The 127,320-nt window shown below is 42.5% G+C and overlaps 1 protein-coding gene across 1 annotated transcript; it reads right to left on the reverse strand.

Annotated features, from left to right (window-relative positions):
• Positions 1-21,280: 21,280 nt before the first annotated feature.
• Positions 21,281-104,057, reverse strand: LOC147906326 (sodium/proton antiporter 2-like). Its single transcript, XM_087378072.1, has 10 exons — positions 103,778-104,057; positions 79,711-79,887; positions 79,479-79,607; positions 67,519-67,695; positions 49,782-49,888; positions 31,039-31,159; positions 22,841-22,902; positions 22,420-22,716; positions 22,016-22,310; positions 21,281-21,916 (listed from the first exon to the last, which is right to left on the reverse strand). The coding sequence occupies exons 1-10, from the start codon at positions 104,027-104,029 to the stop codon at positions 21,824-21,826; spliced, it is 1,710 nt and encodes a 569-aa protein (XP_087234198.1). The 5' UTR covers positions 104,030-104,057; the 3' UTR covers positions 21,281-21,823.
• Positions 104,058-127,320: the final 23,263 nt, after the last annotated feature.

Genomic DNA, 127,320 nt, shown 5'->3' on the forward strand with positions numbered 1-127,320 from the left:
CAGAGAGGAATCAGAGGGGGTTCAATTCTTCTTTGCATCTGAACCTAATCAAGAACATCTTGCAAAAGTCCAATTTGAATCTCCTTCCAAGTACTCTTACATGTGTTGGAGCATTTTCTTTTGTCTTTTCTGCACTCTCTTGCTCTCCTTGGCCTCGAGGCTCTTCTTGCACCTCCTGTTGTTCAAGACTAATCACGGGATGAGGTGATGACTCTTCTTGAGTGATTGTAACCTCAGTTTCTACAAATATATCCATGTGTGGGTTATTTGCATCATTTTGTGGAGTACGAGATGTACACTCCTCACTCACAGATCTTCTTGATGGTCCAGATCTCAATGCATAAGTTTTAGCTCCTTTGAATATATATCACAACCAGCAAGGATGAGTTATATATTGCTCACGTCCATCATAGATATGCCAAGGTTATTAGTACCAAAAAGTTTTAGAATTACCTCTTGTAGTTGATTTCTTTCGCCTTGATGCCATCTTGTCAGGATGAAAATGCTCACTACTATGAAACCTGTATATACAAAATGTTTCAAATCCTTAAGATAGTAAAATATAAAATGCATAAGCATATATAAATGTTGTCAAATCCTTAAGATAGTGAAATTTGTAACCCTTGAGACATTGCAATGCAAACCCTTAAGACAATTGAGATACATATCAATTCCTTGAAAGAAGTCCTCGATAACAATATCTTTAAATGAATGCTAATCCTAATTCAATAATAGGACTATAGACTATTGGAGATGACTTATGAAAGCTTCGAATACATTTTGAACCATGGATCTTGCCAACAGTAGTTACTATGTGAGTGAGAGAGATGGCTAAGAACTGAGAGATGAACTTAGTGAAACTGAGAGATGAATTGCTGAGCTGTAAATTGGAATAGAACTTCTGAAACAGACTGCCAAAAACCTCAACCTTGCTGCTGTCCCCTGCTGAGGTGCTGCATAGAGATCAGTGACAGTGTGAACCCATCCATGAGGAACCTTAGAACCCGTCCATGAGGAACCTTAGACATGCCATCTTGTGATATGCATGTATATGGCCGAAGTCTCGGCCTCTAGTCCAAGCCAATGCCCTTGGCCTCTCTTTTATAGAAGAACATTCTGCTATAAATAACATCCCACTATAAATAGCATTCCCAATTAGATATAGATAGTTGGCCCTTTGTTACTGCACAAGTCCTTTAGACCCATGTTAGCCGCTAGGCTTAATCCCAAGCTCCCCTAAATCCGAGGATTAGTATCCAGGTACATAACATTCTTCCCATGGAAGCGGAAAAGTAAGATCAAACTCTACCTCTTAGATTGAGCTATCAATTCCTTCCATGACCGATCAATCAATGGTAAGCTCCAACTAAGCTCTCCATCTTTGATATCCTGCTCATGAAAGATAACAGCAACAGAGCTCTCAATCCAAACAAGGTTACCTTCTGGTCATATACTCAAAAAATTCTCGTTTCATAACTATCAACATACTCCCAGGATTAACGCCCTATGAAATCTCCGTCCTAGTTTCCAATTGCATTCTATTCACTCCCACTCCTTTGCATTCGACCATGCTTGTGAACTGCTACAAGATGAGAGAGCATATCAAGACTATCCATTTGGCTAGTCTGGGTTGTAGTGCATCTATCATTGCCTGCAAGCTAGCCAAAGATTTGTCCAAATTAGTATGCTCTAGTGGTCAGTACTGAAAACATCACTCTGAACTGGTACTTCGGCAATCAAAAGTCTAGGCTGGTGAGTAACTGCCTCTTTCGGGTGGGTTGCGATGATATGCTGCTCACTAACAAGCAAAGCGAGCACTCATGAAGTAAATACAAATTCCTACATTGTATTAGGACTCATATGGCAGTGGACAACAAGGCTTACAGTTGCAGCCCCCCTAAAAAAAGGGGGGGCTCAGTAGCCCCCCGCAGTCTGCGCTAATGCAGACTCTATGAAACCAAAAAAAAAGGGGGGGCTCATTGAGGGCTGCACTGCTGCAGTAGCAGCATTGATGACAAACACAATTGGACTCTGGAGTCAGATGCCCGATACAATTTTTGTTGGAGGTGCTGTCTGTGGACGGTGGACCGATGTGGGCGAGGATGATCATCATCAGTGCAGAATCAAGAGGTGAATACTGGTTCAAACTTCAAAGAGTCATCAGAGAGAAATCTGATTTAGAACTTCAGAAGAGTTCTGCTCGGATATGTATTGTGCAATTTGTGTAGCACTGAAGACGGCGATGAAGGCGAGGACCAATAAAATGATTAATCAGACTCTGTAGATGGGAGTGCAAAACTAGATTCTTGGAAATGGATGGAATTCGGAGCACACGATGGTGGCGGCAACTAGCGAGCAATCGAACAGAATCTAGTGATCAAACTAAAGATCGTGTAAAATCTAGTTAATGAGAAGGAAAGCACGATGGCAATCTAGCAACGATAGGGGAAACCGAGCTAAAACAATCTAGCTATATAAATTAAAATTATTATTATGGAGTGAAGTTTGAACTGAAACTGAAACTGAGCTTTGGTGCACGAAAAACTCTGAGAGCTTGTCGCAAAAAACTAAAACTGTGAGCTTTTGTGCCTTAGCAGCCCCCCAGAGTTTGTGCTAGCATAGACTCTATGAAACCAAAAAAAAGGGGGGGGCTCAACAGCCCCCCATAGTCTATGCTAGCGTAGACTCTATGAAACCAAAAAAAAGGGGGGGGCTGCTGAGTCCCCCCCTTTTTTTTCATACAAGTTGCTGAGAGAATTCAGAGAGAATTCATCTCTTGTCTGAGTGCAAGGCCAATTCAAAAATTCTTGAAGCAGCCCAATTGAAAATAATATAATTCGGCTTAGAAGAATTTGCTTGAACGAATATTTACCTGTTGCTTTGGTAGTCGTGTGAGTTTTTAGAAGAGCCGAGGAAGCTTTGTAAAGGCATGGCTAAGGGAGTGAGATAAGACGAAAGGGGAGCTGTGTGAGTGCTAAGGAGGAGGAGGTGGAAAGGTGGAAGGAGGGAGGAGAGAGCCAAGAGAGGGGACAAAGGAGGGAGGAGAGAGGGAGGAGAGAGTCGAGAGAGGGGACGGAGGAGGGAGGAGAGGAGAGAGCCGAGAGAGGAAAGGGGAGCTGTGTAAGGAGGAGGAGGGGAAAAGGTGGAAGGAGGGAGGAGAGAGCCGAGAGAGGGGACGAAGGAGGGAGGAGAGAGGGAGGAGAGAGCCGAGAGAGGGATTGCCGAGAGAGGAAAGGGGAGCTGTGTAAGGAGGAGGAGGGGAAAAGGTGGAAGGAGGGAGGAGAGAGTCGAGAGAGGGGGCGAAGGATAAGGTGACTAACTAGTGTCAGATTGTGGCGGCAAGGCATAATCGGCATCAATCTTCTCTACCCGATTAATCATCCCTATAATAGCATGTTGCTTTTAAGGCTTAAGATTGTGGCATCCTGGCATAATCCAAGTTTGTGAAAGAATCTCGGCCGCCACCTTTCTCACCATCATTCCAGCTCAATTGGTTGTAATGACGGTCACATGGCTACTTCTCATTGTGGTGTCAGGGCATAATCAACATTGGAATTAGCTCAAACACCACCTGTTTCACAATCCTCTACCCATTTTCAATATTTGCACTCTGCTTTCTCGTGACCACACATCCTAATACTACTCTCTTGTCATTTTCTCCTCTTCATTCTCTCCCACCATTACTTTCTAAGTCTCTTTGGTTGCCTTCTAGCTTTGCATCACATTGCATTTCTCTCTTTCATCCCTTCTTATTTTCATGATCCATGTTGGGTTATCATCCCTCTGCTCTCAATGCCATGTTGGATTACCATCCCTTTCCTCTCAATGCCATGTTGGATTACCATCCCTCTGCTCTCAAGATTGTGTGTATTCTTTGAGCTCCTCTAATAACCACTTTCTTTGAGCTCCCTCTGTCTTTGGTACCTTTTGTTGTGTCATCCAAAATGGATACAGAAGAGGCTTCTATTGAATGGCTTATTAAAGGGGTGAATCTATCACACTCTATTCCGCTCAAGGATGGAAGAAGGATTATTAGTAACATTTCCTTCAAAGCCTTCTTCCCCATATGCACAAGCTCATCTACCTTAAGGTAGTCATTCAATGTGAAGCAACAATGAAGGTAAAGGTTTCATCTGGGTGGGATATTGATGGTCAAGAGCATTATGTACTGGATGCCTCCTTGACAACACCTGAGTCAACATACCACACATCATTTCTTTCTTCTGCACTTGTCACGGAATTGGTCATGTGTTGCACCATAAATAGATGCTCATTTCTGTCATCACCCTGTCTACTAGAAGATGCATAATTGCCTTGCTGCAATTTTCCATTCATAATGTCATTCTACTTTTTGTAGCAGTCTTTAGCCATATGACCCATTTTACCATAGTAGTAGCATTCAACATTGCTGTTTGCATTTTGGCCTCTCTGCCATCCACCACGACCTCTTTGGCTCCCCCTTGCACTTTTCGACTGTCCTACCTGCAGAGATTTGCTCCCAAACTCGAAAAAGGAAAGCAACACTGGTCCTCTTACTAGGACACTGCGAACTTGGTTTGCTTTCTTGAGCTCCTTACCACGAACCAAGCTCTGATACCATGTGAAGATAGTGGGAGAGAAGGAAGGAGTCTCACTTGCGGCTTTCTCACATACACAATGGGGGAATACACACAAAGATGGAGGTTGAAAATAGTTTTCCTCTTCTTAGTTGTTAAAGCCAAAAGAACTCTAGTACAAAGAAATAGAAGAACCTTATATGTGGGTCTCAAACCAAACTCAGTTAACTAAGGTGGCATACTAATTGAGCTACAAACTAGAGTACATAAGGATAGCTGTCATCCAGCTATTATTCATGGGCGGTGTACCAACCGCATCTGCAACTAACAAGTCGGTGACATAAATGTACAACAGTCACCTTGGCATATCATGAGTGGAGCTCGATATCTCAACACAAAGTGCCAAACAATATGCATATATGATTGGAAGGCATGTTGGGGATGGTCCTAACTTGGAAGCCTTGATGCAAAGAGTGGCCTCAAGGAGTACACCTTCACCAACACAAGTTGCATAAATGGTGCATGAAACAGTTGCAAGGACACCAATGTATGAAGAACCAAGACCATTACATGGGGATAAGGTAACAGTCCAAAGAAAGAGAAGCAAGTCATCAAGTATACATTTAGAAAACACCTCACATAAGCTAGGGTATGTGATGGAGACCAGAGATCGTAAGCAAAGAGGGCGGCCGAGAAAAATTAGGTTCGAGACAGAAGGTGGAGATTGGCATTCAATAAAACCGCAAGGTAATACCCAACCAGTGGTTGTTAGGGCTTTCACAATGGAGCAAGGTGGAGTTCAAGGGGAGTCTACAAAAACATCATGGGAAAAACATGGCAATGTAGGGGAAGCTGAAGGAGCTCAGAATGAGACCATGCCCACAAGAGAACAAGCCCCAACGGCTCCACCTATGAGACAAGGAGGCCTTCCTAGTGGCCTCTCTATTATTGAGGTGCCTATCCACCGTACCTTTTGGGCAATTCGAAGGACCTCCAAAAACTCTAAAGTGAAGTGTCTTGGATTCATAGATGGAAAGGTTAAGCGTAATCGATATATACAAAGCAGTTCACAAGGATGGTGGCACCCTGTTTCTACTCTAAACGGTGGCATTCAGGGGTAGGAGGACCAAAAGCACGATGGATGTGGCTTTGTAATGATGATATAACTCATACATGGCACCCAAATCATAATATCATGCATGTTCCTGAATGTCCATTTGTGCGAAAGGTGGATGTGGAAACAAACGTCACAAGTGAGGAGATAGGCAATCTCATCAAGGCTGGTTTTAGACTGCCAAATAGTGGATCAAGCCCATGTAAATTGGAGGACACCAAATGTACCTCAAGGATCGGCACCGATGCCAACTAATTTTTGTGATGCACATGGAGGGTTGGCATCGATACCAAGGAATTTAGCTCAACACACATTGGTAAGAACCACAAAATGGAGGCATGGCATATCTAAGGAGGCTGCAAAAAGAATAGCTAGTGCTCAATCTATGCACGCTGTTGTCATGGGAGAAATGACAGTGGAGCTTCTTCATCATAGTATTTTCCATTTGAGAACAACAGTGTCTGACAAGGCTCAGATGTCTTAGGATGTGCACATCAAGACTGAACCCATGTGTACATGTCCAGATTTTCAAAAAAGAGAGTTGGGTCAAAAACCTTATCTGTCATGCAAACATATCTATTACATCTTCATCTGTGTATTGGGATTGGATCCAAATCAACACATGCTTATTCATCAACCAACCCTTTCCACTATGGATGTTTCATCACCTAGGATCAATCTATAGACCTGAATGCAAAATATAAAGTTGGTTGGTGTTATGATAGCCCACTTTTTGATGTGACACTATTTTTTGCTCAAAATTTGTTGTGTTGAGTCAACACAATGTTCTTAATGTGGAACATTTTACTAATTGCTTTGGCCTTTTCAAATAATAGAACTACATGAAAATTGGCATATGCTTACTTGAAGTTTCATTAAACCTTTGTTGCCTTAGCAACAATCCATAGACTTGAATGCATAATACATATTTGCTGGTATTGTGATGGCTCATTTTTATATATGATATCATTTGTTACTGACTTGCAATATAAATTACTTGGATTAATAGCTTTGTCTTCTTTAGTCCATAGAATTGCTAATTGTTTTGGTATTTCCTAGGATAAATCCATATATACAGGATAAGTAATTACTTTGTTATTTTTTGATTAGTAGGTCTTTTTTATGGGACTCTAAAAAAGCTCGCAAACTTTGATAAATTTCAAAAAAAGCTCGCATTAAAAAGCTCACAATAAAATTTTCCCCAGTCCGGAGTACCATAGCTACCTTGACCCAATGCTTCCTCATATCGATTACAAATCCATGATTAGTTGATGCATGAAAGACTGCTTTGCGATTATTTCCTCATAGTTCATCACCTACTCTAATAGTGTGAATTTTAAAGTAGAGCATAGCATCTATATTAGCCTAATGTAAGAGAATTTCTGGAACATGCCTTAGGACAAAGATAAATTGAACCTCCATATATGTGGAACACTACTCCAGGGTAAAACTCTCAAAGTCATACAACAATATTGTCCTTATCCCATGGACTTTAGGACTAAATAATCTTGACATGCCAAGATATTCTCCATATTATTTTGATCTTGGGTCACTTAGACAAGTTTGAGACTATGGAACTTAGATACCAAATTTGAGACCTTTTCCTAGTAAGACCTCAGGTACCGATTAGGGACTTGGTCTTCACCTCTGAGTCATCAAATGATTAGTAATGAATCTCCCATGACATAAAGATAAGTTATTCCCACTGTCCTTTTCCAAAGGTCAACAAGATCAAACTAGAGAGTAGTTGAGTCCATTGTACTCGTTTTTTTAGGCTAGCATATGCGTCTGACCAGATGTATTATCTCCTAGTTGAGGACCATTATTGAAAGAAAGGCATTTTCCCCCCAATAATATTGTTGTTAGCTTGCTAGATTAGTGATCTACTATGTCATGATTGCAAGGCATAGACTAAGGCAAACTTAAAAAATTTATCTTTCAAAAGCCTCTGCGACAATCCATCGACCTTCTCCATCATTTAAAGCCACACACAATAGATTGAAGAGCATGTCTCAGAAGGACTATCGTTCAAGAAATGAGTTGTCACCTATATAAAAAATTTCATATCCAATAAATGCCCCATTTGACTACTAATTATGCTCCTATAAAGCCACTATATCAAGCTGCAATCTCTTGACACATATACAATTTTTCATTTTTGCAAGTCACATAAGCCCTGTACATTGTAAGTCACATATTTTATCTATGACAGCATATTTACAAATTTAGAAATATTACAGAATCCATCACATTAAAAAGTGAAATCAAGACTACATGTCAATGTCAAGATCCAAGACGTTATCCTAATGTCATACTAGATCTTGTGGACTAGTCAATAACAAAGCAACTTTATCTTTCTAGAAAAGAGGATGACTCTCAATCATTACAAATACCTATGCCAGAACTCTCAGCAAGGTTATGCTCATGTGAGGCGAAAGAGTCCTCCTAGCTTTTGTTATTCATCTACTATAATAACTTCAAAAAAACCCTTGGCTACATAATGCACTTTCTACACAAAGCATCTCATTAAAGTCCTTGTCAACTAATTTTCCACATTTGCTCTGCTGCAATAGGCATTCAACCTTGGAAAAAGATAATAACAACATTCTTAGGCTATTTCCTAACCAAATCCGCAATTTTATCAACCTCCATAGTCATGCCCACTGTAGGAATAGGGTCCTTCCAATATTTCTTAGTATCTTTAAAGCCTTATGCATAATCTCAAAAACCAACTGTGCCCCATTCGAGGCATGAACAAGGACATCTTGGCCCACTGCGATTTTGTCAATCTGAGTGGAAGGCATGTTAACACAAAAATCCCTCAACCACAACTATATACACTCAGCCTGGAAGCCCAATGTATAGGATATTATAGGCAAGAGATTTGTGATTATAGCAAGCAACAAATAGTGAAAAGAACATAGAAAATAGTGATGATTGCAACCTCTACAATGGGGAACAAGTGGGCTTATCAACAGGAAAGAAGGCCAAGAAACAAGCCAATGACACAGATGGTGAAATAACACACACAATTTAGAAATACCCAGAATATGCCCCCCCACACACCCCCACAGTCACACATAGAGGGCAGTAGAAAGGGAAGGTAAATAGACAACAAAAAGCAGAGAAATCGAGGTAGAGAGAGGGTGGACTAGATGGATTGCCTGCAGGGATTCCATGCCACGTAAAAACGCGCCCAAAAGAACTGCACATAGATGAGCTAAGCCATCGAGGGGTAGCAAAACCTTGACACTTGAAGCCGCAAGAGACCTTCCTAGGAGGTTGTGGCTAGTAGACATGCCTGGAAGAAGCTATAAACTTACTGAAGACACACCATGGTGGTGGCACTACAAGCTGGCTAAGTCCTAGAAGGCCTCATAGATCGAAATCACCATAACCAAGCTCCTCTCTACCCTCACAGACCTTACACACACAGATAATTCTTTTGTTCTTTTTTTTGTAAAAGAGAGATTTTGCTCAAAAAAATGTATGCTCATAGCTGTCCAAAGTGGAACATCTAGCACTCAAAACTAGAAGCAGTAATAAAGGACTTCTCAGTGGACCAGGAACCCCTCCCCCCCGCCTGCCCAAAACAAACCCACCCACAACACACCATTTTTTAATTTGGGAATCCATGTATGTTTATATTACACAAGGTTGTCCCCAAAAGGGAGACCATCAAATACAAGATCAAAAAATACAACTCTTTTTTTCTTGTTTTTAGGTGAAATCCATGTGCATTTATATTACAAGTTGTTGTTCCCAAAGTGGACATTAGCAAATACAAGCTCAAAAAACTTCATGGTAAGACAAGTAGACAATGTAATCAATCTCATAAACATATAGGCAATCATAAAAGGATTGCTTGAGTGACATCCAAAAATAGTAGAACATGGAAGAAGTGGGCTCTTGAAAGACTTGGTGGTTCCTATTTCTCCACAAAGTCCAGAGTGGCCAATATCGAACCCATGTGAAAAATAAATCAACTTCCGCTCTCCGTTGGGTGAATATCAAATATCCAAAAAAGCTTGCCAAAGCAAGCAACGAAAAAGTGCACCTGGAGGCATTGCACAAGAAATAGCAGGAAGTCATGAGTGATAGGGCAATTTCAAAAAATTTGGAGCAAGGATTCCCTGGGAGCCAAACATCTATGACATAGAGCAGGAGCAATATGTCTACTTGCCAAGAGTTGGCCAAAGGAATAACACCAAGCCACTCGCAATAAAAAAACATATTGGACGAAGCGAAAGTTTGCAGGACCAGAGTTGTGGCAATGTTTTACGCTACCATTTGGCATTACGATGCAAAGACCAAAGCCGATTTGCATGATGTGATATCCAAAAAGGAGGCATCAAAACCCTATATGAGCTAGCCACCACTCAGATATCTACCAGGCATAAGGGATGAGTAGAAAAATCATAGCGATGTAAGGTCTAGTCAACAAGGCGATACATAAGCTCTAACTTGGGTACGGGTAAAAAGCAATGAAGCATCCAAGAAAGTGCCAAAGGGAGTAGTAATGCATCCCCAATCCATACTGTCTAGCTACCAAAGGAAAAGGCAATAAAGTACCATCATCACAAAGTATATCATCAACAAGAGCAATTCCCTTTGATGAAATAAAACTTGAGGGCCTGGGGTGGGATGTAATTTTCCATGTTCATGTTGATGCATTGGGCTACGCCATTAGGATCATCTTTGAACAACCATATGGTAGAGTGAATTACTTAGTCTACTATATAATTGGTCAATTGATGACACCACATGAGTGCAATTATAGCACCACGAGTGTAAAGCTCTCAAGATGGCCTATAGTGCTCATGAATTTAGACACTATTTTCTTAGTAACTCTTGTATTCTATGTCGACCACCAAGCTCTATTGTATCGAATAAACAAGGCAATCATCCAAGGATGAATGGTAAGGTGAATGCTATTATTATAGGATTTTAATTTCAATGTCACTCACAAAACAAATAAGTTCCATGTAGGTGCAAATTGTCTATCACATCTACCCGCTTAGGATCAAAATCAAGGAGTTACTACTGAGCTCCCAGATGCTCAATTGTTTGTCTATGGATCTATCTAGTATGATGATATTCTGTACTGCTTGTTGTAGATCACATTCCCCAAGCATATGCCTTGAGATAAGCGAAGGAATTTGGCTTTGAAATCTTGGAAGTATAGCTTGATTGAAGGATAAATATATCATCAAGGAGTGGATGGGGTCCTGCATCGATGGATACTACCTCATAAATGACAAAAAATGATTAATGAGGCACATACCAAGCTTGCTTGAAGTCATTTTAGTGGTGATGTCACAACTCAAATTTTGCAAGTAGGCCCTAGGTGAATTTTGAACTCAAAAAGGGCCTCTTGCATTAGGCCCTTAATAAATCAAGATTAGGGATTGGCCAAGAGGAAGGCCTGAGCATTGAAAGAATGGAGGTTTTGGAACCTCTTTTGATTGGTGGGAGAATTGACAACTAGCCTCTTTACCTCTCTTTACTTTGGTAAAGGTATTAGAATGGAACCGTTTGAGGCTGTCTCTACGACCCATTAGGCTCACAACAACGTCGCCTTCACAAGCTTCCCAAACAGTGCTATCGAATGAGGCAATACGGATCCTGGTCAATGCACAAGGAAGGGGGGTTGCCCCACCCCGGGCTGCACCTGTATTCCCAGCAGGGGTCACCAATCCCTCTAGGAGTCGACCCAATCTCCTTCCAAGCCAAGAACATTTTGGAAACAGAAGGACAGCCTTTAACCGTGCCATCAATATAACCCAGAATGATAAAAAATACCACACTTTTCTTTTTATTTGAAATAAATTTTGCATTAAAGAGCATTTACATTCACAGCTGCCCCAGTGTGGAATAGCTACTACTCACAAGATAAAACTAACAAGTAAAAGTAGTAAAAGCAGCACCGCTAGTACAAAGGAATTAAAAACACTCAAAAAACACTTCTAGCTTGATTGCGGAAAGATATCCATATAATGTGCATCGTACAGAGAGAAAAGCAAGGAGGAAAGGGAAAAATGATAAACATCCACAGCAAAATATCCATAGAGCCGAGTACATGCATGATATCATGACCATAAAGCCCAATACTAGCACCAACTGAAAAACTGAGTATAGTCAAAGGTGGTGATATATCTCCCAAACAACCAAAACTACCTACCAAAAGCAATACGAGAAAAATGGACATGGAGATAAGCCCCCAATCTGGGAAGAAAGTCACAGGCAACCAAGCAAGTCTAGAGTAGATGAAGGACTATCTCCCTTGGATGCGAACAAGATGGACAATACAAAAATGTAATACGCCTAGCAGCCAAGAAAGAACCCACTAGCAAACCACCAACCAAACATCGCCATAAGAAAAGCTATAGTCTAAGCAGGAGCTTATTGTTCCAAATGTGGCCAAGACAAACCCTCCACCAAGCAAGTGGTTTATCAAGATGCTAGACAGAGTGACCCTGCTCTATCAACCAATGATTCACAAATTAACTTCTTGGGCAAAAGCTTTACAAGCCCTTTATTTCTAGAATCCGACATATGTTGATTTTTCCAAGCACTTTTTATCATTTGTAGCAAAGGAGACTTGAAAATATTCCAACACGCAAGGAAACATTCAACTGTGAGACCATCCCAGCCAAGAGATTTTCATCTACTTAACTCCATTTCAGTGAAAGGAGATTCCAATTCCAAAGCCTGTGCTGGTTGGAGAGAGAGTAGGGAGAGAGAATAGGAGTGACATGTTGTAGTAAATGTTGGTCGATCTACATTCTCGAATCGAGAAGAAAAATGATGGACACAAGCTGTAGCAAGAAGACGTCCAAACTCCATTAGAAAGAAGAGCCCCACAAATACTTTCAGAGTGCCTCTTATAGTGAATACTTTTAAAAAATGCTTTAGACAAACATCCTTTATCCAAGAAAGCCCTCTGTCGTGCCCGGATCTCCCATTTAGAAATGTTTCTATTGTCATTACATTGCAGACAATTTCTAGCCTGACATAATTTATTATTTTCTTCCAAAGGAAGAGGCCTGAAATGACTAAGTTCAAATACTGACAATCAACTTTAGCCTGGGCAACATTCACCCTCAAAATCTTCATATAGTTTTTGCCATAATCCCGAATTACTACTTGCATTGCATTCTGACATCAAAAGGTTCCCAAGCCTAGTCAACGTCAAATTGTGACTGTTGTTGCAAGAGGGGCTGAAATGCATCCTCAACCATGGCTTGATATTCATTATACTCTAAATTACTCTTATTGACAATGAGCAACCTTCTGTGTGTGAGCTGATCATCCGACATGTCATGAAGAGAAATCCTCAACCAAAGAGGGGCATGATCAGAATGCGTGAAAGCATAATCCAACCAAAGTTTGATAGTGAGATTATCATTGCGCTGAGGATTGACCCAGTACCACCAACGATCCAAACGAGCCCAATAAGAAGATTGAGCATTATGCTGAAAAGTATAACTTGACAACATGGGGTGTGATTCCTTCTAGAGATCAAGAAGACTTAGCTGAAGTAATAAATTAGACCAATGATGGCACTCAAAAGCCAACATATGAGTGTTGCCAAAAGCATTGTCACCCTACTGAGGAGCATTATTTAGACCCCCACAAATAAAGGCATGCTACCTCCAAGGATATCCTTGCATATCAACCCAAATCAAACTCTACTACGAGAGGATTGAGGCACATAAACAGATGCGAATTCAAAAATTTCTCCCTAAAATGCCCATCGGCACTTTACAATGTGCACTCTCCACAATGCATTCCTGATATGCACTGAACCATGACCTATGAGGGGTCATATGACATGAAGCACATGGATCTAACATCCAATCACCGAGAATGGGTACATCAGTGGCCAAGAAGGAGGTGTCAGACATAGACAAAAGAATGCCTTCATCACTGCTACTGTCAGTGGAAACCCTGGCATCCACGCCTTGAAGCTCATCATGCTTCTTCTCCTTCTTCCTATCATTCTTAACCTTGCTCTTCTTCTTGCATCTTCTTAGCCATTTCCAGCAATACTTTTTCATGTGGCCATACTTTCCACATTAGAAACATCTAAAACAAGTCCGAGAGCTAGACTTGCTCTTGGTCCCCCTTGAACATGACCTGTTTCTACCAATTGATCTACCTTTGGAGTGCATATCAAGGCTGTATTTCAGCACATCAGGGCATTTCAACCCATCATGCTGTAACATAACACTATCATGGTCATACATCTAGCGTATACGAGTATAGAACTCATATGCATGGCAGTCTACACCCTGTACACCATCATGTACCTGCAAGTAGACTGACTTCGAGAGTGATGACTGAATGATAGAGCATGCTTGCTCATCCATGTCATCCCAATCACTCTGTTTAATGCTATTAGGCTTGACACCTTTGCATTGAATGGGCTTATGCTGCCTCTTCTGCACTAACACATCATAAATCTGCTCTTTCCAATACTGAAAGTTTGATCCATCCAACCTCTCAATATCAAAGAGGGCACTACCAACTGTAGATGCCATATCTGTGGCACAATAGCTCACAACCAAAGAGCAGTATAGTGCAATAGGCAACCCAAATGACCAAAAAATATAGTGTTGTCCAGACCAATCAGGTCTCCGAATAAACTAGCTGATCCAATGCTCAAAAGCACTCAGCCATAAAGAGGCATAAACAAGAATATATGCAGCCCAGTAACCTGCCAATGCCTGTGGCAATCCAAGTAGGAAATGCACTGAACCAAATGAGCAATGCCTGCTCAACCAATGGCAATAGGAGCCCAGCTCAACTATCCATAAACATCAGTGCGGCATCCACCAATGCAAATCCATAATGCATCGAAATGGCATTTACTGCATCACCAATGCATCACCTCAAGCGCACAATCCTTTGGCAACAAAATCAAGCATTCACCACTTGCCAAATGTGCCAAAGTGACTTGCCAAAATGCCAATAATGCCCTTGGACTGAAGTGAGATCCCAATCACTTTCTGTAATTTACTGTGAGTTCCCAATTCACTGTTGTGCAAGAGAAATTCCTACAACAATACCTCACAGCCACTTTGGGCAAGATAACACGCTGTCCTTGTTTTTGAACAGCGATATCTTTTCACTGAAAGACCGGATGCCAAAGCTGTAAACAGCAAGGTTGTAGCTGGTAGAAAGATCTACAACTTGTCAGTTGACCTCAAGAGCCAAATCCTTGTGGATTCTCAGATATTCTCACCTGAAAAACAGCTTCCTGCACATTGGTTACAAATAGACAGTAGACTGCAACTTTTTGTGGTTTTGCAGAGGCTGTAACTCCTGCAACTTATACCGGATCAACTTGCTTCCAAAAGCAAAGTTGTAGTATGTTCTGTGAACTACAACTTTCCAGTTCGGCACAAAGTGCAATTCCGCACCAGGAAAGAGATATTCAGTCCTGAAAATGACTGTTTTGTCATAAAAACAGCAACAGCAGCTTCCTTGTATGTTTGCTGCCCTTTACAACACTCATTTGCTCCGGCAAAACAGCCCAAAAATGGTCAAAATACATCCAGCAGATCACCCCGTATGTCAACTACAACACCAGCAATGGCAAGTACAATGCCCAGCCAAATCAGCCCCGAGAATGCTCACAGACCAGCGATAAAATAGCCCAAAAGCACTGGACTAATGAGCGCACACAGCTCAGCAGTAGGCTGCAACCAATTGCTTAGTGCACGAGCACAAAAATGCCAAAACTCCACTGTGCAAATCCCGTAAAAAACACGTAAAATGTCCTGCAAACGCCTCAAGATCAGCGTGTCCTCAGCTCCAAGAGCACAAATGCAATCACTGGCAATCCCCCAGGCATCCAACTGCATCAAACATGCAATCCAGAGGCTCCCCAACAGCTCCCAGATGAGCTAGAGACAATGGCAAAGAACTATGCCAAGACTGGAACCTGCAAGTGCCAAGAATGGCTATGGCACCAAAATAAGACCCAAATCTGCCAGGAGGAAACCTCGATGTGAGGTTATAGGTAGCACAATTGCAAATTTTTAGGAAGCCTGGCATCGACGGAATCGCAATCAGAGGACTGTGCGAACTCCACCACAAGTTGCATATGCAGCTCTCTAGCACTCCTTCACGGTCTCCTACGCCAAAGAAGTTGCTCACCAACCGACTCCTGGCTCACAGAATAGCAGCAGCAATTGCTCTTGACGCCTATCTACTAGCTGCCCATGACACCTAAATAGCTGCCATTAAGCTCCTTATGACCTTAGCAGCTCCAATGAGCTCCAAGGTGCCCTCGGCTACACGGGTGATAGCAAATGACCAGCTCCATCAACCTCACATCAAAGCAATGGACTCTACAGCCCCGCCTTCAAGCAATTCGCCTCCTTCAACGAAGAAGCACACAGCATGGGCTTCGATGCTTCCAGCATTCACACAACAAAGAACCCGACTGCTCACAACGGATGTACCAAAAGTCCCAGCCGCTCCATAGTTGCCGTGATTCTTCCGACTCGGCTAGCAGCGTCAAGTGCCTTCATAGACCCGGCCAGCAAGCCTCTCTCCATCGACCAAGGCAAGGCCAACAAGACGCTTCGTCCAACCGATCGGACTACATCAGCTAACGTCTACGGACCTCCAAGCGCCAGTAGTCGAGATAACAGTACCGCCTCCTTCCTTATCCACCACGGCTACAACAACTGTAGCAATCGGTCGCTCCACAAGCTCAATGGCCAGCAGCTCTGATACCAATTGAGGGGGAAGAGCAGAGCACTCAGGAAGGGATAAGGAGACACCAAAAGTGGTGGAGCAAAAGCTACTCTAGCTTATTCCTCTATCATATATATATGAGTATACATGGGTACTATACAAGTGGGTGGGCACACTGCCCTTTACCCCAACAAAATGAGCACATGAGGGCGTGAGCAAGCCACTAGGCTATACGTGAACATGCATAACAGGCCTGGCGGGAACCTCAGAAGGGTGTGCAGGAGGCTAGAAACGCCAGAGCTTCTCCTCTCTCTCACCACACACCACACACACACACACTTTTTTTTTAGTGAAATCATATATTTCTCTGTGGGAAACCTCAGAAGAGGTGAAAACCCACCATGAAGTACAAAATTAAAAAGATTACAAGAAGGCCCCTGGGAAAAGCCAGGAGGTTAACTGAAAACTAGAAAAGTTGAAAAGTCGGTAGTTTATTTGCCCAAAAAAACTCCAAAAAACAAGAGGAAAATATGAATTTACATGCCTCCAAGAGGCGTCATAAAGACAATATCCTCCAAAGTGATCCCCTATTGTACTAAAAAAGCATTGAGTGAAGTAGTAGTGCCATCAATAAAATGAAATTTATTTTGACCTTTGTGATTCTTTTTGACAAAGCAAGAAGACAGAACCATTGAATCACTAGGTCAAAAACCTATTGCAACATAGGATGCATATCCTCAATTGTAAAAGTACTTTTTGGGGGAGGAGAAGCATCCTGAGTATTTTGCACTCTCAAATCCATTGGCTTTTCCACTGTATCATTATCAACTATATTGGAAGGAGAGAGATCCAACTGTGTGTCTTGTTGTTTCAAATCCACCTTCAAATCCTCATAACCATCAAGAACTATATCCGAGGGAGATATATCCACATGTAACTGCAATTCAGGCTCCCAAATATCAGAGATAATAACAATGGAAGAAGTGGAAGCTGGAGGAAGAAGGATCATCAATAGGAGCCAAGTGAGACTTCTGCAACTGAGAGTCTGCCATAAGGGTATCCTGGCAAGAAAGAATCTGGAAAGGATTTGACAGTGTAACTGAAGCTTTCCCTTGAGTGTTCACCCATCTCCATTCTTTTTTAAGCTTGGGCTATTCCAACTTTTCACACTGGAGAGGAATGGAAACCTAAGGGAGGGGCAAAACACCTTTTACATAATTCGAATGACTTGCGGATGTAGGGCAATATCGAGAAAAATGACCAACCTGCTTGCATTTGTAACACGCATTTGGGAGGAAGCAAATTTTAACAAAATGCAAAAATGATGGGTCATACCAAAATCAAGATCTAATCATAAACGTATGGCCTGATCCATATTCCACAAGACAGACTCGGATGTCCCTGCTCAAAATCAAAAAATCTTGCTTGGGCAGATGCAGGACTCTGCCCAAAAGAGCTGCAATAGAGGAGATATGCGGGAGCAAAGGTATGGGCAAGGATTTGAGAGTGACCCATACAGGATAGAAACGCATGAGGTTCTTGGCTGGGTCAAAAAGAGGATCCCAAGGCATAGCGTATGCAAAGAAACCTGCACCATGAACCCCTGCCTTATTGACCAAATGATATACTGTTTCCACATCAATACATCTCGCATAATAAAAACCTTTTCCAAGAAAAACAAATGACAAGATTTTCTCCACCCCAACAACTATCGACCAGGCACGTAGGGAAGCCGAATTCATTACTCTACCCATGAAATAGAGACAAACTCCGAGTTGTGCGTGATAGATACTATCAATAAAGAGTCCGAAGGGAGAGCCCTACACATTTGCGAAAGCGAATCTTGAGCTTCCAAAATAGAATCTTCACATAAACAATTTAGAAGATCCCCTTGCAGCGATGACGATGGAAAAAGACAGAACTCTGATTTAAGCATTTTGTCAGGCTGAGGAGAATTGAGGGCATCAAGGGGCCATTTTTTCCTTGTAGAGGGTGAGAGAAGGCAACGGTGGACTAAAAGGTAAAAGGAGCACCAACAAAAGGAACAAAAGTCCAAGAATGGCAGCTGAAGACTAGAACATCTGACGTATCTACAAATGTAAATGAAACAACTGACGTAACAGTATTGTTTGCTCATGCAAGAACAAAGGACGAAAGTGATGTTCTTGACGAAAGTGACTGAGTTCAGTGAGGTCTTGGCAAGTCAATTTAGCCTGAGTAACAGTTTCCCTCATAGTCTTCATGTAAGACTTGCCATAACCTCTAATTACAACTTGCATTTTGGAAACAAAAAAATCCCATGCATTATCAATATCAAAGTGGCTCTGAGAAGACAGAGATTGATAAGAATTAGTAACCATTGCCTTGAAAGTAATATGCTACGAATAGCTATTGTTCAGAATCAGATGTCACCTTTGAGGTAGTCTATCATCTGGGATATCATGAAAAGATAGCCTCAACCATAACAATGCATGATCTGAATGCACAAAGGCATAGTCAACCCACATTGTGCATGTAAAATCATGATTTTGTTACGGGGCTACGCTATATCAACGATCCAAACGTGCCTGGTAAGAAGAAAGGACATTATGTTGAAAAGTGTATCCAGGTGACAAAGGCTGCAATTCCTTCCAAAGATCAACCAAATCAAGATGAATCGGTAATTGAGACCATGCATGCCTTTCAGAGGTTAACATATGAGTATTTCCTTATGTATTATCACCCTATTACGGAGCATTATTAAAATCCCCACATATAAAGGCATGATATCTCCATGGATATCGGTGCATGGCATCCCAAATTGCACTTCTATCCCGAGAAGACTGAGGTGTATATACACAAGCAAATTCAAACACCTCGCCTTGAATGATGCATTGAAGAATAATCCATCTCCCTTAATTGTCATTTAAAGCAATGGCTGGTTGAAGCTCATGCTTAATCAGAATGACACCACCTGAGAAAGAGTGCTCCCCAGCATAAAAGATATCATAGCCGCAGTAATGATCTGTCTTTCCTACGTAGACATGTTGATTGTGTTCTTGTAATTTCACTATATCAGGCTAAAATCGATTAATATACAACTACACACATTTCAATTTCCTACTGTCGTACATCCCCTGAACATTTAAGGTAAGACATTTGATATGAGCAAACATAATTATAAGTATTTATAGAAAAAAACAGTTATGTACAGCAGCAACCTTCAAGATGTCAACCATGCATTTCTACCTCAAGGTCAAGACCTCTTCCCTGAGAAGAAACATCCGCCTGAGAATTGGATTGCAATGCAACAACCTCTTCTTCAGGGAAGAGAGTTCTGCTAGCTGTCACTGCAACCCATGTGATTCCAATTCCTAAGTTGACCTCTAGAGAATTTTCACTAAAAGATACACCATTCTAAGTGCGAGGGGTTGGAGGTCATCGAACAGAAATAACTTTTCTTGGACTTTACCATCCATCAATTAGAGTTTTTGATCTTTTTGCTGAAAGTTGAATAGCAAGAAGTGAAGGGGAAGAAGCATTCCCATTTGAAGCAACTAGACCTTTGCCTTTATCCTGATTCACAAAAAGCTATCTATTACCTTTATTTTATTCCCAATAGAGACAGGAGCATGCTTATTGGACAACTGAGCAAGCAAAGTAGTAAGAGGCATTTTATGTTGACTCATTAAACACTGCGAAGCCATATGCCCAAATTTTTTACATTCAAAACAAGCCCCTGCAAATAATCCCCATTTCAATTTATAAAATGCACTTCCTATGTCAACATTGTTCACCATGACTGAATAAGACTCCGGTGTGAGATTATCAATATTCCAAAGAATGCAAAACCACGGTGGACAAACTACTGTGCCTAAAGTTGCTGCAATTTTAGGCAAGAGTGAAGCCATACATTACAGGAAGTCTACAACTTTAACCCAGACCGGACATCGAGGTCGAATCAAAGCTTGATAATCCCTTGTTGAGGACCATGGCAAAACGTGCATCATTTGCTACCCACAAAGGACGACGGTGTGAGATTATCAATATCCCAAAGAATACAAAACCACGGTGGACAAACTACTGTGCCTAAAGTTGCTGCAATTTTAGGCAAGAGTGAAGCCATACATTACAGGAAGTCTACAACTTTAACCCAGACCGGACATCGAGGTCGAATCAAAGCCTGATAATCCCTTGTTGGGGACCATGGCAAAACGTGCATCATTTGCTACCCACAAAAGAGTGACGAATGTTCCAAAAGCATTTACCTGTGAACCTCATCTACCATAATGACCTCAAAAAAGGCTCTAGCTGCATGGTGTACCTTACGAACAAACGAGCCAACCAGTGTTCGAGCTAACCAATTGCCTATCTCTACAACAGCTAACATCTGACCTAGATAAAATAAAATGACTGTATTTTTTGCATATTCTCTAACTGGATCCACAATTTCATCCACTTCAACCATGAGACCAACCGATGGAATAGAGTCTTTCCACTCTTTTCTTGTGTCTGCAAATCCTTCGTGCATGACATCATAGACCAGTTGTGCTTCAACAGCATCATGCACGGGGTCATGCAGGCACAACATATGTGTAGAGAGAGAGGTATTCAATGTGAGCCAAGCATTCTGAAATTTTTTAGTGTACAATAGAGTAAATTATTTTCGTTTCCAACTAAATTACAGGGAGTCCCTTGCATTGCAAATTTCTACAAAATGAACAATGCATCAACCCAAAGAGTCAAGCATGAAAGTCTTTATTATATGTTTTGGCATTGTGCATCCTTACAATAAATACCTGTAAACTAGCACTCTATGCTATATGTCCATAATCTTGTGCAAGAATCCCTCCGTTTCCCCCTCAAACAAATTCCCTATGAAGGAAAGACGAAGGAACAAAACGAAAGCACCCAAGAGGAATAGGGCAATGTTGGCGGAGGGTCGCATGCGCGGGAAAAAGATAACTAGGATGAATTGCTTTTTTGAACACAATACCTCTGTGAGGCCAAATTCAAGATCCTTGAATACACAATGATTTCAATACCCAATGCAAGAATTTGAAAGTGCCTTTAGCATTATTCTTACTAATTTTCAGCAGAGCTATGGAAGCTCTGATCACAACAGTCTAGTTCAGATTCACCACTATCAATTATCAGATGATCTGTGCTGCCTTAGGTGCTGCTCGAAAGGCAGCACCGGATCATAGAGAGAGATTTTAACAGTGACCCGTTTATGTCGTAAATTTTAAGCGCAATGGCATCTTAAGGTGCGTATTTGGCAGCTATAACCACCCACAATCACCATGCTGCCCTTCTTGTGTGGGAGGGATGTTCTCGATCCTTCTTTGTTTATACAAAGCGATTGTTTTCCAGAACCAGTCAACAGTAAGTATACCCAGGTATATGCTGCACATCCATGTATCTGCACTAAGTAATTTCACATGGGTACCGTCAACATCATAGACTATGTGCCAGGTCCTAAGGAAAGATGAATCTGGGAAGCTGCCACATAGGCCACTATTCCTGCCGCATAACCTGCAAATGCAAATCCACTGACCTGCACATAACACAATTTGAGAAGCAATGAAGAAATTGATTAGCATCCATCATGTACAAATAATGCTTGAAAATACTGAAAATGACATTCAACACTCACCTTCTTGAGGTACCAAAAAAAATCAGCTTTCTCCATGCCCATGAAAGCAACCCCAGCTGCAGATCCAACTATCAGAATGGACCCTCCTGTGCCAGCACAGAAGGCTATGAGTTGCCAAAGTTTACTATCCATGGGAAATGTTGATAAATCATACATCCCCATAGATGCTGCCACGAGCGGTACATTGTCTATCACAGCCGAGGCAAGGCCGATGGTGCTTGCAATAAGTTCCACACTAGGGATATTGGCATTCAGATATTCTGCTAGTTCTTGAAGCACTCCAGCAGCCTGCAAACTGTCAGTAACAACCATACATTCTCAGTACAGTATGCATTCAAAGAGAAACTAAAAATGAAACACAAAAGCAATTCATTCTCCTCAGCTTCAACAGATCTTTCACCAACCTTCCTACAGAAAGAAGAATTCCTAGAAAAAACAAAACGCCTTGGGTATCGATGCGAGAAAGTGCTTGAGGTACTCTCAATTTTTGACGTTCAGAATCCCCATAATGGATTGCATCTGTCAATATCCACAAAACCCCAAGACCAAGCAACATTCCTAGGTAAGGTGGAAGACCAGTAAGCGCTTTGAAAACCGGCACAAATAATAGTGCCCCAATGCCTACAGCAAAGACAAGTCGTCCTCTGGGAGCCATTGGCTCTGAGGCCAACATGGGCTTTAACTCCTTCCCATTCATTTCACTGCATTGATCAAACCATTTTCAGAAAAGTCAGGAAAACTATATAGATAACGCTCCCCACGTGTTAAGAAACTTTGTTCTACGTTGAAATGGAAATTAATATCACAAGAACGAAAAACACCGACCTGCTAAATGACATGAGAGCAAGTGGAACTGCCAATGAGATAGCTGACGGGATGAATAAGCCCTGCAATCCCCAAGTAGCAAGAGCACTCAAAAACGGTTCCATATCATGACACATCCTAACCCATCCCATCTAAACTTTATGAGAAGTTGGTTTTACTACGGAGCTGCACTCTAAAGCCAGCTACCATGTTGAGATGACTTAACCTGGGTTAAATACCTATAATGTCAACAACCCATAATTGCACAGTTTTTCTAGTTCCAGTATTAGGTCCATTTTTCAATATGCAATCCACAAGATGGTTCTTCTCATGCCTACTTCTGCAGAAAAGCAGAGATATAACAATGGAAGAGATGCTGTCCCAAGTGATCCATCCAAAGCTAAATCTCACCATGATAGTTCAGTGCCTTTTTTAGTTTTATGAGTTTTTCATGCATCATAATATTCATGTCCCTCGGGAAAGAAGAATCAAAGAATTATTGCTAGAACAAGCTACAAGAACATAAACAACACCTCAACTCAAAGATTGCCTCACATATGCTTATGTGGCAAGACAGAATTCTAAAAACAGAGACTGATCCATGTAGGTATTGTTTATGCCCAACTCTCAGCTCTATGGAGAATCCACTGTGGATGTTTATCATTTCTTCCGTTCCTCCCTGCTTCGCTCTCTGCAGGATGCAAATTTTATGGCAGATCTTCCTGCAGCCCAGCTAGAAGTGTTCTTTCACTGTTTTTAGTTTTCTTGTACTAGCTGTTCTTTACTAAAGCAGCTACAATATGTTTTCTTTTCAGGTTTTTTAAGCATATGAGTAGTAATTGTCTCACTTCAAGACAACTATGAATCATGAATGTGAATGCTTCTTAGTGCAAAATTTCTTTTACAACCAAAAATGTGTGTGTGTGTGTGTGTGAGTGAGTGAGAGAGAGAGAGAGAGAGAGAGAGAGAGAGAGAGTGTGTGTGTGTGTGTGTGCGCATTCGTGTGGTACTGTGTGTGAGTGAGAAAGAGAGAGGGTCGTGGAGGAGCTTGCTGCTCGTCTATTGTGCTGTTCAGCCCCCTCCTGGGGAGTGCTGGAGTCTGTGTGGGCGTGTAGATAAATCATGTTTTCTGTCTCGCTAAATTTCCCCTTTTTTTCTTTGCTGCAAATTCGCCTTTTTTATCCATATTTTGCCTTTCTTTGGGGGTTCTCTCGGCACATTGCCCCCTTTCAATCTTCTGTCCATTTTTTAATTCTACGGGTCTCACCCTTTCAAGGCTTTTCCTTTGCTGTTGTTTACTGTTTCTAGCCCTTCCCTGTAGGGTTTTCTCAGCAGGGAAATAAGTTTAACCAATCCTTTTTCCCAAGAAGATGGCATATGTTGAGATTCCTAAGCATGATTAATCATATATTACAATGCAATTGAAATGGCATCCTAATAGGGCAAGAAGAACTCCACAGTAAGACCACCCCATCCTTGAGATTCCCATTTGCCACGAGTTGAGTGCCTCCTTCAATTCTTTTTCATCAAAGGGGCCTCAATTTGTATGGCTTGATGAGGAGTGAGGATAGGACTGACGTGTTGCAGTGGTTTCTGCCATGCCAACATCAGCCTTGAGAAGGGAAAAGGACAATCAAAATCCTGAGCAAAGTGAATAAACCAAGCCTGAGCAAGTTGAGCACGTGAAGAAGTCCAGCTACCATCCACAAGTTTCACCCAAATATTATCACTTTGTCTCTTTAAAAAAGGTCTTTCAGGAGCAGCCCTTGACAATAAAAGCCTTCTGCCTGGCCCTAGTTCCCATTTCTCTAGTTTTCTTCGATTATCGCCCTGCAAGAAAAATCTAGTCTGACATCAACAATCAGCCTCAGCACGAGACAAGCCTCAAATGGAGCTAAGTTCCACCAAGTCCTAAGAAGTGCTTTTAGCCATTGCTATATCCTCCCTAAGGGCATGAATATAATTCTTGCCATAGTCAAGTATGACATGCTGCACACAAGCAACATAAGTAGACCATGTGACAACGCCCAAAGAGCAGCAATGGCATCATGGACCATGGTTTTGAAAGTGTCATGCTGCAAATAACTATTGTTTAGCCTTTTGTCCAGTAGCCTGTCATTTTGCAAATCACAGAGGAGAGCTTCAATCAGAGAGGAGCATGATCTGAATGCGTAAATGCATAATCAGCCCACATAGAGCAAGTGAAGACATTGAATTGTCGTGCATTAAATATTTAACACCGATCCAATCAAGTCCTGTAAGATGACTGCACATTATGCTGGAAAAGTGAAACTAGGAAGCAAGGGCCACGTTTTTTTCCTAAGGTCAGCTAGACCAAATTGAAGGAGAGGTTAAGCCCACTACACCTGCTCTGAAGCTAGAATATGCATATGTCCAAAAATATTATCTCCGGGATGCGGAGCATTATTGAAATCTCCACATTGAAAAAACATTTTGCCCCCATAGATATTGTAGCATAGCCTGTCAGATTAATGCTCTTCAATTTGAGGATTGCGGTGCATACACCGAAGAAAACTCATATATTTCTTCTTGAAGAAGATGTTGCACAACAATCCATCGACCTTCTCAATCATTATAAGCCACAACTAGTTGAAGAGCATGCTTCACAAGCACTGCCACACCAAAAAAAGCAGTGCCACCCGCGTAGAAAACATCATAGCCAGCGAAATTCCCTGACTGACCAGCATATCTATGCTGATTATGCTCCTGCAAGGCTACTATATCAGGTTGCAATCTATTGCCAAAATATTTTCCATTACACAAACCCTGTACATTGTAAGTCAAACATTTTATGTGTCATCAAATTAATAGCTATGTACACTGGTAATCTCACAAGCCAATACATCAAGACTGCATGTCCACCTCAGGATCTGAGCGTTACCCTCATTTGAAACAACAACCTGATGAGAGGGGAGCAAACAGGTAACTTTTTGTTCTGGGAAAAGAGTACAACTTGTTGCCATTGCAGCCCATGTGATGCCAATTCCTAAATTTTCTGCAGGGGTATGGCCATTGGAGGATGCACCATTCCATGTCTAAGGAGGTAGAGCTCTCCTAACCATAACAATATTCCTCAGAGTCTGCCAAGTTTCAGTATAATTTTTTCCTTGGCTTTATTCCTCAGAGTCTGCCAAGAATCAGTATCATTTTTTTCCTTGACTTTAGGTTGAGCCTAAATCATTACCATTAGTAATAACCTTAGCCTCCCCCTTATCCTATGCTGCACTTGTTGGTTTATTGCCTTCGATTTTAACCCCAAAAGCCCCAGCGGCATCCTTGTTTTTGTACAAGGCAAGGCATCACATCTGGAGGCATTTTATGCAAAATCAAGGGGCATTGTGAAGCCATGACCCAGATTTTCTACACCCAAAGCATGCACCTGCAAAAAGACCCCATTTCAACGTGTAAAAGGCACTCCCCATAGCAACATTATTAACTGTAATAGAATAAGATTCTGGAGTGGGAACATCTCTGTCACACACACACACACACACACACACACACACACCTTTTTTTGGGTAAAGCAGATATTTCATGTTGAAGAATGTACATTCATAGCTGTCCAAAGTTGACACTGCTACTCAAAACGAGTAGCGGTAATAAAACACTTCTAACTGGTCCAGAGGAAGATCTCCAAGCGAATGAGCATCTTGGAGAGACCGATACGAAGATAATTGGAAATAAGGAAAAACATCTCTAAAGAGTACTCATACAGTTGATTGGTGCGAGAACAATACAACAACCAGAAAGCCCAATAGCGAAACCAAGAGAAGAATCGAACATAGTCCCGCATAGTAACATGTCTACCAAACAGCCAAAACGCCTTGCCGAACGAAATCCTGAGAAAACGAGCACGAAGCCATGTCGTCAATCTGAAGAGAAAAGCACGGGCAAGAGGACAGGTCTAACACACGCTCCTGCCGATGAGAACAAGTAGGACATGCTGAAGAAGCAATATGTCTAGCAAGCTAGTGAAGTCCCCACTAGTAAAGCCCCTACCAAGCAACGCCATAAGAAAACCCGCTACTTGGGACAAAGCTTATAGCTCCGGATGCACCAAAAAGAAATTATCCACTTGGCCACTACATGTTCACCTTTGGATCATGCATTCTATTCTCATGGGCCATGGCTTATGTTCAGTTTTATTTGCCATTTATTCCTTGGTCTTCTTGGGATATTCAGAAATTTTTATCACTAAGGTTATGGGATGCTTTTGGCGAACCAAGCATGATAGTAAGGCGCTTCGTCTTCTCAAATGCAATTATGTTTGTTTGCCCAGGATGCATGGGGGTTTGAACATTCTTGATCTTCACACTCATTAGCCTACAAGGTCACACACACACTCTCTTTTTTGCAAAAGGCAATACGTCATTAAGAGAGAATGTACATCCGAAGCTGAAGAACTAAAAACAATGAAAGAACACTTCTAACTGGGCCGGAGGAAGATTTCCCTGAGCAAGTGCATCAAGAAGGGACTGATGCAAGGAGAATTTTAAAAAACGAGAAACATCCACAGAGGAATGCCCATACAAATGAGAATTCTGAGCATGAATATAGAGACCATAAAGCCTAGTAACGACACCAACTGAAGAAGTAGTCATAGTCCCGTGTAGAAGCATATCTCCCAAAAAACCAAAACTGCATGCCAAAGAGACACTAGGAAAGCGAGCAAGAAGATAAGCTCCCAATCTAGTAAGAAAATATATAGCAACCGGGCAAGTCCAAAGCAGATGCAGAACTCTCTCCTTGGGATGGAAACAAGAACGACAAGCCAAACCTTCCACCAAGCTAGAGGTTTGTCAAGAGGCCAAATATGAATCCCACGCTCACATAGAATACACACACTCACACAGAACACATGAATCCAAGAACATCCCACACTCATCTTGTGAAAGCACAAGAGATGATGGAGCTTTCAACCTCATGATAGCTACAAGCTTGAAAACCATAAACTCCATCATGGGTCGCATGAACTAGCTACGATGACATCCACACTGACATAATCAGCGCCAACGGTGGGTGTAGACCAAAGTATAAAAGCAAATGCTCACACCCATGCACACTTCAGCATCCATTTATAGAAAAGCTTCATATTGAGTTTCTTTCAGCACTCCATGGTTAGTTGAAAAGGCATATCCTAGTGAAGAAGTAATCCACATTCTCCTCTATAAAGAGTATGTATGGTATCAGTCCAAATATTACCATGGTATGAGAGGGATGGACCTACGATCCATCCCATGCCTTTGTGCCTCTTGCTCTCCAGATATGCCACGCTGCAATACTTGCCAGTATCTCCCAAGAGATATCCACAAAAGCATGCACTGGTCTGGAAGGGGAGAAATAAACATTATCTAGAGAGCAATACTCAACGAAATGTCGTCGGCCCAAGAAGATCTTGCCTCTCAAAGAAGACCAGAGGCCCCAAAAGAGAAAGCCAAGCCACTGAGCCCCATGTCATATAGAAGCGTGAAGGACCAAAGGTGCTGAAGATCCTAGCAATCCCGTTCCAAAAAACCCTTGCCTGTCTGTAGTCCCATAAGCAATGATGAATTGACTCCTTGGCAGACTTGTAGTGGCGAGGACACATAGAGTCTTCCCCAAACCTAGCCCACCATAGGCTCATTGCAATCACTCCATCATCGACTCATTGCAATCCCTCCATGAATAGGCACCTAAAAGAATAGAGTGATTTTTCTATCGCTCAGCTGAAATTTGAAGGTTTGCCAAGTGAGGGGCTCCAGAGAGCCTCCAACCTCTACAACTGATCTGAAAGTTCCTTCTCTAAGTTCTAACCCCCTAAAAGCCCCTACATAAAATGTTGCCAACATGACTAAAGAGCCAAAGAAAAGGGATTTTGTCTTGATGTGCTAAAAATGGGCCTACTCTCCAATGTAGTTGGTGAGGTACTCCATGAGATCCAATATGTGCATGATATCCAATTCTAGGGATTCCCACCTTCGGCATGAGTCATTACTCTAGTGGGAAAACCTGAGGAGACTGTCCACATAAGGACCTACTCTCCAATGTAATTAGTGAGGCACTCTATGAGATCCAATATGTGCATGATTTCCAATTCTAGGGATTCCCACCTTCGGCATGAGTCAATACTGTAGTGGGAAAGCCTGAGGAGGTTGTCCACATCTTATATATACTTGGGATGTGTGTTCATAGGACCTATGCTCAACATGAAAGGGGCGGTTCATACCAGCCTGACAACTAGAGGACATGCGCCTATAAAGCCTAATAAACGTCTTTGTGAGCCCTCTACGGTATCTAAAATCAATATCATATGCTGTAGGATCGAAATGTGAGTCTACCAATGATGCGCCCTATCTCTTTTGAGAGTGCCCCCCTAAAGAGGCCAACTCATTGATGTAAGGTCCGAACAAAGTGGGAGGTAGTCCTGCTTCACGCCAATGGTGCTACTCGCCTCCTTTGATATCCCATGTCTAGTGTAGGCTCTGCCTACCAAACTCTTGTATAAGGCCATGACAACCAAATGACATCTGCAATGCCCAACACTCAAAGTCGTGAAATGAGAGGATCAAATCAAAGCCCTTCTAAAAATCAACATAGCAACAAAATGCATTCTATCTGCAGTGCCTGGCCTCCCTCACTAAGGGCTCTAAGAGTGCAATCCAAATTCGAATAGTCTCCCAAAACCTCCCTCATCTGCTCAACCATATACTTTAGCCATCAAAAATGGCTACAACAATTGTCTGATAGTTCCTTGGGTCCATATGGTCTCTTGCTTTGTGGATTTGGATGATAGTGAAATTGAGAGAGAACTCACTTCCATTGAGAGACTTGGTGCTGCTCAAAAGAGGGGCTGGAGAGGGCTGAGTACAATTGAAACTTTTCAGTAGTAGGAGGTCAGCCTGCCAGCCAACTTGGCAAACCATTTGCTGGCCTTGGCACGCCGCTTCCCAAGCCCCTTGGCTTCCCCATTTGGGAAGCCAATTGCCCCAGATGGTGGCCCGTTTGGCCACCCTACAAAGTGTACATATGGGACAGCTGCACGCGAGTTGGTGAGATCCCACGTTAACCCCCTCTTTGCCCATGAATCCTCTATGATAGCCTATCCTTACATGCCTATGGATTTTTCCTCCTTGAGGCTTTAGAGATGAGCAAATAAAGACTAAACTAGAGGAAGAGGGTGAAGCATTGACATTCCAAACATGATGGGATTGTCTCCTATTGTATCTATTTGAATATTACTTGCTCATTATGCATTAAATTGTTGTATGTGTCTTTATGTGAATGCCTTATGTTAGGTTCCGATAGCTCAAGAGAGCACTCTTGTTGTGCCACTATGCAACATGCAACACCAATAAAGATGAGGATCTTGAAAGGCTTTCTCACACACCTCGCATAAATGAAACATTCATGATACCATAAATAAATCCCACAACACTTTGGCCTAGCTTGAAAGGCTCCTAAGTTCACTCTCTTGCCTTCACCCTCAGCCCTTTTACTCCAAGGAAATGATTAAAACAGGCCAAAAAGTATTCACTTTCTCATAATCAAATGTGCTTCCATCATTGTTTGTGTATAAGATAGACTCGTGGCAAAAATCAAAGAAGCTTAAACATTCATGCCATCTTTATTGTTATTAAATACTACCATCAAGTAAAATCGAAATACAGCTTACTCCTCATGTAGTAGACACCGCACAGTCTTGTATTGAATAGCAAACCAGAATTCCCCTTTGCTTTCCACTAGACCCCAAAAGAGTAAGAAATATCCTCATCTCTTCTTCTGGTTGCGGTGAACTTTGTGCATATTGAATCCACCCTTTTGAAACTTTACCTCATTATTTATGGGGCTGTTTCCCAGTAAGATTCCAATTGGGATTGTTAATGGGCACTTGATCTAACTGTTAAGGCAGCTCTTTCCATTTGGGACTGTAAAATATGGGGATCCATCACCCTTTGGTTGGGTAGAGGTTCAATAATTGGTTATAAGCTGGTTGAGCATTTGCCTCTGCAATTTTGCCAAACCCCTCTAGCTAAATTCCATGAGCATACAGTTTGATATATAAAAGCTTTGTTGAGAAAACTTTCTAAGAGACAAGGAAACATAGAGAGCCATACTACAAAGGAGACCATGGTAAACACACCGCTTTGCAGCCAAAACCATCAAGGAATGTACATGTAGATGGGTAAGAAAATCGTTAGTTATTCTCATTGAATTCAAACCTTCATAGTTTGTATAGTTGAAATTTGTCCATGAATCCATAGCATCGTAGTTGTTACATCTCCAATTGGAGTCCAAGCACCACCAGCATTTGCAGCAATTACCACGACTGCTCCAAAATACCTACACGTACCAACATCAAAGTATAATGGCTGATGTGGGCATGCACCTTCACCTTTTTCTTTTAAGAACAACATTCTAACAGCAATACTGCAAATGATTAAAGCAAGATCCATATGGGCATGCCACCCTAAACATGACAAGTAGCCCAAATTTTCTGGTTTAAAAGTCTTAGACACCCTTGCGCCACTATCCAATGCTTCTCGTTCCATGTCTCCTACCCATGTAGACCCTTACTATATCGTACCATCACCTATAAGTTCCAAAGCTACAAGTGCTAGCTAAGTCCACTTACCGTGCAATAGAACCCTCCTAGAATGCAATTGCTTCCTTATTCAATCCTAAACCAAGGCAGAATTCTACTTTTGAGTATCAACATGATTATCATGAAGGGAATGACACAAAGAAGAAGGGCAGTGCTTTTATTTGAAAACCCTGGTCACTTCGCTTCTAAATGTTGGAAGAAAAAGGCAGATATGGCTAGACATGGTTCTAGACGTAGTGGTAAAGACACCGCGAATGTAGCCAAGACAAGACTAGTAATTCTGAGAAGGCCTTAGCTATCTCAAAACCAAATAAGTCTGATCAAGCTGATGAGTCATAGATCATTGAATCTGGAGCCTCCAGTCACTTCAATCCACACAAGGAATGGTTCTCTCTCTTAGAGAAAAGTGGCAGTGGCCATGTGGAACTAGGAGATTCCAGACTTCATCAAATCAAGGGTACTAGTAGTATACCAATACGAATGTTGAATAAAGACATATGGGACATACCTAACGTTTTGTATGTTCTAGGTGTGAAGAAAAGCTTTCTATCTGCTAGTCCCATTACTAAACATAACAAGGAGGTGGAATTTGATGAAGGAGAATATGTCATTCCAGAGAAGGCCAATAATTTCAAAATCATAGCTAGGGGCATTGAGGGAAAAGGCCTTTATAAACTGACATCATATAGACTAACATCATCTATGTCGGCCTATATCTTTTCAATTAAGTAGGGCATGAAAGGTTTGGCTAATTCGAGACAAGACAAGGCCATCAAAATCATAGCTAGGGGAATTGAGGGAAAAGGCCTTTATAAACTGACATCATCTATTTTAAGGCTTTTCAATTAAGTAGGAGAGAAATCTTGTGGCATGAAAGGTTTGGCTATTCGAACATACAAAACCTAGTCCTCATGACGAGGAAACGGATTGCCTCATCAAGAGAAGATGATTTGCAAAAGATGTATCATGGAAAAGGACGATTGTGAAAAGATCCCGAAGAAGAGTTCAAGAAAAAAAGATATCCTTGGAACATATACATTCTGATGTATGTGGTCCTTTGAATGTCAAATCAATAGGAGATACGGTTTACTTCCTAACATTCATAGATGACTATTTAGAGCACATGGGTGTACTTCTAGAAGGAGAAACTCTTGCTGAGCAATCCTATTGCGCACAAAAGGGAATACAATGCAAAAGCTACATTCCCTACGGAATTTTGTTTAGAAATTCAATCGCCAAGATAAAATAAGATGTGATGTACTCACATAAGCAAGGATATGCAATGCAAAGATCTCTGATTTTAGAAGAGTGTCCATATGTCTCCCACCACTAAGAGTAGCTGAAGAGAAACTAACAAAAGGAAAATTCTTGGAAAATTGTGTATCCATCAACATCCGCTTCTCTTTGTACTAGACACTAAAGATGAATTCATGAAGAGCTCAAAGGATTAAAATAGAGGATGTAGAAGAGTGCCATCCCATGTATGGGACATTTCATCCACTCCATGGGACATTTCATCCACTCCACCTTTTTGCAATAAGGAACTTGACCTCATGCAACATGGAAATTTCAAAAATAGCTATTAGTGGGAAAAGCAACTAGAGTTAATCATAAATTTGAAAGACATAAGACTCAACAATCAAGGAAATTAGAAGTAGATACCTATTGGGCTCCAAAGATTTACAATTTTGCATGCAAGGAACTTAAGATTCTTCGGAGGAAATGCTTCTAGTCCAGTTCAATCTCTCATGCTGATGATGGATACCAACCTAGTGCAACTGATTGGTCGACAACAGCAACAAGATATCTTGTAGTTTGCAAGAAAAGGAATAAAAATTGCTCAAGATAGAGATCAATTTTATGGCTTATGCCAACCAGAAGTATTCACCTCGAGTTCTCTTAGAGGGGGAGTGGTTTTACTTGAGAATCCCAAAAGATTGTTAGGTTGGAGAACTGGCCAAGTTTTATAAAATATCTTCTCACTTTTGTGGTCTATATTAGATCTAAAAAAGATCAGTGATGTGGCCTACAAGTTGCAACTACTTGACGGCATTTGAGTATACGTGGTCTTTCATGTTAGCAGACTGAAAGAAACGTTGGGGGTTGGAGATAGTTTTGTCTTTGAGTATGTGTTTGTTAGACTTAGGTCAAAACCAAAATTGAGGAGCTTCAAAGCCCATTTTCTCTTTGGATCTTAGATTTGTTCTACATTTTGGAGGTCATCTACTCTTAGGTACTTCTTTAGTTTTTCTCCCCATTCTCTTGTTTTATTTTCAAAATTAAAATAATTAATTAAAAATAATGATAATAATTATTTGCTTGTGTTTGCGTTCGTGCTTCATGTGTTTTCTTACATGTTTGTTGGTTTATCTTTGTTCTCTTGTGCTAGCATTAGTGTGCCACCCCCCCCCTCCCCTCCTGCTTGTGTGTGTTATGGTGGATATTTAACCTAATTGAATTCTCTCTCTCTCTCTCTCTCTCTCTCTCTCTCTCTCTTTGCGCTTTGTTTTGTCCTTTTTGCTATTAAAGTTTTTGTTGTTTCGATTGGGAGTTCAAAGCTTTAGATTTACCCAAGAGATTTTGTAATCTTCCAAAACCTAGATGACAGCATGCTTGGGTACTAATAAGAACATAAGCGAAGCTTTGCTTAATAAGTTGTTTTCATTTTTTATTGCACGATGGTGCAGCACATGGGAGGAATGGCAGCTCAGTCTATAACAATAGATAGATAACTATTGCTCCGATTCACTTGCAAGTGAAGGATAGTTTTGTATGGATGCGCAGCCATGCAATTTCAACACACATCTTGCTTCAAGTGATCGTCAAGATCTTGCATAAAGGATGGATGAAAGCAAAGTCACATCCCCAAGCAAGGTCATGATTTTGGGAAGCTCATTCAAGAAATCTTGGAGGACATTTCTTACAAGTAACGCTGAGCATCCTATACTCAATGAGGAGCCATAGAATGACCTTCGAAAAATAGCATGGGCCTTCGAGCAAGGGAGTACAAGGAGAAATTCAAGAGCCAAGGTTGAAAAGACACATGAAGTTATGCTTTCTTTCTCTTTTGTTCTCCTTTTGTTTGTTTTTGCGAATAAATCATATAAAAATAAGAGGGTTGAATAGTGTATGCTTTTACCAAAGACTAAGCATGAGAAAAAGAAATATAATAATCACACATCTATTCTAAAGTAAGGAATGGTTCTGTATTCTCGCTCTGAAGGTTTATATACTCATAAGTAGATGTAGGCATGGTAATTTCCTTAATTAATTATTATTGCTTGAAACATACGTTATGATTTGTTGAAATCACTCCACTGATTTGAATTGAGTTGGAGAAAATTATAGAGAAGAAAAAGCATATAACGACATCAATGCTAAGAAAGACTAAGATACATGAATGTTAGCTACTAGAACTATGTAGCATGAGAGCTACATCCATGACACTACGTGTTGATTATTAGCAGAAGTGGAGGGCTTATTGTTTAAGGATCTTGGGAGTGTTCTCTCCTAGGTGAAGACTTAATGGACCTTAGAGTAGTTTGGTTTTTGGCCTTGGTTTTCTATAATGTGGGACTTAGGTAGCTCATTGTAGGGAAACTCTCTCTCGTGCCCATAAGCTATGGTGGGAAAGTGAGGGGCTAACTCTCCTCCATATGGTTTGTTCCTAATAGAGTGCGTTCCTTTGTTGACGGGATTCTTATTTTTCCCTTGTGCTGCTTTGTTCTCCTGTACAAGTAGAAGCGTAGCGTAGTGAGATTCCCACTTAAGATGGTCAACATTGGTATCAAAAGTAGTCTTGAGGCATTAGGAATCCTCTACTCTCTTTTCTATGGAAGTAGTTATGCTTGAGCTTGATCCTCTTGGCTATAATGGATCCATCTCCCACATGCCTTAGGTTTTATTGTCTCTCTTGGCTGTACCGAATCCATGTCTGACATGCCCTGATGATCTCCATTGGGCAGTTTTGGGTGTCCTAACACTGTTTGTGAGGGATGCGACGTGTAGGAGATTGAGTCAAAGAAGCACTTTTCCTTCAGATGCTTGTCTACTATGAGATCCAAGGACAACACCACTGCCTTCAAGAACAATTTTGGACCACTCGCAACTTTCTTAGTCCACCTAAATTAGAGACTTGTTTTGACTTATCTACATGAGGCATAGCGATACATAGATCGATTGCTTAGAGTGTAGAGACGAGATCCTGAGGTCATAATGGAGTCCAACCAGAGGACGATCTTAGATTTCTTCCACTCAAGAGAGACTGACTAGAGGTCAGTGGGGAGATGACGTAGCCGAGACCGAGAGAGACACATAATGACAGACCTTTCAGCATATGAATGGTCCTCGTCTGTCAACTGAAACCCGTAGCATACCTGCCTCCTCAAGGTCAATGTCTGGTAGTAGAGTGGAATCATCTTTAAGTCGAAAAGTGGTGCCTGATGAGCGCTTGTCCTCGCGTTGAAGTCCCCAACTAGGAGGACTTCTCCACGGCTAGAGAAGTCAACAATGGACTGATAAAGAGCAACAAATGGAGATGTCTCATACTCACCTCGAATATCTCTCACAAAGTGGGAGGTCTCAGGGGGGAGTAGCAAATTGCAATAAACAGATCCCGGCTGTCCATGTGCCGAATCCGGATCCAAAGAAACCTGGAATGTACATCTCTCTGCTCTATTGAGATGGCCCCAAAAAGTGTGGATCTGTAAAGGACTGCAACTCCTCCTAACCCTCGAACCCCCCCTGTATCCCTCGTCTCATCTCTGTAGGCAAAACTGTATAGGATTCCGAGAAGTTCCCTGGTTCTGACCATAAGGTACCATTACAGTTCTAGATGGTTCACAGCAAAGAATGGCCTAGCCTACCCTCCTCTTCAAAATCACCCTCTACTCCAGCAACCTCCAATAGCAGAGCCCGATACGGCAAGGTTGCAACCAGGACGCCTTCCCCGTATGCGCATATCTATGACCAAGGTGGTCTTTTTGACCGACCCATTATTGGGTATCATGAACAGATTTGCTTCCTGCAAGATCAAGTGACAGAGCTGAAGATGCAACTGGCGGATGCCATAACTAGAATTCAAGTTTTGGAAGGACCTGGTAAGAAGGAAGTCATTGACGAGGTTGTAAAGTAATGTAATGCTTCCCCCCTTACCTCCCAACTAGTCTCTACAGTCAAGAATCTAGTTCAAACAGAAGTGCAGACTTACCCCCCAACTAGTCTCTACAGTCAAGAATCTAGTTCAAACAGAAGTGCAGACAGCCAAGCAAGAAGTGATTGTGGAGTTTGATGCAAAGATCAACAAAGTTGCTATTCAGGAAGAGATTAAAGAACATGCAGCTAGAAAGGATAATGCTTTGCAAATCAGAGTTGGGGGGCGTCCAAATGAATGGTATAAAGAAGAGGAATCATTCAGTGATACCTCTGCACATGTCAAAGCAGCCATGCCTACTATTGATTGGACAGCTGACGCAGATGACAATCCTAATGATGATGGTGAAGCTCGAGTAGTCCAGATCGGTAGGCGTAATGGTCATGCTATCATTACATGACAATCTCATAAGCCGAAAGGGACTAAGCTATGGATAGCCGAAGAACTCACAAGAGCTCAACTGAAGGATAAGGCAAAGGAATTAACAAAGGTTCGGGCTGCGAGGAAGGCTGGTAAATGGGCAGTCTATCATGAAGGAGTAGCACTCATTAAAGAGTTTAAATCAAAACCAAAAGACTCTCAATCTTAAACTGATGTATGGCCAGCTATATCTACGTATGTTTTGCTAGATTATCACTTAGGTACTTTAAATAAAATGGAGCTGCCTTTGCACTCTTTGGGAGGCCCTGTGCCCTCCCTAAGCTGATGTACTAGTTGGTTTTCACATTGTCCCATAGACCTCTTGGTCTCCCATGGATGTTAATAGAGACTCTCTCTCTCTCTCTCTCTCTCTCTCTCTATAGTTCTTTTTGCATATGACTGTGATTCCATGCATCAACTACTACAGACACTTCGGGTCTTTTGCAATGAAAGCGGGCTTGTGGCAGTGTGCACCACTCAACCTGAACACCTTCCTGTCATCAGCTTTGCGGGGCAGCCCATTGAATATGTCAACACCTTTAAATATTTAGGCATCGACATACCAGCCGACCACAAATGGTGGCAATGTGCACAAAGAAGGTTGGATATAGGTTGGGGAAAACACTATCAATTTGAAAATGATTGCAAGCACACTGACACCCGGAACTAGAAGATCCTGAATATGTTGTTTGATGCATATGTGGTCCAAACAGTGCTCTATGGAGTAGAAGTATGGGGAGGCAGCATGTCTCCATCTACATGGAACAATGTCACAAGAAACCTTTCTAGAAACATTTCGAGATTTCGACAAACATTTCGTCTAGAAACGTGTAAAATTAGTGTATTTTATATAAATTATTTTATATAAATAATAAAAATAGTTTTTTTTAATTAAAAATTTTTCAAAAAAACTTCCACGTTTCGGGCAGAAACGCTTCTTCATGTTTCTACTGCCCAAAATGCGTTGTCTGGTTACATTGACATGGAATGAGATTGAAAAAATGCAGAAAGCATTCCTACGACGACATCTAGGAGTCAAGGCTACTACCCCGTACTCTGTGCTCCTTTTGGAAACAGGCACAAGGCCAATTGACTTTCATGCATTGATCAGAGTGACGCAATATCTAGTGGACGTGCAACAAATGCCAACAGACAGATTACCGTACAGAGCATGGACAGCAAGTATGAAACTTCAAAAGAACCATAAAAGCAAGATCATATGTACAGGATGGGGGACACACATAAGGAAATGGTTCAGCAGATGGAAAGTGGAACCATACTTAACTATGCCACCTGAAAAGGTCAATCTATAGGAATTCCAGTTGTCCTTACTATGCACCCTATAGGCTCAATGGCTAACGGCAGAAAGGAAGACCAAGTTAGAATACTACCAAGATCAAATAAATCCTCTATGCACATCTTGTACAGCAACAACTCTAAGGATTTTTGGTGGAGATTCCTTGAGCGTAGGTCCCCATCACCCCTCACCGACACGAGAGTCTGGCACACGTATGCACACCATCTTTATGATGTCCCACACCAGCCCACTCCAGATCTCATACACACACCTCGCCCCACCACTTGCACGTTGTTCACCAGAGGAGGAGTCAAGGACGCGACATTGAAACTGCACAATGGCCGAGCTAAGGATCACGAGGGGCTGTGCACTGAGTTTATCACATATGGGATCGACACGTTAGCCCCAATCCTAGCAAAGCTATTCAATGACATTGTTTGCCTTGGCTTCTCCCACACCTGGACACTCAACACCATCACCCCCATCCACAAGGCAGGGGATCCCATGGACCTGAGTAACTACAGGACTATCATGATTGGACATGTGATGTTTAAGATCTATGCAGCTCTATTGGATGCATCGGTCAGCCTGTTCGTAGAGATGAGAGGGCTTAGAGCAAAGCATCAGGCCGGTTTCAGGCGAGACCATGGGACTACGGATCACATACTCACACTCAGGAGTGTCATTGAGGAGGCCAGATCACGGAAGGAGAGGGTATATTGTTGCTTTGTGGATTTCTGCAAAGCCTTTGACACAGTACCTCGAGCTCATCTCATCACACGCCTACAAACAGTGGGATTTGATCAGGAGATCATCTGGGCAGTCATGACACTATATGAGAGAGTCTCAGGCCGAGTTCAGACAGGCACAGGTTAGACAGATGAGATCCTGAGTACCATAGGGGTCAAACAGGGTTGTCCCTTATCACCGACCCTGTTTGGCCTCTACATCGATGAGCTTGAGACTTTCATGGGGCGTTCGGAGGGACCGGTTGCTCACTTGCCGGGATCATCATCAGGATTCTTCTTTATGCAGATGACGTGGCACTCTTGTCGTCCACACCGGAGGGGCTCCAGTGACACCTGGATCCACTGCAGGCTTTTTGTTTATCCCATGATTTGGAGGTCAACCTTGGCAAGACCAAGGTCATGATCTTTAACACCTCTCGAGCAAACATGCAACGGAAGCAAGTTACTTTTACTTTCGGTGGGTCACCAGTTGAGATTGTATCCTCATACACTTACTTGGGGGTCATCTTCTTCGGCCCGATCTTCATGATGAGACCAGCGATGCAGGCTAGACCGAGCAGGGGATATGCCTCACTGGCTCAACTAGAGAGACAATGCTTTCACTCCCACTTCCAGGACCCTCAGACCAAGGCTCTTCTCTTCGACTCCTTGGTCCGACCAGCCGGTATGTATGGTAGCCCTTGTTGGGGGCCTGACATGTCAGAGATAGAGTGGGCACGGGTGGAGCACCTGCAGATCCTCATGCTCTCACAGATGATCTAGGGGAAACCGTCTGTACCACATCACATCATTCAGGCCGAGTTTGGTGCTTCTCCACTCCAGCTAGATGCAGCCTTTCAAACCATCACAAATCTACACCAGGTTAGATCATATGGGGACTGCACATCAGGGAGACAGAGGTTGCCATGGTTGGCTCTCGATTCCTCCATGAGGTTGGCAGCAGAGGGAGACGAGCGATACTGGTATCCACGGACTCACTGATGGTTTGTGAGACTAGGGTTCCACATCGATAGGATACCTCCTTTTCAGTACAGTTTAGATGCCCCTCCGGTACTCCCACCCACCATCCTGATTGGGCCACACACCAACCAGGTCATTTGAGAGGATCTCCTGCAGCTACACACCTTTAGGACCTGGTTGGAGCTGAGGGAGCTTCCAATGAAGCTAAGTTTCTACAGAGATTAATGTCTTCCTATTTCGGAGGAGGGATTCATCACACCACCGGATACACTAAGCTTCATATGCCTCACTCACTACGGATCTCCATCGGACAGTTTCGGGTATCATCACACCGCCTCCGCATAGAGAGCGACAGAGCAGAGGGGATTCCTAGGGAGCATCGCTTATGCATATTGTGCGACTGTTAGGAGGTTGAGTCGGAGGAGCATTTTATTTTCAAGTGCCCAGAGTACTATGAGATCCGAAGTCGCTACCACTGCCTCTTCAGAGACGGCTCCGGGCTCCTTTCTAGATTCCTCGCCTACCCAGCTCAGAGATGCCTCGCGGCCTTCATTCACGAGGGGGTCCGACACCGAGAGTACTTAGTCAGGCAACGGGGCTTGGCCACATCATCAGAGATGCCTCGCGGCCTTCATTCACGAGGGGGTCTGACACAGAGAGTACTTACTCAGGCGACGAGGCTTGGCCACATCATCAGACACCTCTCAGAGCAGGATCACAGAGTTCTTCCCATTGAGTGACATTGATCGTCCAGTCTCTAGCCGCAGACGTGACAAAGACCTCGACCCGACGACCGCAGCACGACACACGAGACATCGAGGGGACACACAGATCACTCTGGGGGGCCTCCCGTCATTGTTTAGACCCGGGATGCGTCCCACGGGAGTCACGGTGGCTCTGGTCTTGTGTCGAGCCTCGTCCAGGAGACCGAGACGCACGGCACCCCTTGACGGGTGCTAGTGTCCCATCACCGGCTATGCACCAGCCAGGGCGACATGACATACGGAGGATTCTGCTCCGCTCTAGTCCTTTTCATGGACGCAAGGAAGGAAACGAAGGTGAAGGCGGGGAGGGATGTGAAGGCAGGATGGATGTGAAGGCATGATGGAGGTAGGATGGAGGTGGGGAAGGAGGCAGAGGCGAGGGATGGCGGGAAGGGTGGAGGCGGAAGGGGCTAAGGGGAGGAGAGAGAAGGTGGGAAGGGTGGGCAACGGGAGAGCTATAGGCTATATCATGGACTATCCATAGATGCCACTTATACATTGGTATGAACCTTGTAGGCCTAGTTATAGTCAGTTATGACTATTGGTACAGTTAGTTTATGTACCATCTAGGTCAACGTGCTGAATTGATCCGGAGACTTCTCTTTGAGCCCTTCCCTCCTCATTTGGCATCCCTTTGCCTTGCGCTACGAGTTTCCTTCCATTGGATCTCTCTCTCTCTCCATTTCTACGTGCTCTCCTCCTCATGGGAGCACTTCTTTTGTTGTAATTCTCATTACCACCTCTCCAGATGTATTTGATTATATATGATCAGACTTAGGGTTCAGCACGGGTGATGATGCTCGTTTCAGTAGCTCCACCCTTACTGTGATTTGTATCAGGTTTTCTTTCAGTCTCATAGACCCATCGGTCTTCCGAAGACTCTAATAAAATTTCTTTCTCTCTCTCTCTCTCTCTCTCTCTCTCTCTCTCTCTCTCTCTCTCTCCCCCCCCCCTCCCGCATGCTTCTGCATTTGCATTACTTTCGCAGCTTAGTCTCAGCTCTGAGTTGATGGCGTACGCACATCATCATAGTAGCAATTGCACGATACCGTGCCAAGAGGTGGCAGACAAGTGGAGCGGGTGGTGTGTGTAAAGATATGTGGGGTGGCCTCATGGAGAGAGTGGGTGATCAAAGCAACTCGATCTTCTAGAAGCGGGATGTCCTCAAGATCTATCAGTAGAGTCAAAGATGTGCAGAATACTCAATTGAAAGGCTATGCTCAAAGTGTATGTCATGATAGGTAGTTTGTGTGAGCAATGTCGTGGTGTGTGTCGTGAGGTGAGAGAGAGAGAGAGAGAGAGAGAGAGAGAGAGAGAGAGAGAGAGTATATTAAGTCTTCAAAAGTTCTAAGGATCTATGAGACTAAAGAACTTGATTCAAAGAGCTGAAGGGGTGGAGCCTCTAAACGGGCATCAACACCCATGACGAACACAAGAAAAGCCATGATGATATCGATACCGATACATATAGAGAAATCTTTATATTCATGGAGCTGTGGCGATCCTGGGATGGTCACCCAGAAGTGAACCTTGAGGGAGGGGATGGCGATGCAAGAGGCTGTGGTGGCATAAAGCCATGGATGGGGCACTAATAGATGTCGATTAATGTGGTCTATTGCGGTCTAGTGGCTATGGCCCTGTGACGAACAAGTACCACTATCAATCCCCTCAGCTGTGCCTCCCGCTGGAAAGCATGGAGGTAAGGTTCCCAAGTTTAATATGTGCCTCAACCCACTGACAAGTATGCCAAAGAAAATTAATTATAAGTCTTCAGAAGACCAGAGGGTTTATGAGACTAAAAGAACCCGATACAATGAGTTGAGGGGTGGAGCTTCTATGCAGGTATCAATACCCATGATGAACGCAAGAAAAAATCCATGATCATAATGATACTGGTACATAAAGAGAGAGAAAGCTCTTTGAGCTCATAGAGAGGGTGGGGGCTGGCGGCACTGTGGTGATCATTTGGAGGGAGCTGGTGGAGAAGACCAAGCCTATGTGGGGATCGACGATGTGTGAGGCTGCTGTGGTGGCATAAAACCTATGGTGTGGCATCGACGGCTAGCGGTACATGTGGTCCTCTGTGGTCTCCTAGCTATGGCTCTGCAATGGACCAGTGCCGTCAGCGGCATTGCCTCCAATGTAGTGAGCATGGAGGGACGGTCCCTAGTCTGATCTATGCCTCAACCCGTTGGCCAGTCTAGTGTGTCTCTCACTCTGGTCCTCGGATCCACCGTCTCCCTGAGCCTTACTGGTCGGTGTTGTCTAGTCTAGCTCGAATAACTCGGTGCTCTAAGTGGAGTCTGGCTGTATTCGGATCTTGCCTATGTGTCCTCAGCAAATGCTCCTTGTGTCGGCATGCCTCATGGAGTGAGAAAGAAAGAAAGAAAGAAAGAAAAAGTCTATTAAAACCTATGGAAGACCGATGGGTCTATGACACTGAGTAGTGGAAACCTGATACAATAAGCTGAAAGGGTGAAGCTACTAAATGAGCATCACGCTGAGAAAGAAAGAAAGAAAGAAAGAAAAAGTCTATTAAAACCTATGGAAGACCGATGGGTCTATGACACTGAGTAGTGGAAACCTGATACAATAAGCTGAAAGGGTGAAGCTACTAAATGAGCATCACGCACGCTAAGTGCTAAGAACTACTTAGTCATAGCATCATCATCATCATCATATCAAATCTAATGTCAGATACATTAGGGGGAGGAGGGGAAAAGGGGGGGGGGGGAGAGAGAGAGAGAGAGAGAGAGAGAGAGAGAGACCAACCTTGATTTAAACAAAACATAAGTCAAAATAGCTTGTCAATTTCTAACAATGATGAGATTTGATCGATTGAAACGTGACCAATCGTCTGAAGGGACATGTGGAGAGGGGAGCATCACTCTAACACTAGGAACGGAATGGAAAGATGGAAAGCATGATGAAAATGGAAAGAAAGTACAAGTGCAAGGCAATGATAACCAAAATACTCACGTGTAGATAAAGCTTGATGTTGACTCATATTTAAAAGACTCAAGACAAGTACAACACTATATAGTGTGACACTAGACTCTAGAAAACACACAATGTATATGGGATAAGTCCCATAGTGACATGTGGCACTCTAGGATGTCAAGAAGAATGGTGTCTACTAAAATACACTAGAAACACCACCTAGAGACCTAGTACACTCCAAATAACTCACACTTTGACTTCATATTCTAACATCGTCTAGAAAGTGGCTATCACCAGGTCCGATAGATTACCAAGACATGCACAAGATGGCATTCTCTACAATACTTTTAGTTAATTCAGAGTTTAGACCAATGCTCCAGTTACATTCTCACAACAATGGAGGCTATTTTCAAAAACTACCACAATTTTTGTGATGTCTTTCTTTTGATATTTTGGTTACAAATAAGAGTGACAATTCCCTTTTTGTCAATCCCGGTTAGAAGTATATTATTTGGACCATTTCATTAGAGTAAATTGTACCGCAATGGATCCTGCAAAGATTAAGGCCATGGTCGAATGGCCAATTTGGTTATGAATAAGAGCACTATGACAATTCCCTTTTTGTCGATCCCTCTTAGAAGTATATTATTTGGGTCATTTCATTTGAGTGAATTGTACCGCAATGGATCCTGTAAAGTTAGGCTATGGTCAAATGGCCGACTCCTTGGATCTTCATGATGTTAGAACTTCTCTTGGTATGTGGTCATACTACCATCCCTTTGCGGAGCATTTTGTTTGCTTTGCAACAACACTTTGTGAACTTATCATGAAAGGACCCATTCTTGTCTTGTTAGATTCACAGGTTTTCAGTTCTCAAAAGTACTCTTGAATTATGGACCTGTTCTTATCATTCCATTTTTTTTTTCAAGAAAATTACTTCATTAAGTATGAATGAAAACCGCAAGAGCAAGCTCAAATGCGGGAGTACATCATGCAATGCATGAGGAAAAAACAGCTCAAAGTGAGCTAATAAAGAACCAAGGCGGAGGCTGAAAATGCCATCTCAACCTTGAAGGAAACTCTGAGAAGAAAGGAGATCCCCTCCAAACTCTGGTAAAAGTAACTCTCCTAGCAGTGGCTGCTCTTGAGGATCCCTGCATGCTCGCCCAAATGGCCGTCAGAGTGTGTGCTGTGTAAATCCAAATACTGGCCATAGTCTGGGAAGGGTGAACCTGGATACCCTCCATTGCCTCTGCACACCTGGCTCTCCAAATATGCCAAGCTGCAATGCTAGCCAAAATCTCCTGGAGTGAGGAAAACATCCTGGAGGAAACAAGATTCCACTGAGTGTCGCCGTACAATCAAAGCTAGATCTGGATCATGTCCCTCGAAAAACACCTGTGCACCAATAAGAGATAACCAAGCCACTGAACCCCAAGTCATATAGAAAGGTGTTGTATGAAAGATGCTGAAAATCCTAGCAACACCTTTCCAGATCGTCCTCGCCTATCTGCACAATGCAAACAGTACCACCTCTGTCAAGAGCCCAATCATCCACATAAAATTTTTGTCAATCCGTGCATGTATAGGCATCTGCAATCTCCTGTTCGACCAAGAAAACAGGAGAGAATGTGGCTGAGTGTGAAAAGCATCATCATGCCAAGCATCCTTGCCACTGTACTGAAAAATGAAGGCATCCCACGTTGCTCTCTCTAGGGAGTGAATGCCACCTTCCCTACCACCTCTTTTGTCTGAGCGGGGGACACAAACTAAGTGCAAAGAAATTCAATCAGATTTAAGGGTGTGAGTTGCTTGAGAATCTAGGGTGTACTCGTGTAGTCAGTTCGTTGGCATAGGGGACAGTGAACTGATAGAAATCAGCTTGCAGCTCCTCAAATAGCAATTAGAAGACTTAGGGTCATTTCAAACATGTCGAAATCGCCCCCTATAATCCAAGTATCTGCAATATGTAACCAAGAGAGCGGTTACTTCCAAAAAAACAATCCCCTCTAGAGTTGGGTGCATAAAGGTTTAACAGAGCAACCTTATGCCCATCAATCAAAAGTATAATCCACTGAGCTCTAGAAGAGACTATGATCCCATGTCCAATCACTAAGGGGAGTATAGAAGAAGAAACAGAAATGCAAGTACCTCCCCTGGTGCCCAAGGCGGGTGACCAAAAAGTGTGGCCTGAAAGAAGCTTACCCGACTTGGAACAATCCCTAGCATCCAATTTGTGTTCTTGAATCATCAAAATGTCCATGGGACCCCCAGTAACACCTGAATGAAGTTGGTTATAAATCAGCTACCTGCAACAGCGGTGAGGTACACTCCCGAGACCCTGAACGTTCCAACTGACAATCCTCATCTGCAAGAGGAGGCGGCCGGATGAAAGATCCTACCCAACCTGGTAGTGGAGAAAGCCCTCTCCTACGAAAGCACACCCCCCTGCTGAGGGGGAAACTCTGTCCTAGAAGATGCGCACCCCAAGCGTGAAGGGCACAAACTCCTCTGCCTCAAACTCTGCCAGAACTGAAAATGAATTCCGGTGAAGTACCTCTGGCGCAAGAGTGCGAAGGAGCCTTGCGGAAGGAGTGGAACCAATAACCCCCTTACCTTTGTCAGGTGTAGACAGATTTGGCCACAACTGCATGACCTCAGCCACAATTTTTTCATTGTTTTCAAGTAAAGCACGGGTCTCTGCAGAAAGGTTCTCCCTAGATGAGCGCTCATGTATCTGAATAGGATCAGGAGCAGTCTCATCTGCACATGGAACCAGGACACGGATGTCTCCTACTTAAAGAGACGGGTCCGCGGCCCCGTCAGTGGTAGCCTGAGGTACTGGCTCACCAACTCTGACAGGCACCCAACGGGAAACGACCGAAGCAGGACGTGCTGACTGTCCTGTTTGCGCTGTAGAAGTACCAGGACGAGAGGCTGATGCTCCTCTAGGAACTGGTCATGAAGAAGGTCCGGGTCGGGTGAAGCTATAAGATGCACCCGTGGATCTTTTTTGTCTTTTCTTTTTCCTTAGGCAATCTCTGGCAAAGTGCCCAAGGAACTTGCAAATCCTACACTAATCTTGTCTCCCTGCAATCTCGACTCTCTGTCTGAAGAAGGAGCCATATGGACACTAAAGCATAATGTGGTCATCCGAGATGTTAGGGTCAGAGACAATGATCCTAACACACGGTACCCGGGTCGGCGCGGGTGAAGCTATAAGGTGCACCCATGGATCTTTTTTGTCTTTTCTTTTTCCTTGGGCAAATCCTACACTGATCCTGTCTCCCTGCAATCTTGACTCTCTGTCTGAAGAAGGAGCCATATGGACACTGAAGCATAATGTGGTCATCCGAGATGTTAGGGTCAAAGACAATGACCCTAACACGTGGTACCCCATCGGACCTAACTGCCTCTGCTGCTGAAGTAGGCATCTCAGGGAGAGGGGGTATCTCAGTAACCACTCCAAAGGTGGCTCCAATGGAATGTAGTAGTCGATGGTACACCTGAGGAAGGCCTGGAAATCTGATGAAGAGTAACGGCGTTCGGCTATCTTCCTCGACAGGATCAAACCCCAATGAAAAAGGGGTCAGAAAAATCCTCCTGGAGCCCAGTGCTAACGGACTAGCCTAAAGCATTATACGTGTTGCCTCCGAGGAGTCAAAAACAATCTAGAAGAAACCTCACCCAAGCAAACGAACATCTGAGAAGTGCCCTGTGAGGTCTCCAGGCAAAGCAACGAGCATCCAGTCCCTCGCCTGTAACCTGGAAGGGTGGGACCCACGGATGCGAGCAACAAATGAAGTCGAGCTCTCTTGCTCTATATCTTTTTTGAGCTGCTGCAACTCGTCTTTTGAGAAAATGATGGTTTTTGCCGCCGGTGGAAGCGGGTGAGAATTGGCTAAAGGCTAAGCCATCGTCAATCGGAGTGGAAAGGCCGACGCGAACACAGTTGAACTCCGTCGGACTAAAATGCTGCAAGGAAGGAGAAGGAGGAGGCTGAAGGGAGGAGACACGAAGGGGAGAGAGCTGAGGTAGGCAGGGAGAAGCTGAGGGGAGGAGGACTGAAAGAGGGAGGAGGGGTGAGGATAGGGGCAGGGGAAAGGAGGTGGAAAAGGGGCTGAAGGAGAGGAGAAGGGGCTGAGAGTAGAGGAGAGGGTAGGAGGGGGTAGGGGCTGAGAGAGGGGGCTGTAGAGGGCGGAGTAGAGGCGGGGTGAGGGGGCTGTAGAGGGCGGAGTAGGGGCGGGGTAGGGGCTGAGAGTAGAGGCGGGGAAGAGGCGGGGGTAGGGGCGGGGAAGGGACGGGGGTAGGGGCTGAGAGAGGGGGGGCTGGGAGGGCGGAGCAAAGGCGGGGGTAGGGGCGGAGGAAGGGGGCGGGGGGGCAGAAGAAAGGGCGGGGATAGGGGCAGGGAAAGGCCGGGGAGGAGGCGGGGAAAGGGAGTGTTAGGGAGGGGGCTGAGGGGAGGGAGGAGAGAGGGGCGGGGAAGGGAGGTAGAGAAGCAGCAGGGAAGGCGGGGAGCAGCAGCAGCTCGCAGCACCGCAACTGTCTTTTTCATTGAAGCTTATCATTCCATATTCATTTGTCCAAGCCATGTATTGGTCAAGGCAAACGCTTGTGGTGTTGGCTTGGAAGTGGTTTTGATGCAAGAATATCATCTAGTAGGATATGAGACAAGCTCAAAGATTTTGAATTGGAGTCCAACATGCATACACTCAATATCACCTCATGGGAGCTGAATGTGTTGTTTCAACCGAACGCCAAAGTTTATGTTATTTTCTCAATCAACTATTGATGAGGAAGGAGTTCTTCACACGGCTGGCACTTTTGCGAACTTTCCATTTTCCAATTGTGCATGTAGCTGATCAAGGCAACAAAGTTATTCATGATGAACATCTATCCCTAATCAAAAGGTGTTTGTTTATGTGCCTAGCCCCTATGCCAAGATCTTACTTTTCAAAAGATATGGATCGACTTGCGTGATGTTTTGACAATGGAAGATTATTTCATAAATGGAAGCTACCTTTCCCAAAAAAGGAAGCTTTGTGTAGCCGCTGTGAATTCCACCGACCGACTAAAGACAAACTTTTATTTATTTATTTTTAAACAAATAATCCCATGTTCTTCCATGCATGAGGCATCAGCGTACTTTGAAGTCCCTTTTCCAACAATTCCACAAGAGAAGGGATCGCACAAATTATATCATGAAATATTTGACTGGGCATTGCCATGGATTTATTCTATCTGATAACTCCTAAAAAACAACGGCACAGATAGGACATGAACCATCATTGACCACTTCAGCGAACAAGGCCATTTCATTTCCTAGAGAAGACTCGACAATAACTTCAAATATCATGATATACCTCACTTGACTGTGCTCTCAAGATAGGAAGCTCATGAGCACCTTCCGGTGCGCTCTTTATGAGTAAATGGATACTAAGCTAAACTTCACTTTGTCTTTCCATTTGCAATCCTATCGTATTTAAAAAAGCTGCAAATCTTCATCTCTCTTCTCAAAGCTTATGTCCAGGATCGGTAGAAGGAATGGGTTTCCTTCCTGCCCACATCCTAGAGCTTGCATACAAAAATACACTTCATGATTCAATCAGAAAGCTTCATTGGAGATAATGTATTGACACTACTTGCCTACACTTATCATGGACACTCACAACAATCACAGCCACTCACTTGATTCTAGATTATCGAACTGCTCTAGTTTCTGGATTTTTGGGATTCACCCACCCAAACAGGAGTTTGACCTATTTTTCACTTGGGTTTGATACCGGGCACTCTGGACTCTATGGAAGGATAGAAATCATAGTCTTTTGTGATCCTACTTTCTCTACTTTCTCCTTTTTCAGGCGCTCCTTGCAGCAATCTCTCTTTGATTGTCCGCAAACTCATTACATAGACTCTGATGTCTACTTGTCATATAGTGAGATCTTCTGCTGATGTACTTTGGCACATCCCATTTTGGGATAGCTACTCTGTAATATAAAGTCTCAAAAAATTTCACCCAAAAAAAAATGTGTGTGTGTGTGTGTGTGTGTGAGCGAGAGAGAGAGAGAGAGCACATACTTCCTTAGCTCCCGGTCAGGGACAAGCTTTCGGAGGAGAGATATCATCACGATAGTTGATGTCAAATTGTCAAGAACAGAACTCAGAAAAAATGTCACTATTCCTACCTGCTTAAAAAAGCACATTTGTTTCCATCAGTGCCTGTTACTGTGCACTTGAAACTCAGTGGCTAAAATACAGAGACTGCAAACAATAGAGAGCAGCTAGTTGATTTAGATTTTTGGTTCTCCTTCACATCAACAGTGCCACAAAAGCCACATGTCACTCACCCAATTACAATCCCTCCAGCACGCACAACTCCCACTCTGCGCGAAACTAACATTTGATTGTTTCATTTGGAAAGGCATTTATCAGTTGAATTGGGCGTAGAGCATTTATGAAGATACTTTATAAACCTTTCTGAGATTATACACTTTTCCACACTGAAGTCGTAACTTTTGCTGCAACATTCATGCAATGACAAAACATATCAAAAACACTTTTACAATATGGGATCCTTCCCTAGGCTTGCCCACATTTCTACGAAAAACGAATCTCTTTTTCTTCACAATAATGAACAAACCAGATAACTTTTGCAATAAGACTAACTTTGTGTCTATTAATGCTTTCATGTGGATTGTATTTTACATTGTAAACCAACTTTTTTGGAGTGGCCATTTTCATTCTCAAAAATTACATAATTACCATATATAATCTTGTACAATGCATTCATTCTCCATCCATTGCAAATTTACATGTTGATTTTGTACTATATCTTCAATACATAATTGTTCTTCTGCTTGCATGATTGTTGTCATAAAGGAATTGGTGTATTCAATCTAAATTGGCATACCTTATTGAACAATGTCAATCTCTACAAGGTTTTCTCTCCCTTTTCTTTTCGGGGGGGCAGGGGGGGGGGGGTGGGGGGGGGTGTTCTCCCTTGTTGATCTTCTTGGTTCTTCTTCATCTCAAATCTTTTGTTTCTATTCTTGTCTTTCAAGTTAACTTGTTTATGTACCAGTTGGGTGCAATTACTTCTATATTTACCACCATGCTGCACCCTCAGCAAATAGATCTCTGAACATAATGAATTTGTTGTTGGCTAGGTCAAACTATAGGATTTACTATGATCATTGTATCCTGATTCTACTATGATTGATTTTTTGTTCGATAAGTAACTCACATGGTTTCATACCATGAATTGATTTTGCCAGTAATCAAATAAACTAACAGATTTTATGGCGATTTCCAATTCCATTCTCTTTGCAAAAAGTTAAGAATATTAATGACAATACTTACCAACTAATGTTTGAGATTTAGCATTTCTATTCTTGTACCTATCTAGTTTTCCACCAGGGTTTAGTTTCTTTTAATTTCTTATATCATCTACCATTCCTTTAATAAATTAAACCAGCCATATTTGCTGAAGTCATCGATTTATGTGAAGTAGTTTCCTCCTCATAAGGTGTCTTGAATGAACTTTTGAGACTTGTCCACTTTCAGCACTTGAGACCAACATTCGTATCTTCTATTTTGGCTTAAATTTTGATTAATTCTTCTATTGCCTTCCCTTGAGTTCAGAACAACTCTTTGTCTTGAGCACCCTCCTTCCTACTACAGAGTTTTAGCCCCATCTCCATCTCCATCTTCTTATTTGTCGCACCCTCATTATTCGCCTTCTACCCAGCCCTGATCCACTCTCATCCTAGCCCATTTGGGCTGCTTGTCCTACCCGTTCGGCCTAATTGGGGTTGGGCTTCTCTGCTCAGGCTGGTTCTTAGCCTACCTCAAGAAAACAACCCCACTCCTAATGCTTCGCCTCTCCATTCCAGCCACACCTTGTCCTTGGCACTAGTTCGCAAGCTATAAAAGGGCCACCTTCGTGCCACCCAGCCTGTTTGTTGGTGTATGGGCTTCGATCTTTTCTCTATTGGTTAGCTTTTCCTTTGCTTTGAGAGGACCTTTCACACTGCCCACCTCCAAGGCGAGAGCCCCAACCAGATCACCTCAGACACCACACCCCGAGGGTGGACCCAGCAGATTGGGTTTGGACTACAGCGGAAGGCAAGAGGAGAGGGAATACTTGATAAAGATAGCAAGCATCAATAGTCTCAAATAGATCCTTACCCTAGTGTCCCACCTCTGAGTTGTCCGTTGATTTACTCACAAAGAATGCTCAATAGAGATAGCAAGCATGAGTGGTCTCAAATGAGGCCCACCTTATTCAGACACCCTTCGTAAAAAGCAGAGATCGAGAGAGGTAGCCCTTGGTATGCCATCCAGAAGTACATGCCCAGGATAGTTACACACGCACCAGCTACGTATTAGTTGGGCACGGGCATAATTGGATAGTGGCCCTGCTAGGTTGATGGGTACACGAGGCTGACTTCGACAGACACCCTAAGGGCGTTGTCACATTTTAGAGGGGATGGTCATCATCAATTGGAGGAGATTGACACAACCATTACAAAGGCTTGGCAGGAGAGGCTAGAGGATATGTTTTTTACGCCTTTACGGCCCTCTGCTAGCTACATCAATTTATCAAGACAAGAAGTCCTTCTCAGATCCTTCTTCACAATTGACCCTGCCTCGTCTTCTTCAACATAGGCCTAGGAGGCGTAGTTGCCAAGGAACGTTGTTCCATAGCTATGGAACGTTGGAACGGCGTTCTCTTCACTCAGCTTGAAGAGAACGTCTGTGGAACATTTGGCCTCTGGAACGGCTATGGAACGTTCCATATCCCTTGTGGAACGACTAGGGAATGTTAAGCCGTTCCCTTCATGCAGGTAAAGATTTGGGGCAAATTATTTAATCCTAATCTAATCGATGCAATTCGCCGCTCTGTGTGTTCCCCGCTTGCAGTTGACCTCCATGCTTTGTGTGTTCGCCGCTTGCAAGCTTGCTTCGACCTGCAAGGCTGCATGCAACGCCTAGCCTATGCCTAGCAGCTTGCTAATGCTATAGCCTATCAAGCTATGCTAGCCTACAGTACCATCGCGCAGCCTACGCTACAGCCTATGCTACAGCTAGCCTACGCACAGCTAGCCTACGCTAGCCTACGTTTCAACACACACAAGTGACGGCACAAGACAGACAGCTACGCTAACACCCATCTTCCGACTACATACACAGGTGAAGGCTACACAAAAGAAGAGTTCTAGCTTGTCGCTAGAGGCTGGGCCTTGGCAGCTACACTAGCTTCTACGAACTGTTGGCAATAGACTGTTGTGCTCAACGACCAATTAGAACTTGGCATTGAGGCTTGAGCTACACAAGGCTGAAGCATTGACTGTGGACTCTACGTTGAGACTCTACGTTGACTCTACATTCAGATTCCAGAAGCTGAGTAGAGGAGTGAGAAGTTAAGACTGAGGAGGTGCTCAAGCCTCAGTGAAGCAGCCTGCAGGTACATTACTACAAAAATTATATACATATGCACAGTGCCAATGCTGTGTGCAAGTAGCACAGTTTGGTCATAATGAATTGCATGTATAATGTATCAATGCATCATATATTTGCCTATTGTGCAATGTACCAAGTTGATATTGATGAGACTTCAATTTGTTGCTTTAACAGTGAACTGTGAGAGCAGCAAACAAGTTACAACAATCAACTTTGAAGTTTGAATTCTCATGGCTCCTCCACGCCCTGATGCCCAATCCCCTTGGTGGAAGGAAGTAGACCTTCTAAATCCCGAGGAGGTGCTTGCAGGAGGTCCACGAAAATGGACATGCCGCTATTGTGGCCAGCCAAAGACTGGCAGTTCACTGAGAGTGAAAGCTCACTTGTTAGGAGAGCAGAATAAAGGCATTAGCATATGTCCTTCAATGCCAGAAAATGTTCTTTTACGCTTAAACGCATTGGCAAATGCATCTAAGCATGGTGCTCGAGCTTTTATGCCTGTTGGAAGTGCAGTGTCTACAAGTATTCCAGTCTCAGCGATGCCTTCTATTTCAGTTGTCACTTTCAGTCTTGGGAAGGGCAAGAAACAAGCTTCCTTAGCTGCCACTTGGCACCTGGCAGGAAGGCAGAGGTAGATGATGCAGTGGGGCGTTTTTTTTATAGTGGTGACATTGCCTTGAATCAAGCCCGCAATCCTTATTTTGTGGATATGGTGAGGGCTATTGCAGCTTTTGGTCCCTCTTACACACCGCCATCTTATAAAGCCTTGAGAACCAAGATTTTAGAAGGAGAGAAGCACAGCATAGAGCGGGCTTTGAAGCTTGTTAAAGAGGAATGGAAGACATTTGGTGCTACCTTGATGGGTGATGGATGGAGTGATACACGTAGTCAATCTATTCAGGGCATAGTTGCATATTGCAGGGGTAAGTCATGCTTCTTGAAGTCCATTGATAACTCAGAGGGCGGAAAGACAGCAAAGAGGTTGGCTGATTTGTGAAGTGAATCTATTAATGAGGTGGGGGCTGATTATGTCATTCAATTCATAGCAGATGGGGAGAATTCCAATAAGGCAGCAGGTCGCATTTTGGAGGCACGTTATCCTAGGCTCACTTTTAGTGCTTGCATGGCACATTGCTTGAATAACTTGCTGAAGGACATAGGGAAGCTTGCTTGGGTTCATCCAATAATTGATTTTGCAAAGGATATTATTGGTTTTATCACACGACACCACTACATTCTTGCACTGTATCGTAAGCTTGCCTCCAAAGACCTCTTGAATATTCAGAGACACGTTTTGCATACAACTTCATCATGTTGGAGCGTCTTCTAGAGGTAAAAAATGCTCTAAGGCAGCTTGTTGTGTGCAATGAATGGGAGGCGTGGAAGGAATCAAAGAGTGCAAATGCCTTGGAATGCAAGTCTTTATGCTTATCTAATGCCAATCATATGGTGAAAAAAGTGAATCCCATCATCCTTTTGATGAGGCTTATGGATAGTGATGAGCCATGCATTGGCAAAGTTTATGAGGGGATGGACAAAATGATTGAAAATGTGAAGGAGGTGGTGACTAATCCTGATAGGAAGCAAGAATTAGTAGACTTGGCAGTGGAGCGGTGGAGCTCCTATCATTCACCCTTGCATGCTGCAGCTTATGTCTTGGATCCTGAATTTCAAGGTAACAAGCAAGAGTCGGATAAGGAGGTGATGCGAGGATGGGAGAAGATACTGAAGCAAATGGTACCAGATGCACAAGAGCGAAGGCAAGTAAAGGATGAGTTGGCTTTTTATAGGAAGAAATATGGAATGTGGCTCTGAGGATGCACAAAGGGACAGGTATATTGTGGGGTCTGCTCTATGGTGGGAGGATTATGGGGCTCATACACCTTTGTTGCAGAACTTGGCTATCCGCATTTTGGGTCAAGGAGCAAGTTCCTCTCCTTGTGAGCGCTTATGGAGTAGCTTTGGGCACATTGCATCAAAGAAGAGGAACAGACTTGGGACACAAAAGGCAAGTGACCTTGTGTTTATGCATGCAAACTTACGTTTGCTTCAGAAGATGAATGCTGGATACAGCCGTGAGGAATTCATTGGATGGCAGGAGAAGAATGGTAAGGCAACATGCCAGCAAATCGTTCCTGTGGTGGGTGCATCCATGGATGATGTTGGAGATGACCAAGAAGATGGAGATCATCCAGATGATGGAGATGATGAAGAGGAGGAAGAGGGCAGCAACCACAATGCTGCAGATTTAGATTGACCATTGATGTTGACAGAGTTAAGTGGATCATGCATGTAGCATCTAGTTTTTAAAGTTCTAGGAGCCTCAGTAGTAGGAGGTGTCACTCTCCTTTTCTTGTATCCAGATTCAAGATTCCAAGACTCAAGATAATCTCATATGTTTGTGCCTTGTCTCTGATGGACTTTGCTTTTGTATGCCATTGGCAAGCTATAATGATTAATCTAGATTCTATTATCAATGATTATTCGTGAACTATGTCCTGAGTCTTGAGTCCTTAAGGCTTACTCCAAAAGCAATTGCAACGTTTTTGAATCTTGGATTCGAAGTTTAAGCTTTCTAATGTATAGAATAGTATGTTTGTTTATGGGTATGGTGACATGGCGTTCCCTTCCCATTCACGTTCCCTAGGATTTAGGTGTTCCCGTTCCCCAAGGGGTCGACGTTCCATTGCCGTTAACGTTCCCTAGTAACTATGCTAGGAGGGTCTCTGTAGTTAGGGTTGGCATGTCATCACAAGTATCCCAACCCGTGGCATGCCACCTACAGATGCAGCACCATGAAATACCACCAGGCACTCTCAGAAGATAGTGCAGGTCAAAAAACGTAGAGTTCAATTTTTGGAGAAAAGCCAACGCGTTGACTTTTTGTCCATTGACTTTTCACCAACCGACCACGGGTCGGCCAGTCTGCTCTAAAGCCTATATAACGCACCCCACATGGGGGCCTCATTCTTCATCCACTTCTAGAGCTCATGTGGGGCAGCAATTCTCACCACCAACAGCAGTAGAACAGGCTAGCTTCAGGGAGCAGCACTTCCTTGGCATTTTGCACTAGAGCAGCCCCTTATTTACAACAGTTTCACAACTCTACAGTGACGATTATTCTCTCTTTACAGTATTCTCTCTTTCCATTTTGTAGTGAGGGTTATTCCCTCCCTACAGTCCTTATTCGTTCAATAATATTCAGCCCTATTGGGCAGACAGATATCCGTTATTTGCTTCCCTCTTCGAAGGCCCTTTATATTCATCCCTCAGACTCTCACACCCACTCCATAAATCCGCCTGTGTTTTGAGTGCACTATTCTCTCAATCCACGTAGTAGTGAGCAGGAGAGAGAGAGAGTTATATTCTGTCCTATTGGGCCGACAGATATTAGTTTATTGTTTCCATCTTCGGAGGCCCTTTATATTCCTCCCTCAGACTCTCACACTCACTCCATGGTTCCAATTGTGTTTTGAGTGCACTATTCTCTCAATTACGTAGTAGTGAGTAGGAGAGAGAGTGAGTTAGGCTTTCTCCCTGTGACATTGGTATCAGAGCTTCAAATTTTCTTTCCTAAGATAAGGTGCAGTTCATGAATAGCCCATTGTTTGACCGTACAAACAAGATCCAGAAAGGACACCATGACTACCAGTGTCACATCCAACACTAGTGGGGAAGGAATTTAGAAAGCGCACCGTTTGAGAGGAGAAGAACGGGACCATGAATAGCCCACTGTTTTACTGTACAAACAAGATCCAAAAAGGACACCATGACTACTAGCGGCACATCCAACACTAGTGGGGATGGAGTTTAGAGAGCGCACCGTTTGAGAGGAGAAGGAAGAACGGGACCGGCAACTTCTCATTTCTCTACTCCGCCCACAGGGAGACGGAAGAAAGGAGAGAGTCCAGCAAAGCCGGTCAAAGCTTCTTTTCCCGAGAATTCTTTGGTATGATGGTAAGACCAAACCTTTAGTGCTGATTTCGTGGGTCAATCAGTTTAAAAGCTATTTTTCAGTTGTGCCTACGAACGACAACGAGAGGTGTCGTCTCACATCAATGCACCTCACAAGCAAGGCGGTCATCGGGTGGCTGAAGTGGTAGAAAGACCACTATGATGCAAACGAGGAGACACCTCATTACGGCAGGTGGATGAAGTTCGTGAAAGATACCAGAACACGGTTCTTGCCACCTCAATCCTGCTGAGTCAGTTCTATGAGTTGCGCCAAGGTGACACCGAGACGGTGCATCATTATGCCAATAAGCTTGCTCAGGTGTTCATACAGTTGCAGCTGGAGGAACGCCAAAAGCTGAGCAAGTTTCTCCATCGGCTGTATACAAACATTCATAGGTATGTTCGTAGTTTCAGGCCACAAGATTACGAGATTGCATTAAAGCTTGCTCGGGATTCCAAGCTCATGCAAAAGGGTCAAGGATCCAAACAAGTCAATCATAAGAAGTCCCAGGACCCCATGCCAAGAGATGGTGGGAATGGGCAGCAGAAGAAGAGTTGGATGACGAAGGTATGCACATACAGAGAGATGGTTTGAGCGACTGAATAGACTACCTCCCTTCCAGTATAGCATGGATGCTCCGCTCTCTCCCCTCTTATCACACGAGGTCAACCAGGTTATCCGTGAGGATCTACTACAGCTACACACTTTTTGGACTTGGTTGGAACCGAGTGAACTCCCAGTGAAGCTTAGCTTCTGTAGAGATCACTTCTTACATATCACAACGGAGGGTTTCATTGACCCACCATGATACACACAGATTCACCTACCCAACTCGTTGAGGATCTCATCTGGGCAGTTCCGAGTCTCTTCACACAGACTTCGCATCGAGAGCGGCAGAGCAGAGTGACTACCCAAGGAGCGGCACATATGCACAGTGACATACAGGAGGTTGAGATAGAGGAGCATTTCATCTTCAGGTGTCCTGTGTACTATGAGATCTGAGGACGTTTCCACTGCCTCTTCAAGGATAGTTATGGGATTTTAGCCCGTTTCCTCTCCTACCCAGATCAGCGGTGTTTGGCAGGTTTCATTCATGAGGCACTTAGACACCGCGAGAGGATACTCCAAGCACAGAGACAGGAGCAGACTTCTTCCTCGGTTGATCCCTCTCAGAGCTCTATTACAGAGTTCTTTCAGCTAGATCACATGGACCCCAACGAGACGAGGCCTCGACATGACCGTGACCCGAAGCCCGTGACTCGACAGCTCAGACAGAGGGTCGACACACAGATCACACTTGGAGACATCCCCTCCTTGTTGAGAGTCGCGGAGCCCGACCGACGGGGGTCACAGTAGCCCTGGTTATAGGCGCAGAGCTACGACCAAGAGACGTGCCAGGACCGCACCTTTGAGTGGCCGACAGCACTCTATTGCCGACTTCATGCCTCCACTGCCTCATCCTAATATCTTACTGTTGCTGGGGATGATGATGATATTGATGATGATGCTGAGATTGATATATAGTCGACCATCGACATGACTATGTTGTACTTAGGACTTAGTACTGCCATTCTACATTTTTGCATTTTTTGCATTTTGCATTTTGCATTGGTATGGATGCTCGTTTAGTAGCTCCACTACCACAGCTCGTTGTATCAGGATTTTCACAGTCTCATAGACCCATCGGTCTTCCGAAGACTTTAATAAACTTTCTTTCTTTCTTTCTTTCTTATTACGCGTTCTTGGGTGCAACAACACGAGCAACCTATGCCAAAGAAAACTAGTGCTTTCATTGTCATGTGCAAGGCCACAAGAAGCAAGATTGCCCGCACGTCAAGAAGCTCCAGGCAGAAGGAGCCACATCAAGTGGTTCATCCACATCTTCAACTCGTACGAAGACAACATCAGTGGTCATCGAGGAGCTTGAAGATCAGCAAAAGGAGGGGAGCCTCATAAGTTTCCCACAATGTTTTAGTTTTATGGCTAGATTGGAAGTCAAAAGGTCCTCATCCTAGCATGTTCAAGGAGTTTCGAGGATATTATTTCCACCAAAGCAGCCAAGCAAGCCCATTGATTCTTATGGCGGCGGATACCATTGACTTGAATGGCACATTTTCGGGATAGCAGGTGGAGAGCAAAATGGAAGTCACCTCAGCCACATAGGGTTACGAGTACTTGCTCCTTTGGGGGTTCTTTTACTAAGGTGTGGTGTATTAACATTCAGTGCTCATTCCAAGGCATGACTTGGCATTCCTATGCTAACGGATAGCCATAGGTTTTTACTGCTCCTATTAAGCGTATCATCATGATTACATCAGCATCTGTTACCTTGAGATATTGTCATGACAACTTTAGAGGCAAGCGCTACATTTCAGAATAATACAATCAAATTTACAGCAATTCTAGATTTTATATATTCAAATGTGAGGGGATATGCTTAGACAAGGAACATAAACAGATCATCATACTACATGAATAACTAAGTAAAATGTACCTTATACTCGGGTTTGGAAAACAATACAAAGAGGTTTTGCTATCTGTGTGATGTTGATCAAATGCAGCTTGCTTTTAGGGGTCCCGACTCACTGCCTAGGGTATCCCAAAGAAGGTGCTTTGGAGGGCTATCCAACCAACATACACATTGATGCTTGCAAGTCAATGGTCTTCTAGGAGCGCTCTGTTTGTGTATGCTCTTCTCTTGGGTGGATCACAAGATGTGTATAAGGGTATCCACAAGCTGAGCCTGATGTGCCCTCATCACTAGTATGTAGTGTGCAACCCATCAATTCTAGGTAGTGATGCTAGCCACAATCTCCCACACATTGCTCTTGGTGGAGGTTCTGGGCACCATTGAGAAGGCGGCAGTGAGTCCTGTATATCTTGACTGATGACATGCTCCTCATCAACCAAGTAGGACGGAAAGATCATCTCTATAAAGAATGCATGTTAGTCCCTTTGTGAGTTAGTGCCCGAGGTGAACGTGTATTGGATCCTTCGAGTTTTGGAAACATTTCCCTACCTTGCAACCATGGCACATCTTGTGAGTTAGTGCCGGAGGTGAACACCTATTGGATCCTTCGAGTTCTGGAAACATTTCCCTACCTTGCAACCATGTCACATCTTGTTTATCCTCATCTGCTCCAGCCATGGGCTGATAGGAAGGCCTTCACATTGATATCTTCCTTGAGCAGAGGCTATCTCATAGGTGGATCTAAAATCTAGTGAGGACCTCATGTGATTTGGCTGCCCAACTTGAGATGGCCAGAACCACCATGCTATGTCCACAGCTCCTCTCTTAGGGATCAGCCCTCCCACCACCAAGGTCTCCTTTGTGTGTACTAGCTGTTTGACTTGGGGTCGATAGCCCATCGCCTACCTAACCGACCCACCCTCTCATTTTCTACCACGCGAGGAAGTCCAAGGCCTTGTTCACCTTTGGGTCCTTGTCCTCTGAGGCCATGTAACAGGGAGAAAGCCTCACTCACTCTCTCACCAGCAGCAGCAAGGATCAGAACCATACCAGGCCAGCTTCAGGGAGTAGCAGATCTTCCCCTTCCTTGGCATCTACAGGTTCATCTACAGGTCCCGGTTCAGCTCTGGACGGCAGCAGCAGGGGTGTGCATCAAAGCAACCCCTTATTTCCAGCAGCTCTACAGTGAGGGTTATTCCCTCTATACAATATTCTCTCATTCCTTTTTGCAGTGAGGGTTATTCAATCCATAATGTACTTATTCTTTCGGTTGTATTCAGCCCTATTGGGCAGACACATATTCATTTATTGTTCTCCTCTTCGAAGGCCCTTTATATTCCTCCTTGAGACTCTCACACTCACTTCACAGTTCTGCTTCTGTTTTGAGTGCATTATTCTCTCAGTTCAGGTAGTAGTGAGCACTGCTGCCCCAAAGCTGCCTAGAAGTGAATGCCCATGACATCCCCTTCTGCTGAAATTAGAACTGGGTATTAAAAAAGCCTCCCAATATGCTGAAAGGAGGTGTCTGACTGTGGTATACTGGCTCGTGAATCCTGATCTAATGGAACTGAATACCTGGTTTATGAATTTTGATCTGACATTATTGAATCCCAAGCTCTTCTGCTGACCTCTGGTAAGGATACTTGTTGCAGGGTGATGATCCAGGAAGATGCTCAATGTGATGCTTCTCCCGTCATATTGGTGATAGGGACAAAGGGGAACTCGTCGTGAGGAAAACATCCTGGTCTTGCTGTAGTAATGCTTCCTGCTGGGGAATCCACAGACTCGAGCCCTTTGAACTTTTGAAATCAAAGGTCGTAGGTGGAATATCCCTAAGCCAAGAGATGAACTTGGACCATAGCTTGGGATCTTGATATCCAAGCCCTTGTTCTGATAATCAAGCCAGACTTCAAATTGGTGCCACCATCTGTCCCCAAGTCCACATCCACTGCCTGCGTAGGTGCGGCCCGAGTGGCGGACTGTCTACCCATTGTGACATGGGGCCAGGAGGTATGGGAGGTGGCACCCACCTAGAACATTCTCCACCTCCTAGAAAAGGTGGTTTACGCAAGCGAGAATCAAAACATGTCACTTTGACATGTGAACATGTGGACGAAAATGAAACCGATGGAAGCCCGCTTGACAAGGCCTAAAGAAAGTCTTGGCTACAAACTAGTTTTTTGCCCTTAGGTTGACAAACTTTCAATAACAATTTGTAGAAAATTATCTTTGCCAGCCTATATCTTCAGCATACAAGGTTTGTTACAATAAACATATGTCATATGAAAGGCCACTTCTAGTATTTACAAAACATGCATTCACTAGATGTTATGCCCTCCAACCTGGTTAACTAGCCCCTGTTTCAGAGATTCCGTAGGCAGTAAGTCGTATTCTTTGAAAATAGGCCGGTTGACAACTAGTTCTTTTTTATAGCATTTCTTCCACGATCAACACTTCACAAATGACTGGTTTGTGTGGTTGGCTTTTCTCTCTTTAAAAGGAAAAATGAAAGACCTCTCCATCACATTCTTGCTTGTGGGTTTGTGGAATCAAGTACAAGCTTCCAGCCACACTATTACGGCCACACATAATAGCAAGCCCAAGCATACTTAAGGGGAAGTCTTTGCCCAATAAAATATGGTTGGATGATATTATGTGTTGCCAACTATGTGCTCAATCAAGCACCCACTCGGGCATTGAAGACTATGACCCCTTATGAAGCATGGACAGGCCACAAGTCTGTAATTTCACACATGCGAGTGTTTGGATCTCTTGCATATGCACATGTACCCTCTCAGCTCAGGCAAAAGCTTGATGATAAGGCCATCAAATGCATTTTCATTGTCTATAGCTCACAAAGCAAAGGATACAAGTTATTTCAGCCTAGCACAGGTAACTGTCAGTAGAGACGTGGTTTACTTTGGCTGACCGTAAAAAACAGACATCAGTAGAAGCCTCTGATGTATTTGATGCCATACTACCCTTCCCAAATATCGATGACTTTGCCAGGTCCCGCTCCAAATGCTTCTAGCAGCTCACCGCCTCCTCCTGTTGCCAATGTTCAGCCTGATTTGCAGCCACATGATGATCATGCTATTGAACAAGCAGTTACAGAGGAATGGGCTGTCATTAGAGAACAGAAACAAGTTCCAAGGTGGCTCTTGGATATTCTACCAGACAGCAAGCAAGCTGAGCCCTTGGCTACCCACATTGGATGTGGTAAAAACCAAATGGATGCCACTTTTCTTCATGTTGCTTTGATTGCTACTGCCTGCAATAAGGAACCTCTTTGTCATAATGATGCATTTGATAGCAGGGAATGGATGGATGCCATGAAAGCTGAACTTGATTCCATTCATGCAAATGGCACATGGGAGTTGTGTGACTTGCCAGCAGTCAAGCGTTCCTTAGGCACTAAGTGAGTCTACAAATTAAAGCAAAAGCTGATGGCAGTGCTGACCACTGCAAAGCCCACCTTATTGTGATAGGCTATGCCAAAGCAACATGGCATTGACTTTGAAGAGACATTCGCTCCCACTTCACGCATCACGACCATTTAGTGTGTCATTGCTTTTGCATCCCACAGGCATTGGGAGGTCCATCAGTTGGACATTAAGACAGCTTTCCTTCACGGAGATTTACTTAAAGAGACCTATGTCACTCAGCCTCCAACATTTGAAATTGTAGGTTCTGAAATTAAGTTATGCTGGCTAAAAAAGGCCCTCTATGGTTTGAAGTAGGCACCGTGGGCATGGTATGCCAAGATACATTCTTTGTTGCTATGCCTTGGGTTTCAGAACAACCCTACAGAGGCCACTCTTTATGTCTGGAAGAGTGAATCAGAATTTCTGATTTTGATTCTTTATGTGGATGACATGCTTATCACTCGGCCAAACACTCAAAAAATTGCAGATTTCAGGGCAGATTTGCAAAAATCATTTGCGATATGCGCCAATTGCACTACTATTTGGGCATCCAATTTGGTAATGTTAAGGGGGGCATAATGATGAATCAATCCAAATATATTGGATAGCTCTTGCAATGCTTCCAATCGAGATTTGTAATCCGTTTCTAATCCATTGGAACCTGGCTTCCGTTTCTCCACCGAAGATGGAAGTGCCCCATTTGATGCCACTCTTTACCAACGGATTGTGGGCTGCCTTATTTACTTATGTCATACCCAGCCTGATTTGCAGTCTACCGTTTCCCAATTAAGCACGTACATGCACAAGCCCAACACACAGCATTGGCAGGGAGTGAAGCGCGTGTTCCGTTACTGAAGGCCACACAGCATTTGGGGCTGTTCTATAGTGATTAGTCTTCACTAGATTTGCATGCATTCACGGACAGTGATTGGGCAAGCTGTTATGACACCTATCACACAGTAGCAATTGTTTCATACTTGGCATTCATGCATCTCTTGGCTCAGCAAGAAGCAGCCTACAGGTGCCACTTCTAGTTGTGAAGCTAAGTATAGGGCAACCTTTCACAGCTACAGTAGAGTGTGTTTGGCTCCGTAAGTTACTCTCACATCTTCATGTCAGCCAAGACACTTCTACGATCATCTACACTAACAGCCAGAGTACTTTGGCCATTGCGTGTAATGCTATCTTTCATGCGTGTACCAAGCACATAGAGGTGCACTATCATTATGTTCAAGAGCGCCTGTCAGCTGGAGTTGTCCTACTTTTGAGAACGCCTGTCAACTGGAGATATACAGTTTTCCCATGGAGGATAACTTAGCAAATCTCTTTTAGAAGGCTGTACCACAACCCAATTTTGAGGCCTTTCAACACGCCTTACACTTGGCACCATTTATTACATGATGTTGGTCTCCCTGTATAATCATAGGTTGCTACATCCATCTTGGACGAATATGTGCAACCATGATATAGTTTCTAGGTAGACCTGGATTTATATTGGATACCTCAGCGATATCATGGAGGTGAATCTATTAGCACTTAACCTTGGTATGGCCTTGTAGGCCAATTCGGATCAGTCAACCCTCAGGTTGACTTCATTGGTCAACAATTTTGGTTGATTTTGGGGCCTATATTGGCCGCCACTTGTCCTTTCTCATTATCCATTTGCAAGTGCTCTAGTTGCCTCAGCATGTTGTTTTCTTTCTTGTATTCCATCTCCATTCCATTGCTCCCCACACCCAACAAAGATAAGTTTTCATTTTGGTTTTCTAGTCCATAAGAAATCCAAGTTTTTAATTTCTTGTGAACAGAAAAATATAACACAAAAGAGGCTTTTACTAAAGAGTGTAAGTCTTGTGTGAGTGCTATTCGATTATGGCTAGTTCTAGTGTGCTTCTATGCCTTGCATGGAGAGCCATGATCTGGTTGGTCTTGAGTTGTATGCTTTGTATACAAAAAAGTCGACCAAACATTTAGAGACTCAAAGTCTAGCACAGGTTTCATGTGCATCTAAACCTGTGGATATTTTGGCCATGAGGGATTGGCTTGGAGGAAGTGTCTACTGCCTAGGACTCCCTACTGGCCGCGGGGAGTGGCCTAGAGAAAGTGTCAACTTCCTAGAAGTCCCTAGTTCCATTTCTAGAGCACCCGCTAGGCCCAAGTGCTAGGGCACGGCAACACTAAGAGGGGTCCAAAAGTTGGGCCCAAGGAAAGCCAATGTTTCATTGGTTAGGAGGGGTTAGGACTTTAATGTGGGGGCAAACCAGCTGTTTTATTGGTTTGGAGGATTAGAGCATTAATGAGGGGCCATGTGGCAATCCCCCGTGCATGCTTCTTCCCCCCTTCACCCTCCTACACGTTTTTCAAGGTAAATTCTTGATTGTACGGCTGATTTGCTTGTTGGCACACATGCCTTTGCTGTCCCTTTGCCTCAGTTTTGCTGCCTTCACACCTTCCAAGGGACTGCAAGGTTGCTGTACAGAACCCATACAGCCCGTACGGATCAATTAAGGCTGTACGGGTGACTTCAACACTGCTTTTGATGTACGGACTGCTTGGGCACGCATCCCAAGGTCCCTTCCCTGCTCTAGAACTCCTAGCACACAGTCCCAGGCCCATTCACTGCTGTATGGTGATTTCTGCAAGTGGCATGCACCCGTACGGATCAATTAAGGCTGTACGGGTGACTTCAACACTGCTTTTGATGTACGGACTGCTTGGGCACGCATCCCAAGGCCCCTTCCCTGCTCTAGAACTCCTAGCACACAGTCCCAGGCCCATTCACTGCTGTATGGTGATTTCTGCAAGTGGCATGCACCCGGAGCGTGTTTCTGGAAGCTGTACGAGCTGTTGGTGCATCTCCGGAGCCCTTGTGGCTGATGTTTTAGCCTTTTTCTCCTGTTTCTAGCCTCTACACCCATGAGCTTTGCTCTTCTTTCTATTCTCAGCTCCCAGAACCTGTATCTCTCTCATTCTCTCTCTTTTCCCTTGGCTGGGAGTCATTTCTACACCCCTAGGGGCCTGGGCAGAGGATAGGTGCAGGAAAGAGCTTGCCTCTTCCATGGACAGCGGGTATGGATATTCTGACTTCCTTTTGGTTTGCATTTGCTATCTTAGAAGCTTGTTGCTTGGCATTTCATTGTTTGGAGTTCTTTCTGGGCATTACAGGCTATAGGCAGATACCCAGTCACAAAGGGTATGCCTAATTGGTGCCACAAGGACAGTGTGTTGCATTTTTTTATGCCTTGAGACTTTTTGAGCATTTGTTTTGGACTTGTGGAATGCAATGTCACTCACAGTTGGACACAAATTTAGCCTTACCTTGGCAGTTGGGTGCTAGCGTGCATTGGAATTGGATGCATTTTGAAGCCAAGTGTTGGCTTGTGCAGTGGACTGCTCGTGTAGCAGAGGGCAAAGGTGAGCCCTTAATGTAAGAACATTATTTTCCATTGCCAAAGGAATTAAATAAATGCCGAAAGGGACAGCCAAGGTATTTGGGGCCAGTATGGTGTCTCGTATTTGATTTCATTGAGCAGGGGCACCCTAGCCTCCATCCAGTTTCTTTCTCAAAGTTGTTTCTAAGTGGTTTTGTACTCAATGAAGTGGTTGAAAGATATGCAATGTGGCTGTAAATGACATGGATGCTAAGCTAGTTACGGTTTACTTCCCTTTAGTTTACTTAAGGCCGGTTTCAGTGCTTTTGCTTGGGATACATTTTGTGCTGAGTCTCAGGCATGCTGCACCTGCCCTTATTGGTTTGTCTATAAACAGATCAAGCATGCATTTAACTGTAGCTTGTACAAAGCATGCAAATGAAGAATGAAGCTTCATTCACAGAATTTAGCAGCAATTTGCCAACATAGTAAGGCTCTTAGCTTCAGAAAACGTAATATCTAAACAACTTGATCATAACCTTCAGTGTAGATAATGCAGGTCAACTCATACTCTGAAATGAGTGGAATTTCAATTTCAGGATCTTTTGCCATCGACATGATACTATGATTTCTTAGAAATTGAGGCTCCAGCCATTCAAAACTGTTACGGAAGAACTAGTTTCTTTGAGTTCCTCAATTAACCATTCATTTTCCCTTAGATTCCTGCTTTGCACATTGATGAAGTTCTTCAACCATGCACAGAGATTAGGTTAGTTGGCCATTCATACTGGTTCTTAACCCATGCATGAAATCAAAATATTTCAGGTTGATAACACAGAATCATAAAACAATGCACCATGAAGCATAAGCTTTGAATTTTTGGCAACTGCTCAGACTTGAAAAAAATACATCAATTGATAGTTCAGCATTCTTCTAAAATCTAGCAGTACAAACTTTGACTGTGTCAGACTTTGAGATTAAACATGTGTTAGCTTTATGTCAAAATAGGTCCCAGCCAGCAACTCACGCAGATTGTTCCAAAAAAAACAAAAACCATGCAACCACAATACCATTGGGGGAAGAAAAACATATACAAAAAATCAGACCAAGAAAGAATAGAGATGCTCCTTACCACCCACAAAAGGCTGCGAGGTTTCCGAGTAGTAATAGAGTTTGTGATAAGCTTGAAGCCCTGATGTGCATCAACAATCTCCACTATCGTCATGGCACCCAATAAGAAAAATACTATTTCACTTACTTCTGCTGATGATTCTGTCAACTCATTTGTTACTGCATCAGGAGATGAGTCCTGCACCATCACAAAACAAAATAAAGATTTTCCAGGAGAGCAAATAAAGAACATGCTTGTCTGACTTAACAAACATTTCAGGTTAGTTGACAATGTAAAGGTGCCACCACCACAATGATTTTTACCAGTCAAAGTTTTAACACCCCCAAGTCCCCTCCCCGCCCCTCCTCACTCCCCCCGCCCCCCCCTCCACACACACACAGATTAACGTCCTCGAAAGACCTCATTACGCTAGGGCCCTTGCTGAGTGCTATGCTAAGCTAACTCAAAAATCAAAACTGAAAGACTGACAAAACTGAAATCTCAAACTCTGAAACCCGATGCTGTGGTGGCTCCTTAGTGGGCTGCAAAGATATCCCGGATCTGCATCTGTCGAGCTGTCTCTCACTATGGCAGAGGACATGGTCTCCTCAACCTCTGAATCAGATGGGCTATCTCAAGAGTGACGCCTCATATCTAGCAGTCTCCTTTGAGGAGAGCTGAGATAGGCCGGACGTCAATCATGTGTACTCTGGTCACTCTCCATGTCATGTGTGGTCTCTGCATCCCTTGCTCAATAGCATCGCTTTGTCTCTCCCCGCTGATCCACAATGCCCTCATATCAGCTAGCTCTTCCTCCTCCACCCCGCTATGTCCTGGAGCTGACTCAAATGCATAGAAGTCCGTGACGTGTCGCTGTGCTCAGTCTACCTCAGCCTCCTGCAGCGTGGTCCCTTCATGCTGCTCTCTGATATGTCGCAATAGTGTCTCTCTGTGTCGTCGCATCTCAATCAGATAGAGCCCAATGTAGACCTGGTTCTCGAACTAGATCAATCATGAGAGTGGACCAAAGCCGTGCACTCCTGAAAAAGGCAGTGGTATCATCCACGGATCTCATAGCAGGCTGGGCAGACACATAAGAAATGCTCCTCTGTCTTGACCTCTCCCAGCGCGCATAACTTGCAAATACGTTGCTCTCTAGATATGCATGCAGCTCTCCCTGCCTCAATCCTCAGCTGATGACCAACATTTGTCCAATGGCAATCCTCAATGCATGTGAGACTCCTCTATCCTGGAGGTAAAAGGGTCTGATGATGACATCCTCCGATACTCTTAAGAAGTGATCGTGATAGAACTGGATCTTGGTGGGGTCCTCCCCAAAGTCCGAGACATATGGAGCTTAGTTAATCTCGTCTTATGGGATCCGCTCAGGCGATCTATGCACGTTGCACTAAAAGTGGGGAAGCTTGTCCATCTGAATATCGTGACTGACAAACCATGTGGATACGCGTGCATACCATACTGTAACAACCCCACTCTCTACTAGCCATCCGGATGACTCCAATGCTAGCCTCGGCGGTCTCCAGTTGAGTAAGGCCCACACTGTGTGGAGGAAAGTCAATGTCTGAACAATGCCATCAACCTAGAGAGGTGTCATTGCAAACTCTGCCTGTACTATGTGATGTGGGACAGAGGGCTTACTCCGAATCATCCTAGACCCAATAATCACCTGCAGCCGCTTCAATTTCCTCCACTTTGTGCCGAGAGATCACTCCCTTAAAAAGGAGCTGCATACATGGCGTTCGGCCTCACTAGGATGTCAAAAAGCCAGCCCTTTGTCAGCGGATCCTAAAGGTGCACCTGAAAGCACTGCCTCTCTAGTCAGGCTACGGTTCCATGTCCTCGTGAGTCATGCCCTGGTTGCAAGGGTCATCATGAAAACTAGCCCTGTGAAGACTACCCCTAGATATGGTACCCTCATCCCAATCTGATAGACCTCTGGGGCACCAAGTCTCCCTCTGTCGAACTCAAATAGGCTCATCAACCCCCCAAATCGTGACCTCTAGAATATGCATCTCTTAAAGTCTCTTGATCATATGAGAGAGTGAGACGACTTCCGAAAGTCTACAAAGCATGCATAGACTTTCTGGACTCTCGACTACGCCTTCTCAATGATAGCCCATAGAGTGAAGATTTAGTCTAGGGTGGAGTGCTATCTCCGAACTCATGTCTACCCTAGCCATTGATCTCTCTCTCTAGTATCGACCCATAAATTTTGGCCAAAGTGTGAGTGTGTGGTAGTTCCCCAGTGTCCATAGGGTCCCCTGCTTTGTGTATAGGCACAATGGTGTTAGTACTCTAAACGGGTGGGAAGCCATGGCATACATCATGGCTGAACATTTGCGCTAGAATCGGAGTCAAGACCTCCTATCCATGTACGAAATGCTCACACCGTAGCCCCTCATTATCCTGGACTCTCCAGTTATGGAGCCAACGAAGTGCAACCTATACATTTTGTGCAGTGAAAGAGTGACAAATAGTGCCTTGGGCATAGTGGACATATCAAGTGGTTCTTGCATCGGGACATTAGAAGTGAGTGCGCATATGTGTGCCAAACATCTTTGTGATGGGAATAGGCACCTTTCCTCAAATAGAAGCCTGCAACCAATGGTGGGATCTCTTCCTCGAAAAGATCGCATAATCTCATCCATCATGTGTGAGAGGAAAGCCCCCCTCTTACAACGTGTCAATCATCGTGAGATCCGTTGTGTCTCGTATGTCATTAGCTAGCTCAAAGCTAGTTCAAGTGCGAGGTGAGATCTAAATTTCTCTACACTCGTTTTGAGGCATCTTTCAGTATCCCAAGCTCTACTACATCAAGCTCCGGTACTATGAGGAAATCATACGTAAAATCCAGCAGGCCCACTTGTTTTTCTCATGTATGCGCATTGAAGTCTCCAAGGAGAAGGATGTCTCCCTACCTAGAGAACTCTGTGATGTCATCATATATCGTCTCATACGAGCTGTGTCCATCCATCTGTAGTGACCTCATGGGTGTAGGATGATGTCTCTAGGAGGAAATAGCACACTGCAATGAAGATCGGTTGTGCATGCAATAGCTAGTCTCGTATCCACATATGTCGTGCATGCTCCTCTCTCCGTATCACAGATATAAGTTCTCTCAAATGTGATCTGAAGGGAACTGCTACTCCTCCCGAGTCCTGTATCACGTTGTCTCTCCTCATCTCTCTCCTATATGCTGACCCCCAAATGTGTCATGTCACTATGGGCAGCCCCCTCTCTACACTCTCATGTGTCTCATTGTAGAAATTCATGTTTCTGTCGGTGTAGGTCTCTAAGAAACTCCCTGGGTCAGACTCAAGAGTGCCATTACAGTTTCACACTACAATCTTCAACCAAAGAGTGCCATTACAGTTTCACACTACAATCTTCAGCCAAAGAGTGCCATTGGGTCAGACCAAAGAGTGCCATTACAGTTTCACACTACAATCTTCAACCTATTATGTGCTCTCATTCCGTTAGTTAGACACCGTCATGTGCTGCCTATTCCGCTTCTTCCCTTTCATCCCTATCTGCCCTCTCTCAAATGATCACTTTGCCGTCTTTGTAGGCTGCCCATTTCCCTTCCTACTTGCTGCCAATACCCACACCATTCCCTCCCTCCTATCCTCTTGCTGTAGGAGAGTGAGATTATCATCCAAAGAAAATCATGGTGCCCTTCAGCGTTACCATCATGCTCATGAGGGTGGATCTATCTGTGACTGTCCATAGTTTCACTACCATGGGCCTCGTCGGTGCATATGCCTTACCCACTCTCACATGCTACTTCACAGGTAAGGTTCACCCCAATCTTCACAAATAGGGCTTCAGCATCTGCCATGAGAGTGTCACCAACTATTAGACCTCTAACCAGCACATTCAATGCCTTGCTGCTCCACCTCTTTTCTTCCTCCAATGTTTCAGATATAAGCTCCTTTTTGGGTTCTATTGTGCCCTTTTTAACCAGTTCTTTCCATGCAAGAATATCGACTTTTCCTTTTGTGATTTGCTGCGGGAACTCAGCATGTTTTCCTTGCACGGTTGTTTGTTGGGTGCGGAGGCGACACACGAGAAGGCGATTTCCGCTTCTTCTGTCGATCGATTCACTCTCTGCATTCCTCCATGGTCACAAATACTATGTAGAGGCTGACTGAAGATGAGGGCGACGAAGAAGGATGGTATACACACCAAACTATTGAGCATGACGACAGGAATAAGAAAGCTGTTGGAAGTGACAGAGATGTAAAAGCAGTAGAAAGGTTCAAAAGCAAATGGAGACGGTGACGGAAATCCCTAACCCAATGAGCCAAACGGGATCTAAAGTTAGACGTCCCGTCAAACAACTGGCTGCATGATAGTGTAGAGTCTCCCGTTCTGGGGCATGATTATCTTGCATTAATAAACCCACAACATTTAAGATGCCATGTGTCGGCATACAATGCATCTCTTCCACTATCACTAAACAGCTAATTAGCGCTCTTGGTGGCATAAAATTCACCGAGGCATTGTTAACCGAGTAACCTGCATCCAAAATCACAATTACCCTCTAATACGCTGGGTACCAACAGGATGTAGAATTGTGAAGACAAGAAGAGCTGCTCTCATACTACTTGTAACTAAAGAAAGGGAAACGGTAGGGAAAGAAAATACTCAATCGGACAAGAACAATCAAAGTTGCCTCTTTATTACCTACACTTACACTGTTCCATGAAGAGAAATAATGTTTCATTGTCTCCCCTATGAGTTAACCAGCTCAGCTTTAGATACATCAACCAATGAGTTACCTGACCTATCAGATTGAATTCAAGTTCCAACCCTAGTGCTACCTACTGTCTCTACAAACTTGGCTAGTACCACCAGCTCAGCTTTAGATACATCAACCAATGAGTTTCCTGACCTATCAGATTGAATTCAAGTTCCAACCCTAGTGCTACCTACTGTCTCTACAAACTTTGCTAGTACCATGTTATATAAAGCATACAAAAGAGGCACCATTGCCAGCTTCATGACCCCTGCTCTTACGATCAACATTGCCAACTTCATCAAAATCTATCTATTAAATTATTAAACACCTCATGAAGTAATAACAGCTCTTCTTTACATGTGGCACAAAATCAATCCAATCTCACAGATTTCCTTGAAACTTGCTACAAGCAGCTAAGGCTAAGTTACTTTCTCAGGCATCAACAATACATACTCCTGTAGTACTAGAGGTGAGGTTAGACTGTCCCAATTTAAACGGTACTACAAAATAGTCACCCTCTAACCAACCTTTAAAGGTTGCCTTCTCCAACATACGAAAAAAAGATACACTTTTCTCACAGGCAAGTAAACATGTCGAAAGAATTGCATAAAGCCTCCCCACTACATCATAGTTACCAGGGAGCGGGAATGTTTCGGAAATTTGGGTGCCGAAAATAGGAACGTTCTCGGAAGGGGGAATGAGGAACAGGAACCGGAACCGGAACGCCCGTCATACATGACACATCATCATATGATATAAAACGATGCTAGAAAATGAAAGAAACTAACATTTTACAGATTAAAACTTTCTATATAAGCTCTAAAATACCCATTTGAAACTTTCAAAGAGCAAAAAAAAAAACGTTACGGGGCTGCCTTGCTTCCCAGAACGGCATTCCAGGCGTTTAGGATGTTGGAACTGTTAGAATTATTGCTATAATTTAGCAGTGACCAATGTAATGTAATAAGTAGCTTAGGGGCACTTTTTCCTCACTTACAGGTTTTTCCCCCTAACCACAGTTAGTAAAGTGATAAGGTTTTGTCACTTAGACAAAACCCATCACTCCATTCAGTTGTATCTTACTCACTCATCTAATTGCAACTACGTTTTAAGCTCTCTTACTCTCCTGCTTCTTGCTCTCACTGTTGCTCTCTCCCCTTCTCACATTTGGTATCAAAGCAGGTTCACCCTGCTCCCTGCTCCTTGCCCGAAAGCTTTAGCCCACTCCTTGTCTGTACAGTTCGTACATTGTACGGATTGCTTCCGTACAACCTTCGTCAGGAGTCCGTACATTTCTGCGCCTGCTCCGTACAGCTACTTCCGCACCTCCCGTCCGTATTGCACCAGCGCCATACGCCGTACAACTGACAGCAACGCCGTACGCCGTACAAAGTCTCAGCTCCCGCCCGTAATGTACCTTCTGCATCGCCGTTCAACCACCGTACAACCTGCGTCAACTGATTCCGTACCAGCCTGTACTGTACTTGCATCGTACCTGTCTGTACCAGCTCTTCGTCCGTGGCTGCCGTCCGTACAAGACGTACGGACTGTTTCGTACAGTCTTCGTACCTTCTGTACATTCAACGTACAGCTTGGCCGTACATTCCGTACTGTTTTGCCGTACAGCTTGCAGCACACAGCTCGTCCGTACAGTACGGCCATCCGTACCTTTGTCGTACGGTCACCGTACAGGCCGTACATCCATATGTCAGATGTACTGTTAGTTTTGTACTAACAGTTCCGTACATTTGCATTTGGCCTTCTGAGCAGGTTTTATTCCTGCAGGCATTCTTGCAGTTGGTCGTCTGGCAGACATTTCTTTACAGATAGCCATTGTTTGGCGTAGTTCTTGTAGAAAATTTGGGGCATTTTGTATTCGTGGGCAGACATTGCAAACACTTTGCAGGTGTTGAAGAAATTTGGAGCTGCACTTGGAGCGAGCATTGCAGACAGATCTGCAGATCTGCTCTAAAATTTGGGGCTTTTGCTCAGAAATTGCAGATTTGGGGCTTTCAGTAAATTTGCCCCTTTCTGGTTGCAATTTCAAGCCACAAATTGGGGCTTTTGTGTTGGGAGAGCAATTTGACAAGTTTCAGTTTACACTGCCTTTCTGTGAGTGCTTTGAAGCGCTTTTGGCAGGTTTTGGGAGAGATTGGATGCTTTGGCAGATTTCTGACAGAGACACTACAGAGATTTGAGTTGCATTTTAGCCAGTGTTTGGCTGTGTTTTTTTTTGGGATTTGTGCACTCCATTCCCAACAAGGGAATTCAGATTTGCATTTGCTGTATTTTCTTTCTCAGACATGGCCCAGCAAAATCAGAATGATTTCGGTTTCACTGGTCTCTCACAAGAGGATAAGCTGGATGGTACCAACTACTCCCTCTGGAGTTTTATGGTACGTAATATTCTGATTTCTCGTAATTTGTGGGACTATGTAAGTGGGGATGAGTTCCAGCCAGCAAATGTGGCACCTAATACCCCTCCCCAACAAGGAGGAGGCAGAGGTCGTGCACAGGGTACAGCTGCAGCACAAGTTATTGGTGCAGTTATACCTACCACTCCAGAGCATAAGCCAGAGCATAAGAGATGGGATTCACGTGATGCTTTAGCTTTGTCGTGTATTTCTCTTTCAGTGAAAAGATTCATCATTCCACATATCCGGTCGTGTAAGACCTCAAAGGCAGCATGGGATATTTTGGAGAGCATGTATGCAGCTCGGAATGATGCCAGGGTGTCTTTTTTGAAAAGAGAATTGTCTCATACACATATGGAAGAGGGTGGCTCCATGTCAGTGCACCTCACAAAGCTACAGGATTTACGAGAGCAGTTGCTGAATATTGATGAGATCATTCCTGATTTAGAGATGATTACCACTACTCTGAATTCTCTTCCTGAGTCTTATCTTAGCTTTCATACCTCGCTAAATCTGTCGTTGAGGGGGGGTGCAAATCCTCTCACTTTTCACGAGTTGATAGGACTTCTACTGCAGGAAGAGCAGACCAGGAAAAACATGGCTTCACGAGCAGGTGAACATGCTATGCTCTCAAAATTCAAGCCTAAAGTAAAGGGACAGGCAAAGACTTCAGCAAATCAGCCTTCCAGTGGTTCAGGACAGCCTTCTCAAAAGGCTAAGAGTGATGCAGGTAAGCCCAAGAAGAAGGGAATATGTCATTACTGCAAAAAACCAGGTCACTACATTGGAGAATGCAAGAAAAGGCTTGCAAAAGAAAAGAAAAAAAGCTCCGGTATGGCTGTCTCAGATTCAGCTCCTCATGCATCTGACAATGAGCAAGCTACAACCAACTTTGTGGAGCACGACTATGCCTTCTTGTCTTGCATTTCAGACTCTCAGTTGGCTGCTCGGGATAGTACAGCCACTTGTAATGATGACACTTATGCTTTTCTGACATGCAGTTATGATTCTTCCAAGGATGCATCAGCTTTCGATGTCAATGAGACACATAATACATGGTATTTTGACAGCGGTGCCTCAAAGCATATCACTTCCAGGAAGTGCCTCTTCACATCTCTGCATCCACCACCTGTTGGTAAAAAGGTCACATGTGCCAACAACTCCTCCTATTCAGTCCGTGGTATAGGAGAAGTTGAACTTACAGCCATTGATGGCTCAACATTCAGAATTTCTGATGTCTTGTATGTACCTGGTATCACAAAAAATCTACTTTCAGTCTCCACTCTTAATAGAGCTGGATTTCAGGTCATTTTTGAAGATGACAAGTGTGCAGTCAATGATAGAGAGCATGACTATGCCTTGAGATTGTCTGGCACTCTGTTGCGTGGTCTTTTTCAGCTTGACATGTATGAGAAAAGACCAGCACATGCTCTTACAGTTTCCACTCCTACTGCTGCTACGCAGAATGCGGAGTTATGGCACGCGAGATATGGACACATGCATTATGGCAGCTTGATGACGCTTCAAAAACATGCCATGGTTGATGCATTGCCTCCTCTTGAAACACCTCCTCCACATGCTTGTGAAGGGTGCATTCTTGGTAAAATGCGCAGATCTCCTTTTAAGAAGGATGGATCAGTTAAAGCTGTTCGAAAATTACAGCTTATACATAGTGATGTCTGTGGTCCCATGAGGACTCCATCATTGGGTGGTCATCTTTACTTTGTCACTTTTATAGATGACTACTCCAACTACACTTGGGTTTATGGGCTGAAACACAAATCAGAAGTGTTTATGGTCTTCAAACACTTTGCAGCCATGGTTGAGAATGAATCCAGACTCAAGATACAGACGTTACGCACTGATAGAGGAGGGGAGTACTTGTCTGCAGATTTTGATGCTTTTTTGAAAGACAAGGGCATTGTACATCAGCTTACAGTGAGGCTAACTCCTCAACAAAATGGGAAAGCTGATAGAAAAAATCGTACTCTTATGGAGATGGATAGATGTATGCTGAAAAGCAAAAAATTACCTCACAAATTTTGGCTTGAAGGTCTCATGTGTGCCAATTATGTTTTAAATCGGGCACCCACAAAAGCTTTGAAGACCAAGACTCCCTATGAAGTTTGGCAAGGGAGAAAGCCTTTCGTGGATCACTTCCGTGTCTTTGGATGCCTTGCATATGCTCATGTGCCTGTTGAGTTTCGGCATAAGTTGTCTGATAAGGCAATCAAATGCATTTTTGTTGGGTACAGTGCAGAGAGCAAGGGCTACCGCCTCTACAATCCTGTCACACACAAGATTATTGTCAATAGAGATGTAGTATTTTCAGAAAATTCAGCTCACACTCAAGCTGAATTTGATATGCCTTCTTCTTTCGGTGATGTCTTTGAGGGGTTACTACCCATTGCCTTGGGTTCCCTTGCTGATATATCTGATGAAAATCAGAATTTTCAGATACCTCCACATGCTCCGATTCAGCCACAGGATGCCATACCACCTCCACAAGCCATGGAAGAGGTTGTTCGGCGAGAGATTGCAAATATACATGCAGCAAAAACAATCCCAAATTGGCTATTACAGACTCTCAGGGAGAGTAAAATTGATGCTCCATTACCTGGCAGAACTCGGAGTGCAGTAAGGCATGCAGGAGGTGCTCTTTCAATTGAATCAGCTTATGCAGGTACTCTTCTTGATGAAGAGAAACCTGAGACATTTGAAGAGGCACAGGATAATGTGCATTGGATGAATGCCATGCATGATGAGTTGCAGTCCATTAAGAAAAATCATACATGGGAAGTTGTCGATTTGCCACCAGGTAAACATGCCATAGGTACACGGTGGGTTTTCAAAGTTAAAAGAAAGCCAGATGGCACCATTGACAGGTACAAGGCAAGGCTGGTCGCAAAAGGATATGCTCAGAAAAAGGGCATAGACTATGAGGAGACTTTTGCTCCTACATCCCGAATGACAACCATCTGATCAGTCATAGCAATGGCTGCAAATTTTCAGTGGAATGTTCATCAGTTGGACATAAAAACAGCCTTCCTTAATGGAGACTTGTTGGAAGAGGTTTATGTCAAACAACCTCCAGGCTTTGAAATGCACTTCAGGTATGCAAGCTGAATAAAGCTTTGTATGGGCTGAAACAAGCCCCACGTGCATGGTATGCAAAGATTCATGCCTTTCTGACCAGCAAGGGGCTGCACAACAGTCCAACTGAAAGCACCCTCTACATCAAGAAAGATGGGGGGGATATTTTAGTCATCATTCTTTATGTAGATGACTTACTGCATTTTCCTGGCTTGCTTATTTGTGTTGTACATTTTTGCCAAAGTATCCCATGCCTCACAGGGTCAAATGAAGATAATATTGCAGATTTTAAAGCTGAATTGCAGACCACTTTTGACATGACAGATTTGGGGCTGCTACACTTTTATTTGGGGATCCAGTTCACTCGAGCAAAATCGGTATGTCTCAATTCAAGTATGTGCAAAAACTCTTGGACAGATTCAACATGCAGGATTGTAAGCCCATAGCTACTCCCATGGAGCCGGGGCTGAAGCTTACAATGCATGAAGCACGTGAATCATTTGATGTCACACTCTACAGTCAGGCTATTGGATGCCTCATTTATCTCTGCAATACATGACCTGATATTCAGTTTGCAGTTTCTCAGGTGAGCAGATATATGCACGGCCCAAAGACAATGCACTGGCAGGCTGTAAAACACATCTTCCGTTATTTGCAAGGTACCAAGTCTTTTGGCTTGATGTTTCCCAGGGGGGGTGACTTGCAGATGCATGCCTACAGTGACTCAGATTGGGCTGGAGATTATGACACTAGGCAGTCCACAAGTGGCAATTGTTTCTTTTTGGGCAAAGCTTGTATTTCTTGGTTGAGCAAGAAACAATCTACAGTGGCTACCTCTTCATGTGAAGCTGAGTACATGGCAGCTTTCACAGCGACAGTTGAATGTGTTTGGCTGCGTCGTTTATTTGCTGATCTTCATCTTTCATTGGAGGGTCCTTCTCCAATTCTCACTGATAGTCAGAGTGCTATTGCAGTGGCAAAGAATCCTGTGTTTCATGCTCGCACGAAGCACATTGAGGTTCACTATCACTACGTCAGAGAGAAGTTGCATGCAGGAGAGATCAGCATGATCTATGTGTCAACACATGACAATGTTGCAAACATTTTCACCAAAGGGCTTCCACATGAAAAGTTTGAGGCATTTCGCAGTGCCCTGAACTTATCTCCTTTTGGTGATTGATCATTTCCTTGTACATGACATTGGCACTGCAGGGGGGTGTTAGAATTATTGCTATAATTTAGCAGTGACCAATGTAATGTAATAAGTAGGTTAGGGGCACTTTTCCCTCACTTAGAGGTTTTTCCCCCTAACCACAGTTAGTTCACTAACTATGGTTAGTAAAGTGATAAGGTTTTGTCACTTAGACAAAACCCATCACTCCATTCAGTTGTATCTTACTCACTCATCTAATTGCAACTACGTTTTAAGCTCTCTTACTCTCCTGCTTCTTGCTCTCACTATTTCTCTCCCCTTCTCACAGGAACACCGTTCCCTGGTAACTATGCACTACATGGGCATCGTAAGCCTTCACTGTATTATACAATTTGCTGCAACTTCAACTGTACGGCTGTAGCTTTTTAAAAGATGACATGAGCAAAGAAGAAAGCTGCCAAGCACAACTCAAAAATCACAATGGCAACTTAGTACTAACATCATCACATTCAAGTATTCTTTGAAGGGTGGTCTTGAAGAATCTGGTAGGGACACTTACTCCAGCACTTCGAATAACCCACAGGGTGACTGCCATCAAAAGTCCCACTCCACTTTTGTTGAAGGCAAGGGATTCTTCAAAGATGACACCCGCATAACCTATTACAAATACCAGAACCATTGCCAAAACCTGCATCACAATGCATGATATATATATATATTGTGAAACAATTAGTATCTTTCTCATAAACAGTTTCAACAATCTCATTATATACCCAGTTATGAGCTGGCACCTGATTCTCTGCTACCCATGAATGGTTGATTATTGCAGTTCCCGCTAGCACACCAACACCAACTGTTACTGCCTTCAACAAATCATTTTTTGACTTATAGTTTGCTTCATAATCAAGTGAGCTCATCTCATCCACAGAGCACAATGGATCACAGGATTCCAAAGAAGAACCCAGGTCCTGGATACATTGCAAGCCACAAGGTTAGCATCTGTGCTACAGAGGCATTTGTTGAAAGCCACCTGAATAAGAAATGTCTAGAGGCAGAGAATGGAACAACTATGTTTGAAAGATTATGTGCTTCTTTGAAATAAGAAATGAAACTAATTACTACAAATTTTTCATTAACCCAACTACTTATTTAATTAAAAGGACCCAGTCATCTGGACATTCAAAGACAAGCACCTATATGAATCAAAAAATCCGTAGGAAAATTGAACTCCAGAAGCAAAAAGTACAGTGTCATTACATACATGTGCATTTTTACCTCTGCTTGCCTGGTTAGTCTATGCTCAAATTCACAGTGAGAAAACAAATGTCAACCAACAACATCTTTCTTACGACCACAATACAAGGTTTCTGAAAGACAATGTCAGAAGAAAATAACTGAAGTAATAAATAGATATATGAAGATTTTACTAATCCTACAAAAGACTAAGTATGGTATGGCTTAAGAGGTGAATTTTCATGTAACTCAATGAACCCATCTGGTGCAAATTGGAGGAAATGCTCTTGGAAGAATCTTCATCTTTTGCATTGTCTTCTTCTGTTCCTTCTCTACAGCCCACTGAACTTGGCAATAGATAGATCTTTCCAAAGACTTTCTTTCAGCTAGCTTATGCAATGATTCTTGCAATTCCCATGGCTCCAAGTCCAATCCATTGTATTTTTCATGAAGATCCTTGTTCTGCGTTTGAAGATGTTGTATGGAGTTGTGCATTGCAACAAGGGTACTCTTTCACAAATGTGCTAGCTGTTCAGCTTGGGCTCTAGGCACCTCGCTTGCTTGCATAGCCACTGCTAGAGCATTGTTCAATCAGTTGCAATAACTAATCAAACCAGCATAGCCATTGCTGAAAGCCAAACAAGATCATGCATTATATGAAAAGGAGGGTTTTTTGGGTGGCAAAACTTCCCCCAAAGAACGAGGGACCGACTCCTCTCCACCTCAAGCAAGAGAAGACCATGTCTGATCAGGTGGTCAACCTTTTGCTTAGAAAGTTGGCAGCCCCTATACTGCCTAATCCCTAGCAAAAGAAGAGTAACTTGTCAACCAAGAACCCCAAGCAGCAAACCAATTCATCAACATCACAACCCCCTAGTCCAGGCTAACTAACAAAGACACGAGCTGCTAGCTAGCATAGGAGACAAAGCACAGCAACTCAAGGAGCATCTATAAGAAAGCATGAGCAAGGAGGAAGGAAGAGAGGAGAGCTGGCTCTGATACCATATGTTGGAGCAAGAGGAGTAGGGAGAGGAGGTAGGGTAGGAAGAGGAAGAGGAAAGCAAAGAATGCAACTAATGGAAATGGAAATGGAAAGAACTAAAAGAGAAATGAAAGTACTAAATCAATAAAAGACTTATATTGAGAAAGCTTGATGTTGACTCTATGATGTGACACACAACACAAGTTCAGCCTCATGTAATCTAGACACTAGACATAGAGCACCAAAGTGCATATGGGATATCTCCCAATATGACACGTGGCATCATAGGGCACACTAGAGTAAAACACACATAAAAACTCACTCAACTTGACTGCATTTCCTAATAGTGGTCCCCTTCTAGCACTAGGCTCTCTGGTAACCAATCCCAGATCTATTTCCTTGAGGGCGTGAGCCCACAATTTTGCCCACCATCATCTTATCCTTGAGAGACTAGACTTCTAACTTCTCCCGTTGTTTGTCCTGGGGAGAAAGTAAACCTTGACGGCTGGGGGAGTCAAAGGTGCTGCCATTAGAGCCCTTCTTGCGTGCCGGACAAAAGTTACCACCAAAATTTATTGCCCCAAAGTTCAAACAAGAAACCCAGTACTGAGAGAGGAAGAAGGGGGGAGGGGGGGGTGGAAAAAGGAGGGAAAAAGGGGACATCCAAGAGCTTAAGCAGAGAGTTGCTTTAAGCTTGGGGCTGGCGCAAAAAAAACCAAAAAGCTCAAAGAGACAAGGCTGTCCCAAGAAAAGCTCGAAAGCTGAGCAAAAGAGCAAGGGCCCAGTACTTCTGAAGTACACCGTGGGCAGCCAAAGAAAGTGCTCCAATCCCGAATATAAAACCAAGAGACCGAATCTGCAGTGGAGCCCAAGGCTGGCATGGGAGCTTGAACACTTCCTGAAGAGTGTTGAAATTGCTGCTAAGACTGTCAAAAAGCCGCTGCAAGCCAAGCTATTGGAGAGCTCTCGGGTGGTTGCAAAACAGACCCCCACAGCTCCATGCTCTTGAGGAACTGAAGGGAAAGCATGAAGTGAACACAAAATGAGAATTCTTGATTATGGAATGAAGAAAGGTGAGGTCCTTATGTAGGCACCTCTTACATGATCACTGACATCACTCATGACCTCTGAGCTCCACAATCATCTCCTCAATCAGCTCCTAGAATCTCTCAATCATCCGATGTGGCATCTACCACCCAACAGTGCTTATGGGCACCTAACTGTGCCTCTAGCACACACACATAGAACCCAAGGTGTGCCTGGGGCATACACCTTGAGATATCCCAACAAACCCCCCCTCAAGGGAATGCCTCGGGCTATGTCAAGGATTCATCTAATCTCATAGTTTCTCATGCCATCTCATGGTGGTCAAGGATTGATCTATGGCTAGGATCTCATGCTAGCAAGGGTTCCCAAGGGTGTGAGGTAAACAAAAGGGATACATAAGACCTTCCAATGGTTATCTCCCCTGCATGTATATGTACACAATGTCTGCAGGAGATACCATGGAGCAAAACACATACACATGGCCTACATCACATGGTGACCAGAAGTGTTTACAAAGAACACAATAGTTTATTTCATTCATTTTGGAGGACTATCCAGGCTGAGTACCTTGACTCAACATAAAAAGAGAGATCTGGAGCATATATGGAGATGGTTCAAAAAGCATAATCTTCATCATATGGAGACTCATCAAATGAAAGTAGATTGGCAGTTTCTGTAGTTACTTCCTTTTTGGCTCTACAATACTTTTCATGGTGATTGTTTGTGCCATAGTGTTTGCATGGATTGATCTTGAAGCGGTCTTTTGAGAGGTGATTAGTCTTCCCACAATGTTTGCAAGTGTTTGCAAGGTGAAAACTTGCCCTTTTGAAATTTTATGGCATAGGCTGTGTCATTGCCTTTCCGGAGTTCCATGTGCCTTTCTTCTTCTTGAAGAGCAGAAATAAGACCTTCAAGATTAGGATTAGGAAGATTTTTCAAAGTGGTAATAACATGATCATAATCTTCAGGCATACTTTTGAGCAATACTGCCATTGCATCATCTGTAGTGATTGGAGAGTTGATAGAAGCAAGTTGAGTCATGAGACTCCGCCTAAGATTGACATGGGCAGCCAGAGAAGTGCCACTAACCATCTTCAATTCAAAGAAAGCAATCTTAAGTGACAATTTTGAGATGTGAGAGCTAGCACCAAAAATAATGTCAAGCTTCTGCCAAGCTTCTGAAAGAGATTCTAAGTCAGAGATGTGATGAATATAGTCATCTCCTAAGACAAGATCAATGATGCCATAGGCTTTCTCCTCTCTAGCAGGATCTCTTGCCAGGTGTGTTGGAGCTGAGGATTCTCCAGCATTAGAGGTTGTTGAAGAAGAAGTTGAAGCCAGTTTGACAAGCCCTCAAAGGTTTTCCCTCATCAATGCAATCTTAACCTTCATCTGCCATGTGTGAAAGCCTTTACCATTGAACTTATCCATATTCAAGATGGTAGCCACGAGAGGGTCTAACCCAGAATGGGCAGTGTCTACTCTCTTACAAGGCTAGAAAGAGTTGAAGGGCTTCAAAGTACAAGCATTTAGAGCAGCAAAGACTTGTAACCAAATTCCATACTACAAATCAATGATGCTTTCACTTGCATGCTTCATAGAGGTGACTAAATGAAAGTATTCCAAGCAAATCCAGGTATAGCAACTTAAAACAAAGTTGTAGCCACAGTTGTACTGATGCTATTCATCACTTTAAAACATCAGAAATGCTAAAGTAGCATCTAATGTATCATCAAACTCACAACCTTGTCAAAACTGTCCAAAACAGAGGCTTGAACTTGGAGGGCTTGTATCTCACTCTTCAAAGCAAAGAAAAAAGGACTTTCTAGGTAGAAACAAAGCTCGTATACCAGAGAAGATCCACTGAGGAGGAGAGGCGCAATTCCACGTCACATCGCCATAGCTAGCTGCTTGAAAGTCGACTGGTTTTTCCGTGTTTTCTCCTTGAATATGCAACCATTGCTGCTCAAGTTTCAACACAAGATAGCCCAAGGTATGGAGAAGCTTCCCCTAAAAGGAATTAGAGAAAGGTGGAGCAGAAACAAAGAATACGCAGAAGAGAGTTTCGACGATTTTCGAGAAATGGCGACCAGCAGAGACGACCTTTCTTCAATTCCTTGCAGGTAAAAGTTCGCCCATACGAGGGGTATCTCCAGCCAGAAGGACTTGGAGAATGGTGAAGCGACGAGGGAGAACAAGCTCTAGCAAGTTTTGGGAAGAAGGGGAAGAAATGGTGAAGATGAAGAAGAAGAAGAAGATGAAGAAGAAGAAGATGATGTGGCACAAATGGGCTCAAGGAGGATCATAGTGCTCTGATACCATGTTGAGGAACTGAAGGGAAAGCATGAAGTGAACACAAAATGAGAATTCTTGATTATGGAATGAAGAAAGGTGAAGGCACCTCTTACATGATCATTGACATCACTGATGACCTCTGAGCTCCACAATCATCTCCTCAATCAGCTCCTAGAATCTCTCAATCATCCTATGTGGCATCTACCACCTAACAATGCTTATGGGCACCTAACTGTGCCTCTAGCACACACACATAGAACCCAAGGTGTGCCTGGGGCATAAACCTTGAGATATCCCAACACATGCTGCATGGAGCTGATTCATTGCTGCTACGTGGAGAAGACACATTGGAGCTGCAAACATCGCTGATTCATGATTATTACGTGGAACTGCAAGCGTTGACTGGGGACTGTTTTCAGCAAGCTGACTACTGCGTGGAGCTGTAAAGTGTTGTTTGGAGGCTGTTTCCAGACTGTTCATGGCATGAAGAATCTTGGGCTACTGCAATTCATGGAGCTGGTCGTCATTTTTGCTGCTATTGGGGACAGAAATTGAGAGATTTCCATCAAGCATTAAGGTCCGCAATATTCCGCATCTTTTGTGGGAGAAGCTAGAATGCCTGTTTGGTAACAAAATTATCAATTCCAAAGTATTTCTCAGACAAGCATTCTTCACGCTTCAAATGAAGCATGAAGACTCTCTCAATGCACATTTGAATCATATGGAATCTCTCATCACCCAACTTGCTGCGTTGAAGGCCCCTATTGGGAAAGAAGATCAGGTTGCTGTCCTCCTTTCCAGCATTGAGGATATTCCTAAATATCGTGACATTATTCCAGCACTATGTGTGGCACGGAATATGAAATTTTATGAGATGGTTGCAATGCTCATTGATCATGATAGAAGACATAAGGATGACCATGTCCATGAGGAAGTGGCATTATATTCTAAGGGTAAAAACAAATTCAAGCCTCTCAAGTGTATGTATTATAAGAAGCTTGGCCATACAGAGGATCGTTTGTTTTTAGAGTGGTATCATAGCGCAGTGTTTGGTGATTGTTGTGGTTTGGAGCTGCACGTCAAGTTGACAGCCTAACGATGAATTGAGATTGGAGGGATTTGGTGTTATCTTTCGTCATTGATTTGAAGGCGTGGAAGACAAGATTACAGGAGCCTGTGAGCACAGGCTAGATTTGCAATTAGAGAGTCCGTGCGCAGTTCATATAAGTCTATCTGGTAATTCAATCGATGTGACCTATGGGTTGACGGCGGTCATTAGGCAAGATCACAAGAGAGCACAGTCTATTAGATGGCGTCGTGAAAGGCTGGAGCGGAACATCATATGGTTGTTGGCGTTCGAATCGTGGGTCAATTACTTCGCAAAGTTCGTGCGTTACAATAGTCAAAGTGGGACGACGATGCTCATTAACTTCCTTTCGTCGATCATCAAATATCTCCCTCATAAACTCTTTCGGGTGGATCCCGTAGAATCGGGAGTCCAGCTGACCCCGCAGGTGTCGCACCCAGCAGGCCATACACTATCTGGTAGAATTGCATTATTGGAGGATGCCTTGCAACAGATTTTAGCGCAATAGTTACAAGCAAATGTAGGCCAATCTGAGCTCAAGAAAATGGTTCATAGTATGTCTACTAGACCATCTCGTGAAGAGAAAGGTAAAGCTCCAATGGAGCCTGAATCCAGTGTTCATGCGGTCGAGCCTAGGAGGGCTAAGGTGCCTAATATTGCCAATTATAGGCCAGAAAAGTATTCTAGTCGGATGTCTGACCGTAGTTCCGATATCATAGAGACCTGGTTACACAAATGGGACGAGGCCTTCGCCATTTGTGAAATCAAGAATGATATGAAGAAAATCTGCGAGGCCACCCATATGTTTAATGAGGCAACGGATCGGTGGTGGATAAAATAGCAGAAAGATGGAGTGGCATCCACTACTTGGGAGGGGTTTAAAAAGGAATTTAGAAAACACTTCTTACCTCCTGACGAAGCATCCCGAGCTTGGGATCAGTATTGAAACCTTCGTCAAAGAAATTTATCAGTGGCGGAATACACTGATAAGTTCAAAGAAAGTGTAATGAAAGTTTATGAACCTCTACCTCACTCAATCCAGATAAAAGATTTTATCTTTGGACTGAATGATCAAATCATGGAAGTTCGGGCTAAGTATGCAAACATGCTAGATGAAGCAATTACCATAGCCCTGAACTATGAAGATGCCAAAGGGAACAGACCAAGTGGGTTTGTGCAGGTTGGGACTCGGTATGAGTACCCGAAGAAAATTGGGTTTAAGAAGAAGTGGATGCGCAAAGGGAGTGCCTCACAGCCTAGTCGTCAAGCCAAGCAGGTGAAGCCAGTTGAGAGTCCTAAACCAAGCACCACCATTGAAATGAAAAGAAAAGTAACACCAATGGCAGCCCGGGCTTGGTCGAAGTCCTCTTTGAACCCAGAGCAAAGAGAAAAAGCGAGGAGAGAAGGCTTGTGTTTTGGATGCCTTCAGCCTCATCACTGGAAAGATTGTCCACGAAACAAGGATCGTCCAATGGCTGAGATGGTGATCTCAGAATGCGACGTGGAAATGGAGGGAAGTCCCAGAGCAAAACAGATGCAAATTCAGCTAGTGGGATCTTCTCAAAGGTCAGTACCTGTTTTATTACGTGTGTCTGTTGCTAAGCTAGTAACTAGTACACCTGATAATGTCTTGTCAAAGCCCGCAGCAACGGGGTATACAACCTTTAACGATACAGAGTTAATTAAGATGAAGGGGCAAGTAGCTAATCATGACGTCATTGTATTGTTTAACTCTATGTCAACGCACAATGTAATTAACTCCAAGCTTGTAAAGAGACTGAAATTAAAGACTAGCCCATCTGAATATGCATATACAGTCAGAATGGCAGACGGAAGTTCAACTGAAGTATGGGACCAAAGGGTTACCCAGTTGGAACTTCGAATTCAAGACTATGCTGAGAAGCTTGATTTTGAAATGACAAAGCTCGCTCATGCAAACATAGCTGTTGGAAAGGTCACCTCCCCATCTGTAAGCCCCCAAATGAGGAGTGCGTGGGGGAGGGAGACCTAGGGCAGGATGTGCCCAAGAGAGAAGAAAGAGAGGGGGCTGCCACATGGGCAGCACCTCACACGATTGGAACCTGCAGATGGCGTCAGCATGGCGAGGGTAGTGGGCAGGTGAAGGGCCTGCAACAGACCCTGATGATGGCACGGTACAGGCGGGTCAGGACAGCAAGATGTACAGGTGTACGGCGCAGGACACGTGGCTGGGAAGAGGACCTGGCAGAGGCGCAGATATGGCAGGATGTGCAGGCCCAGATACGGAGCAGCATATATGGCTGTCAGTGGGCAGAAGGCAGGCCTTATATAGGCTGGACCCTGCCTTGAAAGGTGGGCCAAAGGGCCCTGGAAGTTTGGGCCAAAAGCCCTGGGTGGTGTGCCCTTTTAGGGCTGGACCAGCCACAGACTGGTCGGCCAGTCTGTAGCAGGCTGGTCGGTATTTTGCCAGCCCCCTTGGGGCCTATATAAAGAGGCCATTGGGCCTCATTCAATCATCACTTGATCCAGCAGTTCAGGGAGCAGAAGGAGCAGCAGATCAGCCACTTGTGGGTCTCTATCCAGAAGGTGACAAGAGAGCTGTACAGCTGCAGACCTAGCTCAGAGTGCTGCCCACCTAGGCTGGTGCAAAGACAGCAAGGTGGAAGGGATCTGGACGGAAAGTCTACAGAAGCTCCAGGTGGAGCACGCGGGCTCGAGTCTAGAGAGAGCCAGCAGATAGGAGAAGGACCTTGTGGTAAGATCAGAGGACCACACCATTGGTGGGACTCTGGATCTGTCTCTTTTGTATTGTGTCCATAGTTGTGGACGGAAATATATATTTTGGTGGTTTCTCTATCTGGTTGGTTCATTGTCTATTGATGAGTCTGCACACCTATTGTATGCACACAAGTAAAGAAGTTTGTGATTCCACACCCACACCGCACACTGTGTGAGCTCCTGGGCATTACTATAAGTCTTCCGCTGCGTGTACCCTCCCTTGGGTCATTTCTAACATGGTATCAGAGCCCAAGTAGGAGGCTCACAGGTGTGGAAGCCTGAAGGCAAGGACCTTGCTGAAGGACGACCCTGATTCAGAAGCTCTAGGGAATCGACTTCCATGACTGGAGGATTGTGCCCTTGCGAGAAGGAGGGTGACTCAGGTTCAGTCAAGTGCGTTCAGAGTTCTGGTTTACTGAAATTGAGTTTGGTTGACTTTGCTGTGTGGTATAAACAGCAGAGATGTCGACCTCTACAGCCTCTTCAGCCCCTGCTTTCCCTTCCTCCTCCCCCAGTTTTCTCTCTTTCACTATCCCTAATTTTGGAGAGTCTGGGAACCTGGACGGGACTAATTACCCGATCTGGAAAGTGAAGATCCGGAGTCATTTAGTGGCTCGGAAGTTGTGGAAGCTGACCACGGGAGAGGAGTCGAAGCCGGAGGACATGGTGGACAGTAAAGGGGAGGTACTCATGGCAGTAGACAGAGAGGAGCTTGAAGCTTGGGAAGAAAGAGATGCCCATGCCCTGGCAATAATCATAGGGACTACGGCGGACTCCGTTCTTCCGCATATCCAACTGGCCGAGACGTCAGTAGAGGCATGGGCCACCCTGAAAGATCTATACGAAACAGACAACACCTCCCAGATTGTGCTTCTTCAGCATCAACTCTACAATCTTGATATGGAAGAAGGAGATACGGTACATAGCCATTTGACGAAGGTCAAGGTGGTGAGGGATCAGCTGGCAGCAATTGGTCAGAAGAGAGACTCATGCCATCTGGCCTTGATGGTACTGAGGAGACTGCCTCGGAGTTTCAAGAGCTTTGTTACGGCTGTGACAGCACGACAGAGAACCAAACCTCTGACGTTTGAGGAGTTGTGTCCATTACTGCTACAGGAGGAAGCTCGGGAGAAGCTCTACAACGAGGATAAAGACAACAAGGCGATGCTGGCAAAGGATTCCACTGGCAAAGGAAAGGGCAAGCCTAACGGTGGCAAGTCCAAGAAAGACGACTCTGACGACGAGGGGACTTCGAAGAGAAAGCACAAGAAGAAGTGTTTCTATTGTGATACGCCCGAACATTTTGCAAAGGACTGCAGAAAGCAAAAGGCAGATCTGAAAAACAACGAGTCTGACTCAGATTCAAAGGGAAAGGCCAAAGCAAATGTGATAATCGAAGAGTTGTTCCTGGTGACATCACCGAGTATTACCGAGGTCAGATATGTTGATCCACAAATCACAGTAAGGATGTCTGACATAGAGATGTGGGTCGACGAGGAATCAGATGCCTTTCTGAAGATGAAGGACAGCATGGAGCGCTTGGTACCTTCCAGGTGTGTAGCCGTTGACACTGACACGAGGGTGGATTCCATGGAAGGCCCTAGGGTCTCATGGTCAGATGGATGCTGGAGTTCAGAAGGGGACAATACAGGATTACACAAGCGCTTGGTGGGTGCTTCAATGAGAGTTTGCTTTCAGAGCGAACATTCAGGCAGTACAACAGTCTGGTATGTATTTGATATTCTGCATTTGAGCCTTTATAGCATGCTGTGGAGAGACTCTGCTCTTCATTTGTCTCAAGTGATCAGAGATTGGAAGGAATTGGCCTTCTTCGAAGGCAAAAGGGGAAGTATTGGTGCTTCTTCAAATCTTGGACGCAGATTGCTAGAAGGTGATGGACAAAGAGTACCGAAGCCAGAAGAGTACCTGCTTGAGAACTCATCGAGAGTTCATGGTCCAGGTTATCTGAAAATATTCATTGGTTGCAGACCTTGCCAAAGGAAGGACGGGTTGAAACAGACCCTCAGAGCATGGTGCCTGGAAGACTCCAGGTTGTTCACTCATTATGAGGGGGACGACTGGAAGATCGTGACGGCTGGATTGCTCGAGTTCAAAGGCGGGAACGTGACTAAAGGAGGTGGTACCAGGAGGTGCTACCAAAGATGGACTTGTGTACCAAGATGGTGTGCGGAAGCGGACCCTCCCTTGGGTCATTTCTAACAATAGCCTTGGGTAAGACTTGGCATTCTAGGAAGAATCCAGCCATAGATTGAAAAAAGCACATTTATCAATTCAAGATGAATGATGTGCTGTATGCCTTACAAGGTAAAAAAGATATACCTCAAGGACCGTTGGTTTCCGTAATGGAAGTTCGAAAAGCTCAAGAAGAGTTTTTATTTCTTTGTACCGCATCAGTAGAGCCGATTGATGGTTCTTCAGCTAGCACTGATGTTACCCAAAATGAAGAGATGGCCAAGCTGGCTGATCAAATAGCAGAGGAGTTCTTTGATTGTTTTAGGGATGAGTTACCTTATGGGTTACCTCCAGAGCGGAATGTTCAGCATAAGATTGAACTAATCCTGGGGCAGATTCAACCCAGTTTCTCGCCAGTAATATTTAAAAAAAAGAAAGATGATACTTTTCACCTCTGTATAGATTACAGAGCCTTGAATAATATCACTACTAAGCACAGGTATCCGATGGCTCAGATCGATGATTTGTTAGATGCATTACATGGGGCCATAATTTTCAGTAAGATAGATCTTAAATGTGGCTACCATCAGATCCGTATTAGGGCCGAGGATGTGCATAAAACCGCTTTTAGAAGCAGGTTTGGACATTATGAGTTTTTGGTAATGTTGTTTGGACTTACCAATGCTCCAGCTACATTCGTCATGCTTATGAATGATTTACTACGTCCGTATATCAAGAAGTTTGTAGTACATTTTATTGATGACATTCTTATATTCAACAAAAGTATTGCTGAGCATCACGAACACTTAAGAATAGTGTTCAATACTTTGAGAAAAGCCAGTCTTTATGTAAATAAAAGGAAAACTATACTGTGTATGGTAAGACTTGAATATTTAGGATTCATTATTACTCCTAAGGGAGTAGAAATGGATCCAAAGAAAGTAGCTGTGATACTGACTTGGCCTATCCCTCAGAGTTTGACCGCTTTGCCATCATTCTTGGGATTTGTCTAATTTTATCAAAGGCATATCAAAGGATATTCCGAAATAGTATCGCCATTGATTGATCTGACCTCAGATAAAGTACCTTTTATATGGGGACAGAATCAACACAAGAGTTTTAACACCATAAAACAAGCTGTGGTCTCAAGACCGGTGTTAAAAATAGTTGATCCCTAGAAACAGTTCTTCCTTGAAACCGATGCAAGTGGCATTGTGGTAGAAGCAGTTCTCCTCCAAGAGGGAAGACCAGTAGCCTTTGAAAGCAAGAAGATTTCTCCCTCTCAACGAAATTGGCCAACTCATGAATTAGAGTTGTATGCTGTTGTCCATGCTCTGAAAACATGGAGACATTATTTGTATGGGTCAGAGTTTTATGTTGATGTTGATCATGATACTCTGAATTTTTGTAAACAACCTGACTTGAGAGGCCGCCAAGCTAGGTGGGCAGAACTCCTGCAGAAGTTTAACTTGACAATTCGGTACTAAAGAGGGAAGGATAATAAAGTTGCTGATGCATTGTCACGCATTATGCATAATATGAGTTTCACGGTATTAGAGAGTGCTCTAATGACCAAGATTAGAGAAACTCAAAAGGTGGACGAGTTTGTCTAGAGCCTTTGGCCTAAGACTCATGTATTTAAACCCGGGGAAAAGGATGACCTGGCATCCAGAAAAGGCCAAACTTATGCAAGATATACCATAAGAGATGGTATGCTGAAAAAAAATGGCAAGGTAGTAGTATCTAATCAGAATGATCTCAGGCAGAGAGTCATTCAACAATGCCATGATAGCCCATGTGCGGGACATCCAAGAGTCGAGAAAACATATGATCTCGTGAAGCAAGATTTCTTTTAGCCAAAAATAAAAAAACAACATGAATATGTGACACGTTGTTTTTCGTGTCAAGTAAGTAAGGCAAAGCAGATGAAGCCACTCGGACTTTTACAGCCTTTGGAAATACCACTAGGTAGGTGGGAGAGCATTTCCATGGACTTTATTGTAGGTCTACCTACGACACAAGGTGGATAAGATTCTATCCTTCTGATAGTTGATCATCTTACCAAGATGGCTCACTTCATTCCAACTAGAGAGTCTGTTAGTGTCCCGCAAGTGGCAGATTTATTTATTAAACATATATTTCGTTTGCATGGATTACCCAAATTCATAGTGTCAGACAGGGATGTCAAATTTACCAGTCATTTTTGGATTGCAGTGTTTGAGACACTAAGGACTGAGTTAGGAATGAGTAGTGGGGATCGTCCAGAAACGGATGGTCAGACGGAAAGAATCAACTAAATTTTAGAGGATATGCTTAGAGCATATGTGTCATTGAGGCAACATACATGGGACAAGTGGTTGCCACTGTTGGAATTGGCCTACAATGATAGAAAACATTCCTCTACAGGGTTCAGTCCGTTTGAGCTGAACTATGGTTATAGACCAACGAATCCAACTACAGTTGCAGTACCTCAGAAAGTGCCTAGTGCCGCGAACTTTGTGGTTCAGATGCGGGAGATGCTAGCACTTGCGAGAGCTAACATCCGCCAAGCTATGGATAGAGCTAAGGCGTATGTGAATGAAAACAGATCCATTAGAGAATTTAAGGAAGGAGAAAAAGTTTTTCTCAGAGTTCCTTCGCACTCTAAGTCTTTGACTGCAGGAGAGTGTGCTAAGTTAGCACCTCGATATTGTGGGCCATGGTTAATTCTAAAAAGAATAGGCAAGGTAGCCTATAAATTAGAATTACCACAGGGTTGTAAGATGCACCCAATGTTTCATGTTTCTCGTTTAAAGAAATTTTTGCATACGGGTGACTCACTAATCGAGGGTGTTGTTTTGTTTCAGGAGATAGAGGATAATGCAAGACGCAAACCAACAAGAATCCTGGACCGAGGAACAATGCACGTACGCAATCGGAAGATACCTACGGTGTTGGTTGCATGGCATGGTTTACCTCTATCAGAAGCTACCTGGGAATCCATATACCAGTTACGAAGAGTGTTCCCAGACTTTATCATCGAGGACGCTGATGCCTGAAGAGAGAAGGAATGTTACGCTCAAGTTGAGGCAACATGACCTCGGAAGGGTCAGTCGACATTTTCCTTTAAAGGATCAATGTTTGTATTATATTTGTTTGGGCTTCACGTAAATGATCAAAGAGGAATTAAGGTCAAGGTCCTTGGTGAGGGTGACACGGCACAAGACTAGGTGGATCTAAGGCTAAGGGGTCCAAATGCATTAAATGTGCCAAGGGGCAAATGATTTCAATGTTATCCCAAGAGAGGGGTAAATGATGCATTGAGGAGATGCCCTCAAATGTAGACATGTGGCATACTAGATCCATCTAGGGAATTGGGGCTTGGTGAAATCTGCAAGCTGGAGCCTTCACGTATGTGGACTATTCTAGAGTTTTTTTTTGCTACCACCAAGGTTGGCTGGGAGGAAATTCCGTGTGCCTGCCCCGTGATGGACTGTTAAAACTGACAATATGAAGCGAGTTAAAGATAGTGATAGTAATAGAAGTCCTCCTAAAATGATCTATTGCTTTGTTATGTGTGGCTCCATGTCACTAACTGGTCATGTTTTGGAGCCGGGGAGGGGAATATATTGTGGGAGCTTAATTGTAGTTCCAGGATGTTGGTGTAGCCCCTAGACCTATGAGCTGGCCATGTAGCCATGCTAAGACATGAGCCTCAGAGTCATGTTGAGTCTCAAGCCATGAGGGTGCTTGGATCAACCTCTGAACATGCTTAGACTTTAGCCTCTGAGTTCCATGGGGTGCACAGATTAGAAATCCCATCATTACCATGTTTTGTTCTTGGTTTCATTCCAGTAGTCCCTCACCTTTCCTCCATGGGGGGGTGTTAGGAATGGAGTCAAGTTGAGGGAGTCTTTATGTGTGTTTTAGTCTAGTGTGTTCTATGGATGCCACGTGTCATATTAGAAGATATCCCATATGCACTTTGGTACTCTATGTCTAGTGTCTAGATTACACGAGGCTGTACTTGTGTTGTGTGTCACATACTTTTCCTACCCTACCTCCTCTCCCTACTCCTCTATGCTCCAACAACCACATCCAAGAAGTCGCCATCTATGGTGCAGGAGTTCTTCTTCTTCAACTGAGCTCACCTGATACCACCCTCGCACTTGTGGAGAAAGCCCCATCTACCTTGGCCCTCACTAGGTTTACCTTTTTTGTGTTGCCATGGCTTTACGGTGGAGGATTATACGGATACGACTCATCATATGCCACACTTTTTGGTGACACTCCACTTCCCAAGGCTCCGAGGGAGTACAAGCCATCTTTCCCTCCATTGGTCGGGCTTTTTGCACATTGCTAGAGTCTCCACTAGACACGAAACCTCTGTTGTAGCAAATGATGGGGTTTCTAGACTTAGCCTGGTTGTCGAGAGTCCAGAATCCCTCTTCCAAAGGAGATCTGCCTCGCGACCCTTGACAAAGGCGAGCTACAGCAAAGGATCAAGATCTCACAGCTACCAAGACAGTGTTTGTGGTGTCGTCGTATGGGCCATCTCGCTTGTGATTGCCCTAGAGGACAACACCCCCACGCAAGATTGACAGAGACAGCTGAGGGAGCCTTAAGCAGAAAGGGCTCAATGCCCTTGCAGGTAGCAGCATTAGGAGTCCCAGACACCCTGGTGGAGCCCTCCAAGGGAAAATGGCACAAGCTAAGAAAAAAAAAAGAAGCAAGCAAGCCGCAAAGAATCGTAGGCGGCATGCTAAAGGCGTCAGCAAAGTATGAGTTAGCTCCCATGCTCAAGGAGTGCCCCCTCAGGTTGCCTCCAAATGCTAGAGGACAAGACCCTCTTTGATCTTCCAACGGGTCCCCTTGTGGCAAGGACCTAGAGTACCCAAGCATATGCACAGTAACAGGACACAGGAGCTCCTAGTGCTTTGCCGACCGTTATCGCCTCCGCCCTCCCTCCTAGGCACTCAGGGACACAAGGGTTCAGAGCTCTAAAGTACCAGCACAATAGCGAGGCACTGGAGCTTCCGTTACTTCAAAGGCCGATGCCCCTCCAGCCCACACTCCCCCCCTCTTGATCTCCCCCCCCACACATCCCCCCCCTCTCTCCTTCCCTCCCCTCCGCCCGCTCCCCGTGCTATAGTCACCGTCTCTACCCGCCTTCCGCCCTCCTCCCCTCCACCATCTTTCTCTCCCCCTCCCACTACAGCAAAACGACCACCTCTTCTACTTCTCTCGCCCCTTGCTCTTCCTCTAGGCCCGATCCTGATCCCCAACCTTCGGGCAGGGGGGAGGCGGAGCCTTCTCCCCCCCCCCTTCCAGGATGTGGCTTCCTCCACTCATCCGCAGCCCAGCCCCCCCAAGGCACAGTCTCCCTGGTGCCAAGGAAAGGGGGCTTGTTCTCCCAGCTTCCAGTCCTAGGCCCCGCCCACAGGGCAACCCCTGCTGAGTGAGCTTTGGAGGCTCAAACCTTGGAACTATCTAGAGATTCCGAATGCGTATCCCTTGGCTCTATAGATGACAATGTTGAACTTGTAACCCCGAAAAGGGGAATCCAATGGTGTGATTGGTTCCTGCACTCACCCTTTTTGGGGTTTCTATTTTGCCTCCACAGGAGAGAAGCAATGGCCCGTCTCTGTTTGATTATATGATGGGAGAGCAAATGTGCATGATGGAGCAGTGGATGGGCCCGTAGGGGATAAAGTTGTGGCTCACCTATGGTGCTTCAGCTATCTTTCAGCTCAGTTTTACTGCAGATAGACCACGCACATGCATGGCCATATCAGTGATCCGTTGTACCCCACATACTAGATGCTTCAACAGTGCGACGACAAGTTTGGAGTTGTTGTCTCCTTCATGATGCAATAGGCATGGAAGGTCAGCTTAGAGTCTGTCATGCCCTCGGCCGTCAACACATGGATACAGACTACTCTCCTTCCAAGACCCCTTCGAAGTCACAGAAGTCCGAGGTTGTGGCAGGCTTCCACTCATAGATGAGTGCTATTCTCTCTATCCTCCTCCGCATGAGTTGGACCATGGTGAGAAACGTGCATGGGCTTCACGATCGTGCACGTAGTCAACCACACCATCTGATACTTCGTCAAAAGTTGGAGAGGGCAGTGGTGGGACGGGCAATGGATTTTCTTTTGATACAAGAGCATATATTTTCAACATCGGAGCTAGTTGTCGCCACCACCTCCTCCCGAGGATAGGCCCATAGCTGTGGTCCCCCATAGAGGCCGGAGTGGAGGTGTTTGCACTTCAATTTCCGAGGCAGTGGCCCCAGAGTTCTTTGATCAAGGCGAGCTTACCACTAGCTGAGCAGTTTGGATGGATCAATGAGTCCAAATTGAGATCCGGAACATTTATAAAGATGCATGTGGACAGCACCACCTTGCTTTTTAAAGGTGATTGACAAAGTGCCTTTCAGACATTAAGTCTTGGTTTGTTGGAGGCGTCTTCAACAACCTAGAGTTTGTAGAGGACAAGCAAGGAGGTGCTTCTTTCTCTAAGCCTGCAACGCAAAGGAGTACTTAGGAGCAATTCATCTTCGCGATCAATAGCAAAGACCCATGTAGAGAGGCGGAGTTCACCAGGCTCCCTAAAAGCCTCCTCTTTTCTTTCGGACAACAGAGGCATGACAGCTTCTTGGAACGCATCAACAGGTTTTACGTTGGGGAATGGGTGATGCACAAGGAGGGCTCCACGGGCATTCGAGCAGGCACTACGATGTCAAAACACTCCCCTATTGTGTTTCACCTTGAGCAGCCCCGCCGTGGACTGCCCCAAAAAGGGGTTCGCATCCCAGATGATCTACTTCACGAGGAGGAAGTGCAACAAGCACTAGCTGAAATTTGGTAGCAGCCAGAAGGTGGGCCCAAGGATGGGTGGGCTTTGTGGGTGGCAGATGTGATACAGAGAAGCACCAAGGAGTTGCAACTCCAAGCCCTTAGATAGAGACACGCTCTGCAGGAGCAAGAGAGACCATTGAGATGGGACTTGGCATTCATAGAGAGATTGATTAACATCCGCGGGAGGCCTCGCGGGCCTATGGAAAAAGTACAGAATCAAGTAACTCATACAAACCACTGTGGGCTGGGGCAAAGGGCTCACTAAGGCCCTTGCTGAGTACTAAAATGCTATACTAGTACAAAATAGCAAAAAGGTAGCAAAATAGCATGAGGGTGACATGAGAGTATCAAGTGCTCAGAGCTAGAGTCCCAAGTGCATGAACCGGCTCCACGTATTCGACCGCCCCCATCGTGCACAACCTCCAAGTCTGATGCTCTCTAGGTATGCCTGCAACTCTCCCTACCTCGATCCTCAGCTGATGGGACGAGACCCACATCTGTCTAATGGCAATCCTAAGCGCATGTGAGACTCCTCTACTGAAGTTTGATGATGAGCCCATCCTCAAATACTCTCATAAAATGGTCATAGTAGAGCTGGGCCTTGGTGGGGAACTCCTAGGCCCCCCCCCCCAAGTGCGAGATGTGTGGAGCTAGAGGGGATCTAACCGTATGATGCGCTAGAGGGGATCTAACCGTATGATGCGGTTAATCTCATCTCGTGGGATCAACTTCGGTGGTGCATCCATGCTATACTGAAACGGGGGAAGCCGATCCATTTGAATGCCGTGATTGGCAAACCATGCGGTGATGCGTGCAAACCATGCTGTACCTACCCCCCTCTTTGCTAGTCGTATGGAGGACTCTAGTGCCAGCCTCGGAAGTCTCTCGCGCGAGGTAGGTCCCAAACTCTGTGGAGGAAAGTCACTATCTGAAAAATGGCTTCAATCTAGAGAGGGGTCATGGCAAACTCTGCCTGTACTATCTAATGGGAGACCAAGGGCTTACTCCGAATCACCCTAGAGCCCATAATCACCTGTAGCCGCTCAGATCTCCTCCATTCTGCTCTGTTGAGAGATCACACCCCTAAAAAGGTGCCGCATACATGGCAGTCGCCCTCACTAGAGTGTCGAAAAGCCAACACTTCGTCGGTGGATCCTGGAAGTGCGCCTGAAAGCACTGTCACTCTAGTCGGGCCAAAGCATCGTGCCCTCGTGTGAGTCGTGCTCTGGCTGCGTGAGTCATCGTGAAAACTGGCCCTGTGAAAACTGCACCCAAGTATGTGTAGGACTACACAATCTCCACTGGCTGACTCTGGTATGTAAAGCTATGTTGGTGAAGCACTGTGTAAGAGGTGTTGAAGATCATGACCTTGGTCTTCCCAAGGATAACCATCAGGTCTCTCTCTCTGCAGAACACCTCTAGGGCATCTAGATCTCTTTGTAGTCCCTCTACCGAAGATGACAAGAGGACTATGTCATCCGCGTATAGTAGAATCTGTATCATCAAGTCAGCTAGTGGTGCTCCCTCACCTCCTAGACGGTCTATGAAAGATGTAATCTCATCAATGTAGAGCCCGAAGAGAGTCAGTGAGAGAGGGCATCCCTGCTCTACTCCGATCGTGCTCTCAACCTAGTTTGATAGGCCTCCTCGGACACGAACTCTCCCTCTGACGGACTCGTATAGGCTCACCACTCCCCAGATCAGAACCTCTGGAATCTGCATATCCTGTAGTCTCCTGATCATGCAGGATCGCGGGACAGTGTTGAAGGCCTTCCGAAAGTCTAAAAAACACGTGTAGACTTTCTGGCATCTCGACCTCGCCTCCTCAATGATAGTCCTCAGGGTGAAGATGTGGTCTAGTGTGGAGTGCTATCTTCGGAAACCTGCCTGCCCTAGAGTACGCTGCCCATGTGCCTCTATATGGCTGTTGATCTCCCTCTCCAGTATCGATCCATAGATCTTGGCCAATGTGTGGCCAATCATGAGAAAGAGAGAGAGAGAGAGAGAGAGAGAGAGAGAGAGAGTTATGTGAAAGTACAATGGAAATGTGAGTAAAAGCTGAGAGCAGAACAAGCGAACCGAAACAGCAAGGAGGTGCGAAGGGAGACAATGGAAATGCAAAGGAGATGTCAGGGAAAAGTCCGGATTGACTGCTAAGAAAAACCTCCACAAATGGTACACACCCAGGGCATAACTGCACCACTGGAAGATGACTAGAGTAGGCAAAAGAGTGCGCCACAAACTCGCCACTCAACAGGCTGAACACTGCACAAAAGAATACAAATCTGGCCGAGTGACTCAACCAGGTCTGTTCGGGTTAACTTGACTGGTGAGGTCGGTTGACCCAACCCTGGCCAGAATCCTAGACTAGCCTGAATCTGACCTCAAACCAGGCCCACTCCAGCCTCAAATCAGGCCCTGCTGACCCACCAGTTGATCACAGCAATGTGCCCTAGCTGAGCCCCCTGCTAACCTGCAGAAACACAATGAGAAAGGACTCATCTACTAATCATTTCTCTAGGCGGGCACACCCGCATAGAAGCCCTCACTCCCTAATATACATAAAGGAGATGACTAACTCTAAAAAGTTCCTCAGTACCTAGAGCACCCTACTTCGGCATGTGATCTCTACATGGGTACATGCCTGGACCTTGAGACAAAATAAGAGACAGAAAGAGAACTTTAAATTTCTTCAAAGAGGCCAAGAGGACGGTCTACGAGAGGGAAGAAAGAAAGACAGATCTATTTACGTCTGCGGAAGGCCTCATGGGCCTATGAGACAAAATACACATCAAAAAGAGACTAGCTACTACAATTCTATGCACATGGCATCTCAACTCGAAATTAATTTAGAGCATAGCTATGTTCTAGTCCATCATGAAGTGGCCTTCATTAGATCAATTAAGGCTGAGCGTCTTTAGGCTTCATTTGAATTCTCTGATGTCCTTGCCGGTAGACCACCCATTTTCCTGCTTTCTTGGCTTCCTTCACTTTAATAAGTTCAGTGGCTCTCTGTTTGAGCTGAATCGGAGTGAGCTCTTCATATTTCCATATCTTTGTGCCCATATCTTTATGCCCTTCAGCATATGGGTTTGTTGAAGAATCTTTATCCTTGCTGCCCTATCACTAAAAGGGACTTCTATCCGTGTTCCCTTTTGTTGGATATTCCAAATATCATCTTGATTCCATTCAACAAGTGGTATCTTCTCCTTTAGGCTGTTGATTTTATCTTCTGTATACCCCCCCTCCCTCCAAGACAACCGTATGGCGATCCCACCAGGTGTAGAATCACCTTGTTAATTTCTCTAGCTCCGTGTTCTTTCACTTCCATATGAAGGTCAGCTTTTATTCACCTTGTTGTTGACCTCTTGCTTCATAGACTTCACCTGAGTGGTGATCATTTCCTGAACCATAGAAACAAGCTATGATGTTGGTGGAGATGCATTACATTTGTGCAGTACCTCTTTGACGACTTCCTCCTTTCCATTGCCTTCCATGCCATGAAATCTCCTTTCTAGAGCTGCAAGTCGAAGCTTGAGCTCTTGAACTTTTGTTGTAAATAATATATATGCTCCTGAAGATCTGAAATGGACTTCTGCCTTTGATATGTCTTTGCATAGGGGTTAGGCATTAAGGCAGCTACAAAGGTAAAGTACGAAATCTTGTTGGCTGGGTCCGAGGTAGCAAATGCCTTACCTTTTAGAAATTACATAGTGGTGCGCAGTAACTGAGTTACCCCTCTGCTGAGACTAACCCCGAGTTGGGCCCCCAGCACAACATCGAATGGGAGATGGCTGAACCTGGCTGTGAGCACAAGCTGACCCTACGCTGGAAGTGGGTCTGGAAATGGTATGAACTGAAAACTGGAAGCTGCTACTCTACACAGACTATAAGATATATAAATATAGACTGCTGCTGGAGGCGCGGGCCTTTGTTGGCGGCCTGATCTTGAGGCTTCTGTTGACGACGCTTCTGCTTGGGGAGACTAAGCTACTGGTGGCGACTAGAGGCTCCTGCTGGCAGCTTGACTAGGCTTTGCTGCAATTTGCACTAGTGAAATGCAAATGAATAAGAGAAGACACCACAAGTATGGAGAACAAGGGAACAGCATCAAAATATTGTGATTTGAGCTAGAAGGGCTTCCAAGCAGCAATATCTCTTGCACATGCATTCAGAATGTGAAGAACACGTGGATACATGTCTGAGAGAGAGTGTGTTTCTGTGACGATAAGAGACTTTGTTGTAACATTAAAATGTTTGCTTTGAATGCTCTTTGATGATAGGGAATTTCATTGCAATGAGGCTTTTTGGTCAGGTAAAATAGATCACATTAGGGCCAACTCATAAATTATGCCACAATCAACGAATGTTAAGCCATTGACAAGCGTTTATTGAGTGATTAAGTTATGGATGAATCCTTTGAGGTTAGATCTTTCTTATTGTCCCACAAATATATCTTTGGAGATTTGCTAATCCAAATTATTTCACAAGATGATTGAATTCTGATCCAAGACAGGCTTTGAAAGATAACATCTCAGCAACTGAAAGTCAACTCAAGGTAAGGCTTATTAGATGAGCTCTTACTTAATGAATGATGACTACGTTATGAAACCATGATCCATACTTTCTAGGACTATCAACCCATAGAAATTGAACCTGTCAGAGAATATGGCAGCAAGCCTACCCTTACCCTTGCAGTGGAAAGAATCTAAGTACACTCTCCGATCAACTGCTACTTAAGAATTGCACAATGGAAACACTCAAATCTAAAAGTAACACTTAGCTCTACAGAAGGTGGACTGTGAAAGTACAAAAAGTCGATCAAGTGACTTTGCATTCTTAAGTTATAATTAATTTATGTGTCAGATTAACTAGTTCATGGATTATTTTATGGGTCGTGGCTAAAAATATGAACAAGTTGAATTTTTCAATAGATGTATGTCGTGAAAATAGGGATGAAAATACAGCAACTGCTATAAGGCACATCGCCTTAGATGTTGGTCAACCAACCTTTTGGCAGCTGTATGCAAGACTTATGAAGCTGAGTTATCATGATCCTTGACATGCCAAATTCAGCATCCCTTGAACATCAGACTCCTCCAAGAAAGAGTCAATGAAAGAAACCTTATTCATGTCACTCGCAAATGCAGATTTCAGCCCAAACGTGAAGTCGTGCCTACTGCACATGCTCAGTACAGCCACCAGATGTCAATGTTCAGCGTTCAAACATTTTCATACAGCAGATTTAAGCTGTTTTGGGTGCCTCCCAAGGGTCTAGTGATCAGACTCCAGAGTAACACACAATTAATAACAATAACGCTTTTAAAAAGATGCTGAAGGCATTATCCCAACAATCTGCTCATACTTGCACTTACAAATGGCAAACTCGTTCTTCTCTTTAGCAAGCTTCTCCATGTGCCATTCGGACAGTCTACTACTGATTAGTACTCTGCAGGGTTTGGGCAACTGCCTGCTCCTAGTTGTCAACTATGCCAGATTAAAGAACTATGTTGTCCATGGATTGGTGTTGTACAAGGCAACATCCTCAGGGTGGTTGGCAAGGCTTTACCAATTCTTGGTAATCATGCATCTAAAGTTGATAATCCTTCAAGCTTAAAAAGTTCCAAAGGTATGGTATGGTTTGGGTCATGAAGTCCCCATCTCTATCCTTCCAAATGTGGTCAATCAACCTCTGCCCTCATTCCATTACAAAATAAAGTAATACATGATAAGTATTACCCTGACCTCTTCCCCTTACACCCGCAAACACCGTTCAGCATAACCTCGTAAGGTCCGAGGTTGCCGGGAACCCAATCGGACCAAAGTCAGTTATTTCACAGAAAAAACTCTGACAGCTGCGCCACCGGGAAAACAAAAGCTGACAGCACAGCAGTGCTTTCACGTAACCCATTCACAACAAGGAAAATTTCCACAAAACAATCTTCCAAATGACACATAAGCTGACAGCACAGCAGTGCTGTGATTTAAGCCATTCACAACAAGGGAAATTTCGACAAAACAATCTTCCAAATGACACATAAGCATTCATTAACCTGACAAACATTAAACAACCAAGCACAATTCAACATCTTGACTAATAGCCCGAAAGTTACAAACGTTCTTACACCCCGGTGCTTTGTCAGAGTTCCAGAAGAGAAAAGGGACAGTAGTCCAGAATGGCTATCCAAGGCTGCTGAAAAAAAGTATTGCCACTAGAATTTGGAAACGTTCTTGCTGTCTTCAAATACAATGTCTGATCCTGAGCTGAATGACATACTTGGCTAATGATCGTGTCATCGCATAGAAGTATCTGTCAGAGAAACTTGGAAACACTATAACAGCTTCCGCGAGCTCCCCCGAACTGAAGTTTTGAATGGGCTAGAATAATTATGTTATGGTTTCACCAAACTGTAGGATTGCCTCACCTCAGCAATCTGGCTGGCGGCATCGTCTCTCTCCGCCGAAGCTGCTCGTACGAGGAGATGCTCAAAGGAGCGGGGCTGGCGATCGCCTGTTGTGGATGAGCGCAAAAATCTCCTCCGCGAGCATGGCTCGATGGCGGACTTAAAATGCGACCGACAAACAGATGAATTCCAGCAGGATGCAGGCGATGAACGGCCAGCCAAGAGACGGGAGAAAGCGGAAGCTGCAGCGATGCCAGGGAGGCAAGCTTCCATGGCTGGGCGTGCGATCGTTGATGGAGGTCGGGTACCGAGCGGCAGGCGAATAAACCGAAGCCCTCCACTTTGAGGAGTTTTTCTTCAAGAGCAACTCATTAACATTGCGAAATAGGCATGCAACTCAATTATACATTTTCTTTGAAGATTTGAAAAAATAAAGTTATACACTTTTTTAAGATTTGACACACACACTATGTAAACATGTCCATTGTGTAAAATATCTTCCTTAATAGTTTTACATTACTTTATAGATTCAAATGTTGTTTCATTATTTTTAAATATCAAACTCAATCTTTAATATATCTTTCTCTTGTGGTTGAGCACTTAATGAGAAACTCATTTGGTTCTATTACCTGATAGCCTTGCATCTTGTTAGCACTACCCCACTAGGAGCAGGCTATAGCATCGTTTTAGATGCCCTTTGAATTCGCTCTCTTTGACATTGTTAGCCATGTGCTTATTGGTGGGTCTTCAATTTGTTGGCACTGGTAGTCTTGCCATGCAAGCTTCCCTTCATTATGCTTTTTCTGCTTAATCTTATTATTAGTTAAAGAACCAGAGCATCGTCTCTACGTTGTTGGTTTCCCAGCCCTGCAAATCAGAGGGTTGTCTCTAGCTGGCAAGGAGCTTCTTGGTTACGCTCGCCGCCCTATTTCTTAGATTCTGAACATTCAAGAGATCGACGTCAATCTCCTTCACGCAGGCGACATTACAGTGTTTCCTTGAGGATTGTTGCACTTTGAGTTGAATGTAGGTGCGGTGGAAGCAGAGTATATATATGCGCTCAACAATCAGAATCCAGGCACTCTGGTAAGTCAATTGCAAGAAGCTCACCTGGCAATTTCTTTATCTAAGGACGTGTTCAGCGTTCATCCCAAAAATTGATTACCATGTAATCATCTAAAGATTTGCTCATCTTTGCTGATATGTGAACTGTATGTAGCTTGACTTGCTAACCTTGTTCGCTGAGATTTTGCTTCATATGTTAAGGGATCAGGAAAACGCTTTTCGATTCCTATGTCTTAGTTACCCTCAAACTAAACTTGCAACCCTGAGATCATGGGGGAAGGTAGTTGTGCTAAATCTAGTGCACTGCGGAGACACCCAGCTACGAACCTCTAGGAGTAATATCCCCGTTCGATATGAGAAGATGATGGTCATAGAAGATGCGGGAGATTGCTAAACTGGGGCATCAGAAAGTAACTCTGCTGATTCCCAACTTGTCTACAAGGGCCTTCACCGAAAACGTATTATTATATTGGATCTATATTCCATGTCTGCAATAAACGTTGTCACGCTGTTGCCGTTGACATGGATAGTTATCTGCCTGGAGCAGTGGCTACTACATGCGAGCCAACCTATGCAGAGAGCCACAATGACTATAGTATCGCTAAGTTAGTGGCCTCCCTTTGGGAAGCAATTCACCATTTGCAGTCTGGTCACATTTCCACAATTCCTCGACCAGTGATTTGCATTCCTCTGCCTTTGCTCTCATTGCCCTCTCCTATGTGTACTCTTGCATTACCTCTATGCGGTAGCTATGAAGGGCGGAGGCTTGCTGTTGTAAGCTTCTTGTAGTGTTTCCTCTGGGCATCGAGACTAGACTAGCATGTATGACTGGCATGGTCATTGAAACTACAAGCATGGACTGTGAACTGCAGCATGCCCATGAAGAAATCACGGAAGAGATGCACCAAGTATCCATCTTTTCAAAGATGATCGATCAGATTTCTCAAATGTGCACTACTTGCTCATTAATAATTGTTGCTAGGTTGCTTGACAAGAGGTTGCGTAGCGTCATCTCTGTGATTGGTGTTGGCAGCTAGTGGTTGATGCATGCGAACATACAATTTGCCTATGAGCGATTGCATGGTCGTGTACCTAGCACCCATGTTTATCCCTCCATTGACCTCCTAAGGACTAGGTTTAGGCATGAAGGGAAGCTAAGGGAGTTCCAACATGGTCTTGGTTGGTTGAGAAACTCTAAGGCATGGAGGCTTGGGGTCAACCTAGACATGCGTGGTCGATGATAAAAAGAACGTAACGATTCCCTGAGCGATGGCTCGTGCTACGACCTCCTCGAGTTTTTATGTTTGCATGGTTTCTACAACTGCATGGCAAAGGGCCGATACGGGATTCTCCTTACTTGCTTGATTCTTGGAATGGACGCCTGACTGCCCCTAGTCTTGTGCGTGCTTTCTCCAAGCTATCTCCGCTAATTTGAACATCGTCTTCTACGGGACTTATATGGTGGCTCCTACATTAACTTGACCACCCGCAACTACGTAGTCCACAGCCAATTTAGGCACCACATTGGTGAAAGCTTGTATACTTGTTGCGGTTCCTTCAATCTTGTTTTGTGACTCCCTGGGTCTTTGGTGTCTCGTCACGCTAGCTTGCTTTTGACAGCACAGGTCATGAGCAAGTCTTATAGCATTTGGACCACACATCTACACGCTCTCCTTTCATTAGGTTTCAACTAGATACGCAACTTCTTGAAGTCCCATAACGTCGATAGTGATGGCAACACAATGAGCAATTCTAGATTCTATGACCCACAGGAAACTTGCTCACATGCCCTACACTAGCGTAATTTTAGCCGGTCATTGCTCTATGGGCTTGTGGCAAAACTGATGTTAGCCCTAAATCTATTAAAACAAGAAGAATGTATATGCGAGTCCTACTTTTTGGATATAAGCTATGCTACGATAGACGTATATCCTTACTAGCTAATCTTTTGATCGTGAGATCTTACTAGTAGTTGATCTTGATAGTGGGAACCTACTAGCATTTAGCCTACACTCGAGTCAGGAAATCAAAGCACATACAGTGCAAATGCACAAAAGCACCACTTGCAAAAAATTGGCAATTCTTGAACGTCTATTGAAACCTTTGTTTCAAAATGCTTCTATAGGTCTTTACATGCAACAGAAGCTTCATGCTAAATGTGCTTGTTACAGGCATGTTCCAACCGCTTGACAAGATCATCCATATTGTCACTTACAAATCCTCCAAAACCCTTTCCATGGGCTCACACTCAGCTCGTGCCTGAACTTGCTGATGTCTCAAAATATTCAATTCAAGCAAAGAACTAGAGTTTTAACTCCTTTCATGAATTTAAAGATCTCAACACCAAAATACATTATGTGGATCTTAATAAATATTAATATGGTTTGCATGAGAGAGAGGGTTTTTTTAACTCCGACTCTTTTTAGAGCCACAATTATTCTGATGATGCAATTACATGGACATGTTTGAATTAGGTGTGATCTGAGCTCTAGTACTTTCTTCAAGAGCATTTTTCCCCTTTAAGCTCGCTTCTCTTACTAGGTATGTAAACAATTGCTCTACTCCATTTATTTTGCATTTGCTACTTTTTGTTTTTTGGAAAGTGTGTATATGTTCCTATGCTATGTGCAAATTAAGTCTGTTTGAACACAAAGAATATGAAGTATGAAGTTTACAATGATTTTATTTTGTGTATCATACTTTACTATTTTTTAATTAAAAATTATTTAAACTCTACTTATGATTTTGTCCTTACCTAAGAAAAAGCCCCATTATTATACTTGTTCTTTGAGATTTATTTTAAATGGCATATTTTCCTATTTCTTTTTAAAAAGCATTTAACTTTATTTATCTCTTTAGACTCACTGAAGAAAGAGCCCCATTATCGACCTTTTGCTTGGGATTTAGAACGCATTTAACTTTATTTATCTATTTGAACTCACTGAAGAAAGAGCCCCTTCTATATTTTAGTGTGCACTCCAAGCGCTAATAGTATACATTCTAGATACACCTTCTTGTGTTCATTCTATTCTAGAATGGAATACTATGCAAGTGTTCTAAATTTTAGTGTGCATTCCTAGAGCTGATATGTTTAGTATGTATATTTCATTCCGTAATGTTAAGATACCTAAGTGTGTGCATTCTATTCCACAATGGAATAGTGTGAACATTCTAAGGCTGACTATGTTTAATGTGTACATTCTATTTCGTAATGAAATAGTGAGAACATTTTCACAATTCGTATATTGAGTGTTTACATTACCAACATTACTTATTTTATACATGTTGCTCTATCATTTTGACTTTATATTCTTTAATATGTACATTCTAGATATACCTTAGTATATACATTCTATTCTATAGTATAATAGTTTGATACCTAAGTGTGTGCATTCTATTCCATAATGGAAAAGTGTGATATTCTAAGGCTGACTGTGTTTAATGCGTACATTCTATTTCATAATGAAATAGTGCGAACATTTTTACACTTCGTATTTTGAGTATTTACATTATTAACATTACTTAGTTTATACATTTTGCTCTATCATTTTGACTAGTTGATATTCTAGGATGGAATAGTATGTTTGTTTTGTTCCGCAATATTAAGATACCTTAGTGTGTACATTCTATTCCGTAATGGAATAGTGTGTACATTCTAGGGCTTAGATATACCTTAGTGTGTACATTCTATTCCACAATGGAGTCGTGTAAACATTCTAAGGGTTAGTGTTCTTAATGTGTACATTTTGTTCCGTAATGAAATAGTGTGTACATTTTACCATCTCGTATATTGAGTGTCTACATTATATTTCATTTCAAATTAGCATAAGCTTTCTCCTTCTAAGAATTAATGAGCTAAGTATGTACATTTTGCTTCAAATGAGCATAAGCTTTTTCCTTCTAAGAATTAATGACTTAAGTATGTACATTTTGCTTCATAGTGTAAGTGTTCTAAAGTTAAGTGTGCATTCCAATAGCTGATTTATTTAGTATGCACATTTCATTAACATTTTGTATATTAAGTGTCTACATTATATTTCAATCCAAACTAGCATAAACTTTCTCATTCTAAGAATTAATGAGCTAAGTATATACATTTTGCTTCATAGTATGAGCATTCCAAGGTTTCGTGTGCATTCCAAGAGTTTAAATGTCTAGTATGTATGTTTCGTTTTGTAGTGTGGACATTCTATTCCGCAATGGAGTAGTGTGTGAACATTCTAAGGCATAGTGTACCTAATGTGTACATTTTGTTTTGTAATGAAATAGTGTGGACTTCTATTCTAAGAATTAATGAGCTTCTAAGGTTTATTATGCATTCCAAGAGTTGATATGTCTAGTATGTATCTTTTGTTCCGCGATATTAAGATACCTTAGATTCTATTCTGCAATGGAATAGCGTGAAAATTAGAGCGCTTAATATACCTTAGTGTGTACATTTTATTCTGCAATGGAGTAGTGTAAACATTCTAAGGTGTAGTATACTTAATGTGTACATTTTGTTTCGTAATGAAATAGAGACAAGTATATACATTTAGTATGAGAATGTATTGTGCATTCCAAGAGTTGAAATGTCTAGTGTGTATGTTTCGTTACGCGATACTAAGATACCTTAGTATATACATTCTATTTCGCAATGGAATAGCATAAACATTCTAGGGCTTAGAAATACCTTAGTGTGTACATCCTATTCGACAATGGAGTAGTGTGCACATTCTAAGGCATAGTGTACTTAACGTGTACATTTTATTTCATAATGAAATAGTATGTACTTTCATTCTAAGAATTAATGAGCTAAGTATATATATTTTCCTTCATAGCATGAACATCCTAAGGTTTAGAATGCATTCTAAGAGTTGATATATCTAGTATGTATGTTTCGTTCCATGATATTAAGATACCTTAGTGTGAACATTATATTCTACAATGAAGTAGTGTGACTATACTAAGGCTTAGATATACCTTAGTGTGTACATCCTATTCCACAATGGAGTAGTGTGAACATTTTAAGACGTAGTGTACTTAATGTGTATATTTTGTTTCGTAATGAAATAGAATGTACATTTTAACACTTCATGTCTTAAGTATCTACATTGTATTTCATTCCAAGTCAGTATGAAATTTTTGTTTTAGTGTTCCTTTAATTTGTACATTTTGGATATACCTTGGCATGCAAATTCTATGTTGAAATGGAATGATGTGAGAATTCTAAGGCTTAATGTTTTTAATGTGTACATTAACATTCTAAATTGTGTACATCTTAATATCTTGTAGATTGAGTGTATACATTATATTGCATTCCAAATTAATATGAACTTTTGGTTTTAGTGTTCCTTTAATTTAAACATTTTGGATTTACGTTGGCATACACATTCTATTCTAGAATAGAATTGTGTGAGCATTCTAAGGCTTAATGTGCTTAATGTGTACATTAACATTTTGAGACTTAGCATGCTTAGTACTTATGTTATATAAGCTCCTTTAATGTGGATATTCTAGATATACCTTAGTATGTACATTCTATAATAGTGTAGTCATCCTAAGGTTTAGCGTGCATTCCAAGAGTTGGCAACATTTGAAAGCTTAGATATACCTTAGTGTTTACATTCTATTCTGCAATAAAATAGTATAAACTAAGTATGTACATATTTCTTCGTGAACATTCTAAAAGACTTAGTGTAAGCATTTTAAGACGTGATATGCTAAGTGTATACATTTAAACTCATAATGAAAGAGAATAAACATTATAAGGATTGATATACTTAGTGTATACATCCACTCTTATGCATTCTAAGAGTTAATATATCTAGCACATCCTATTCTGGAATAAAGTGGTGAAAGCATTTTAAGGCTTAATGTGCTTAATGTTTACATTAACATTCTGAGACTTAGCATGCTTAATGCTTATATTATACAAGCTCCTTTGATGTGCATATTCTAGATATACCTTAGTATGTACATTCTATTCTAAAATAGAATAGTGTGAACATCCTAAGTTTTAGTATGCATTCCAAGAGTTATGAACATGCGGAAGCTTAGATATACCTTAGTGTCTAAATTCTATTCTGCAATAGAATAGTATAAACTAAGTATGTACATATTTCTTCGTGAACATTCTAAAAGACTTAATGAAAGTATTCTAAGAATTAATGTGCAAAGTATATGCATTTCTCTTCATATTAGAATAGTGTAAACATTATAAGAGGTGATATGCTAAGTGTATACATTTTAACTCTTAATGAAAGAGTATAAACATTATAAGGATTGATATACTTATTGTATACATCCACTCCATTGTACATTAACATTATGAGACTTAGTATGCTTAGTGTTTATGTTATATAAGCTCCTTTAATGTGTATATTCTATATAGATCTTAGTATGTACATTCTATTCTTAAATAGTGTGAACATCCTAAGATTTAGTGTGCATTCCAAGAGTTGCGAACATTCAAAAGCTTAGATATATCTTAGTATGTACATTCTATTCTTTAATAGAATAGTATAAAGTATGTACATATTTCTTCATGAACATTCTAAAAGACTTAGTGAAAGCATTCTAAGAATTAATTTGCAAAGTATGTGCATTTCGCTTCATATTAGAATAGCGTAAACATTACATTCCACTCTATTGTGAAATAGCACAATCTAGCCATTCCTTTATTCTACTATATGTATTTGATTTTTTAGTATTATAGTAAGATCATTTTAGGTATTTCTTTCATGTGGTATTTGAGCTACTTATGATATAGCAACTCTATTCTCTTAGAATATTGTGTTTACATAAATACATAATATTACTATAACATGCTCACTATTTTTGTGAGATTTGAATAGCCCAAGATTTTGTATGGGATTCTTATAGCCTCTTCTTATGTATATTAACATGCATAACTTCTACATAGTATTGCTATGAAAAGTTCAAGTTTTAGAGTAAGGTTTTCATAGCCTCTTCTTACATATATTGGTGATAGTACTTTGTTTTAGTATTTCTTACTAAAAACTCCAAGTCTTTTAGTAAGGTTTTAATGGCTTCTTCTTACATATATTGTTCCAGTTGATGGAGCATTCAGGAGGAAAAAGAAAAAGGATAGATTTGACAAAGATGGAACGTCGCTACTATTCTCAATGCATAATTTTAGCTCTGGTAGACATGCATGAGGACCAACTCAGAAATGCTTTGAACATGATTAAGAAGAGTATGCATGATTTAGTGGGACAATATGACTAAGATTGCATTTGAAGAGCTTTGTACTAAGTGGCCAAAGTTTGAACCTCAGATAGATCTCTTAACAGAAGGATATTTAAGAGATGAGTGCTCTAGAATAATTGGGCAATTTGATGTCTTTGCATAGACACTAGACCACCAAATTACCAATAACCCCCACTTTTAGAGCAAAATTACATTGATCCAACAATTATATAAAGACGACAAAGACAACGGTAATTGCTTAAGAGAGAAAGAAGCTGTACAACACGTTCACAATACAGTGCCTCTACCAATATTTCCTATAGCTCCATCTCTCAAACTCTTGCATCAAAGGCTAGTTTTCTTTTTACCCAATAGCTCAAATTGGTGCCAGCATGTTCACACAAATGATCAAGGTCAAGATTTCTGAAGAGAGTTTCAGAGATAAAATTTTTGCTTCAAAGTGTTATATAAAAAGCAATGGTCAAAATAGTAAAGAAATGCTTACGTTGATAGTAGCAACATGCTTGGATATTTCCCATCCTAGCATCATTGCTCCATTGGGATTGGTTAGAGATGAAAATGAACCAATAGTCATCTATAAGTATTGGAATGATAGCCACTTCGACAGATGGCTATATTTGATGAGAGGACTCACTTCTAGACTGTGCCCAAAGATTTAATAGACATCCACGAAGAAGTGGGTACTTTGGAACGCTTCAAATATCATATATTTGACATTTTCAATGGCCTATTTGAGATTGCCCACTATATACATACCAAAGGCATTTTGCATAACAATACATTCTAAAAATATAATGATCCATTTCTTTGAAGAACCAGATGATGTTTTTGTTGGGGCGGTTGGATGGAGCATGAGCACAAAGACTATAACATCAAAAACTTTCCCAGCTCTTCCTGATGACAATCTTGAAACATTCCATCAGTACAAGCAGAAGCATCATCGCATTGTTACTCCTCCTCAATACTGCAAGGCACATGATATCTATTCACTTTGCTTTACTATAAGCAGTTTGGTGAAAGGAATTGAAAGTAAAAATTTACCCAAGATAAGATATGTGCTCAACAAGATATATGATGTATGTGCAAAAGTACTTTCTACTGATGCTATCTGTTGCCCTACTATTGATAGCCTTATGGAGATAATGGCGAGTGCTCATTGTCTAGGCATACTCAGTTCTACCAACTCTGGCCTTCGATGTAACAATGAGAATAGATACAATTTGAGATCTATTACAAGATGTGTGAGAATCAAGATCTTGTTATTATCTATTTAAATCTTCAGTTGTTTGTTATTAATATTTTAACTTATATTCCATGCTACGTATCCAATGTTTCTACATGTTCATGAGCACTTCAAAAAGAAATTCATAATGTTGATTTTAACATAATTATTTTCATGCATATTTCTATCTCATTTCTTAACATAAGTACATACAGTTTACTTCATATTAGAATAGTTTAATGTTTTCAGCAAGTTATAATGCATCATGAATTACTTTAATCAACTCTTTTTAACAACCTTTCTAGCACTGCCTAAAGTATTAACTAATTTCTTAATGGCATACTCCCTACAAGCACATGATTTGCTTGATAAGCATTGCTAGATGGATTGCATATTCTTTAATTAAAAGGCTACAACACTTTAAGCAACTTCTTAAATATGAAGGTATAATGATTTGATTAGGACAAACACATTAAACATATAAGTAAAGAGGATATTAAAATACATTCGGGTTTTTTGTATAGGACTAATCTGTTGTACTATGCTTCTATACTTCCAAGGGTTAAGTGTGTATCCACAACAAAATATTAGATGATTACACAACAAGCAATGCTTTCTTTGCAACAAATTGCAATTCATAAATCTGTTTTTGAAGTGAAAGGAACTAACCTAGCTTCAAAGAGTACTCACATGGCTTCAAATAGTGCCTACTGAATTAATAAAGTACTAACTTTTATAAGGTCACAGCAACAATGGCCACTCTAAAGCACGGAGCATAATGCCATACCATCACTAATACATAAGCTCTTTAATTAGTTTGTTATTAGTAGTGAGCAAACTACAATCAGAAAAGGCTACTACTAAGTATATGCTCAGCATTGTCCATGGTGCAAAACAAAGATGTAAGGTATCTAAGCAAATCTACAATGCATCATGAATTACTTTAATCAACTCTTTTTAACTACCTTTTCAACATTGCATAAAGTATTAAATAATTTCTTAATGGCATACTCCCTACAAGCACATGGTTTGCTTGATAAGCATCGCAGTAGAATACATAGATGGATTGCATATTCTTAAATTGAAAGACTACAATGCTTTAAGCAACTCCTTTAAATGAAGCTATAATGATTCGATTAGAGTAAACACATTGAACATAAAAGTAAAGAGGATATTAAAACACATTCATGTTTCTTGTATAGGACTATTCTATTGTACTATGCTTCCGTACTTCCAAGGTTTAAGCGTGTATCCACAACAAAACATTAGATGATTATGCGACATGAAATGCTTTATTTGCAACAAATTGCAAATAACCAATCTGTTTGTGACATGCAAGGAGTTAACCTAGCTTCAACCAATACTCACATGGCTTCAAATAGTGCCCACTAGATTAATAAAGTATTAACTTTTATAGGGTTCTAGCAACAATGGCCACTCTGAAGCACGGAGCATAATGCCATACCATTACTAATTCATAAGCTCTTTAATTAGTTTGTTATCAGTAGCCTGCAAACCATAGTCAGAAAAGGCTACTGCTAAGTATATACTAAGTGTTGTCCTTTGCAAAGATAATGATGTAGAACAAAGCTTTAAGGTATCTAAAAAGCTTGGTTTGTGCAACTTCTAAGGTGAATATAATTTTCCTAGCACAGGGAAATCAATTTGCAAACTATATTATTATGTAGTCATGCATTTAACTAATATAAAAGGTTGTTACTATTATTACATTACCCTGGTGAGTACCTATGCTACCTACTTTTTCTTAGTCTAGTTCGTTTAGAATATAAATTCTCTCTCATAATATATTCATATATATTTGCATATTAATATCACTTAGTGTGGACATTCTAGAATCTTCGCAAGGTTTGTAATTGAACTAATAAAATAAACTCGCTACAGTAAAGGACTTTATATAATATAGGGAGTGAATATTTATAGCATTCTCAGATAGTAATGATCTCAATACTACTCCTTCATAATTGTGGTTCAAAAACTAGTAAAAAGTACATACTAATCAAAGTGATAGAATATTCATACTATTCCTAACATGTTTCGCATAGTTGAATATTAATCCTTATTATCTCACTTTTTAATACTTTTCAATAGTTTTTTCTTTGTAAATAACCATAAATAAGTTATTTATAAGAATGTAATATTAGTTTTTATTAATTTATATATAATTATTTTTGTAGGATGGCAACTAATCAACTCTATGACAGCACGCTCAAAGTGGTCAAAGTTGCAGATCTTGCTGAACGAGTGCAAGGAGTTGCTTTTGAAGGATTGGTGCTAAATCACTATGGCACGTTTGACTTCAATAAAAATAGTTCATACTTAAATGTACACACAGATTTGGTAGATGAAGAGGGACTCATAACAGTTACCTTGCAACTCAACAAAGAGCTAATTAAAAAATTTGAACAACATATACAAAAGAATCACTACATAAGAATCGAAAATTTTATTATCTCGAATAAGAAAACAATACATGACAAAGAAGATGCGGAGGTAACCCTCTGAATTACATACCATAAAAAAATATACAACATACAACCTAAAGAATTTGAGATCAACTTCTTTTCAAACAATACTATAAAGGAATTAATAGGAGTATTCGATAAAGAAATTGAAGACAACATTGTTGTGGTGATCAGATGGTGGTAGGCTTGATATTGAAGAAACTACCATGTACTATTTACAAGTTGCAGATGGCATGGACAATGCCGATAATGAATTGGTAACTAAACTTGCTCATTTCAAATATTCATTAATTACCTCTATAACTAGTATCAACATTATATTAACTCTTTTTTTGTTTAATTTTATTTTTTTAAATACTAGATTATCTTCTTCTCTGAGACACAAGTTGAAAAAAATTGGATAATTGACGAGTTGCATTCAAAAGAGTTCCCTATTTGCATTCTTAAGAATGTATATGTAAGTACATATAGTACTAAAAGGACCATCCAGTTTTGGACATCCAATATTCTTGCTCCATTGAATGATGCTACACTATGAGAAGAATTGATGGAAGTAGCAAGATACTGGAGAAAATAGAAGTGTTCTTACATCAAAGTATGTTCTTCTCCATGTTACATACATAGTTATATTTTAAATACAAAAGATAAATTTTATTGAAATCCTTCTTGTCTTTATGTAGGTTGAAGGTGAATTCAAATTTAATACCCTACGAGCAAGCCTTTTTACCATGTTTGCTTCGAATGTGGCTCAAAAGTACAAATGAGCCAGAGCTTGGAGAATGATGCTTTACACTCCTCAAAATGCCAAAAGGATGTTGAGTCAAAAGTAATACCATTGATGATAGGCACCATTACTACAAGTACAAACAAAATCAATGTTGCTATTGGAAATGAATGGCTCCCATCTTTTTTAGGGATAGAAGAGGAAATTGAATCCTACAACAATGAGAATCGAGCAAGGTTTCACAAGCAAGTTAACGCAAAAAGAATACATGGGCAATTCAAATTGACTAGCTCAAACTTGGTTGTTGGCTACAATGGCATGCAAAGTAAAAAAAAGAAGATAGACACTAGAGATGACATAGAAGGCAAAGAATTAAAAGCAAAGAGTGATTCAAGCCAAAGAATTAAAAGCAAAGAGTGATTCGAGAAGAATAATCAGTTTGGAAATGTTGAGAAACTTTTTTATCTGAACTATATATGATAAACTTTTAGTCCTTTACGACACCTAGTGCCCTACAAATTTAACTAGAATTGAGCTTGTAAGAGCATCCAATATTTGTTGACTTTAATTAAATTAGCATCAAATGTTTTTCCTTGTTTGAACACATTGCTTAATGACTCTTAATGTAGCATCTAATGTTTAAGATAATGGTGACTTGGTTTTAAGTACTCTTTGCACATCCAAGGCCCCATGTATTTTTTATTAGACCGGATACATTTACTTGTTATTTTATGTTTAGAAGCAAAAAAACATGCATGTAAGGGATTTTAATTGCCTTGTCCTTTACATTGCTTTTGCATTGTTTACAGGTTCTAAGTGAAGGTACACATATAAGCCATGGATGTAATAGATAGAACCTTAAACAAGCATGGTTTTCAATGATCCCCCCACTTCAAATATGTACCTTGTGATTGTTTGTTCGATAGTTCAAGCTTCCTCATGGAGTTTAAGTACTCTTCCATAAATATATGTGAGATCACAATTAATAGTTTTTTGAGTGCACTTAAAAACAAAAACCATGATGCAAAAAATTGCAACCATATTTTTTGGCACCTGAAATACTTCCAACTTTACATGGGACATATACAAGAGAAGAATACTTTCATCATATGCAATTACTAGCTTTAGCAAATGGACTATGGGGTGACCATTTCTGCATTTATTGGTCAGCAAGATGCTTTAATTATTCAATGGTCTACAGCTCGTATAATACCATACATCACATACGTTGATAAATCTCATACACCTTCTTTCCATATTTTCTATGATGACCAACCAGGACATGTAGGGCATTTTAAACCATTACTGGCAAACCCAGGACATTCTATACAAGCAACAACTGAACATCAAAGCATGACACAACTAGACATAGAATTAACAAAACACAATCTACAAATGATACAAAGCCACGATTACACACATGGAGAATCTCTTTTTGATAGTATTTCTTATTTGCTTGGGGAACACATTACTCCTCAACAAATACGTCTCAAAGTTATAAAAAAGTTGCAACATGCGTACCAATCTTAGAATGCAACCACATCACAAATCACACAGTCCTACTTATCTTATAGCTACATAAGATCAATACCATAGAAGAGTATTGTATTAATATGGGTAAAAGCATTGCAGATGATGGTCTGAAAGGTGATTTTCTTATATTACATTGGATAGCTGAGTGGGTTAAAAAAGACATAATACTTTGGTCACACAAAACAGGCCAACCATTTCTTGAAACCAATATAGGTTATGACCTAAAGAAAATGCATTTAGCTTACTATGACGTACAATACGATAACGAATACTATGAACCAATAATTGCACAAAAAAAAGGAGAGAAATAGATAGTTCTAACCTTAGAAGGAGTAAAAAAGCACAATCTAACAACAAAGCTTCACAAAGCTATGATAATATAACATCGTTCCAGAATATAGATACAAATATTTCAAAATTACATAGCATATTATATGAAAGAAAATTAATGAGAGTACCAAATTACAAGTATAACACAGGAGATTGTCTTTTTGATAGCATCTCTTACGTGTTAAAATTCCAATACACGAGCCAAGAATTACAAAATTAAGCTACTTTAAGATTAAAGGGCGAGCTTATTCAAAACTCACCGCTTGCATTACAAATTGTACAAGTACACTTGACACATGATTACTTGAGTACAATACACAACATTGATACTATTGACCAATATTTGAATGGTACTACAAATGCTGCAGAAGGAGGACTATGGGGTGACTCTATAATATTATGCTGGATTGCACAAGCACTTGATATAAATATTTTTGTTTGGTCAGGCTCAACAGCTCGGCCATTTTTGGAGTACAAATCCTCTAAAAACAACTATGCATGCAATCTTGTATATTATGACACTGTCCAAAATACCTGGGGTGCCAACTCCCTTTGCATTGGTGCCATTCTCCACAATCCATGTGACAAATGGAACTGATTCCATTCTCCACATAATCATATGGTGGTTTGAACAATGGCAATAGTGCCATTCTCTCCAACCATGATCCATGACAACCTTGACATTTGGAGAATGGCACCAGTGCCGTTTTATGCAATCCGTGTGATAAATGGCATCAGTGATATTCTCCACAAACTCACATGAAGATTGGCATCAATGCCATTATGTAGAATATTAGATGAAGATTTGGAGAGTGGCACTGGTGCCATTCTCCACAACATCAAATTATTATTTGGAGAATGACACGTGGAGAATGGAGAGCTGCATTGGTGCCATCCTCCACAATACATGTGATGAGGTGCCATTCTCCATAAATCACATGAAGATTGGGATCATTTCCATTCTTCAAAAGATCAATTGAAGTTTAAGAGAATGGCAGTGGTTCCATTTTCCACAACATCATATGATTATTTAGAGAATTGCAGCAATGCCGTTCATCACATGGAGAATGGAGAATGACATTGGTGACATTCTCCACAATCCATGTGATGAATGGTACTGATGCCATTCTCCACATAATCATATGGTGTTGTGGACAATGGCACTAGTGCCATTCTCCAACATGATCTATGACAACCTTGACATCTGGAGAATGGCACCAATGCCATTTTATGCAATCCATGTGCTAAATGGCACTAGTGACATTCTCCACAAACTCACATGAAGATTGGCATTAGTGCCATTCTCTAGAATATCAAATGATTTTTTGGAGAATGGTATTGGTGCCATTCTCAACATCATATTAATATTTGGAGAATGACACATGTACAATGGAGAGTTGCATTGCTGCCATCCTCCACAATACATGTACGATTATTAGAGAATGGCACCAATGCCATTCTTCATCATAACTAGTGCCATTCTCCACAAATCACATGAAGATTGGCATCATTGCCATTCTTCAAAAGATTAGCTGAAGTTTTAGAGAATGGCGCTCGTGCCATTCTCCCCACAACATCATATGATTATTATGAGAATGGTACCAATGCCATTCATCACATGGAAATGGAGAATGGCATTGGTGACATTCTCCATAATCCATGTGATGAATGGAACTAGTTCCATTCTCCACACAGACATATGGTATTGTGGACAATGGCACCAATGCCATTCTCCAACCATGATACGTGACAACCTTAACATGTGGAGAATGGCACCAGTGCCATTTTGTGTAATCCATGTGATAAATGGCACCAGTGCCATTCTCCACAAACTCGTATGGTGCCATTCTCTAAAAGATCTGATGAAGTTTTGGAAAATGTCACTGGTGCCAATCATCATTATTATTTGGAGAATGACAAATGGAGGATGGAGAATGGCATTGGTGCCATCCTCCACAATCCATGTAATGAATGGCACTAGTCCTCTAAATTTTCTATGAGAAAACTCTCATGTGATAACCTTCACATTAGGAGAATGGCACTGCTGGCATTCTCTGCAATCCATGTGGCACTTGTGCCATTGCCATTCTCCTCAACATCATGGAGGATGGCACCAATGGCATTATTCTCAAACTCTCACGAAGGATGGTGCTAGTGCCATTCTCCACAAACTCACAATCCATATGTTCAATGGCACTGGTGCCATTCTTCACAACATTGTATGATTATTGGAGAATGGCACCAATGCCATTCTTCATCATAACCATGAAAACTTTGATAATATGTGTATTTGCTTGCATTGTGGGTGTAGTTTTTTGTAATGCATATATCAAGTTGCTTCCCCTTGGTTCTTTTGTTAATAGAAGTTGCATTGTGGTTGTAATATTTCCTAATACATTTATGATTTTCTATTGTACATTTCATTGTTGTTCTATCCATTTGGATTATCCATTTTCTTGATGTTGTTTCCCTTGGTTCTTTTCTTAACAAAAGATTGCAAGAATGGCTAGCAAGGGAAATAGAAAGGTTTGAGAGGTGTCAGTTTATGATGGGGTTAGTTCTGGAAGAGGATGGTATTTAGATATATACAATAATGGACTCTAAAGGATCCCTAAAGTGCAATGTTTTGTGAACATCCAAGGAACAACTTTTGAAGATGTGGGACTAAGGAGATGTAGGATACCAAAGTTGAGAAAGATAACCTTCCTTGTCTCAAGATTCATTCATTGGGTGGCAATATGTAGCAATTCGATCCTGCTTGTTTTGATCATGCGAGGATGAATGCTACTAGAGAGGACATGATGATAACAAGGGGTTGGGATATTGAGCCAGAAAATTATACTAGCCAACAAATATTAAAAGGCTTTGATTTGTAACAAAAGGGGTAAAGCAAGATAATTAAAAAAAGAAAAGTTCTTAAAAGAACCAAGGAAAACAATGTTGAGGGATCAAGCTCTTAAGTGTGTCACAACACTGTGAAAGAGAAGCCTATAGGGACTCGTGAGGAGGAAACAACATGTGAGAAGAAAAAAAGGTCAAATGGAACAACAAACATTGGGGATAAACTAGATGTAGATAAAGAGACAACTTCAGGAGAAAAGCAGGGAGGTGTTGAAATAGGCACTGATGGAACAGGCAGTGGAAGTGATGAGATAGGGAGTGGTGGGACAGAGGTAAGAGGAGGTGGTGAGAAGTCATCTAAAGCAAAAATCGTATAGTATAAGAAAATCCAGCTAGATTTTTACTTGAAGGTACTACAAAAGAAATTAGAAAGGAAGGACACAAGTATGACAGGCTTGATGGAGTACGTAAAGTACTTCCCATTTGGTCTAGATTTTGAAGTTCTGATCTGAGTGATGAATTGCTTCAGAGCACCAAGCCAATATGTCTATAGGACGCTAACCCATTGCTATGTCAGTAACTTGGTCAAGAGCTTTGCAACAATGAATGCAAGACCTCCAGCAACATGTGCCTATCTTATGCCATACCACATAGGCACAACTACTCCTAAGTGGCGCAAGGAAGAGATAAAAGTGGAAAAGTTAAGGGAGTATAAGTATTGACAGGGCATCATTTGATATATGCTGCAAAGATGTTAATAACTAAAGCACATGGGGAAGCCTTTCTACACACAGAGGAAGGCAAGAATTGTGGTCAATGCGCCAGTTGAAGCAAGTTGCAAGATATCATCAATGGCCCACATGGAGGCACATATTGTTTTGAAAAATCATCCATACATCAACATCTTGCAAGTCTTAAGGGCATAGTGGGTTGCATTCAAACGACCAAATAAACTAGCCCAAGGCATTTTCAAAGGGCATAAAGATCAACAAAGTTGGGATGTGAGTAATAAACTTTATTTTGTTTGCATTATTTATTTCAAGTATGTTTATGAATTTGTAAAAGAAGTGATAGTAGTTCCAATTCCCTCAAGTCATATTTTTGACATGGTAATGGGAGAATGGCACTAGTGCCATTCTTCTCTCTATTACATGATTTGGATTAGAATAATGTCTAAGATGCTTTTGGTTTTTTTCAAAATTTTGTAGGAGTCACAAGCGTGTCGATGGACTCAAAGTTTACTACCAAGCACATTCACATCATCACATAGAATGATCACATTTATGAACACTGGATTAGGATTTTGACCTTGGTGAAGCAGGGTGATCTTAAAGGTCAAAATCTTATAATAACATACATGAGGTGTTTGATGGGATTAGAAGATGACCATGTATGTGCACTTCAAGAAGAGATTGAGTCTAGAAAAATTGTCTTGGTCAAGTCAAGCAAAGACAAAGACTCCATTGAAATGTCTCAATAGGAGACAGAGATTAAGCATGATAAAGCACTAAAAGAATCTCTCATCAAGGAGTTCAACTTACGCCACCCTCTGCCCCAACATCAAACATGGGATGCCCTTGCAAGTCACTTCAAAAATGGTTCAATTATTTATTAGAGCTTTAAGGGCTCATGTGAGTCTAGCATTGATAATCCCCATATTAGGATTTGGTCTAGCATTGAGAGGCCTCTCAAGACACATAGAGCTGATTCAACTATAGATGAAGGAATTGGAGAGGGTGAGCATCACATTAGAGCGAGCCCGTGAAGCCCATTTCATCACTGGCTACAGCAACCCTGATTCATTAGCATCCAACCTCCGTCCTCTACTGCTTCTGGCTTGCCATCGAAGCTTCTTTCATAGGAGTGCATGGCTGGGAGGCATGGCTGAACATAGTGACTCAACATTGGGAACAAGACTAGATAATCTTATTGTGGTTGCAAACATGCATGAAAACGTAGCACTTGGTAGTTTGGAGGAGTCAAAAGCTAGCAACTTCAAGGAGAAATTGGATCTATGTCCACATGCAATTTCTTTGGATATGCCATGAATGACAGTCATATTAGATTTGAATGGCTTACTATTGAGTCGTTGCTTGTTCAAGTCACCAATACATCCATCTATTATGCACAAAAAAAATAGTTACATGGTTATTCATCCTAGGTGCATAGAATTCCTAAAAATCTTGCTACAAAAATTTAATGTAGGTATTTGGTCAACTGGGATGGAGCATAATGTACTTGATATGGTAGGGAAGCTACAAAATTATGCAAATGAGAGCCTCCCTTTCTTTGTTATATGGTCTTAGCAAGGATGCTACACTTAAAGCAAATGAGGATAAGGCTTGACATGGTTGGTGTTGAGGCGTGATACGGTTGGTGTTGAGGCAATGTTCAAACCCTTAGCAAAAATCTCAAAGCATTTGGATGTGATGCTAGAAGGACACTCCTTGTTGATGACTCCCCATCCAAGGCTTGCATCAATCCTCCATCAAATTGCATATTTCCTTGTATGTTTGATGTACAAGACAAGGAGGATAACATTCTATTGGGAGAGTTGATGCGTTACTTACTACAGCTCAATAATGCTGAAGATGTGTGCAGCATGATCAAGACAAATCGGTATGGACAGTTGCCTATGATGGAGGGGCATAAATATTTCAACCTTGTCTAGAAAGTTCTTGATGAATGGAGGGAGGAAAATCATGCATGGTCAAGAATGGAATACAAACTAGGAAAGCTTCCTCTTGTAGACCAATTAAGAGAGAGGGCTATATGTGATAATACAAAACCAAAGGGTGTACAGACAAAATAGGAAAGCTTCCTCTTGCAGACCAACTAAGAGAGAGGGATATATGTGATAATATAGAACCAAATGCTATACAAACTAGGCCAATCCATGGTGGTGATGGCAAAGTGCTTGAACTCAATGCATCCCAAATAAGACTTTTAAGGAATGCTCCACAACTCTCTAGCATGAATGCTATGCAAGTTTCTAAGTTGGCTATAGACCTAGGGCACAAAGGTTGCTATATCAAGAAACACATTGCTAAGGCCTACACAAGTTGACTACAAAATGTGTATTTTTCATGAAGATATAGATGTGAAATTGTTCTTTGATTTTATTTCAAGTGACTATAACTGTTTTTGGAGCTAATTTGACTTGTCTTTTGTGATGTAGAGAGATATACATTCAAATCATGCTTGAGTAGGTAATACTCTTATATTTTGTGGGAGGGGGACATGAGATTTTCATATTTTACCCTTGCATATTTGAATTTTTCAAAGGAAATCCATGCATATTCTATATGGACCTTGTCCCCCCATACCCTAGATTTTGGACGAGGATAGTAACATAATACATATTGAGTTGGCTCCCTAAGTATTCTCCATTATGGAGGTGAAAAAGTACTCCTAGAGAGACTGGAAAGAATTATGTAGAGTTCATCCAAGACTAAAGAAGTACTCCATTTAAGAGGACCCTAATGTCCCTATGAAGGATATGGTGCATATTGTCGATGATGTTGAATATGGCAATGTGATAGGGTTAATCAACAACAAAAATATCAATGCAAAGCCAAACATTTGTTATGTATTTTCCACCGACGTTCCACCTTGGTCTCACCCCATGATGAACATAGATATTGCATAATATGGTCACATTTGAATCCATAGATGATATATATGCAGGAGAGGAGCGATTTGCAAACTATGAGTTTTGATTAAAGACATTGTATTTCTTTATCCATTCATTACTAATGGGAATTACTACTTTCTTGCCAACTATGTTGCTTGGTGCATAATTGTTGTGTGTGAATAATATGTGAACATGTTCATAACTAATTCATAATGGATTTTAGTGCCATCCTCCCCAACAACGGGGCTAGAAATTGAGAGTTTCTTTGGATTCATGTTTTATTTCAATGTTTTCAATTGTGCATTAACAAACTACTATGTTTTCAACCAAAAATATAATTTTTTCTTTGCAATGAGTAATCAACATGACATGTAAAGATATCCTTTTACAATAATGCGAGTTAGTCTAAAGTTAACATTGAAAGTGCACAATAAATGATTGCCATTGCCACTTGATTTTACAAAAAATGCTTGTCATTGCCACTTGATTTTTCATCAACTACATATCTTGCATTCGTCCTCCTTTATTAAAAAATCTAATGCTTATCCTTGCTTGGTCAAGTTTAAGAGCCAATACATTGTCAATATTCATGGTTATCAATTATACTCTTGGATTTTTTAAATGGTGTTATGAGAGCCATTTGAACACCATGAACGGTTAGACATGGTGGCAACTATGGGAGATTTTGTATAGCTTTGGATATTTTCAAATGACACTACTCACAACAAAGCGAGTCTCAATATCAATGGAAATTCTGAAGAGCTATTATGAAGGTGTTTCTGAACACAACTATGGCTCACGAGATGATTCTCACTCTAATGGGTTTGGAATTTTATTATTCTATTGATGATAATATAGCTTAGGCATTGATATTCTATTTATTGTTTGAGAATGTAGTTCATACTTTATACTTCATGAATGGCAATGTAGTCTATTTCACATATTTCTCCTATTTTTTCATTGGGAAAGTCTATAATTTCTTCCAAAACTGCCATTCTGGGAATTGAAAATTTCCCAAATTATCTAATATGGTCTTAGAGTAGGAAGGAGTCACGACCAAGGCCATAATAGAGTTGTAGACAAGCGCATATGTATGGAATTATAGCAAGAAGCATAGACACAATTGAGGTGCAGACAAGCACATACGTATGGAATTGCAGTAGGAAGCATAGACACGCAAACTCGAAAGTAGGATAGTGAGGGCTAAGGAATCCATACACATTCATGAACTCCTAGTACTCCTGGTGACATAGCTATCGTACAGTTATGGAAGTAAACATCTAAAGTATATCTCTCACTATCACAGGTGCCATGTATCTACCTCGTATCTACAGCTTGTGTTATCAATAGATAAGAAGCTATCCGTTTGCTTGAGTTATGAGGGAAATAGTGAAAAAAATAAGAGGGGTAGAAGGAGTAAAGAACTTTGATAAGTTGTTGAGGGCTTGATAACTTATCAAATAAGCTCTCACTCTCTTATCACTGGAAAATTGCACCCTCAGATAAGCACGTTTGGACCTACTTTTGTGGTCAGTCTTAGCTCGAATAGACTGAGGAAATGGATTCAGAGGCCTTGAAAACCCCAGAGCTGACTCCACAAGTGATTCCATTGCCAAAATTTTATGGCATGTTCTTCTCTTCTATGCACGCAGACATCCGATGCAAAAAGAGGTACTTGCAAGAATTCTAACTTCCGGGATGCTAGTCACCAATGGAGAGGCTTTAGTGGGGAGGTAAGGGAGGCATAGAAGGGAAGAGTAGAGTAGTTATGTGGGGAGGGAGAGAGAGAGGGGCAGAGGCAGACCATGGGTCATCATCGTGCAGCAGGAAGACCACAAAGTAGCCGGGGTAAAGTAGACTAGTGCCTTTACAATTCTGAGTTGAAGCTAAAGGTGCATGCAAGCCAAGAGGTGGTCGATAGCAGAGAATGAGAGAGCACTCCATAGGGAGAGAATATGAGTCATTCTTCTTCCACAATGGCTCTTAAAAAGGGAGACGAGGCACAAAGCGAGTCTTCGAGGTAGAAGAAAGTCAAGAAGGCTCATGAGCGGTGACCATTATAATCCCCATGACAAAGAAAGGTGGTGGTGGTCCAAAAGTAAGTAGCAACTCTAGCACTTAGCATCAATTCATCTATGTGCGCAGCAAGTCGAAGAGAAAAGGCGACAATGTATACTAGCACAAATACCACAACAAGCATGATCATGTACAGTGCAGCATTTAGGGGTATTATAGAGTTAAGAGGCTTATTTTAGGTTAGGTTTTTAAAGGTTGGGTTAAGGGGGTATATAACTTGAAGATCCATATCAAGGGTTATAAAAGAAGGGGGAATAAAGAGTTAACCTTGCCAACTAAACTATGGATCTATTGCCCTAGCATTTGAGGAAAGGTTTAAAGGTATTCCAGCAATTCTTCAAGAACTTTTTAGGTTCTCGAAGCTGGGGCCCTTGGTTCTGGCGAGATCAAAGCTGTGCTTAAGCATTTAGAGGGATCCACATCAGAAAGCTTGATTTAAGAATA

This window comes from Dipteris shenzhenensis, chromosome 1 (genome assembly GCF_047967505.1).
Source record: "Dipteris shenzhenensis isolate YYH24624 ecotype China chromosome 1, Dip_SZ_1.0, whole genome shotgun sequence".
Classification (NCBI taxonomy): domain Eukaryota; kingdom Viridiplantae; phylum Streptophyta; class Polypodiopsida; order Gleicheniales; family Dipteridaceae; genus Dipteris; species Dipteris shenzhenensis.

Bases quoted from the DNA above. Each gene is read 5' to 3' on its own strand.
- LOC147906326 (XM_087378072.1), bottom strand. From the start codon at position 104,029: ATGGAAGCTTGCCTCCCTGGCATCGCTGCAGCTTCCGCTTTCTCCCGT. The intron at 79,608-79,710 runs GTGCCAGCTCAT...ATTGTGATGCAG, and splicing joins CATGGGTAGCAGAGAATCAG to GTTTTGGCAATGGTTCTGGT. The intron at 21,917-22,015 runs GTGAGTGTTGAA...TGTTATGTGCAG, and splicing joins TTTTTTGGTACCTCAAGAAG to GTCAGTGGATTTGCATTTGC.